This window comes from Gossypium hirsutum, chromosome D12, assembly GCF_007990345.1.
Source record: "Gossypium hirsutum isolate 1008001.06 chromosome D12, Gossypium_hirsutum_v2.1, whole genome shotgun sequence".
NCBI classification, from domain to species: Eukaryota; Viridiplantae; Streptophyta; class Magnoliopsida; order Malvales; family Malvaceae; genus Gossypium; species Gossypium hirsutum.
In genome coordinates, this window is record NC_053448.1 from 59,924,288 (window position 1) to 60,037,447 (window position 113,160).

Below are 113,160 nucleotides of genomic sequence, written 5' to 3' on the forward strand. Positions count from 1 at the left end.
CAAAGAGGCTTCCCATGCAATAGAAATTCTCCACGATGTAAGCTTAGCTAAAACTTTGGCATCAGTCTATGTTGTTGAGGTTTGATTATATATAAATTCCAACGGGGATTTTGACCATTTATTAGTTATTTGCTAAACATGTTTCAATGGTTGCATGGAAGATGCAAACTTTGCAATCAAGTGTGGTGGTCCGCAGATGACTGCTGATGGCATAGTGTTTGAGGCTGAGAATAATTCTTTGGGCGCAGCAACATTTAATGTAACAAATACGCAAAAATGGGCAGTTAGCAATGTAGCATTGTATGAAGACAGGGAGAATCCATTGTATGTGCAAAACACAAATGCACAAGTGAAAGGCACCAACACCCCTGCGCTTTATCTTACTTCAAGGATATCCCCTGTATCCCTCAGATACTACGGCTTAGGCCTTGAGAATGGGCCTTATACAATAAACTTGTTCTTTGCGGAAACAGCTTATCCAGATAGAAGCACTCAGTCGTGGAAAAGTTTAGGAAGACGCGTTTTTGATATTTATATTCAGGTAATGCTTGCTTAATATGAAAAATAAAATCATTCTCAAGTGTAGATTATAAATTTTGTTACTTCTACAATTCCATTTCAAGTGTTTCTATGAATACAGTTATGTTTATATCTCATCACCACTTTCATAGGGGGGTCTTCAAGTTAAAGATTTCGATATATCAAAGGAGGCAGGTGGAGCTGAGAAAGCAATTACTAGGAGATTCATTTCTAATGTGACAGATAATCATCTTGAAATTCACTTGCTTTGGACTGGTAAGGGGACCTGCTGTGTACCAGAACTAGGTTATTATGGTCCATCCATTTCAGCTATTAGTGTGGTCCCAAGTAAGAATTTTAACACACATCAGTCAGTCTTTCTTACAAGATCCTTCAAACGTGCTTTTGTTTTCTGATTCTGATGCCTCTACTTTGTTGGCTTAGATTTCAAACCAACTGTTAGTGGGTTACCACCAGGCAATTCTAAGAGGAAAACAGCACTGATTGTTGGTATTGCAGTTCCTGTTGGAGCTGTTTCTTTGATGCTGATATATGTAGTTATTCACTTTAAGAAAAGAAAGAATACGATGATGAGGAAGGTAAGAGCATCACTACTTTACATACAAAGTGCATCATTGTCATAGTGGTTATATTTCTACAAAAGATGTCTGTTGGTTGAGAACAATGAGGCATGTCACTGATTCAATCCTTTATGTCAATAGTTCAGCTAGGTAGTAGGCTGTGGATAATGATTTGTAGATGGTAATTCTCTATGCTCTTGATAGTGGTAGTGAATGACTTAACTTCTGAATAGTAATTCCTTATATATATATATATAGAGAGAGAGAGAGAGAGCCCTAAATTTAATGAGCAATCCTAGAGCATATCTAGTCTTAAACTAGGTTACCTTAAACTTGGTGAGTGTTGGATAAGGATATGTACCGATACAAGTATACATTTTTTTTTCCAAGTTTTTTCATATATTTGGAGGATCATACCCCATATTCATATCTAAATATGTGTCAAATATGGTTGTCGAATATGGATTCTTTAGACATGATTTGTACCTTCACAAACATTGCATATCGAGTACCGAGCATCTACAACTCTAGTACAGTTAACAAAGTCAGCATTATAATTAATATTGAAATATGAGTTAAAGTTTTTTTTTCTCATTTTATCGCTACAACTTACAGCCTACTACTTGCCTTACTTAACTCTGCAGTGCTTCTTGCAATTGGTCCTAGACCAAACACATTTAGCTATGCTGAGTTGAAAGCTGCAACAGAAGACTTCAGTCCTTCAAACAAGTTAGGAGAAGGGGGTTATGGAGCTGTCTACAAGGTATGCTATGTTTTACATTTTTAGGATGCAATTATCATATTGATTGAAACACTTTTGAGAGGATGGCATATATTTCAACATCGCTAAGTTAGATTACCTTGTAGGGTACATTATCAGATGGGAGGGTCGTAGCTGTGAAGCAACTTTCAGTAGCATCTCACCAAGGAAAGAGTCAATTTATTGAGTTTAATACATTGCAGCTCACAAGATCAATTGGCTGACATTTTGACAAAGCCTCTTGGCACAATCAGGTTTGAATTTCTAAGGAAATCAATTGGTGTTTGTTGCCTACAGTCCAAGGAGGAGTGTTGAACATGGACTGTAAAGCAACAAAGGAGCAACTTGGTGCATTTTGTTTATTTTGTTTATTTTTAATATTTGTAATGATAGCTATAATTGAAACAAGTTGATATGCAACTTGGTTTCATAATAATAGCTAATATGCTTTCATAATGATAGCTATAATGCTTTCATCTTTTTAATTATTAATTGGCAAGTTGCCAAATTTAGTGGAAATTGTTAGGTAAACATTCCACTTTTGTAACTCTATATTTTGAAATGAAATGAAAATGGTATTATCATTCGGTTTCAATCAAACATATTTTTTTTCCTTTTGCTTGTCAACCGAGAGCTTATACTCTTGATGCTTTGTGTTTTTTTGCTTGCTGTTTGAAGAGCTTATGCTCTTAGTGTTTCATTGTTTGGTTGTTGCTGCCATTTTATCTAACATTATAGAGTGAAAGATGTAAATGGCAAAGTCATTTGGATGCGTTTGCAAGAATAAATGAAATTTGTCAATGGCGCATGACCTTGTTAGATACTACATTGTCAAGCAAGAGCTTTTACCACGATTTTCACCATGTCAACATTTCTGGAAGAAGAAACCAACCACCATAGTTAATTGTTTGAGTAATATTGTTTATGAATTGGAATTTGCTTTGAAGTTCAGTGAAATCAATTCAAATTCAATATATGTAAATAATATTCAAATTAAAATTCAACATAACATTACTTTAAGTTTTCTTATATTTTTCACTCTTCCCATTTAAAAAGTCAATAACCAAATACATTAGTTATCACATAATTCAAACATAAATAACCTAATTCAAAGAAAGTATCACAAATAAATTAAAAAATTACACATTTTTAAAGTCTCGTCACTAAGAAAGAGTTAATTTATTTCTTATTATCAATTTAATTTATGGACACGGTATAAAATTATAGTTATAAAAGTTTTAGAAAACGTTTGTTATGTATAAATTATAATTATTAGTTAAATTTATAGTTTTTAAATATAATGTGAGCAAAAGAAAATTATTACAAATACTGTTAACTATTATATCAGACATATTTTAAACAGAAAAATTATTTATTTGGAATTGGCTTTTTTACAAAAATATTTTTTGGTAGAAAAAACTTTTTGAATTAATTGGTAAAAGACCTCTCTATTTTTTGGTGTTAAAGTGGAATAAAAGAGAATAATAAATAAGTAGGGTTACCAAGTAATTAACCCTATTTAAGGTTTGGTGTCAGCCACGCCTAGACCTATTCATGGGTCGGGCCACCCAGCCCGACCTGAAGGCCCGCTCGAAATGTGGGAGGGTTTAGGCAAAATATAGGCCTAAAAAATGGGCTTGGACAAAAAAATAATGTCCGTTTAAAAAAGGGGCTGGGCCTCGGGTAAGGCATTTTTGGCCCGGACCTGGCCTAGCCCGAATTCACTAAATGACAAAAAATCTTTTTTTTTTGTTTTTAATATTATTTCTTATTGTTTTCTCCCTATTTTGCTACCATTTTACTATTATGTTGCTACTATTTTGTTGTTATTGTTTGGATATTGTATAAAACTTATTTTATTGTTAATATTATTATTATTTTAAAGATATTTGTTAATTTTGTTATTATTTTAAAGGCATTTGCTTGTTAAGTTGCATCTTTCTTAGTGTTATTTAAGTATACATATTTTTTAAAATTTATTTTCAATTTGATGTTTTCAGTATTTTTGATGTATTATACATATTTTAAAATTATATAAAAATAATATAAAAATTAATACGGACAGGCCGGGTAAGGCCCGAGTTTTAACATTTTTATTCGGGTCGGGCTCAACTAAAATTTTAGGCCCATTTTTCGGGCTAGGCCTAGCAAACGGGCCTAAATTTTTAGTTGAGTCCAGCCCGACCCGGCTCATGCACACCTCTAGTCACGCCGAAACTCATCAAATAGAATACATCAGCCCTGAATTTAAGTCATCAATCAATCTATGTCGCCAATGTGTAGGAAAATGGACACTGAAATATCTTTTTTTTTTTTTTTTTTTTTTTTTTTTTTTTTTTTTTTTTTTTTTTTTTTTTTTTTAAATCGATCGAAACTCGATTGACTACAAGTAATTGACGAACGAAAATAAAGTGAACACAAGGATTTACGTGGTTCGGCTTTAATGCCTACGTCCACGGGCAGAGGCGAAAAGAAATTTCACTATAACAAGATGAAGATTACAAGTGTTTTACACTCAAGACACAACCCGAGAACCTCACAACTCTCAACCCCTATAGAAAACCCGAAAGCTAAAATCCTAGCTTTCAAAGAACAAGCTTTGCTCTCTCTTGGTTTGGGATGATTAATATGGCTAATGAACCTCTCTATTTATAAGAGAGTTCAAGGACATAATTGTCCAAAACTTTGGCAAAGATTTGTGGTTGAAAATGGACACCAACAACCATCCACTAATCCACTACCACCAACAACCCACTACCAACAACAACAATCCACTACCAATTTTAAGCCATTTCTTAACAAATCTCCACCTTGGCTTGAAATTTACCAAGCTGAACATCATAGTGAATTCCTCGAACTGGATCACCTCTTCCAAACGCCTCTCTGGCGCTAATCAATCCCGAATACCTATCAAGTCCAAGCAATGCTTGAACTTATATGCAGGGATCACCTTAGTTAACATATCTGCAGGATTCTTCTCGGTAGCAACCTTGCTGATAACAATGTCACCTTGCGTAACATGTTCCCGAACAAAATGATATCTGACATCAATGTGTTTGGTCCGTTCATGAAACATCTGATTTTTAGTCAGATGTATGGCACTCTGGCTATCGCAAAATACAACAGTGAAATCCTGTTGTAAACCCAAACTGCTTACTAGACCTTTCATCCACAATGCTTCTTTCACTGCTTCTGCTAACGCCATATATTCCGCCTCAGTCGTAGATAAGGCTACGGTAGACTGTAACACAGCTTTCCAACTAATGGCTCCTCCAGAATAAGTGAAAACATAACCCGTCAGAGATCTTCTTTTGTCCAGATCTCCAGCATAATCAGAGTCCACATAGCCCGTGACACTGCTAGTGCAGTCACTCTGATCATATACCAAGCATAAATCTGCAGAACCTCTCAAGTACCTGAGAATCCATTTCACGGCCTGCCAGTGTTCCTTGCCAGGACAACTCATGTATCTGCTGACCACACTAACTGCATGTGAAATGTCTGGACGAGTGCAAACCATTGCATACATCACGCTTCCAACTGCACTCGAGTATGGAATGTGAGACATTTGCTGCTTTTCTTCATCAGATTGTGGTGACAACTCTGCAGAGAGTTTGAAATGTGGTGCCAACGGAGTACTCACAGTTTTCGCTTTATCCATGCCGAAGCGTTGAAGAACCTTTTCAATGTAGTTCTTCTGCGACACACGAAGCTTGCCCGCCTTGCGATCTCTGTGAATATCCATGCCCAAAATTTTCTTGGCAGCACCCAGATCCTTCATCTCGAACTCACCACTCAACTGCGACTTTAACTTGTTGATTTCCGACATGTTTTTGGAAGCAATTAACATGTCATCAACATACAGCAACAAATAAATGTGCGAACCATCTGAGAGCTTCCGATGATAGACACAAGCATCATAGTCACATCTTGTGTAACCATGCTGAATCATGAAGCTATCAAACCGCTTGTACCACTGCCTTGGGGATTGTTTCAATCCATATAAAGACTTCTTTAATAGACAGACATGGTCTTCTTTACCAGGAACTGTAAAACCCTCTGGTTGACGCATGTAGATTGTTTCCTCGAGCTCACCATGCAAGAACGCCGTTTTTACGTCAAGCTGCTCAAGTTCTAGATCAGACTTGGCCACCATGGCAAGTAATACACGAATGGAAGAATGCTTTACGACTGGGGAGAAAACTTCATTGTAGTCAATCCCCTCTTTCTGAGTGAAGCCTTTAGCAACCAATCGTGCCTTGAATCTAGTTGCTTCAACCCCTAGGATGCCTTCCTTTTTCTTGAAGACCCATTTGCAACCAACTATCTTCTGGTTACTTGGCGGCTTAACCAACTCCCAAGTATGGTTCTTGTGAAGAGATTCTATCTCCTCACTCATAGCAATTGCCCACTGTGCCGACTCATCACACGTGACAGCCTCATTATAACTGGAAGGTTCTATACCAATGGACTCCGCCACACTGAGCGCGAAAGACACCAGATTAGCGTAACGCGGATTTGGTTTGATTTGTCTCTTCGTTCTTCCAGTGGCAATGCTATATGGTTTTTCTTGAGGTGACTCATCTTCATCGGAATCTTGCACCTCAACTTGATCATCCTGGACTGAAGTACCTTCCGTAGGAATTGGAGCGTCCACCTGACACTCCACCTGCTTCTCAACACCGTGATCTCCCATTCTATCTGACTCCTCCTTTTCCCGGGAATTTGTGGTGGATCGAAGCATGGATGACTCATCAAAAGTCACATCTCTGCTGATGATGAACTTGGACGAAACCGGATCAGGACACCACAACCTGTATCCTTTCACCCCTTGGCCGTATCCAAGAAATATGCATTTCTTCGCCCTCGGTTTGAGTTTTCCCTCATTTACATGAGCATACGCAGGGCAGCCAAACACTCTTAAACCAGAGTAATCAGCAGGAGAACCAGACCATACTTCCTCAGGAGTCTTCAGCTCAATAGCTGTTGACGGAGATCTGTTAACCAAATAACAAGCAGTATTAACAGCTTCAGCCCAAAATTCTTCACCGAGCCCAGCATTTGATCGCATGCAACGAGCTCGCTCCAAGAGAGTTCTATTCATGCGTTCTGCAACTCCATTTTGTTGTGGTGTTCGACGAACAGTGCGGTGTCTTACTATTCCTTCATTTTGCAGAACTCATTGAATTCACCTGAGCAAAACTCCAAGCCATTATCCGTCCGGAATCGCTTGATCTTCTTTCCTGTTTGATTTTCGATCAAAGCTTTAAATTGCTTGAAGTTGATGAGAACCTCATACTTGCTCTTCAGAAAATACACCCAAACCTTTCTCGAGTAATCATCGATAAAGGTAAGCAGATATCTGTAACCACCTTTAGAAATTGTCGGAGAAGGCCCCCAAAGGTCAGAATGGAAGTAATCCACTGTGCCTTTTGTCTTGTGAATCCTAGTGCTGAACTTTACCCGAGTCTGCTTACCGAAGACGCAGTGCTCACAGAAATTCAACTTTCCTGTACACTGCCCAGACAATAATCCTCGTTTGCTTAGCACCGATAAGCCTCTCTCGCTCATATGCCCGAGCCGCATATGCCATAACTTCGTGGTGTCAGAATCTAGATCATCTGATGATGACACTCCCGCAACACCTGTAACCGAGGAACCATCGAGGAAGTAAAGGCCCCGCTCCAAATTACCACGTATCACAGTCAAAGCACCCGAGAATACCTTGAGAACTCCACCTTCAGCAGAGTACCGAAAGCCTTTCTTGTCCAACGTACTCAAAGAGATCAAATTTTTCTTCATTTCTGGAATGTGCCGAACATCAGTTAGAGTTCTAACAATACCGTCAAACATCTTTATACGAACTGTGCCAATCCCCATGACTTGACATGCGTGGTCATTTCCCATTAGTACTGAACCAGAATGCTTCTCGTATGTTGAGAATGCATCTTTCGAAGTACTTATATGAAATGTAGCTCCCGTATCAAGAATCCATCTCCCACCATCGTAAGAGTCGGATACTGCAAGAACGATCTCGGCATCACTTGAAGAATCTGCATCAGCTACATTCGCACGATCATTTTGTTGCTCCTGTGATTCTGATTTCTCCTTCCTTTTCGGACAATCTACCTTCATGTGCCCGTACTTCTTACAGTAGTAGCACTGTATTCTCTTCTTGGACTGCGATCTAGGATGGCTTTTACTTGAACTTCCACCCTTTGCCTTGGATCTTCCTCGAGCAACCAAGCCTTCGCCTTCATTGTTTTCGACCACCTTACCAGTGATTTTCTTCCTCAACTCACTGGAACTTAAGGCATTTTTCACCTCCTCTAGAGTCAGGTCATCACGACCGTACATCATTGTATCAACAAAATTCTCATACGAGGGAGACAAAGAACACAAAACAATTATTGCTTGGTCCTCATCATCGATTTTGTTATCGATATTATTCAAATCCATGATAATGGAATTGAATTTATCCAGGTGCTGGGAAACAGGTGTACCTTCCTCCATCTTCAGGGCATAGAGTCTTTGCTTGAGGTAGAGCCGGTTCGTCAATGACTTCGTCATGTACTTGCTCTCTAACCGGAGCCACAAACCGGACGCGGTTTTCTCATCCGCTACTTCTCGTAGCACTTCATCTCCTAGACATAGCAGAATAGCACTATGTGCTCTTTCTAGCATGTCATCCTTTTGCTCTTCCGAAAGCGTGCTTGGTAATTTATCTTTACCAGACAATGCTTTTAGCAATCCTTGTTGAACCAGCACTGCCCGCATCTTGATGCGCCATAAACTGAAACTATTTTTCCCGGTAAATTTCTCGACATCATACTTAGTCGATGAAACACTTGTAGCCATAATTTGGAACCTTTGAATGAATGATAATATTTTCTTCCTGATGTGAAAGATCAGACAAAGCTGCAGTCACAGGGCAATTCAGAAAATATTATCACTCCTTCAACTACGCTCTGATACCAAATTTGTTGCGGAAAGGATCGATTCGTGAACTCCGATATGACTACAAGTAAATTGACCGGAACGAAAAATAAAGTGAACACAAGGATTTACGTGGTTCGGCTTTAATGCCTACGTCCACGGGCAGAGGCGAAAAGAAATTTCACTATAACAAGATGAAGATTACAAGTGTTTTACACTCAAGACACAACCCGAGAACCTCACAACTCTCAACCCCTATAGAAAACCCGAAAGCTAAAATCCTAGCTTTCAAAGAACAAGCTTTGCTCTCTCTTGGTTTGGGATGATTAATATGGCTAATGAACCTCTCTATTTATAAGAGAGTTCAAGGACATAATTGTCCAAAACTTTGGCAAAGATTTGTGGTTGAAAATGGACACCAACAACCATCCACTAATCCACTACCACCAACAACCCACTACCAACAACAACAATCCACTACCAATTTTAAGCCATTTCTTAACATACTACATAACTATATTCCGTTTATATGAATATCCTTTTGTTTCGTGTGACGTCTATTCTGATGCCAGCGGCACGCTAACATTTATCTATTTATATAAATATTAATTTAGACTGAAACTCATAAATCAAGAAGGGGAGAATGAATAGGATTTGTTTGATTTTAAAACAATATTTAATATTTTTAAAACTCTTACTGTTAAATTTTCAAATTAAATATTAATTTTACTGACACGATGACAGTGACTGTCTTCGAGTTAGTTGTTGGTCGCAATTTCTTTTACAATATTTTTTAAATTTTCTTTTATTTTTAATTTTTGTCTACACTTTCGTAATTTTTGTTTTGTCCCTATTTTTTTCTAGAAGTAGTGGTGGTTTTAGTTTTTAGTTTCTAGTGGTGTTCTAGCCCATATATGAGATTTGTCAAGGGTGCCACCAGACTTATTGAGAAACTTTCTCATAAAGTTTTATCCTAATGGAGCACAGTAATGATGTTCAAAAAATTGGAATATGAGATGAGGAAGAGGAGGACAATAGGTTATTTGAGACTTGACATTTGGTATATCTATAATGCAATGAGTCTTTTGGGGCTTTTGGCAACAGTTTATTGGTTCACCAAAGTTCATTTTTAGGGTAGTTTGATGATGGTGGGGCTAGGACGCGACTTTTAGCGGTTCAATTAAGGTGATGCAGTTTTGGTTTGTTTCTAAATTCTTCTAATGTTGCAGTTGTTGTTAATTTATCTTTCTCCTCTTTTGGGATTATTCTGCAGACATGGCACTTATGCATCAATTTGTACTGTCATATTTATTGTTTATGCTATGGTCATATCTTTATATTTTTATTGTTCATTGTTCTCATTAATAATAGTATTTTATTAAAAAAATAGTTATTTTGCTTTACTAATGATAAGCGTAACTTCTCAATTATTTGTGATATTTCTCCTATTAAATTATGACATTTATGTTCTTAATTATATTATTTATACTTTTTTTATTATAGATTTAGGGAATAATTTGAGAAAATGAGCTTAATGTTTATTTTTGGCAAGTCTTTGCGGTTTAGACTTTTAACACAGTGCAATTTCGGTATTTTGATCATGACTTGAGCTACAGACCTCTATTTTGGGCTCATAATATACTGATTCTAAGTGAAATGAAAGATCTAACAAAATTTATTTCACAACTCAAGCCCAAAAACGTTAAAAAGTCACACAAAAACGGCTTGAAAGTTTGACGCAAGAATTCCTACTAAACCTAGAAAAACTATGCTTTATATTCAATGACACTTTTGTATTTTCTCCATTATACTATTTTTACACTATAAATTAACACTATTAGGGGGAGGCAGAGACATCTCCGCCCTCAAATTTATTTTGATTTTGCGTTTTATTTTCTTTATGGCTTACTAAACTCTTCTTTTCCAGTTGAAGTAATATTTGAAGTTTGATTCTACAAGTTTGTGAGGTCGAATTGCTTCTAGTCTTTCTTTGCTCTTTAGTATTTGCATGTCTTCTAGTGTAGATACAATTGTTCAAGTTTGTTAAATATTAGGCCGGTATTTGATAGCTTAGAATAATTGCTTTGTCAATTAGATAATTAGTTGATCAATTGATTTCTAATTTTTATGTCGAGTGCATGATTATTTGTGCAACGTGGGAAATTTGATCTAACTTGATAGACTCTTATTGTACATTTGTTGGTTAGAATTGAGTCTATTTTGTTCTTAAGGCTGTTAAGAAATTAAATTCCTAAGCGATTAGTATAAGATTGTTTGTCAATGAGGGAAGTAATTAATGATGATTATATTGATTATTGAGAAGGTAAGAAGAGATTAATTTACTAGGTGATCACTAGTAACTATAATCAATTTATTAAAAAAAATATTGAATTTCATCTTTACATCAATGATCAAACCTTTGTTTGTTTTTTCCCAAAATTTTAATTATTGCTTTCTTTGTTTTTGTTTTTTGTTTCCAAATCTTAATTTTAATTTTTAAAGTTTTTCTTAAAATAAAAACCCATTCTTTATTTTATTTGTTTTAGTAGAGGAAATAACATTAATTTGAAATTTTAAAGATATTATTTTTAACGGCTTCGACCACATACAACTAATTTGTTCTAATCCCCTTTCTTGCTTTTGAAAAGGAAAATGCCATTTATTTAAAGAAAAAAAATATTATATTAATAATAAATTAGTGGCACTTTATTGCAACCTAAACCCAAAGAAGAACATATAAAATAACTATTAATAATATTTTTTTTAATACCTGAATTTAGTGCTGTAATAAATTTTTTTTATTATGAAATAATAATATTTATTTTTTATTTTCAACTATAGAGTATGGTGTTGTAATAATATTTTTTTTATTTTTCAGAATAATTATAATAATTCATATTTACTTTATTTCATTTTCGAGGCATTTGAGTTTGGGTATGATGATGCAATAATTTTTTTAAATTTTTTTTTGGAATAATTATAATAATAATTATTTATTATATTCTATTTTTGGGGCCTTTGGGCTAGAGTCCAATGCTGTAATAATATTTTTATTATTTTTTAGAATAACTATCATAATTAGTATTTATTTTATTTCATTTCCGGAGCACTTGTGCCAGAGCCTGGTGTTGCAATATTATATTTATTATTTTCTGAAATAGTTACAATAATTAGTATTTATTTTATTTCATTTTCGGGCAATTTGACTTGTGTCTGGTGGTGCAATATTTTTATTTTATTTTATGGAACAATTATAATAGTTATTTTATTTTATTTTATTTTCAGGGCACTTGGGTTTGAGTCAGTGAAGCAATAATATTTTTTTTAATTTTTTTTGGAGTAATTATAACAATTAGAATTTATTTTATTTCATTTTCGACACTTACATTTAAGTACGAGGATTCAATAATTTTTATTTTTTGAAATAATTATAATAAATATTTATTTTATTTAATTTCTAGGGCACTTGGGCTTGAGTTAGGTGGTGCAATAAATTTTTTATTTTCTAGAATAATTATTATTTATTCTATTTCATTTTCGGGGCACTTGAACTTGAGTTTGGTGTTGCAATAATTTTTTCATTTTTCGGAACAATTATTACTTATTTTATTTCATTTCCGAAACACTTAGGCTAGAGTCTCGTACTAAAATAAATTTTTTTGAAGTAACTATAATAAATATTATTTTATTTTATTTCATTTTCGGTGTATTTGGGCTAGAGTCTAGTGTTAGAATAATATTTTTTTATTTTCTGAAAGAATTATAATTATTATAATTATTTTATTTCATTTTCAGGGCATTAGGCTTGAGTTTGTTGATGCAATAAATATTTTTTTATTTTTTGAAATGATTATAATAATTATTTATTTTATTTCATTTTTTGAATATTTGGGCTGCTACAATAATTTTTTATTTTCTTGAATAATTATAATTTATTTTATTTTATTTTTGGATACTTGTGCTTGAGTCTTAAATTAGTATGATTTATTTGACAAGGATTAATTTGCTAATATTAAAATTGAGAGTAGAATGAGGGCTTTTCACAATTTTTGTAACATAAATTCAGTCGCAAATCCGCTAAGTCAGGGGTGAATGGGCTCGGGCCACTAATCGGAAAAGGGCTTGGATATTTTGAAGCCGAGCCGAAGAGAAAAGAATGAGAAAAAAAGAGGCGGACGCCAAAAGATTTCATAGTTGTAGTTTTTTTCATATTTTTTTCCCTTTTAGTTCCGGTCCGTCCCTGCGCAAGGAACAAAGCCATTCTCGTCTACCCCTGCGAACGCCGAGAAAGTCCCTCAAACCATCGCATCAGCAAAGGGTTTTAATGTTTCCAGGTACTCATTCTTCAATTTCAACTCAATTTCGGCAAAAAAGGTAGCGCAAAAGATGTTAAATTAGCCCAACAGTTTTAGTTCAATGTGAATTGGGGGTGGTTAGGATAGGAATTTAGGATTTTTTTTAGGTTAGGTCTTTTTGATTAATTTTTTCTAATTAGGGTTTAGGATAACAAGTATGAAAGGCCGGACGCAGCGGGCCGATACCCATGATGACTGGGGAGACGGTTCATGGACCGTGGACTGCATCTGCGGTGTCAATTTTGACGACGGTGAAGAGATGGTGAAGTGCGATGAGTGCGGCGTCTGGGTGCATACGCGCTGCTCCCGTTACACCAAGGGAGAAGAGTTGTTTGCCTGTGACAAGTGCAAGAACAAAAGCAACCGTAACGACAGCGAGGAAACGGAAGTGGCTCAGTTGTTGGTTGAACTGCCAACGAAAACAGTTAGGATAGAGAGTAGTTCTACCCGACGGCCCTTTAGGCTTTGGACTGATATCCCCATGGAAGAGCGTGTTCATGTTCAAGGGGTTCCTGGAGGGGAACCTGGTTTGTTTAGTGGGCTGTCTGGGGTTTTTACGCCTCAACTATGGAAGTGTACTGGGTATGTGCCTAAGAAGTTTAATTTCCAGTATAGGGAATTCCCTTGTTGGGATGAGAACAAAGATGATGATAACAAAAATGGTAAGCAGAATGAGTTTGAGAGTGGGAATCCTGCTGATAATGGTGCCGGAGTTCTGTTTTCTTTGTCTAAAGAGAGGGTGTTTAGTGCTCCGATGCATCCAAAGAAGGATGTTTTAAATGAAGGGAAGAAGAGTGAGAGTGAAGATTTTGAGGGAAAGCATTGGCAGAATGGAGTAAGGAAAGATAGGGGTGTACTTCAGCCTGTTACGGCACCCTCCAGTAAGCAGAAAAAAGATGAGCCTGGGGTGTTCAAAGATAGGAGTACAAGAAAGAAGTCTAGAAGTTCTGCTGAGAAAGAGGCTTACGAGAAGAAGAGATCTGTACAGCCCCATAAAACAGGTTATTTAACTTTGCAATTGATTTAATGCTTTATAAATATGTGCAAATGGAGAGATTCAGTTATTATAATTATTATTATATCATGAGAAATTTAGTTATTTCTTCAATAACTCTTGTTTCATACCATTGGAATGAACGGTAATGGTGAGCCTTATCTTTACCAGAGTTGGCATATGCATGTTGACTCCAGATTCTTTCTGTTTTTGTTTGCATTCTTATTACTAGTGTTTAGACCCAGCTGTGATGCAAAACAATTGGAATTTTATGAAGACAGAGTTCCAAAGTCCGCGACCGGTGTCCAGAGTGGAAAGAACAAAAATTTGAAGGACAGTGTGCATCAAGAACCAACTTCAGATGGTAATCTTGCATCGAACCATGCGGTTGAAAGACCCAAGAACAACTCAAGTGGAAAAGAGCATGCTTCAGAGGTCTCCACTTCTAGCATGTCTGGACATGATTCGATTAGAATTGATGGGAAGGAGGAGAAGGCTGATGATCAACTTCCTGCAGCTATTACAAGCACTCCAAAAACAGAAGATCTCGCTCAATTGCCATTAGTGAGCAAATATACTGGGATAACTCCTATTAAAGAAGAGGTATCTTTGTTATGCTTTTCATTCATTGGTATCATGGACTGGATTTTGTTTCTTTTGTTATTTTGTCTAATATAATTGCCGATGGGCGCTTTTTAAAAAAATATATATATAGTGGAAGAAGTGCTATTAGTTGGTGTCGCTAGGACTGTCATGGCTCCACCATCTTTAATTTTCTAGAAGCAAGTGTCAGGTGATGTGAAATCAAAAGCAAGTCTCTGATGATGTTGTTAGGACCTTAAAAACTAGCATGTGCAGTTTGCATGCACTTTAAGGATGCATGCAATCCTCCATCTGCCTTTGTGTAGTAAAATATTAGAGGGCTATTTGATAAGTATTTCTGATATGCTTTTGGTTTCACTTGGCATTTTATATAACCTTCCATATTCTTGCAACAGGGTCATGGTGTGGCAATTGACAAAGTAGATGGTGTTGTAGTAGAAGGTTCTACAAGAAGTCCTCAGGACCATCAGGTTGATGCTTTGGCTAGTACTGCCCTGAAAGTTCAGGGAAATAATATTCTTAAAGATTCTAATAGCGGCATCTCTTGCAGCTTTGATAAATCTGATATTGAAGTGAAAAGAGAAATGAATGATGATGATTCTAATGTTGTCTTAATTAATCAACGTTCTAATCCTGATGATACTAAAGACACAGAAATATCTTTTCATCAGACATCAGAAACCCCCCAAATGAATGATTTGGTTGGAGGATTTTCACATTCGTCTGACAGTAAGGCAAGAATCAATGAATCAGAAATTGTTGCTGATTGTCATTCTGATAAAGCAAATGAGTTGTCTGGCCATTGTTCGTTGCTAAAATGCGATTTGGAGGGTTCAGAAGTTTCTGAGACTCTGAAGAAAATTTCTCCAGAATCCAATCGTATTCCTAGATCTTCTGAAGAGTCTAAACCAAGTATAAATGTTCTGACCCCTGAAGAACAGTCTAACCAGCGTAAAATGGCAGCATGCGTTGGAAAGTCATCTTCCACCTCATCCGCTTCCATATTTGCTGTATCATCTGTTCCTGATACAGATTCTCAGAATAACTCAAAGCAACAAGTAATGCCTGACAACAATGTGAGCAGTAAGAAAGGTCACGCTACAAATGATGTGCCTAGGGATGGAGACAGACATGACTTATCACGTAAGGCAGTAAAAGAGCGACCAAAATCCTCTTATAGTTCTACGTCAAAAGTCCCACACCAAAGCAGGATCTCACATGCTTCCATTTCAAAAAGAAACATATCTGAGTCAAAAGATTCTGTGCCTTCCTCATCTTTAAAGGCATCTTTGATGCAGAATAGTTCAGTTACGTCAGTCTCTGGTGAGTCTGCCGGCTCACTGCAAAGTCAGTCTGCTTCTTTCATTCATCAAAACAAGACATCGGCTTCAGGTTTCCCACAGAAAGGTGAAAAGTCCAGTCAGTCAAGTTCCCAGCCAGCATCTAAGTCTGCACATGCATCATCAGTACATCCCTTTGCAACATCAAATTCCACTACTCTAAGTGATGAAGAGGTGTGAAATCAAGTTCCATCTTCTAATAAGATTTATACCTTCTCTTTCTAATTTTTTATGAAAATTTCAGGAGTTTCCTTTGACAAGATTTTCTCCCTCTTCAATTTCAGCTTGCTTTGCTTTTGCATCAAGAACTTAATAGTTCTCCAAGAGTACCTCGTGTTCCACGTGTGCGGCAGGCTGGGAGCTTTCCTCAGCTGGCATCTGCAACTGCCACAAGCATGCTAATGAAACGCACATCTAGCTCGGGAGGAAAGGATCACAGTATGGTAATATGCCTACTTCATTATCTTACATTACTATTCCAACTTGTAATTCCCGTTTTAAGTGTTAGTTGCTTTGGTAAAAGAGGTTTAGGAGAAGATTCTGCTTTGATGAATGGTTCTTAATTGATACATTTGTAGGTCCCTAGAAGAAAAAACAAGGATGCATCTAAAGATGGGTCCCGTGGATCTCGTGAGCTTGATCATGATGCTAAAAGAACTGATAAAGTGCTATCTTCACATGATCAGAGACAAGATCTTGGTTCTACCATGGATGCTTCTGCTAAAAGGAATGGCAAGAATGTACATGCCACACCCTCCACAGCCACAAACAGTGGCCCTTCTTCTTCAACTGAAGCTAATGAGCAAAATTTGTCATATGTACGTAGTTCACCTAGAAATTTATCTGATGATGACACAGGCACAGCTCGTGGTTCTGTACCTCGTACTTTACCTGGTAACTGCCTCTCCAAGCAAGTCTGGTTTATAAAGTTTTCTTGAATTGCGGGACCAATCTCATGTTTATTTGCATAGCATGTAATTCACCATTTATAATATTCTTCATATTTCAGGCTTGATAAATGACATTATGAGCAAAGGCAGGCGAATGACTTATGAAGAGCTTTGTAATGCAGTCCTGCCGGTATGTTGCTTCTCTCGTGCTGAGTGCGTACTGTCTGCTTTATGCCATCTTTCACTTCTGCTAGTTCTTGGAGGAAAAATATTGCTTCTCATTCATTTCTTTTCTGCTTTTATTCCAGCATTGGCCTAACTTGAGGAAACATAATGGAGAACGATATGCGTATTCTACTCATTCTCAAGCTGTTCTTGATTGCCTAAGAAATCGACAAGAATGGGCTCAGTTAGTTGATCGTGGCCCCAAGGTATGCACATAGGTTGTGGCTGAGCATCTTTTATTATTTTATTTGTGCATTGTTTTCTGCTGAGAGAATAAAGGGTGCAATTTTGAGTTAGAAAATCCTTATGGGACCCAAAACCATAAAATCAGTCTGGTGTGGACTTTTCTCTGTGGTTAATAATCATAACTTGCTGCATGTCTTGCAATTTTGTCCTTGTGGATTGTCTTTGCTTTCTCCTTTTGGTTTAGCCAATGAAAACTGAGATGTTCTGAACAAAATGGAAAGAAAATATATGCCAACGCAGCCTTTTGGAAAGTTTGAACTATCAATGTGAAATCTAAAGTTTATTCATCTATTGGCATGACAATGGCATGGCTGTGAAGGGAGATGGGTTTTTGCTTCAACTCTTGTGATTATGAGGTTTGATGTTCTGGTCTTTTATGCCAGCATTGTTAAGCACTTTCAGTGATAATATGGAAGCCAAAAGTTGTGTAAAATTAAACAAAAACTAATAGAAAGAAAAGGGAGCAAAGACAAGGGGGAAAAATCATGGGGGTTTGTTTTTGTTTCAGATTTTCTATCCTGTACATACTATAAATGGCGTGCGTTTGTTTTTGTTGTTCCTTCCATATACATAATTTTCACTGTTCTTGTAAGTTTTAAAGAATATTCTTATGGTTGGTTTTTTATTGAAGATCTAAATGACATTATTGTGTACCAGACTAATTCAAGTAAGAAAAGGCGCAAGGCAGATGCTGAAGATTCAGACGATAACGAATTCGGCAAGGGAAGAAGTACGAAAGAGGTAGAAAGCAAAAGCCTCGAGTCACAGAAAGAAGAGTTCCCCAAAGGCAAAAGGAAAGCGAGGAAGCGCAGGCGACTGGCTTTGCAAGGAAGAGGAATAAAAGATGTCCGCAGGAGAAGGAAAGTAGATTTCAGTGATGATGATGCCGGACCCTTCTCTAACTCAAGTGAGGAGAGCATGTTCAGTGACGATGAGATCCAAGGAAGCGGAGCTTGCCCAGTGGGAAGTGACGCCTCAGCAAGCTCTGATTAGATAGGGTCCATGTAACTTAAAAGCCTATAGAGTCATGGTTTTCAACTGATTTTCCAAGATGAAGAAATGGACTCTTCGGCTTTAAACATTTGGATAGTGCTCTTCTGTTTCTCATCTCCTATCTGCAGATCACGAAATGATTCTCGTATTGTATTTGTATCCAGTGACCATCTTTTGTGCAGCAATGGGTTCATGCCAGATCAACAGTTCACTATTCGCCTTCTTCCATAGTCAGATGCTTGGTCTGCTCACCTGTAGTTCCTGCCGGTTTGTCTATGGGTGTGATTGATATGTAGTCCTAGTCCCAGTTCTGTACATGGATATTTTTGGTAGTATCATGTTAGAGGCTGCCACAAGTTTTAGCACAAGTTCCAACAGCATTGGCTCCTTTTAATTATTATTTCCTTTATAACAAGTATAACTTGCCGTCAGATTTGATCATTCCTTCTTTAATATAATGAACAAAACACCAAATATTTCTAAATCATTTGTGATTTAATAATCTTTGGTCTTACTTTTGGAGTTGAACAAATTTTTTGTTCTTTGTACACTGCAAATTTGAAACATTATTCGATCGGTTAATAAGAGTATATATCCCAAGATGTGGGAGATGAATTTATATTTATAAAAGCAAATAATAATAACTCAAAAAAAGAGAGAAATCGAAGTCTTATGTTAATTTTCTTTTCGGCCAATCAAGTTTTATGCTTATTTAGATATATTCTTTTTTATTATATTGAAAAAATAGAAAAAAAGGAAAAGAATGGTCATTTTCTATAATTAGCAAGTGGAGTATTTGGGGATTTTCTTACCTTTCTCTTTACTTTGTTAAAACAAGAAGTTAAAGTATATGATTTGGGTTAAATATAATAATCTAATCTTCACAGGTGAAAGGAAAACAAAAACAAGAGAGAAGCAAAAGAAATAAAAAGAAAATATAAAATAGTTTTTCAATCTATTATGATTTGGGTAATATCCCGTTTTATTGTTGAAGCCTATAAAAAGGTGAGTGACTCAGGAAAAGACAAGATCGTTGAAAAGACGGTAAGTTTAAGTTGGCTGTCTTTTGTCCAATTAACTCCATTTCTCCTCCCCCAATAATCCCTCTCTCATTTCCCGATCTGCTTTAGCTTTAGGGTTCTCCACAATATTCAATTTTCCCTTCTTTTTTTAAAGAAAGAAAGATATACTTTGTTTTCTAATTTTCTTACATTTATTCGTCGACGAACGAGCGATTTATCTGTGCTTTGATTCTGATCTCTCTAGGACCTAGGTGTTACAAATCTGCTTGATTTTTGGATTGGAGATTTAATTGTTGTAATTTTCTTTTTGGTTTAAAATGAATTTGTGATTTGGTTGATGTTTAGGGTGGTAATTCATCGATCATGACGATTCCAGATTCGGGATGCGTGATGGAGAACGGAGCGAGTTGCTTGCCGTGCACGCCCGAAGAAGAGAAAAAGATCGTTACTGATTTAAGAAACGAATCCGAACGTAATTTGAAAGAAGGCAACTTGTATTTCGTTATTTCTAGCAGGTCCGTTTTAGAGGATTTTCGACCTTTTCTTTTCTTTTTCCTGGTTCCTATCTGGAACTTGAAGAAATGATTTGATTTTTTTATTAAACTTAATTACCTGTTTTTTTAATCATTGTATATTAATTAATTGTATGATTCAGCTTTTTTTCTCTTCATTTTCTGGCAGCTGGTTTCGAAAGTGGGAGAGGTATGTTGGAATAGACGGTGATGAAAATTTGATTGGGAACCAATCTTCTGATTCTCGGCATATCAATGGAGCTTCTTCGGTCGTGGCAGAAAGGCCTGGCCCTATAGATAACTCTGACATTGTTGAGAATGGAAGTGATAGCGATGGCAAGGGAAATGACATACAGCTTCGGAGAATGTTAATTGAAGGGCAGGATTATGTTTTGGTACCACAAGGAGTTTGGGAAAAGCTTCACGGATGGTAATGCTTCACCTCTTCCAATTTTTTTTGCTAATATACATACTCTGGTTATAAATTTTCAAGTTACCAAACAGCGTGAAGATCTATAGCCTTTTAATGAGTTATTAGCCTTTTTAACTGGTACCTGTTTGATGCTTATTCACGTTAATTGAAATGGACAGACATACAAAGGATATGTGCATGCATTATCTGCCACTGTAATTGGTTGATATTTTCTTCCTGGTTAAAGCAGTATATGCTACTGACTTGATTATATACCATACACCTGAATGTACCTATCTTTGCTTTACTTATTTGAGAAGATATCTTGTAAAATTTGCTTTTTATTTTAACATATAGGTATAAAGGAGGGCCAGAATTGCCTAGAAAGATGATTTTGCAGGGTGTTTATCATAAAAAGTTTGATGTGGAGGTTTACCCCCTTTGTCTTAAGTTGGTAGATTCCAGGGATGAAAGTCAGTCAACTATATGGTTAAGCAGAAAGGTATGGCTTTCATTTTGCATAAATTGGTGGTTTGTCCATTCTTTTGTTGCCTTGGTCTGGCCAAATGGAGGATAATAGTGATAAAGTATCTCGTTTAAACAGGTTTTAGTATTGACATCTGTTCATTGTAAGTTTTGATGTCTAGGACAAAACTGGAAATCCTTCCATTTCAAATCAATTGTTAAAATGATCTGGAAAAGCCTTCTGGTTTCTTAAGTCTTATTTTTTTAATGTCCTTGAAATTATGCAATTTTGTTTTATTAGGCCATGCAGATTCTAACGCCCTTTTTTCCTCACTTCTATTCTTTTGGTTGGATGTAATGTTTAGGCTTCTTTAACTGAGCTTTTCCAGAAGGTCTGTGCACTTAAAGGAATAGAGCAGGATAAGGTGAGCAAATTGTTTTTTTTTTGATAATGTCTTCCGAATAAAATTGTTTGCTTACATGTTTTGGTTATATTACTAGGTTCGCATTTGGGATTACTTCAACAAGAGAAAGTATGCACAGTTGTCTGTTTCAAACAAAACCCTAGAAGAATCAAACTTGCAGATGGATCAAGATGTGAGCATCCTTTTGTTTTCCCTTCTTGTTTTGCTTCCTAATTGTTCTCCGTTTACCTGTATGTTTGCTGAAACATTACAGATTCTTCTGGAGCTAGTTGATGGACATCTATCGTCAAAAATTGGCATGGATTCTACAGGAAATGACCTAGCTTTGGTTTCCTTGGAACCTTCAAGATCACCCTTGACAATTGCTGGGGGCCCAACCTTGTCCAATGGCCACTCAGGTTACAGATCAAATCTGTATCCAGGAAGTTCCTTAGGCTCAGGATTAACAGATATGGATGATGGTTTTGATGCATGTAACTCTGCTAGAAAAGGAGAGAAGGGGGGCTTGGCTGGATTGCAGAATCTAGGAAATACTTGTTTTATGAATAGTGCTCTTCAATGTTTAGTGCACACGCCCCCTCTTGTTGAGTATTTCTTGAAAGATTGCAGAGCTGAGATCAACACAGACAATCCTTTGGGAATGCATGTAAGTGTGCTTCTATCAATCAATTTCTTTTGTAGTTTAATGTGAATTATGGTTTGGACAATTTTGATACCTATTCTTGGGCACTCCACAAAGTCTCTAACATAAGTTTACTTGTGCAGGGAGAGCTTGCTCTTGCATTCGGTGACTTGTTGCGAAAATTATGGTCCTCAGGGCGAACTGCTATAGCTCCACGTGTATTTAAGGGGAAACTTGCTCGGTTTGCACCCCAGTTTAGTGGTTACAACCAGCACGATTCTCAAGTAAGTATTTTCCGATGTTTGAATATTTTTTTTTTCTGCAATGTTGGGAATTTAGTAGTATAGAGGAGTGGGAATTATATGCTAGAGTCTGTTTAGGGTTTACCATCTCTGTTACATTGAGAAGACATCGGTACGGGTGCAATATATGTGTTGGACATGACTTGGAGCTTTCCAAGTCGGCTTTTTCATGTTTTGGCTTTATTTTGTTGCAATCAAAAGAAGCAGCAGCAAAATAGATGAAGGGGGCTGACTTGTTGTAAGAGAAGAAGAATGGTGCATGCTTAGAAAAAGGAAGAAAAATGAGAAGTTAAGCGCATTAGGGTAGTGAATGCTTAAAGGATCCTAAGTTTTAATTTTTAACTTCCAACTATTCCAAGGCTTAGCATGGAGTATATATATTTTGCATTATACTTTAAATGCAATTTAAGAGTGACTTATGAATGTTGGTTGAATGGTATCTATATGTAACTTTTCAGGGTTACATTTTTTTTATCATATTTATGTTTTGTTTTCCCTAATGATGGAGTGTCCTTTCTTTAGGAACTGCTGGCTTTCTTACTAGATGGGTTGCATGAAGACTTGAATAGGGTCAAACAAAAACCTTATATTGAAATGAAGGACTCTGATGGTCGTCCTGATGAGGAAGTTGCAGCTGAGTGTTGGAAAAATCATAAGGCGCGGAATGACTCAGTAATTGTGGATGTTTGCCAAGTGAGATATTTCTTGTTTTGCCTGAATTCTTAGATTTAGAGTTGCATATAGTAGTCTTATTTAAAGTTATGTAGGAGAGTTAATAGTGGTATCGGGGTTTTTCTTGGGAGATATAATTACTATCTACAATTTGTTGCCAGTGCCATTCTAAGCAGTTTATGATCGATTACTTTTTCTTTTTGGGACAAATTAGAAGGGCCTTTTTTTATATATCTGTCATTATATAGCTTTTCCCATTCTTTAATATTAGGTTATATCTCAGATTTAGGTGCCTAATGCTTTTATTGTTCCGTGTTTAATATATCCCATGCTTATGTAGTTGTTTTCATTCATCTAGCATGTCAATGATACATGACTTAAAGTTTCTGTGCCTAGCAATTAGGCTGATTTTCCACTTTGTTACTAACAATTGGAATATTGTTAATAATGCCCCTGCTTCTCAGGGTCAATACAAGTCTACACTGGTTTGCCCAGTTTGCAGCAAAATTTCTATCACCTTTGACCCCTTCATGTATCTATCATTGCCACTACCTTCAACTATCACTAGGACAATGACAGTGACAGTTTTTTATGGTGATGGAAGTCGTCTACCAATGCCATTTACGGTTTCTGTGCTGAAAAATGGTTTCTGCAAAGATCTCCTTTTGGCATTAGGTACTGCATGTGGTCTGAAGAGTGATGAAAGCCTTATGCTTGCAGAGGTAAACATATGTTGAATTGATTCTTAATTTATTTCTAGCTGTTTAAATTATACATTCTCTTGATTGGCTGAAGTAGTAAACCTTCAATATCAGGTGTATGAAAACAAGATTTACCGATATTTGGAGATGCCTTTGGAGCCATTGGCTTCGATAAAGGATGATGAGCATATTGTGGCATTCCGGTTTCAAAAGAAAGAGATAGGGAAAACTAGGCTAGTAATTTTTCATCGATGGCAGGAAAAGTAAGTTTATTTATTTGTCTCTCTAGCTATTGAAATTTCCCCAAGCAGATTGTATTCTTTCAATCTGATTTACTACATGCAGTATTTTGATATTTTAGAATATTAAGGGTCCATCGTTTCTCTATCATTGCAATTGTCTACTGATTATATATTATTATCTTTTTATTATTATTTCTCAAGTAGTGTTTATATCTGTCCACACGGTTCATCCATTGACTGTGCACACCATGTGGAATGTATTTGTTTAAGAAAATCTGTGGAAGGGTTCATGACTTTTACAGTGCACTAGGCATTGAGGAATGGACTGTTGTGGTTCGTATTTTTCCTTCAAGTATTTGGGGGGCAGCTGAAAGTTGTCTCATACCAATCTGTAATAAGCTGAGAGAGAAAAGGAGGGGGGAGTATATTTCTTTTATGTTTTGGCGCTTGTTTTTTACTTTGAGGGATATGAATATGTTGAATAAGCTGGTATTCTTCTTTGCCTCTTTTCTGTCTTTGCTTAAGATTTTGAACCAATATATTGGACTTTCCAGGGCAGAGCTTTTTGGAACTCCACTGGTTACTTATTTGGTGGCGGACCAATCAAGTGGAGCTGATATTGAAGCCGCTGTTTCTAAAGTATTGTCACCTTTCAAAAAAACTTCTTCAGCTAAGGCTCATGTTGGTAAGGAAAATGGCATTCTCTTGGATGGGCTTGATGAAGAATGCAGCTGTTCTGATGCTCAGTCAGTTGAGAATGCAGAACTTGAGGGTACTTCGTGCACAGACTTGTCAATTCCACTCCGTCTGACCGATGATAGGGTTATGAACTTCAATGCTTTTAAGAAGGATACCCTCTTTGAATCAGGGAAGATCATAGGAAAGCTCTTAAGGGTTGTACTAGATTGGACTGACAAAGAACAAGAGTTATATGATTCCAGCTACTTGAAGGACATTCCCGAGGTTTATAAAGCAGGGCTTGCAGCAAAAAAGACCCGGCAAGAAGCCATTTCTCTATCTTCATGTTTAGATGCTTTCTTGATTGAAGAACCCCTAGGGCCTGATGACATGTGGTAAGTGCTTAAAGCTTGTTCAAATGGATTTCAGATGATAATGTTGCAGTCTCACATTACTGTAACCAGTACCGACCTTAATATGTTATGTCTTAAATTATTAATGCAGGTATTGTCCTCGTTGCAAGGAACACAGGCAAGCTATAAAGAAGTTGGACTTGTGGATGCTACCTGAGATTATTGTTTTTCATTTGAAACGCTTCACTTATGGCAGATACCTAAAGAACAAGATTGACACATTTGTGAATTTCCCAATTCACGATCTTGATTTGAGCAAATATGTCATGAGCAAAGATGGTCAATCTTATTTATATGAGCTATATGCCATCAGCAACCATTATGGTGGTCTAGGTGGTGGCCACTACACTGCCTATGCTAAGGTAAACTGATAATCTAGCTGATTAGTGTTTTATTTGAATTTACGACATTTGTATATCCAATGATTATATTTGAGGCTTTGGTGTTTCCACTTCTCCAGTTGATTGACGAGAATAGATGGTATCATTTCGATGATAGTCACGTCTCTGCAGTCAACGAATCCGACATCAAGACATCAGCTGCTTATCTCTTGTTCTATAAGAGAGTTAGATCTGAATCCAAAGTGGAGGCAGGAGAGGCATCACATAGTCATTCCATCTCTTAAAGATCCCGATGAGTGCAATCTCCAATACTATTGCCTTATCGAGCTGCCTCCAATCAAGGATTGGCAGCCGGCCTCACCTGCAACAACCACTGTTATACTACAATGATTTTTACTTGTCTGAGCAGAAGCTGAGCGAACCCTCAATGTTATAAAAGATACGATAGGTGAGCCTAACTCGGAAACAACTCACAACGAAGCAGCGGCGCAATTCAAAGGTAGGGGCAACTATTATTATTAGTTCTATTAAATTTTTTTAATTAATTTTTTTTGAAGGAAATTTTGGGCAGAGAGTACTAGGTCTGCTTGCTTATGTAGTTCTTAATTTGTACTATGAGCGAGTAATAGTAGCCAATACCCGTCTATTAAGTATTTATTTAATCTTTGAAGCCTTTAACGAAGCCATTTAATTATTATTAATTTTTAGGGATGCCTATAAATCTTGAAAGATTGCCCTTTACAGTGTTGCTCTTAGTGACCCTCTTTTTCTTGTCAGTCTTGAGAATTTTGGACTTGTAAAAGAAGAAAATAAAAAGTAGAGTTATCTAGAATCTTATTCTTAATGAAACCACTCTCTACCAACTGATGATAAATTCATTATTACTTTTATTTTAATCACTTTAATATTATTATTCTGATGTATGGAATCAAATTCTAAATACGTAAATAAGAAAACCCTGAATGACAGTACATCCTGTAAAACTATAACCAAAAGGAAGAATGAAACCATAATCTATACTAGTAATCAAAAACAGCCTGCAGTCCCTCTCTCTCAATCACCAAACCTAACATCCCTGCAAAAGACCAAAAGAAAAGTGCAGAAAAGATGCTACTTGAGTGCCAACTAAAACGGATCAAAAGCCAACCAAAATCATGTTGTCAAATACCCACCCACCCACCCACCATCACCCAATTTTGATTTTTCGGGCCGACATTGAAGACAAAGTTTGATGATATTCCCTATAAACCACTGTTGGCGTACAATCAAAGAAAAAGAATTTTACCTTTCTCTAACAACCAAGTTGATGCCGTTCATTCCCCCTTTTCCCCTTAATATCTGATAAAAAGACCTTTCGAAAGCTTTGAATTACTACACCAACGTTTTAATCAACAACAGTGACGCCATCATCAACGCATGTCCCACGAACTTACGTCTTCCCTGTTATCAATCAAACCACAAATTCAAGAAAAAAACCCAGTAAATCTCATCATGCCACTGTTTGTCATTGTCAATAGGCAAAAAGAATCCAATGAATCTCGTAAATCTTAATTATATAAAACAGAAAGAAAAAAAAACCCACAATTAAAAGCGGGGATTTTTGAAAAAGCTCTTACCGTCGCTGAAGAAATAGACAAATAACCAGTTGATGAACTCGTCGGAGAAAACGGCATCGTCACCTCATTCCCGATACTTCCACTGGCGGTATTGTTATTAGTAACACCAAGAGCATAGGCCGGTGTTCCATCAGGCTTAAATAACCCATAATTCCTCTCTGAAGTTGGACCTGGTTTCATATTCTCATTAAACAAAGCAAAAACATATATATTAAGATCCGAATCCGGTCTCAATGGAGTCCCTGCGTTTTGAGACATCAATTTAATCAAATTCCCATTGTATTTCTTTGCATTATCGGGTGTAGCCCCAGCTTCGTCTTCATCTCCCTTTGTTGGCCACCCTGTTTCTGATATATGAACTGGGAGTTTCTCGTAACCCAACGAAGCTAAAGCTGAGTAAACGGAATCGATTTGAGCGTATAACATGTTGTCGTAGTGTAAATTCGTTGTTGGATCTATTACCCCTTGGTTTGGTTGAAACAGAACAAAATCCAACGAAACTTGCTTCGGGTTTCCTTTATAAGCAAAGAACGGATACGCATTGATCAAAAAAGGTGACCCTGTTTTTTGATGAAAGCTCAATGTTTGGCTCAAAATATCGACTAAATCCTCACGGAAAGCTCCGGCTGACGGCGGAAAAGAGGTTTGTAGTATGCCTAAAGAATGCGCTGTGGTTACTGTCACCTGTTTGTCGAGCCCGAGGTTTACAAGTGCCGTATGAACGCTTTGCATGGCCGGGACGAGGTTATCGGAAAGATTAGTGTCGTTGAAAGTGAGAACCTCGTTTCCGACAAAGATACAGGTGATTTTCGTGTCCGGTAAATGGGCTTGCACGTTTTGTTTAACCCAATCTTGAGCATTGTTCGGGTCTCTCATCTTCTCCAAGTCCCCGTTGCCTAATCCGATCATGAATTCAACGCCGGAGTTGGCGAATGCGCCGAGCACTCTCGGATCTGCATCGTAAAGTTTAACTTTGGTGACCCCAATAGATTTCACGAGCGGCACTACGTTTTCAGGGGAAGGAAGATTGTCTGCTATTTGCCCGTAATTGATCCCAATCGAATTAACCATAATTGGAAGCAAATAAACTGCAAATTCGAAAACCCAAAACGAGAAAAAAAATCAGCAAGATCCAAGTAGATAATAAAAAAAACCAACCAAAGAAAGTAAACCCACTACCTGAAATCGAAAGAATAATCGAAGCATAGCTAAAAATTCTCATCAACTCCATGAAAACAGAGCAGAAACTAGTAAAGAGTGACGAGTGTGTAAGTAAAAGCTGTGAATTAGTCACCAAAAGCGTTTGAAGATTACAAGACAACGAAATAATAATAATAAAGAGTTTTTTTGAAGTGTTCTTTGCTTATAAGCTATGAAATTAGAACGACAACTATAATGGAGCTGGTGGGAAAAAAAAAAGTTGATAAGGGCAATGATTGAATGAGAATTCTCGCACTGTTTTCTCAACAAGTGTTTTATGTCCACACGCAGTTGTTGAAACCAAACAAAAATAAAAACAAAGAACAGAGCGGAAAAGGGGTATAAGATCTTTTCTGTTAAGCTATAGTTGGGTATATGATGGATGCTAACAAATAAATTTAATGGAGGTAGAGGCGGTGAATTATATTGTTCCACTATTTTGGTTTAGATTTTTTTTTTCACGAACCGAGATATATGTAAAGTCAGATATTTCTTTTCTCAAAAGATTTGATTGATTATTTATGAATGAACGATCATTGTTTTATTGAATTTTTGTTTCGTATGATATCTTCTTCTTTTTTTTTTGTAGCTTCAACATCACTTCTCCCTCAATTTCCACATGGGTCGGCCTTCTACTTTAAGGTTTAGGGTTTATCAAGAAACTTATTTTTCAAGTATAAATTATGGTTTTAAGTAGCTGGTTGAAAATCATTTTTTAAGTATTAATAGCTTTATAAAAACAAAAACAAAAAGATTGAATTATATTAATTTAAAAAAAATTAAATTCGTAATGACTAGTTTTTAATTTAGGCTCTTTATAATTTATAAAATTTTAAACTAGTAATGATAAAGTTACATTTTAACCTCCAAAAATGATAAAAATTTGATTTAACCCTTTAAAGATTATAAAGATATAGGCTATTAAAATAGTGAAATTATATTTTTACTATCATAAAAATATACAATTTAATTACTGCCCCTCAAAAAAATTATAATAACATGTATTAACTTAATAAATTTTCTTAGCAAAAAAAAAAGTTTATAAATTTAATAACTACAATCCGAATCAGGATTAAAATTCAAAAAAATATAAAAACTCAAAAACCAAAGTAAAATATAAGGTTTAAAGCCACAATTTTCGTGTAGAATAAGGACTAATAACAAAATTTTGAGCTATAAGAGATATATATCTTTGCATAATATGTTACAAGTTGTTTTCAAGCTACTAAGTTATAAGTTTGAATCATTATTTATAAAATATTAAAAATTATAACTACATAAATGAATTCTAATTTAAATTTCGCTTGTATAATTATACCAAATTAAAATTTAATATAATGAATTAAAATTTATTTATAAATTTGATGTTTATCTGTATAAATAATAATTTGGTAAAATACAAATCATTTTATGTAGGATCCAATCCAAATAAATACGATTAAAGGGCAATAAAAGTCTAATGGCACCACAAACAAACAAACTTTATTTGCTCTCAGACATAATAATTTATAAAAACATACATATTCGGTGAAAATGGCTTCACCATTTTAGTCTTTGTGAAACTTTCACTAACACCCTGTTAGCTACTTAATATTATTCCTCTCTTTATACAAAAATCTCCCAACTTTTCACCCTCAACCATACCATTGAGTGCTTTATATCAGTCAATGCTAATGGCAGCCCCAAAACTTGACACAGCTACTGGTTTGCATTTGCTTGCTTTAAGAACAATTCCATATCGAAACATTTTATTTAGACTCCGAAGGGCAGTTCATGGGGTGGCAACATTTTCCTTGGCAAGTGGAGCAATCTCCTCGCCTTCGTTACCGGGTTCACTGCCAGCAACCTCCAGGCTCAACAACAACTTCTCCCACAGCTTTGATGGTCCCTGCATTGATCAACAAATTTCCCATTGTGTTCATTCTTCCTAAAGCTACAAATTAAGGTCACTGTCAGGTTCTTACGTGTACAGCAAGGAACTAACTAACCTTCCATGAAAGGTCTTGTGCCATACAGTTTTGGATCATTTCGTTCATGGTTGGAGTGCCATATGTTGCAAGAGCTTTCTTGACAGTCTTTGCCACCTTATCTAAATCACTTGGATCCACTGCATCACACTGCAACACAATATCCCATAGAGATTAATGGCCCTTCTCATAAGCCTTGCCAGTAATCTTTTTTAAAAAAAAAAAATACTTACTTCAACATTGAAAACTCCCATTTGAAACCCTGTGAATCCTTCCTTGACGGTGTCGACGAGTCCACCGGTTGAGGCAACTATTGGCACCTGTACCACAGAGCAAATAGTGTTTATGAGGTTTATAGATTCACTGCTTATGCAAATCCTTGAAACCGAATCAATTGGTCAAAAGCATTTACGGTTCCATATCGCATAGCATGCAACTGGATCAGACCGCACGGTTCGAATCGACTGGGGATCAAAATGAAATCAGAACCAGCAATTATCTTATGAGCCAATGGGACATTGAAATTGGCTATTCCTCTAGCTTTGTCAGGGTATTGTGTCTCTAAATTCTCAATCTGTTCCTCCATGGCCATTTTGCCCGTTCCCTGAAAGAAAAGATGTCACTGTTGATACCGCACTCATCGAGGCAACAGTAACTACTGCGACAATATAAAAATTTGACACTAACAAGGATTACAATCTGACAATTTTCTCTGATGAATCTCGGGATCGCTTCTGCCAAAACATCTGAACCTTTCTGCTCTTCTAACCTACCGATGAAGCCAACCACCGGAACGTTCCTGTCACAATGCAAGCCCATTTCTGCTTGAAGAGATTCCTTTAGTATAGGCTTTGCATCCATTACCTGCAATGAAAACTTATTATGGAACATGACTTTTAATACTCCACAAACAATAGATGAATTGGAAGTAATTCAAAGCACATACAGTTGAAGCATCATATTGGACATTGATGTGTTGGTCAGTGGCAGGGTTCCACTCCTGAACATCCATGCCATTCACAATGCCGGTGATGCCGGTTTTACGGATGATGTTATCAAGTTCAACGCCTTTATCTTCACCTGATATAAGCTCCTGGGCGTAGTATGGGCTTACAGTCAAGACCTTATCTGATTCTAGAATTCCAGCCTTCATCCAATTAATTTTCCTTCCCTTGATAGGCTTGGGATACCTAACGACCAAAACAATATCCAGCATAGATTTCCACGCAAGTGCAACAAGAAAAAAATATATATATATACATGAGCAGCATCAATGGTTTCGTACCCATCGAAGAAGTCAAACGAACTCTTGAACCGATCAGGCAGATTAAGAACAGAGAAATCCGAAAACGGAAATCTTCCCTGATAGGCTATGTTGTGGATGCAAAATGCAACCTGCCCATATTTTATCAAACACAAGGTAAAGTTTCAAGCTTTTCTGCATGATGAATCAAACAAAGGCCATCAAGGCATCAAACCATACCTTGGCATTCATGTAGATGCCCCTTGACTGGTACATGCTTTTCAAATAACATGGTAGAAGACCAGTGTGCCAATCATTGGCAATAAAAATAACATCTTCCCCTGCAGCAGATGGTAAAACCCTAAACTCTTAACTTTTATTAAACAAGTGTTGAAAAACTTACAGAGGGAGAGAGTCCTCCATACCATATGGTCCTGAGAAATATCTGTTGCTATTTAAATTCAGAACCTTGGGTGCTTCCAGAGCAGCCTGCAAATAGTGAAAACAGTGACATTACGGTGATAAAATCATAAGCTACAGTTTAACATTGTACAATTTATACCTGGCATAACAAGCTAAACCGCAATTGATTGTCTTTGTAGTCCACACCTGCATTAGGGCCATAGATTTTTGATCCAGTTTTGCCCCAAACCTTCTCGAGGAACATTGGGTGATCAACAAACACACGATCAACTCCACGTTTGTAACAATGGAAGAATCGAGCGGTCTCGATTTTGTCACCAACTTTTACCTGGAAATTAAGAGCTGATCCTCAAGAATATAATCCAAAGATGGTTCACTTTAGTTGAATTTAACAGAATAAAATAAACCTTACTTCAACTAATACACTGGTGTCCCATGCATCCATGTACTGATCATATCGAGGAGACACAGTCATAACACGATGTCCATTGGCCTTCACAAATGTTCAACACAGGCATTTATTAGTATCCCATCAAAATTAAGCTAAAACCATACAATACTTACCGCCATTGCAGGCGGAAGTCCACCAAGGACGTCGCCAAGTCCACCAGTTTTGCTCCATGGACCACACTCAGCTCCCACAAACACTAAGTTCAACCCTTCGCCGCAAATAATTTTGCCCCAAGGCCTGGGGTTTTCCTGTTTCACAGCTTGTCGGGCAACAGCCTTTGCATTGGTTCTCATCTGCAACCTGTCTAGCATGTTCAAAAACCTTAGACCATTGTGAGTAATAGCAGCTTGGTTCTTCATGCAAATCAAATTGGCGGCCTTAGTGTCTGCTCCATGGCTGTTGACTTGACAAACTGTAGAAACAAGGTGAGAGGCTGTCACTGTGGCCATTGCAAGAAGCTGAGACCAAAATGAAGATGATAATGAAAGCAAAAACAATTTTAACCCCCAAAATCCAAAACAACACAACTTGATTCAAAAACAAAAGAAGAACCAAGCATTATAAATTTTTTATATAGCATTAAAAACGTAACAAACAAGTTCGAAAATGTCTCGAAAGTCAAAAAATAGTATAGGATGATCAAAGAAGCAGAAACATATGCAAGTGGTTCACTGAATCTCTCAAAATCAGTTAAAAGAAAAGAAAATCTGAAGTCAGGGGTCACTTCAGATTTCACGCCGAGGATCAGCTAATTTGGACTGATTACACCACTGACCCTTACAAAAAAGCGTGGCATTACGAGAACAGTTGAGCCACCTTCAACAGTCCAAGTGCATCATCAACATCAGCTTCTTAAATGAATATGTTGCAAAATTTTGCCATTCTTCCCTCTTAAAAGGGTCCAAAAAAGTTTCTTCTTAAATGAAAATGTTGGTTTCGCCGAGATTTTTTAAGTTTAGTACTTGGCATATAATTTTTTTTAAATTAATTAATTGGTGGTGTTGAAGGAAGCCATGGGAATGCCATCATAATCTATGTAATGTACTCGAGTTATGCACTGCAGGGTGCCAACTTATTTTTCTGCTTTTTAGTGTACACCAATTCAATAATAATAATACATTTATTAAAAAAAAACAAAACCTTTCACTCCATCCACATGAATGAAACGAAATAATATGTTACTATAACAAAATCAATAATATATTAAACAATCTTACATCCAAATAATTATAATCAAAATTAATTGTCACAAAACATGACTAAATTGATAAGCATAACATATTTAAACCTAAATAAAAATAACTTAAATCAAAATAAATATAAACTAAGAAAAAACACATTGTTTATAGAACTTAAGTCACAAAAACTGCAAGACCGCAACTATACTATTAAGTTAAAGCTTAATCAATAAAAACTATAGTTTATATATATATAATGTCTGCTTCTATTTATAAATCTATAAAAAAATTGTACTTAAACACGTTTAAATTTATGTTTTTTTATTATAACAATATCCACTAATCTTGAATGAAAAAACATCAAATAAATTGTTGAAGGTTCCGTAGAAAAATATTATTGGGCATGAAATAGGGATTCTAGACCCACTGCAGATATCAGTCTCTCATCACATAATTGGACTTCCATGTTTTACCTAACCCAAAATAAATAAATAAAAGCAGTAACATTTTGTGGTTTGTTGGTTTCACATCTCTTTCCGATGCCAATGGCTTTTACCTAACTAAATATACTTTATATATAAATCGTAGCGAATGGCTTATGTTAGTTTTCACCATAAAACAAACTGTCCCCATAATGGTTTAGAATTTGTGCCTTTGCACTAAAGAGAAGAAAACATGTGTCTTAAAACATAAAGTACAGTGGAGGTTGATTTATGGGGTATTTCCTAATGGGTTAATATTGGTAAAAAAGATGACGGTAAGAAAAATGGTTTTAGAAACAAACAGTTTGGCCGCATTAGATCTTGTTCATAGAAAAGATGAGATGAATTATAGCAATGCTTTTACGAAACATCAAAAAAAATAATTGCTGGTAATTAAGAAAGTATCTCAAACATATGTTTCGTGAAGGAAATAATATGAAAACCGGGTCTTATTATCTTTTTATATCTACCTGATACATTTCTTCAAATTCCACCTGATGGTTTTAGAATGGTTTTCTACTTTTACCAAAAACGAAGAGCCTATCACGGGTGTATTCTTAATGTCATTTCAGAATATCTCTTTGTCACGTGGCACCTGCCCAGCACTTGAATTTATTGTATCTTGCTATTTTTGTATATTTAAAATTTTTATTCCCCTCTAGTTTAATTTTGCGCAAATTGATTTCTTTAAAATAATAAAATAATTTAAATCGTGTTAATTTTAAAAGTAAGTCATAGTGTTTAATTTTTTTGTCAATTAATTCTATGTTTTATTAATATAATAATAAATTTAATTTTTGACATTTATTGTTGATCTTGATTCTAAAATTTTTAACAAAATTAATCTTCATTAGATATCAATAAATTCAGAATTAAAATTAAATTCATAAAATTTATAAATGTGAGGACTAGATTTATTAATTTTTTTTAAAATTGGAACTATGTAAATAATGAAAGCTATTATACCAATAAAGATATTATAAATTGATAAAAGATATAAATATTAAAATTAATATGATTTTATTAATAGAAACCAATTTACTAATAATTGAAATTGGAAAGGCACACTGCTCTTTAATTTTAATGTTTGGTCCGCTTTATAATTATTTTTCTACTTTTTCTTTAAAAACAAAATAAACCCCCACTACCGAAAGGAATGGTTGATTCAATGTGACGTGGCAGTTGTGGAATGAAGCAAGAATCGCAACATTGGTGGTTTTGTCCCTATGCTATGTTTCAAATGAAGTTATCGATTGACGTAGGGGGATTCTTGGAAAGAATGTGCTATTTTATGATTTTAACTTCTTTTTTATATTATAAATGTTTTAATTTATTTATATTCATTTTTGCCGGAAAAAGTTGTTTCGACTTTGCCACTTTGATATACGTTTTCAATTTTAAAAGTAGATCAACAGCTACCCATTACAATTTACTGACAATAACAATTATAATTCATCCAACCATGTATATTATGTAATATATATTGAAAGGAAAGTTTTTATGATTTCAATTAAATCTGATTATAGGAAAGTTACTTACAACGTTTAATATATATTGAAAGGTAATGTTAAAAATGTTAAAAAATTTATTGTTTGATTCATTAAATATTTTTAATGATAATTTATAAATTTATCCTTATTTATGTATTTAATTTTTATAATAAACTTTATTATTAACAAATATTTGGATTAAATATTTAACAATAAATTTCAATTGATGGTTTTTAAATTATTTTTATTTTTATTTTTAATTGAAAGTAAAATTATTTCAAATTTATCTTGCATGTATTTTTTAAATATAATAATACATATAAAATCATGGATATGTATAACTTGTTTAGATAAATAAATAAAATGCTTGAAATCATGTTTTGTTTTAGCTAAAATCTAATCCATAGAAATATAAAAAAAAATAGTTGATTGTTCTAAACAAAACTACAAATAATTAAATTATAAGACCATAACTTGGAACAATTCTATCTATAATTTTAAAAAATAATAATAAATATTCCATGAAAAATACAAGTGCTAACTTAAATTTATATTTACTTGCAAATAATCCCAGTCGAAATAACAGAAAAAATCAAGTAACAAAAAAAGGTAATAACTTCTTTTTTTTATATATTTATTAATAAATTAATCCCCTAAACCAAAATATATAATAGTTTTAATTTTATCTTAATATTTTTTAACTTTCCATTATAAAAATAATTTTCTCCCATTTTATCATATATTTGTGAAAAAATTACTCCTCATAAAAAATTAAATTTCAAATAAAGTAAATAAAATTTCGCATACCAAACAGAATCATTTTTCAACTAATTAAAATTTCGAAAACATAAGTATTGTACCAAACGCTACTATTGCAGATACGAATACAAATTACAAAGTCGACAACTCATAATTTCAATATTTAATGTGTAACCTTTAGATTTATTTCCGTTATTAATTCCATTAAACTATAAAGCTGAATTTTGATTATAAAAATAATTTATTTAAAAAATACAGGAAATCAATAGGCCCTAAGGTATTGGAAATTCTAATTTCGACATCAAAATCAATCAGAATTCACAAAGGGTACGAAAACGACATGAAATTATAAAACAAAACCACAAAAACGGCACTCTAAATCCCACATCATATTCAAATATATTACAATTAAATTAAGAATAATTTTTTGGGAATGGGTTAGCGCGATTTTTCGAAAAATGAAAAACGGAACGAAAGTACGGCGTTTTTTTATGTGTCTATTCTCTCTTTTATCTGTGAGCTGTGACCAACGTCTCTATGAACCTTAAGCCATCAAACCGTGGCGCGAATTTCTCCCTTTCTAACGCCGTACGATTCCTCGACGCACTGTTCTGTGACTCCTACATAATCAATTGTTCCATGTTAAGATCAAGAACTAAATATTTAATTTAAAATTAAAGCAAATGAATCGTGCTCCTAAAGTGAAATTAAATAAGCAAATCTAGATCCAGAAGCAAGGCACTCGAATTAATAGATTTAAGCAGCCAAAATTTCCAGTAAAATATCTACTAAATTAAAGAAAAATAAACTTGAACAAAAACTAGAAAAGAAAAATCACGCATTAGACATTGGAAACGGGAATCAGTAAAATATGTAGCAAATTTCAAACGAGAAGAAGCATTTAGGCCAAATTTCTAATTTCTGTACGAAAAAAATGCTCTAATTAAAAGGGGGGGGGGAATAAACCTGGTTGGAGGAGGTTGGAGAAAAAGAAACATGTTGGACTCCAGCGGATGAAGACGAAGTGAGAGCCACCGTAGACGCAACGAGCACGGTAGCAACAAGAGGTCCAGATCCCTTCATTTTCCCGGTTTTTTTTCTATATCTGCGATCGAAACTCAGATAAAAAGTTGTTTTTTTGGAAGCTCCAATGACGAATGGGTGAAATCCGACGAACTTCGCCGGTTCCCGACCACCTGCTTTCCCTTTTTTTTCTCTTCCCTTTTGTGAATTCATATTAACTTTCTTTATGGACTGAGGCCCTTTATATTTTTCTGAAATTGCCACAACGTCCCAGCTTCTTCAATTAACGGAATTTAATTTTACTCTTAGGTCCGATATTATTTTCTTTAAAAAAAAAGAAAAAGAAAAATCAAAGTTGTGTACCTTTCTCTGCCACGTCGAGTATACGGCACCCTCAAATCTTCTTAACCAATAGGGAAGGAGCGCGTGTACTTAAGTATTGCCAGCTTGGCATGCGGAAAGTGACGGCAGCCGTTGGATGATATAAAAAGGACGGTGGCCTATACGTCTCTCCTAGTCTACCTTTGCTTTAAATTTTAATTAATTTATATTTATAAAAGAGAGGTGCGTTGATTGTAGCGAAAGGTACTGGAATCAAGCAGGCTCGTGTTTTTGAAAAATAGGTGGTTGTTGTTTGCTTAAGCTCGATACCGTCCGTGTCTGACTCAGTCAGTCAGTGAGTCAGTCAGTCCATCCCCTCTCACCCCTGCCTAGTGCTCCGTGTAGACCGCTCCTTTAATTAACTATGATTTTATTGGATATATTTATGGTTAAATTCTTCTATTAGTTCCTGTACTTTGCAATATTTAGTCCCTATACTTTTATTTGATCATTTTTAGTCTTGTACTTTTTGAATTGATCAATTTTAGTCCTTGTACTTTTTATAATTTTAAATTTTAGTCCTAACTCAAATAGTAGAAATTAAATATGTTTGGTTAAATTTAATTACTAGTCTTGTAGTATTTATACAGTTGTAGATTTAGTTCATTTTCTCCAATTGAATCATTCTAAGTCCCTATACTTTTAGAAATTTGAAATTTCAGTCTTAAAATAAATAAAAGTCATTAATCCATTAATTGGATTTTTAGTGAGTAATATGTGAAAATAATAAGCAAACATGACATTACGCAGATGATAATATATTTGATGCATCATATTTTGAAAATAGCAAAATTTTACTTAATGAATTTAACTACTATTGTTTGGTAAGAACTGAAATTTAAAAATTTAAAAAGTACATGGACTAAAAATGATCAAATAAAAGTATAAAGATTGAATCCATAACTTTTGCTAAATACAGAGACTAATAACATAATTTAACCTTTTTATCTCCAATCTTTTTCAATTTGGATAATGCGTAAATTAATCTCTCTCAAAAAATAGAGCAATTTATTCCATGTTAATTTTAAAAATGAGCAAATAAAGATAAATCACAACAATTGATGTTTCTCATCAATTGTAAATAATTTCGATTTATATATCAAGCCTTCAATATTTTATATATTCTATCATTTTGATCTTAATTTTAAAAGAATAATCTAGAAAAATATATAATAGACAAAAAGTGAAAACTTTGAAAATATATTAATATTAAATTAAAGGAGAGTAAATTATGCTAATTTTTTTTAAACGCAATAGAAAAAATTAGAAAATTTATTTTTCCTTTTAAATATATTCATATTGCGATCCGGTCAAATATTGCTGCCTCAAAAATGCAATTATTGTAAGCTAAAAATATTTGTAGTAAGTCCAGGTTTGGATCATATATATCCATATTTGAATAAGAATTCCAATTCAGCAGTTGCGGTTGAAAGGGTGGTCTCCGCGGCGTGCCTTGATTCTGCACGGAATATGGACCAATTGACATGTTGTATATGGACTTACAAATATTCTAAGTCATTAGCCAAGAACTTTGGCCGTATGAGATTATATTGTAATAATTGGGATGGAGCTTTCTAAGTATCTTCCTTGAAGGAGTTACCATTGTTTCTTAATTATTATTATTATAATAATATCAATTAATCAAATTTTAGAGGTTTAATTTTAATTTAATCATCAAAGATTTGGCTTAGAATATATGATGATCTTACAACTATAATATGCGGTCTCCATATATTTCTTACTTTAGTTGTTTATTGTTTTAAAGGTAAACTATATTATTAATTATTAAATTATGGATAATTTTTTGTTATGATTACTTAATTAAAAAAATTATAATTTAGTTATTAAATTATTTAAAAATTTTTATTTAAATAATTTGGTTGTTAAGCTTTTTTCTTGTAAAGTTCGTCAACGAGTTTCAAACGATAATTTGATGATTTTACAAATTGGTACTTGAGCTTGACACTTTTTTTTTAATGTGGTATATATGTTATTTTTTGGTCGATGTGGTACTTGTATTTGACAAAAGTTATATATTTTGGTGCCCAAAAGTAATGATGTTAACATTTTAGTGTTTGGTTCGGGTTTTAGGTTTAGTTTGATGAAAATTAATTGTTAATATTATTAGGTTTGAATTTTTCATGATTTTGTTAATTGTCAATTTATTTACTTTTACGTCTAATTTGCCAAGTATAATCTGATAAACAGAGGCGAATCTAGAGGGGAGCCGGCATGGGTCCGGCCCCCCTAAAATGAAAAATTATTATTTAGGCATTTTAATTTTTTTTAAAAAATTTTAAATTAGTAAAAGTAAAATTACACTTTGGCCTCCTAAAATTATAAAAATTCGTTTTAATCTTTTAAAAACTATAAAAATATAGACGATAAAAAATTAAAATTTCATTCGGCCCCCCTAAAAAATTGTTCTGGCTTCACCTCTGTCGATAGATGTGATTTAATTCGGGGTTTATGGTTAATTTAATAAAAGTTAATTGCTAATGTTATTAGCTAATTATGAATTGTCATCAAATTAACTCTAAAATCTGAATTAACGACCAAAAAATAACATTATTATCTTTAGATATCCAAATATGTAACTTTTATCAAATACGTATACGACGTTAAAAAACCACAAATGTTACATTAAAAAAATGAGAAAACTCAAGTTTATCATAAACAAATGTAAATATATATATGTATATATAAGCGATTTTATTTATTTTCATATAAAAGATTGTTACATTCTAAAAGTAGGAAATTAAAGGATAGGTGTTAGATTCTAAGATGTCACGTGACCTATATACATTTAAGACATTGTGCATCTATCGTATAACTTTTAAGACATTACGGTTGGCACACGGTTTTTGAGATCAAAGCTGTTTCTCTATGGTAAAAGTCAAAATATTCCATTTTATTTATTTCAAATATTATGTTTTAGTAATTTATGTTTTTATTTTATTATAAAATAGTTATTCTACCGTTAAAATATGTTACCTCCCGAATGGCAGTCTAACATGACAGTTAAAATAAGTTTTAAATGCCAACATGAATGTCCAACCAAGTAAATTAATTAATTTTTTAATCAAATAAATTTAATTAATTGAATTTTCTAAATTAATTAAAAGAAAATGTTAATTTGGTTTTTCGAAATAATCAATACTAATGCATCAAATTAATCCTTGAACTTGAAAAGAAAAATTATTGATCTCCTTTTTCTTTTAGTTTTCGTTTTCATTTTAACTGAAAAAGCCATCCATTTTCATAGTCATATTTGTTGAATCGAAATAATAGAAATCAAATTGAGTGCTCTATCAATCGGTTAGATTTTTTATTCAAAATGGAAGAACAAATGATCAATTCAATGAAGGGTCTAGGCATGAATTACAATAAGTGATGATTTTTTTATTCTTTACTTGGATTTTGGATTCAGATATTATGTTTTTTTTTGTGTAATATGATCCATCTTTTCATTTTTTTTGTATATGTGACAAATAAAAAAGATATGTTTCATATTTTTTTTATTTGTGTATTGTGGGCAACCGCAATAACAAACATGTATAGAGGTTGGTGTATGCATTTCTTCTTCTTCTTCTTCTGTTTTGCTATTCTCTTCTCTCTTTTTTTTTATGGTAACAAAAAAACTCAACTGTTACTTCTTTTTAAACCGGAAAATTTTGAGTTTTAGGGTAAAATTTTGCATTCTATTTTTAGAAAAAAAATTAACTTTTCTCATCCACATTGGCATTTAAAATCCATTTTAATTATCACGTCGGACCGTTGTTTGATAGATAACAGGTCTTAACGGCAAAGTGATCATTTCGTAACAAAACGATACCTTAAGTGACTAAAACGTAACAATTCAAACATAAGAAACTAAAATGTGACCTGAGACAAACAAAAGTGACTATTTTAGAATTTACCTTAATATTAAATGGTTGAAATATTAGGGTTGTGTTGGTTTTGACAAATCAAATTAAGAGAAGGTGCAAGTTGACTTTACAACGAATTGATTAGTTAATTTATGGTAATTATTTCGCAAAAGAATCTAAACAAAACTTGAGATCACCAATTAGATTAAGATAAAATCAGAGGGTAGAGATATTATAGTGCAGCGGTCAAAAAAGAATATGGTTTTGCTTTAATTAATGAAATTAGCACCGTAGAATTTGAGACAATACACTAATCAAAGAAATGAAAAATGTTTTCTCAATAATACTTTTAAAAAAGATTCCTAAATACAGAAATTCTTCAAACAAAATTTAGTGGCATTAGATATATTAAAAGTGCCATAAAGAAAGACCTTTACAGCAAAAAGATAATTTAGGCGAAGACGAAAGGAGTTGAAAGGGTCCCTTAAATTTTATCAAAATTTTGACAATTAAGATTTGATGGCTCAATTTTTTTTTATATATATATTTTTAAAATTTTACTATTTGTAAAATATTTATTTTGGAATTATAAATTTTGTGTCTAAACCTCATTTTCATTCATTAATATTAGTTTAATTTTTCTATTTTTTAATTAATCAAATAATTTTTGTTTTTTACATGTTTATATCAGTTTAAGGGAGGAAATGTTAGATGTTATTTTGAATAATTTGAGTATAGTCAAATGTTGTTTAGGTGTATCTGATTAGTTCCTATTTTCTAGGGATTTAGTATCAGCTTAGTTGCTATTTTCTTGTGATTTCAGTTGTACTTCAGCCTACATCAAGACTTGATTAATCGTTGAATAAATATGAGTTTTTGCCTTGTTATTCCTTAACAGTTTATATATTTGGATTCGCTTGGACTAAATCTAATAATTTTGTTAAAAAAATCTAAAAACAATCTGTTAATATATGTTTTTTCAGTTGTTGTTAATACTGATATTAAATAAATTGATCTTTCTAAAACAAAAACGGGACTATTTAATTCGTATTCATTTTGGAAATGAGTAAATAAGAACATTTAATTGCAACAATTAATGCTTTCCTTCAATTGTACATAACATTTATTGATATACAAATAAATTAAGCTCTCAATATTTATATATTCTTTAATTTAATCCTGATTCTAAAAAAAAAAACTATCTAAAAAATGTATAAAATTTAAAGCTCTTATCACACACCCAGTTGACGCAGATTACACCCGTGTTATCTTCAAATATATATAAATACATAAATAGACATAATGTATAAACCTTAAGGGTTAAATTTGTTATTATACCAAACTAAAATATGTAAAATTGTCAAAAATAATTAATGTTATGATTAATTATAATTAGATGCTTATTTTCGAAATCTAACAAAAATTAAATTATTTTAAAAAATTTTATAGAGACTAATTTGCTCGATATCAAAATTAAATACAGCAGAGGTTTTTCTACCTTGTATAACGCAATATATATATTTTGAATGGGTTGCTTGCTGGCTTGTTGCAAATTAAAGTGATGGCCTTGAATGATGGGTTTTGAACTTCCCTGGCTCATTTAAAGTAGTTTAATTTGTACTAAGCTCAATTTGAGATTCATTCGGAGTCGATCAAATGGCCGGATTATCCACTTCTGTTTGTTCATTAATTTTCCATTACCTAAAAGTTTTTCAAAATAGATTTTTTTAGGCAAGGATTTTAATTCCTAACATTATTTCAAGGGTTATTTTTTCCTTAAAATTTACCTAATGGAGAATGATCTAGAATTCATTATAAAGTTTCAAGCTTGAAGCTTTGGAAAACTGTACATGTCGGTTCCCTCCTAATTGTAAATTTGGTGATCAATCAGCATCAAACAGTCCTCTCAAAGGGCTCACAAATTTTGAGAGATGAGTTATCTTGTCAAAGATGTAACCATGAACCCATGAACAACGAACTATCTGTGCCATATGGCGACTTCTAACAACCCTTTCTGGGTCCGACCAATCAACAGCTTCAAATGACAAGCCGATATCAGTCCACCACTCGTAGATGGTAAGGATAACATTGTAGCATATACCAGGATGTGCTGTTTAAATAGTTCTCATCTAACCTTCTAATGCTTCAAACAGTGTAAAACAATGGGGGACCGCTTTCGGTGAATGATAAATGAGAATCTGTGCGTTAATTAATTTAATCCTGTACCAACTGTCCCGGAGACAATATGATAGGCAAAAATCAGGGCAGATGGTGCTTTGATTGATGCAACATACACAAATATATTACTAACCAGGTTAGTGACAGTGTGTTTTAGAAGCTTGTATGCCATATGGCATCGTCGCCCTCCCCGCATCGCTGATGCACTTCCTGCATTCTCTCCACGGACTTGCAAATGCCACTGCAGCTCCAATCAAAAGATGCACCACATGGATTCCCTGCTTGAGCTTTCCACTCGCAATCTATCGAACAAATGTAAGACATTGTCATGAAAAGATCGTTTCCATGCACAACTAAAATCTGGCACACTACTATGAAGATTCAACCCTTACCCAAGAGAGTACCACAGCAGAGGCTTCGTTCGTCGATATGCTCGACATCAAGACCAATAAACCAAGAACCTAAAGAGACGTCTTCGTTTGCATATCTATGAAGTATGTGCCTATAAAGAAAACAAAACATATAGTTAAAAAAACATCATGTAATAGAATAGCATAGCAAAAAAAAAATTTACCGATTGACGGAGATGTAGGTTGCCAAGTCTTTGGACACTGCATATATTTGTCCGGTTGCATGCCTGAAGTATTTGTTTCCCTCCTCACCAAATTTCCAATATTCTGGCTCATGGTATTTGACCCCTCTATAGAGGTAAGCACGGTTAGATGAAAAGAAGCAAATACGACAATTAAAAAAAGAAAACTAAAAATATTTAATCCTTACTTCTGTGCTAGAACAGGTCCAGATTTCATGCAACCAATATAAACACGGGGTTTTGATCTGTGACGGGCCAATGTAGAACCCACCATACCTGTAGTATAGTCCATATCAATATAGTAACCCTGCTACAGGTCTGTTCAAGAAAAAAATGTTGTACTGAAAACTTAGAGCCGGATCACTAACCCAGATTTACATGTACATCATCATCAACTTTAATATAAAAGTCTGCATCCCACTTAGCGACGGCTGTGGAAAAGTATATTTGGGTTTTCGATGATAATTCATGGTAACCTTCTATGTGATTCTGCCCAAACAAAAAGTAAAAGATGAGATTCCGTGTAAGCTTCTAAATTCTTTAAAATTATAAATATCGAGTTCTTCACTTTGTCATGTTTTTGTACACTAAGATTAGAGAAAATAACTCATTAACTTGACCCAATGCAAGAAAGCATGAGCATACCAGGCGCAGAAAATCCTTGTATTGCTCCTCTTCAGCTTCGATCCCTCGATCCAAAATACCACCCGGGGTTGCACTGAGAACCGAATGTACATGTTCAATAAGAATATCATTCAAGAAAGCTAAGTAGCACATAAAAGTTGAATGCTTCGAATTGTCCGTTTGAACTTACCTGTGTCCTATGACAAATCGCATTATAATTCCCTTCTCTTTCTCCAACCTCTTTAATTCCTCCCCTGAGAACAATAAACCTCGAAAAATAAATAATTTACTAGATCCCAGCGAGTGTCTAATAGAATGCCAAAACAGTACTGAATCAAACCTTGAGGCATCCAAGTTTCCCTGATTGAGTCTCTTCTTTTCCTACTGCTGAATGCTGTTATAATTCCCATAACAAAGAAAAGTTTCGGGCGTTCCTTCAAGTTCTCGATTCCAGGTTTTGTAACCATCGGAGATCCTTCATTACTATATCCCTTGGCAGCTCTAGCAGCAGCTAGCTGCACCTCCAATGAGGAGATTGTTTTGTCTAATGTCCTGAAAGTACGTATCGTGCGAACACTCTTTTTAAGTTCTAAACAAATTTTAGACACCAAAGGCTAACTTGGGGCAATTAGTCTAAAAGACATAGAAACTTACATAATTACATCATGAGTTTGTGAAACTCGAGAAAGAATATCACCTGCCTCGACAGAAGTGTCCTGTTGTAAATAACACATAATCTCATCAAGATTATTTGTATGCTATATAAGCTTTATGACAACTTTATACTCTATAAACTTGCCTTGTCACAATTAACCAAGGGATGAACTTCCTTTCTCCCATGTGTCTGTACAGAAGAAGCCTCATTGATTTTGACAGGATCGGAACTAGTCCACAATCTGTAGAAAAATGAAAAACCCCATGCACCACTAGTTAATGCACACTTACATATAATACTACCACTCAAAAAAACAGGCAACAACATACAGAAAGACCCTTTTTACATAAAGTGATAACTCATAGATGCCTTAACATCAGAAAACTATTTAATGGCCGTGTTTATAGGCGATGTCCCGACTTACCCCTAAACAGTTTTTTTTTTCAGGGATCTCTTGCACTTAGCTGCTACCAGCTTATAGCTTTTGATACAGAGCATAAAATCAACTTCCGAAAAACCAGCTTTTAAGTACAAAGTGCAAATTCGTCATACATCACAAGTTATAAAACCAAATTCAATGAGATTAATCTCTTTTCTCACAGTCATGCATTACTAAATCTGCTACTAGAAGAGAACCAGCATAGCAAGTAAGACCCCGCCCCCCCGGGCCCAAATCCTGGACACTGATAGATCTAGCAAACCTAAGACCTAAATCTATTCATACAGAGGCATTTTGCTTGACACCTTTGCAACAAATTAACAAGATCCTTCAACATAAAACATAAAGGAGCAAAAACAACCCAGAAATGAAACAATAGTTAAAGCTTCTAATTTTACTTTTTAAATCTTAAGACTTTGTCATTCAAAACAAGATCTCGATCATTCAAATTCCACTAAGAGAGAGAAAAAAGAACAGAACCTGTTGATAACAAGCACACCCAAGAAGAAGCTAGCAATGCAAAAGAAAGAAACCCATCTGGTAGAAACTCCATTGGCAGTCTTGTGAGTTCTACTCAAACCCATTGCAGGAAAAAAAAACCCTAAAGAGCTTCAGCCTTAAGGAAGCTTCCTCTTTTTTCTTCCTTTTTTTTCTCAGAACTTTTTCAGTGTCAGAGACAAGAACCCATCAAGAGATAAAAAGAGAAAATCCTTAACGGCAACAGGTAATAACGACAAAACATTCATGGAACCAAAACATATAGGAATTCAATTGGATTTATGTTCATATTTGGCAGCAATGGAGATGTAATATCAGCTGGCTTCTAAATCATGTTATTTGTTAAGCTTATATTATATGCTCCTCCTTTCATTGTTTTCTTTATAAGAAAATTAATAATAAATATTTTTTAAAAAGTCAGGACAACTCTTTAACTTCCTACAATACCCTTTCATTCCCTTTCCTCTCGTCTTTTTCAAGCCCTTTTTTTTCTTTCCATTTTAGATAAATATCCAGTAATATTTTTATTTAAGTTCAAATTATCGACAAAACCTTCGAAATCAATTTTTTTTTCATTCAAATTTGTTGGTTATTGAATATTATTCCCAGGTGCCAATAACTTTCTTCAACCTGTAATTTAAAAATTCTCAGGTAAAAATTGTGGATCAGCTTTGACAATTTTGCATTTAAATGTTGATAACTGCAAAACCTTCAAATACTGGTTCAGGTATACCCACCCAAATATAGCAAATTTGCTTGTTGCAATCAATTTTTATTGGAAGCAATATCCGGTAAAATTACATCTTTATCTCTCTTAATTTTAATATTGATAAATTACTCCATTTCAAAAAAAATCGAAACAATTTTATCTTCGTTAATTTTACATAATTTTAATTGATATGTTAACAAATTTAGTTCTATCTATCTATATATATATTCTTCAATCTAAAGTTTTTTATATTCTGTTTTTCGATTTGTTTTAGATATTTTAATTTGTTTTTATATTTTTCAAATCATTTTTTAGAATCATGACCAAATTGATGAAATATATAAATATTAAAGGTTTAATTTCATATTATATCGATCAAAGTTATATACAATTTACTGAAAATATTAATCGTTGTAATTAATTATCCTTAATTGCTCATTTTTAAAATTAACAGATTAAATCACTTCTATTTGAAAGGGACCAATTTATCAATATTTAAATTGTGAGGGACAGAAGAGATGTTTTTACCAGCAATATTCTAATGCAATTTTATTTTTTATTGTGGGGACTTTGGTTAGCCAATCACATACCTTATTTAATTCCCGTAAGCTAAACTAATTGACGATGTCAATTTAAATTTTAGGGGCTCGATGTATTCGTCCACTAATGTTTCCATGTGAAGAAACAATATCAAAATATTGGGTTTTATTCTAACAAGCAATCAACGAAGAAAATTATATTTAGTTATTGTATTTGGAATCATATGACGATTATTAGTTGATGTTTACGTTTTAATATTTTATTTTATTTTTGTTAATGTCAAATCAATTATTTAATTTTTTATTAAAGAATATTTTTTTTAAAAATAATGATTGTTAAAGTTTTCTTTAGCAGAAGGTATTTAATTTTGTTCAAAAAAAAAAAAGGGATACGGAAGAAAAGAGGGATAGTTTGGTCCAAACAAGACAAAAGTGAAACTTGGTTGCCTTACTGTAGCATAACTTTATTGGAAAATTTTAAGACAAAACATATTATAATAGGTTCTACTTTTTTGTTTAAGAATTTAGAGTAGGTTTAATGGTTTTATTATTTAATTACTAAAATTGAAAAATTATAAGAATGGTTATTTAATTATTTAATTTTTTTATTCGGTTATTAAATTATTAAGGAGAAAATAATTTGGTAGCTTTAAAAATTAGCATAATAACAACTTTAAGCCTTAACATTTATATATTGTGTCAATTCAATCTTGATTCTAAAAAATTAATTTTAACATTTACACATTGTGTAATATAGCCATTGTTTTGTAGTTTTACTTTTATTTGTAACATAAGTGGTTAATTTTAAAAAAATTAAAAGATGAAAATTATTATATTGGATTGTTGGGTGTTTTTATTTTTTTTGTATATTTCTGTTTTTTTAAACTTTTTAGGTGATAGGGTCACAAAGTAAAGTAAAATTGAAAAAAAGATGAATTACATAATGTATAAAAGTTAAGTTAATTTTTTAAAATCAATACTAAATTAACATAATGTATAAATAGATGATTAAAGTTGCTATTTTTTTAATATTAAAGGTTAATTTTTTGTAAACAGAAAAATTATTGTATAAACTCTTCCCACCTCCTAAGGGGTACGGGCACTACATCATTTATTTTTCCATATGATATTTGCACATAAACATAATATTTCAAAGTCACCAATTGAATTACTTTTTCAACCAAATGCAGAAACTATTTCTAAATACAGTATAACCTGGAGTTTATGAAAACAATGGAGAAACCTAGAAATGAAATCCAAAAGGAAGCTTTTTTTTACACGATCTCATAAAAAAAAGTGAATTTTGATTTCTTGGATTTAAAATTGAAAAATGAAAAAAAAAAACTTGTATAGCGACATAGAGAAATCCAAACGGAACTAAATTCTTTTTACATTATCTGAAATTGTCGACTCTTAGGGAGTTTACTTTTCAATTTTTTTTACATTGTTGAGTTTGATTCTTGATCATACAAAAATGGTTGTTTTTGTTTGGGTTTTTTTTTTATCTTTATCAAAATTTTCCGATCTTGATCCAAGAACTTTGACATTTTTTTGTCAAATATTTTTTTTAAAAAAATACATACAATTATTACCTTTCGTTTGGATTTGTTTTTATACAAAGTTAGGATTTTTACTAATACTTTTAGCCGAGTTTCTATAGAAAAAAAATTAATTTTTTAATCAACAGCAAAATGGTGTTATTCACCATTTGCTTGAATGATATTCAAAAATGGTTTCTCCATTTAGTTGGTAATGGATGCAATATATATTTATTGCAATCAGGTCTTTTGAGGGGGAAAAAAGTTAATTGGAGTTTATATTGACATGAAAAAAGAAATGATGTGGATTAATTTTATTAATTTTATTAGTTAGGGCTCATGTTTTTATGTGGTTGGGAAAGTTTATACAATAATTTTTCCATTCAACGATCGGAAAAAGAAACTGAATAATTGAATGATTATTTTGTAATTTTTTATAATTAAGTAATTAGAAAAAAAATTATCAATAGTTATGTGACTATAACTGTAATTTACCCAATGTTTATTTTAGTCTAATTTAGATATGATGTTGTAAAATAAAAAATATATAATATTTAAAGAATGTTTAAATTCAAATATGTAACTTAGGTTATAATAAAATATTAAAACAAAATATTATGTAATTAATATTTTAAAAAATAAAATCCATTAATGAGAAAAAAAATATTAAGACAACAAGCAGACTGATGATACGGACAAACTAAAACCCGAGCCAACAAGCTCACTTGATACATTTGAACCTATCATCTGCACTCTCCAACCAGATTATCTTCAGTCATAGACCAAACATTCTCATTAAAAGAAACAATGGGAAAGCCATCTCATTTCATATGATTTGCATATAACAAAGTTGCTCGAGCCAAGGAATAAGCCTCCTTGTTGGCATATTGACGAGTCCAATAGAAGGACAGGCACTGAAACAAATTCTCCATCATTAAACAATCACGTAAAAACACACTTAGTTCAGAAAAATCAGATGATGGGCGTAACAAAGCCGAAATTATAAGCAACCGATTCGACTCAACTATAACATTATTGAAGCCGAAATATTTTAACAATGACAAGGCTTCCCTAATGGAAAAAGCTTTGGCATGGAAGGACTAAAACAAGCATAAATAAAAACTAGAAAAACTTTTAAGCACACAACCCTTAGAGTCTTGAACTACGGCCGCATACCCTGTAATCCCCTCTTGCTCGAAACAGGCAGAACCAACATTACATTTTAGCAGGCCACTATTATAGTAAACGTCGATAATGGCGGTAGAACGATTGCAAAGCAATAAGAAGAGGAAAATAAGAACATATTGACTACATCTATTTAATGGTTAAAAAACTTATTCTAACCAAAGTCAACTAGAAGAAGTATAGTTTTATACGGACTTAACTTGTGCGGTATGATTCGTACCGCGGGGGCTTTGCCTACATACCCGTAATAGCAACCCCAATCCTCTTCAACAAGTATTGAGATTCAAGGCACACAATCCCTAACAATCACGTTCCAAAGGTGCCCAACCAGCCCTTCCCCAACCACAAGTTACTCTGTCCCAGTCACCACTTGCATCAACCGTGGTAAACACCCCCATTAACTGCCACCAACGAGTCCAAAAAGCATCAGCAACCCAAACGATTGATGTCGCGACCACATCTTCCCCTTTCCAAACAAAATAATTACGATTAGATCATATCATCCAACATAACACAAATACACACAAATACACGTTGTAGATATTTAGAAGTTGCCAAATTAAGAAGCTTGCAAAATATATCAGTCATTGTTGACTGATCGAAATGAAAAACCAGCAGCACTCCAAACAACTTGCGCATTGGAAAAAGTAGCAAAACAGGATCCATACTCTCGACTTCACTACATCAGCTACATGAGAGAGAGAGTGAAATACCCTTCTCATTCAAACGAACCACTGTTAGTAGAAATCACCTCAGACAACTCTAAGCAAAGTCATTAACTTTTAAAGGAATCTCACATCGTCATAGCTTTGCCCGTTCTCATCCAATAATAGCCGATCCAAACACATTAAAAGCGACACAGTATGTCGACGTCGCACTATGTTATGATATGAAATATATAAATTTAAATCATAATCGACATCTTTATTTTCACTAGTCTTTATTATTTGCATGATGTGATGCTATTATATTTTGGTATTAACAAATATTTGGCTTAAATTACAATACAAATGTAATAAAATGATTTATAGCAACTCATTATTGATATTATGATATGTGATATATAAAATTCATTTATAAATATTTGATATATTGGTAGTGTTTTTTTTTATTCCATAAACAATTTAAAAAAATTATCATATATATTTTAATAGACTCTTATAGGACACTTGTCAACCTTCTAACTCAACTTGTAAAGTCTAAAAACTCCACTAAAATATATCAAATAATTTCTCAAATTTAAAATACATTTTTAAGTATTTAATATACATTATTTATAAAATTTAATTAGAATCTTTAAATCATATTTAAAATTTATGGTTAGAAAAATTTATAATGTTTTTAACTTTTTTTATTCAACTTGAGAAATTATTTGTTTAACCTAAACTTTACTTCAATTGATATGAATTATTATTTAAATTTAATTTGAGTGGATTTATAAATTAGTTTTATTATTTAAAAAAAAGTTTAAAAGTACTTTTATTAAATGAATATTCAAACTGAGCTAATTTGTAACCCAGAGTAGAAAGGCTAAAAGAAAAAAAAGTAAAGGGACATTATGGTCCATTAAAGACAGCGTGACAACTCAAGAATAAGGGCGGTGGCACTGAACATGCGCCTCTCCCTCATGAAAAAAAACAGCGAAATTTTAGACGACAAGACGTGATCAAATCTAATCATTTAATGGGTTCGATATTTTCTTTTTTATTTTCTCAATTAATTGGTTCAATGAATCAATTTTCGTGCTAAATAATATTGTAACATACGATGTTTTGCCTCACTGGCTTTCTCTCTTTTTTTTTTTTGGTGAAGCCTCACTGTCTTACTTTATTACTTTCTGAAAATTATTATTATCTCCATAAATATTAAAAACATCTGTTCTTACTTTACATTGCCTTAATTTAATTTTAAATAGTTTTTATACAAAGTAAAATGTTAATTTTATATAATAAAATAAGATGTGACGGTTTGATATACATTCTTTAGAAAAATTAGAATTTTTTATTTCTAAATTTGATAACTAAATTTATTTTTGTAATTATATTTTTTTATTCACTTTTGTATTTAAACTTGATATCTTTCATTTTGACCCTTCACTTAAAAATATAAAAGTTTGATGATGTGTTACTTTAAGGCCACATCATCATTTAAAATTTTATAATTTTATAATTTTTAAAGTGATGATGCGGTTGAACAAGTCAAACCACTTATTTTTTATTCAACCGGTTTAATCAAATTATCAAAGAACGACTCTGGTTATCAAATGATTGAACAACCAGGACCAATTTACTTATGATACCTAGTTGGCATTCATAAAAAGTATCTAATGAGCTATGAGTTCAATACATCTTGTTTAGCAGAAAGTCGGATATTCCTTGCTCATTATCAAATAATCACTTATTCACAAACTTTGCATGGGGCTAATAGTTTTCATTTTCCGTCTCATGGAAAACCCTTTTCGCTCCACTTAGCCCTATCTCCCTCTAGGGGTATTTTAGTGATAGGTTTTATAGGAACCGGACGATCCTATTTGGTAAAATACCTAGTGACAAACTTCTATGTTCCTTTCAGTACAGTATTTCTGAACAAGTTCCTGGATAACAAGCTTAAAGGTTTTCTTATTGATGATATCGATATTAATGTTAGTGACGCTATTGATCGTGACCTTGATACGAAATTGAAGACCGCTAGACGAATAATAATTAAGAATTCATAAAAATTTAAAAGAAATTATTAAATTGGTTCAACTTGTTTAACTATCAATTTTGTTCTAAAATTTTACGATTTTCAAACAAGTTAATTTGTTGAAAACATTATATAAATCAATTTTTAATTTTTGATCACGGATACTTCAATTGGTTAATCACCGATACTTCTAAATATTCCACTAAAAATTATTTATTACGTTCTTCATTTTTAAAAAAAAAAAAATTGTTAGGTTCATTATTTGATTATGGAAGTTTAAGTTTTTGCTTACAATTCTCCTCATTACCATTGTTAAAGCAAAGACTTGGAATCTAAAGGGTCCATCATAGAATGAGATGAGGCCCATGAAGTAGGATAGGCCACCCTACAATTGATGAGTTGAGACTAGAGATCCTCCACATGTCCATAACATGCATGGCCCATCAAAAGTTGATCCTATGTCGAATTGAAAATAATTAAAACATTTTTTTATTTCGATTTTCAAATTTTTTGAGTTTCAACATACCTGTCCGATTCAATTCTCGAGTCACTTTAAAAATCCCACAAGAATTAATCCATTCCGTGGACGAAGATAATAAAAAAATAAAAAAATCAAATAATTAGCAATAAAAAAGAAATGAAATTCTTTTTTAATAAATAAAAATTTAATTTATTAAAAACAAGAGTTGACGGTTGACTTCTTGAATTAATGTTTGCATAAATTCTTTCAATTTGTAGTTGAAAGTTGTATATATAGATTTTTTATTTATTTATTAAAAAGTGGTTTTATAATATATTTTCATGTTTTGTTGTTGAGCTTTCTCTACGCCAAATTCATGTCGGACCCAGATTGAAAACTATACCCTAATCATCATTGGGGTTATCAAATATCATCAAACAATCATCAGCATACCTTGATGTACTATTGCAGGATAATAATTTGACTTTGTAATATTTAATTATTTCGTTCAGTCTCTGTCATCATAATTCGGGAGTAATAACAGTTGTTTGCAACTTCTTATTATATATACATATATATGCTTCAGCTGATGTCAGATGTCATTTGGTTGTTTTCCATTAATTTCAATACTATTTTCTTTATTTAAGGTTCGAATTTAAAAAAATATCAAAGTATGAATAAATATAGGTTAATAAAAAATTTTGCATTTGATGTTTTAACATTTTCTTGTCACAAGACACAAAAATTGATAGATTCGAAAAATTCTTAAATAAGTTTCTTCGAGGATGCCACCATCTTAATCCCTGTCTTTCACACCAGAGCCAAATTTTAGTTCATGAATGGGGTTAAAGTGGTGATGAAGTCAGCCCTTTTCTTTATGTCTGAACTTTCGGCACATATAAAAATAAGTCAAATAATATTTTATAGTCTGCTGGAAACAGGACATGCTACAGAAATGTTGATTGTCCAATTCCAATGTCAAAACAATGAGGCCAAAGCACCCACCTTTCAAAAGTGCCTTTTGGTGAAGATGACTTGGGAATCTCTACACGTGTTTCTTTCTGTAACAATTTTAATTCAGGTTTATTACCAAGTAAACCAATGTTGTGCTGTTGCCTTCATCTAAAAGTGCGTACACAACACTTTCTCTAATGTCAATGAAGTCTAAATTCTCCTTCCCATTGCCCCCATGTCCTATCCTGTATGTATAGATATATTTATTAAGTAATGGAGAAGTTAAACAGCAGCGTAACGTTTGACTTTCTATTGGTTTCCCAGTTCCCACAACCTTAAGTTGCCATTTTTCAACCCTTTGCAAGCATAAAACAGCCATTTATATATATTACACCCATAATCTAGTTCCTATGATCCATATATGTGCTGGATGAATAAACAGTATGGGATCAAATCCATTGCCATCCTTTGTTATTGTTTTAATTCTCTTGGTTCTTAATGGCCAAGGACCGATGACTGCAAAAGTTGAAGCCAAAAGCACTGTATGTATATTTTTCCCTTACTGTTCTTTTTTCTTTTTAAATTCGAACAAGTGCTTCAAATTCTACTTTTATTCAAACAGGTTCACATCGTTTACCTTGGAGAAAGGCAACATGATGATCCGAAGCGGGTTACGGATTCTCATCATGACTTGCTTGCTACGGTGGTAGGGAGGTATATGCTATATAGCAATAAAATTATGTGTTTAATTAGTTATAAGCTAATCATGAATCTTAGTCTTGTAAGGGTATCATGGTGATGCAGTAAGGAGGTAGCCTCAGATTTGATGGTTTACAGTTACAGACATGGCTTCTCCGGCTTCGCAGCCAAGCTTACAGAGTCACAGGCACAAAAACTCTCAGGTACTTGTTAATGATTAGTTGAAGTGGTACAAAGTTAAATGATTTGCTCTTGTTTTCTTCATTATATGCAAATGTTTGCTTTTAGAGTTGCCTGGTGTTGTTCGAGTAATACCGAATAGCCTTCACAGACTGCACACAACTAGGAGTTGGGATTTCCTTGGCTTGTCTTCTCATTATCCTAATCATGTTCTTCAAAACAGCAAGATGGGTGATGGAGTAATCATTGGTGTCTTTGATACTGGTTTGTACTCGCAATTCTTCCGTGTCTCCGTTTCGTAGACTTGTAAATGAATTAAGGAACTCAGTGAGTTTTTGTTAGCAAAACAGGAATATGGCCAGAGTCTAAAGCGTTTAGTGACGAAGGGCTTGGACCGATCCCATCTCATTGGAAGGGAGTGTGTAAATCTGGGGACCAGTTCAATGCAGCAACTCACTGCAATAGGAAAATCATTGGAGCTCGTTGGTTCATCGATGGATTTCTTGCTGAGTACGGACAGCCATTGAACACATCTGATGATCCTGAGTTCTTGTCACCGAGAGATGCTAATGGACATGGAACGCATACATCTAGCACAGCAAGTGGTGCTTATGTAAGAAATGTTAGCTATAGAGGACTTCTTTCCGGGACAGTAAGAGGTGGTGCGCCGCGTGCTCGGCTGGCCATATATAAAGTCTGTTGGAATGTGCTTGGTGGACAATGTGCATCAGCTGATATTTTGAAAGCCTTTGATGAAGCAATACATGATGGAGTTGATGTTTTATCACTTTCAATTGGGTATTCATTACCTTTATTTTCAGATGTCGATGAACGAGATGGGATTGCTACAGGCTCTTTCCATGCCGTTGCTCGGGGCATCACAGTTGTTTGTGGAGCTGCAAATGAAGGACCTTCAGCTCAAACAGTGCAGAACACAGCACCATGGATATTAACCGTTGCAGCAAGTACCATGGATCGAGCTTTGCCTACACCCATAATGCTAGGGAACAATAAAACCTTCTTGGTATTAACTCTGTGATTATGTTGGCTATTGAATGACTCAAACTTGATTCATAGACTGCTGATGCATATGATTTGATTTGTGTAACACACATACAGGGTCAAGCCATTTTCACAGGAAAGGAGAAGGGATTTACCAGCTTGACATACCCAGAGGGCACGGGGCTCGACCCTACTTCTGCAGGGTAACTATTTATCTAAGACTATGAGTTTAAATTTAGAAGATTCCAAACAAAGAACTTATCTCAATCGGTTAACTATATTGCCATGCAGAGCATGCCAATCTCTTTCACTTAATTCAACATTGGTAGCTGGAAAAGTGGTACTTTGCTTTGCCTCAGTCACCGGTAGAGTTGCCGTAAGACTTGCTGCGGCAACTGTACAAGAAGCAGGAGGGATTGGGCTGATTATTGCTAAAAATCCAAGTGATGCCTTGATTGAATGCAGGGATGACTTCCCATGCATTGAAGTTGACTACGAAATCGGCACCCGAATACTCTATTACATTCGATCCACAAAGTACTACTCTAGTTACTCCCCTAGACTCCTTTGATATCCTTGGTCCGATCATGATTCTCAAATTTTATTCAAAACAGGTCCCCCACAGTGAAATTAGGCCATTCAAAAACACTTGTAGGCAAGCCTGTATCAGCAAAGGTGGCCTTTTTCTCATCAAGAGGCCCTAGCTCCATTGCACCAGAAATTCTCAAGGTAGATTTATCCTCGTAATTCGAGTGTACTTGTACAAGATATCTCGAGATCATCTTGCTAAATTTCCTCTGGATGCAGCCAGACATAACTGCACCTGGAGTGAATATACTAGCTGCAACTTCTCAGCTGGATCAGTGGATGGATGGTGGATATGCCATACACTCAGGCACTTCAATGGCTACTCCTCATGTTTCAGGCATTGTGGCACTTCTCAAAGCAATACACCCTGATTGGTCTCCTGCAGCTATTAAATCTGCATTAGTCACAACCGGTATTGCCATTACTGAATCTTTTCATTGCTTTTCCTTCATGAAATGTAGGTGATTTAATTCACTTATCGATTTCAATTCACATATTGCAGCAAGAACAAAGGATGCATCAGGTTTCCCACTCTTTGCTGAGGGATCACCTAAAAAACTGGCTAATCCATTTGATTTTGGAGGTGGCATTGTAAACCCCAATGGAGCAGCAGATCCTGGCCTAGTATATGACATGGGGTTATCGGACTGCATTCATTACCTTTGTGCCATGGGGTATAATAACTCCGCCATCAGTCGACTTACAGGGCAATCTACAGCGTGTCCAGCTGAAAAGCCTTCCTTTCTAGATGTGAATCTACCATCCATAACCATTTCAAGTCTAAGAAGTTCAGTAACTCTTACTAGAACTGTGACAAATGTGGGGTCCCCTAATTCAATTTATAGAGCTGATATTGAGCCTCCAACCGGCATGACTGTAACAGTAAAGCCTCACATCTTGGTCTTCAACTCTAGAACCAAGAAGATCTCCTTCAATGTTACAGTGTGTGCAACAAAACAGGTGAATACAGGGTATTTCTTTGGGAGCCTGACTTGGAGAAATGAACAAAATGCTGTGAGAATTCCATTGTCAGTAAAAACTGAGATTTTAGAGTCTTATGCTGATGATAATTAATTGTTACCTTGCAGTCCAACATTGCACTTTGTAAACTAAATTTCAAGAAACTTATGTAGTCTAAATCAGATTGCATTTATTTATATGAGATGTTAAAAGAGTCTCTTCATTGGATGAGATTGTGCAAGTCCATCATTGGCCACGACCAGCAAGAAAGAATAGTATTTATTCATATTATTATTTCATACAGATTAACATTCTAAGAGATTGATAACAATGGAAGTGTAAGTAACGTAATTTTATTTGAAATTGCTAACTATTCTTTTCTATGCTGCTGCTGTTTTGCAAATTTCCCGTAATCAGAACCTCACATGTTTTTGCAGAACTCCAAGACTGAAAAACCATAGACACAGCATGCCACTCGAAAACGAGAAAAGCCTGCATCCTTCGCCACTTTCTCGAATTCTTTTTCTGTCCTTTCCTTTGCGCTTTCGTTCATGGTTGTCGACAACAATTCAAACGGATACACACTTTTACATAAGAGGTTGGCATCAGGGCCTTCAGGGATTATTGTTTGCACTGCTATCACTTTTCCCCTCGCCGGTAATGCTTCGTAGCAGTTCATAAGTACCTCCACGCATTGCTTGTCCTCAAAATGATGGAGTACCCACTGCATTTTTTTCCCACATCAAAGAACTGAATGTTAATCAATAAATCCTTGAGATGCTAAAAGTAAAAATCAACTAACAGGAAAGAAAGAGATTGTGTATCAAGCTTAACCTTGGTGAAAATGGCGTCTCCTTTTGGTACACTCTTGAAAACATCTCCAGCCACATTCTCAATTCCTGTAACACAATTAAACTTGTGAATGTCAAACATACAAAACAATTTACAACTCCATCACTCAAATATAAAGCTTGTATAATGATCATACCAGGATAGGAGGGTGACTTGTCAATAACATGTGGCAGATCGAAGTTAATACCCTTAATGGTAGGGTACTTGGAAACAATACTGTGGAGAATAAAACCATTGCCGCCGCCTACATCTACCAATGAATTCAAGCCATCAAAACCTCGGTAACTTTTCAACATCTCTTCCACGAACAGCTTGTTGTAATCCATCATAGCGGCCTTGAAGATGTTTCCAAACCTTGGATCTTTTTTCATATACTCACTGGTCTTTACTCCATGTGCCTTGTTAAATGGACTCCCCCCTTCTAAGACTGCATCTTTCAAGTGGTACCTGTTTTGATTTCCAAAGAAAAGTTTAAGCAATAATGAAAAAGGAGGGAAAATTGGAGGCAATATGCATTTGTCCAAGTGTTTTACCAGGAATCCATGGTGACTTTGTCCTGATACAAGTCTAACATAGGCGACAAAGATCCTCCACTTGGGCTTGTAATGAAGTATTTGGCAACAGTTGCCAAACCATAGAGCCTGTAAACCTGGCCATCTGCTTGGTTTGTTACAAGAGAGTAAGTGAGGATGGAGTGGGTAGCTAGAAGGCGGAGGATTTAATCAAGGACCAAAGGGGCTTTTGGATTAGTCTGAGATGGAAGTTGGGATGCAATCTGGGAAGGTGACCGAAGCGCACTAGGACCAGCTCTTTGTATAATCTCAAACACACCAAGCTCAATAGCTGCTTTCAACACCATGGGCACCACCGATGAGCTAACCAGTTGCATGGCATATTGCTGGGCTTGTTTGTCTTCTTCATCGGTCCATGTTGTCGCTTGTTGGGTTTCTTTAAAATTCATGGGGTATTATGTCTTGAATTCGAACAGTACAAAGGGTAAGAAAATGGCAGCTGAAGTTGAAGATCACCGTAACTGAAGTTGAGACCCTTGTGCGTCTATTTTCAGTTTAAATATTTGCATTACAGAGGAAGATTCAACCTTGGCAGACTTGATTAGTATAACTTTGCATAAAAAAGATCAATATCATCCAAGAAGAAATGATGAAATTTTGGTTGTGAGATAATATAAAAATAATCTTCCGTTGTCCAAATGTCATGGCCAAATTATCAGTTCAAGGCCACGTTTCAGGGGGCTGCTGGACTTTTCTCTACCTTTTGTCAAGGAGCTCCATCTAGACAGACTTTTATCAGGACTTGTCGCTCATAATTCTTCAAATTTATCAACTTTAATCTAATAAAATATTTTGCTTTCACATGTATTTTTTGTCGCGCAATTGTCGGGAGGTAATATTACAATATTTCGTATAAGAAAGTGCTAACTAAATCACAACGAAATTACATTGATAGCACTTAATTAGGAATATAATGATAAATTTCAAAATTTTCTCATGAAACAAAATATTTTATTAAATATAACATTTTTCAATGATATTTATTATGAACAAAAGTTAATTTATTATTAATAAACACGTAATTTAATCTATTTATTTTAAAATTAATATATAATTAAATTTTAAATATTCAAGTTCATCATTGGCCACAACCACCAATGAAGAATCTTATTTATTCATACAGATCAACACCCTTAAGAGATTTCTAACTATCTTTTTCTATGATGCTTCTGTTTTGCAAATTTGCCTTCACCAAGCAAATTGGTCAATCAAATCTCACATCCTTTTGTAGAACTCCATGACTGAGAAACCATAGGCACAGCATGCCACTCGAAAACCAGAGAAGCCTGCTCCCTTCCCCAAGCTCTCCAATTCTTTTTCTGTCCTTTCCTTTCCACTTTCATTGATGCTCATGGAGTACACATCAAACTGATACACGCTTTTACATGAGGGACTGGCATCAGGGATTTCAGGGATGACCGTATCCACTGCTATCACTTTCCCGTTCACCGGTAATGCTTCATAGCAGTTCTTGAGTAATTCCAGACATTGCTTGTCCTCCAAGCAATGGATTATCCACTGCATTTTTTCCCCATCAAAGATCTGGTGTTAGTAACTTAATAGTTCCTTTGATTGCTAATAGTGACATAATTTACAGAGCTTTTTAGTTATGTAACTGAAGGAGAAAAGATCATTGCCAAGGGAGTGATGGGGTATTCAGGACTTTCTGTTCTCAAATTCACAAGATGATTATTATTTATTAGCTCAGAAAGGAGATTATATGAAGCCTAACCTTCATGAAAATGGCGTCTCCTTTTGGTACACTCTTGAACATATCTCCGGCCACATTCTCAATTCCTACAGCAAAATTAAACTTATGAATGCCAATGCCAATTCCAAGTATATAAATCTGGACTTATGAATTGTTAATTTTAATAGTGATAATTACTTTTAGTAAGCTTGTATAATGATCGTACCAGGATAGGAGGGTGACTTGTCAATAACCTGAGGCAGATCGAAGTTAATACCCTTGATGGTAGGGTATTTGGAAACAATACTGTGGAGAATAAAACCGTTACCGCCACCTACGTCTACCAATGAATTCAAGCCATCAAAACCATGGTAGCTTTTCAACATCTCTTCCACGAACAACTTGTTGTAATCAACCATAGAGGTCTTGAAGATGTCTCCAAACCTCGCATCTTTGCTCATATACTCACTAACCTCTACTCCATGTGCCTTGTTAAATTGACTCCCCCCTTCTAGGACTGCATCTTTCAGGTGGTACCTGTTTTGATTTCACAAAGAAAAGTTTAAGCAATAATGATAGAGGCGGGAAAATGGAGGCAATATGCATTTCTCCAAGTGTTTTACCAGGAATCCATGAAGACTTTCTCCTGAAACACGTCTAACAAAGGAGACAAAGATCCTCCACTCGAGCTTGTAATGAAGCATTTGGCAACAGGTGCCAAACCATACAGCCTGTGGCCATCCTGTAGCTTGTAGGTGAGGATGGAGTGGGTAGCTAGAAGGCGGAGGATTCGATCAAGGACCAAAGCGGCTTTTGGATTAGTTTGAGATGGAAGTTGGGATGCAATCTGGGAAGGTGACAGCAGTGCACGAGGACCAGCTCTTTGTATAATCTCAAACATACCAAGTTCAATAGCTGCTTTCAACACCATGGGCACCACCGATGAGCTAACCAGTTGCATGGCATACTGCTGGGCTTGTTTGTCTTCTTCGTCGGTCCATGTTCTCCCCTGTTGGCTTTCTTTAAAACTCATGGTGTTTTGTCTTGAATTAGAACGGTGCAATGGTTAATGGCAGTTGAAGATCTTCTGTAAGACTCTAACCGACGTTGAGACCCTTGTGCATCTATTTTCAGTTTAAATGTTTACCGGCAGAGGGGAATCTGGGTGCCTGCCCTAAAGTAAAAAATTACTATTGAAGCCATTTAGAAATTTTTAAAATTTTAATTTAATAAAAATAAAATTATACTTTAATCCTTTAAAATTATAAAAATTTAATTTAATCTTTTAAAAATTATAAAATTTTATAATATTAAAATTTTATTTCCAACCCTAAATTTTTTTTCTATTTCGCCCTGTTTTCCGGACGAAGATTCAACCATGGCAGACTTGATTTGTAAAACTTAACCATAAAAAAGTCTAATATCATCTAGGAAGAAATGATGTTGTGAGAAAATATATAAAATAGCCCTCCGTCGTTCAAATTTCATTGTCAAACAGTCAATTCAATGCCACGTTCTGGGTGGCTGCTAGACTTTTCTATAGCTTTTGTTAAGTAGCTTCATCTGGAGAGACTTTTATCCGTACTTATATGTTAGTGAATTTTGAGTTAATTAAATAGAGTTTTTGAGATAAATTAAATAAGTAATTTGAGTTTTGAATCTGATTTGAGTTAAGTTTTATTATTTGAATAATTTAAACAATTTAAATAAATTAAATAATAGATTGATGTAAGTATCATTTTAGTTCCTGTCAATTTTAATAATGAGCAATTAGTCTCTCTCATTAAAAATTACAAAAAATTAAAATAATTTTAAAAATTTCAAATATTTATGAAAATTCCAAATTTATATTTTTTAAAAATTTTATAAAATTATAAAAAAATTCTAAAAGAAAGTTAAAATTTTTAAAATTTTTTAAAATAATAATTTTGGAATTTAAATAAGTTAATTCGAGTTTATCCTAATTTTTTTTCTCATTTTGTTGTGAAAGAAGTTTTCAAATATATATGGTTTTAAATTTATGTGTTCTAACATGGAATTAATTATACTGTAATAAGATTTTAATTGATTTATTTAATTTTTTAATTTATCTCGAACAATTTCATTCGAATTGACTCGACTTGATAAGACTCGTCAACACAATTAGCTTAAATTTTTTTACTCGATTCAATCAAATGCTCATCCCTATGCGAAATTATAATTTCCCTGTCAAATTTTGAAAATGTGATGGCAAAACAAAGTACAAATTTAGGCTTTTTTACCTGTATAATGCAAATAAAAAAAATTAAATACTGAAATGGTATGCTAATACCATTATTTATCAAAATGGTATGTTTGAAATAGTAACAAGGAGTGGAGGAAGAGAGATGAGCGACATCTATGATTTTTCTGACACACTCATTGAATCATCATTACAAAATAATGTGTTTAAAAAAAGTTATTTTTTAAAGGTGTAGGGGGATAGATGTCCCTTGTTACTGTTTCAAACATATCATTTTGATAAATAATGATATTGACGTACCATTTCAGTATTTATTTTTTTTACTTGCATTATGAGCGGCAATTTTAACTTTTTCTTGAATTTTAGATAAGAATTTTTAAGAAAAAAAAGGGGCGTGGAGGAAGGGGAGCAGCAAAGAGACCCTTGGAAATAGGCAGAGAAGAATGTCTGTTTCTCGTCCAATTTTTTTGCGAACTTTGAGTTACAATTAGTGCTTGAGACCTGTTAGTGTATTCAACTTTAGACGAACACTGCAAAATTCACCGAACTGCTCTGATGCATTATAATTTGTTGTTATATGGTGTTACAAAGATCATTGCAACATTTGAAACATTGTCACGCTTAACCTCTGTTCAACCAAATCTCACATGATTTTGTAGAACTCCATGACCGAAAAACCATAGGCACAACACGCCACTCGAAAACGAGAAAAGCCTGCTCCCTCTGCCAAGTTCTCAGATTCTTTTTCTGTCCTTTCCTTTCCGGTTTCATTCATGCCCATCGAGAGAAAGTCAAACTGATACACGCTTTTATGTAAGGGGTTGGCATCAGGGCTTTCAGGGATTACCGCATCCACTACTATCACTTTCCCATTCACCGGTAATGCTTCATAGCAGTTCTTAAGTAACATCAGGCATTGCTTGTCGTCCAAATGCTCGAGTATCCACTGCAATCAAATAAAGGGTTTTAGTCATAATTCCTTGGTCAGCCAAATGTAACATCAAGTATATAAATGATATATATATATGGAGCCTAACCTTCATAAAAATGGCGTCTCCTTTTGGTACACTCTTGAACATATTTCCAGCCACATGCTCAATTCCTACGATACAATTTCATGTATGAATGGAAATGGCAAACATAAAGAACAATTTTGTAGTGATATTACTTACCAGGATAGGAGGGTGACTTGTCAATAACCTGTGGCAGATCAAAGTTAATACCCTTAATAGTAGGGTACTTGGAAACGATCTTGTGGAGAATAAAACCGTTGCCGCCACCTACGTCTACCAATACATTCAAGCCATCGAAACCTTGGTAGCTTTTCAACATCTCTTCTACAAACAGCTTGTTGTAATCTATAAAAGAGGTCTTGAAGATGTCTTCAAACCTCGCATCTGTGCTTATATACTCAACGGCGCTCATTCCATGTGCCTTGTTAAATGGATTCGCCCCTTCTAGGACTGCATCTTTCAGGTGGTACCTGTTTTGATTTCACAAAGAAAAACTTAAGCAGTAATGGAAAAAAAGGGGGGATGGATGCAATAGCCGTTTTTCAATGTGTTTTACCAGGAATCTATAGTGACTTTGTGTTGATACAAGTCTAACCAAGGAGACAAAGATCCTCCACCCCGGCTTCTAATGAAGTATTTGGCAACAGGTGCCAAACCATAGAGCCTGTCAACCTGGCCGTCCTGGTGGTTAGTTACAAGAGAGAAAGTGAGGATGGAGTGGCTAGCTAGAAGCCGGAGGAGCCGGTCAAGGAACAGAGGGGCTTTTGGATTACCCTGAGAGGGTAGTTGGGATGCAATCTGAGAAGGAGACAGCAACGCACCAGGACCAGCCCTTTGTATAATCTCAAACACACCAAGTTCAATAGATGCTTTCAACACCATGGGCACCACCGATGAACTAACCAGTTGCATGGCATACTGTTGGGCATGTTTGTCTTCATCATCGGTCCATGTTTTCCCCTGTTGGCCTTCTTTAAAATTCATGGTGTCTTTTGAATTTGAAAAGAACAAGGGTGAGAAAATGGTAGTCGAAGATCTTCTCTAAAGACTAAGGCCCCTTTGGATGCAACTGGATCTCAATACGTTTTCTTTTTTAGGCTAAAAAAAATTACAACTGAAACGTTAGCAAACGCCAAGCTGTTTGGAAAGCATTTTTCAGTGCGTTAAAAATGCATTTCATCTCACCGGAGGCTTAATTCCAGACTGGAGCTAAATGAAGTTGACACCCTCCTACATCTATTTTCAGTTCAAATATTTGCCTAGAAGAAAATGACTCAACCATGGCTGATTCGACATGATGGAATTTTGGTTTGGTATAACATAAAATAAACTTCCCTTGTCACAACAATGCCAAATTGTCAACTCAAGGCCACGTTCTGGGTGACTGCTTGACTTTTCTCTTGGTTATTGTCAAGGAGGAGCTGCATCTAGACAGACTTTTATCATGACTTTTAGCTAATAAAATCTTGGCATAATAGTAAAAAATACCCTCAAGTTTATGGGTTTTTGGGTTTGAGCTCTTCACCTTTTTTTTTTTAGATTGATACCTTCAATGTTACGATTTTTTCAAAAATTAGCCCAATTTTAACGGTAAATATGAGTTTACCGTCAATCAAACCACAAGTCAACGAAATAACCTATGTGGCGTGTCACATAAACACGAGGTCATAGATGACGCCATCTATAAAAACAAAATTCTTTATCAAAATTCTTTTTTTTCATTTTGTTTCCATCTTTGTTCTTCTGCTCTTTCTCTCTTCACCTCTAGTTGTTGTCACTGTTGTGTCTAACCATCGATCGATCAGATATTCATATCGGCTTATTTATTATAGTGTTTGAGAGAGAAAAATTAGAACCATAGTTTTCTAATCTTTTTTTCCTCCCTTTTTTTTTTATGTAGATCTAGCAGTATCTAAGTTGATTTTCTTTTGTTTTCGTTTTGGGTTCTCTTGAGAAGGCAAAACGAGAGAGAGGAAGCTTTGTTGAGCATTATTTTCTCTTTGTTGGAGGTTTCAATTACATTTTGGAAGAGTTAAAGGAGGCTAATTAGTGAATTTATTTCGACAAAGTTTGATTTGGCTTTGGTACTTCCATGGATTGGATCGTAGAAGAGCAAGCTATACTCAAAAATGGGTTCCAACAGTGAGTCCTCCTTTTGCTTTTTTCCTACAGACTTTGACACAATGGCAATGTCGGAGATTTGGGGACCGTAATTGTGAAATCCGATCACGGACGTAACGCTCGCAGTCAATCGTCGTATTCGTTTAAGCCTTAGCCTGATGAGGGCTAGGAGAGATGGACTGGACGTTGATGGATGATGAGGAGGATAAAGATAGAGAAAGTTCTAGAACATGTGGTAAGATTGACGGTGAAGAGTGAGAGGGAAGAGAGCGATAGTAGGGGTTAGAACGTGTGGAGAGAAAGGGAAACAGAGAGAGCTTCTTGGAGTTGGAGATGAGCAAACTGTGAGGAAAAGAAAGAAAGAAATGAGAGAAAGGATAAACATCTTGAAAATTGGTCAAATATCTGTGACACGGCATCTACTTACGATTGACTAATGGTCAACTCACGTTTCCCCAATAAAATTAAGCTGATTTCTAAAAAAATTATAACGTTGAAGGTGTCAATCCAAAAAAAAAGAAAGTTAAAGGGTTCAAACCCCAAAAACCCATAAACATTGACAATTACGTCTAAAATCTTCAAACCTATTGATTTTTAATCTAATAAATAATTTGCTTTCACACTTTCAGATTTGTCTTTCAAGCTTCTGCACTGTTGTAACTTCTAAGATATATAGCTCGATAGCAAAGTTGTTTCATTCATCATGGCCAGCGGCTGCACTCAAGGAAGTCCATCACCTTATTTCGCCTTTGTCAGAGGGTGGCCTCAAAAGATTCTTATACTAAGGCAGCGGAGATGGTAACCCGGCTCCAGTCCTGCTTGAGCTAATCGTTAAACCAACAAGGCATAAATAGAGAGGTCAACGGTTTGATCATATCATCACATAGGCTCTATATTGCTAACAGATCCAATAATCACAATTCGCAGGACGAAAACAAGAGATGATAAGGAAAAGGAACAACTTAAGGAACATATAATAAGCAAAGAACATTAACCATGTAACATCTCACGGAGGTTTCTGGGAAAATACAAATTCAGAAATATTTTATGCAAAGTTATAATCTCCCAAGTCAAATTTAGAAAACGTAATAACAAAAAACAATGTTGCAAATCTCACTCGTCCTTGAATTTGAGATTTCCGTTTCCAAACTTTAGCAGCTAGCTAACATATTCTTCGAAAACAACAGTCCGGGTTTCAGAATTTCAGCGCGATGTGAAAAGAGCTCTGCCAACAATACCGGTGGCCTCGATGTAACGATCCACACATCTAGAGATGCAACTACTTTCACTTCCACTAAGACTTGATCCTGGCTTTGAGATACACTTTTCAAAGCACTTCCCCCTCACAGTCTGTATGACCAAAAATAATATATGCATTTAGCCCCAAATAATGCTTAGAAAGCATGATGAAAATCATGTGATGCTGTAATCAAATAACCAACATCGCATTCATATTCTCAGAAAGCTGACATTTTATAGCAACAGCCAAGATTGCATTATGTTAATAAGAAGAAACTAAAGAATTTGAATTGGGTACAAATATCTAAGCATAGAGATAAACATACAAACAAGCTATGATAAACAAACTTTCTAGAGATCAAGTTAATCAGTGATAACCTTAGTCAACAAGCTTCTACCAAGCATGCTTTTGTGACAAACGAAAATGAACTATTGAGACATACTAAGTCAAATGGGGTCGATGGGTTTAAGCCACTTAATAGAAACCTTAGGATCGTGGCTGCTTTTCTGGGTTTCAATGCAACCTAAACATTTGATAACTATGGAAAAAAAGAACTTGTAAATTCAAGATTTTGATAGTTTACATAAAGATGCGAAAACCCCAGGAACGGAATTAAGATAGAGGAAAGAGAGGGCAACCTCGAGGAACTCTTGGGCATAAGCCTGGGCAAGTTGAGCCTTCATCTGGTCCATGAATTCATCTGTTGAAATTTGGGGAGATCCTGTTCCGCTTGAACCTGTTGAAAAAGAATCCATCTTTCCCCCTGTATTTAGCTCTGTCTTTCTCTCTCAGCCTTCAAAGCAGATCATACAACTGAGAGTCTGAGAAAATACACTAAACCCTAACCATATAATGGAAGAGCGATAGGAGAAAGAAGACGCTAAACCCCTCCACTTAAGGGATTGGGTTAGACCCATTTAGCCCAGGACGATATTCATTTCACTTTGGATTTAAAAGAGGCTCCTTTGTTGTAATGGGCTTATAGATTTGTGCTGAAGTTAAATTGGGTTTAGGCTTTACCGCTTTAGTTAACCACTTCAAATCCCTAAATTTCTCAATTTATAATCCCTTCAAAAAGATAAAATTTTGTTATTAGCCCATGTACTATGCATAACTTACATACTTAGTCCATGTATTTCAATTTGGTTATTTTTAACCCTTGCATTTTTTGAAATTTGAAATTTCATTCTTGATCAAACCATAACCGTTAAATTCATCACCTTAAATCCTATTTCTTTTCAAATTCTTATGCAACAAACATATCATTGTACGTGTTTGTCAATTTTTTATTTCCACATAATATTTAGGGGAGTGCAATTCTCGGTTAAAACCGAGAAAACTAACTAAATCAAATCAATCGGTTTCAGTTTGTGCGATTTGGGCGATTTTTTAGTTATGGGTTCGATTTTTTTAGTTATTTCGATCAATTATCGGTTTTTGAATTTTCAAACCCACCCAACTGAAAAACTAACTTAATTTAATATATTTTAAATATTTTAAAATATATTTATAATTTATAAAGTAAATATATATCATTCAAAACCAATAGCTAAAGTTGGTTTGATTACATCGATTTTTGAGCTCTAATTCAACCAGATTGAATTTCGTAGGTTATAGTCGGTTAAATCAGTTTAATTAAAAAAAGATAGAATTAATCTAAAAAATCAAATGCTCTCCCCTCTAAGAAAATACCTCGACATTTTAATTAATAGATTTAACAAATATCATTTCAATCAAGACTAAAAATTTGAAATTCGAAAAATATAATTAAACACTAATAATTTTTTTAAAGTAATTGCATCATATGGTTAAACACTAAAGTTCATTTTTATTTTAAAAGAAAAATTGGATATCAGAGGGGTTTAATACCATTTTTAATTATTAATCTTCCACATAAAATTTTTTAATCATTCACTTAAATCTGTGGATTTAAAATTATATGAATATGATTTTATTAAAATAAAAGTGTATTGTAAACCAACCATGCTCGTAATGATAAAAGATCGAATTAATACTTCCAACTTTTTTAATATCTAAAATTATTAATGAGCTAAATATTTGATTTCAGTAAATCAAATATAATGGAAATCCCTCATTTGCATAAAATAATAAATATATTACATTCGCATTGAACTCATGAGTGAAATTTGAATATGATTCTAACCCATACACTCAATAGTGTCATTTATTTTTCTTCACTACGCAAAGCACAAATGCAGCGAATATATCAGTTATCCGGTACAGACAAAAATCCTCAAATTCCGGGGAAAATAGAAAACCTCAAAACTCCCGAAATGCATGGCCCCAAAATGTAAGGACTACAAAAATTAATACATGAAGCAATTTTCTAATATAAATATTACTATTACTCATTAATTATTAAACTAATATCCTCAATGGCAGTTCAATTTCCGGAAGAATAGCTTTTCTCACCTCTTCTTGTTTTTCTTCCTTCCTTTTACTTGTTTCTCAAAATTTCTAAGCCTCTGATTGATGGTCGAGATGAAAATGATGTTATTTGGTTCGCAACTTCTGTTGGTTCAATGGGCAACGAGGTAGACTGCTGTGATGCGGTTTTGGATTGTTTGAGAGCCGTATACAGATCGATAGAAGGCCGTGGTGCAGTAACGACTGGTTGCTTCGGTATTTCGGGGACGCCTAAAGCCTTCTTCACTCCAAGAACCTTAAGCACTGAAAAAACAAACTATGGGAAATGATATATATGTTGCGGAAGCGACGATAATATTAATAACAATATTATCAGAAATATTTAGATAATTATTATGCCAACAATTATACTAAGAAAATTCCCAGTTAAATTGGAGGGGTCACAATGGTCCCGCTTAAAACCCAACAACTAGACAGAACTCACTTAGATATTTATAGCAATAATAACTAAATAAATATAACCAACATAAAGCTATTAAATAAAAGCAAACAAATAAGAAATAAAATACCAGAGTTTTAACGAGGTTCGGCCAATTTAGCTTACGTCCTCGGACACTACCAAATTAATATTTCCTCTAGAAATATTACAAAGGAGAAGATTTTGGGATAATACAACCAAAGGGGGAGGGGTTCTATATATAACAAACCAAACCCTCTCCCTTTCTATCTTTTCCTAATGTGGGATATTGCCAATATTCAACAAATCTCCACCTTGGCGATATTCCACATCTTCGAACATCTTCTCATAACACAAACTTCAATAGTGTCATCAAATTTGCGCCAACGACGCCATATCAAATGTGTCGGACATTGATCAAGTCTAAACAATGTTCAAACTTGGCCCTTGTAACCACCTTAGTCAGCATATCTGCAGGATTCTCCGTAGTGTGAATCTTTTGGAGAAGTATCTCCTCTTCTTCGAGAATTTCCCGCACAAAGTGATAGCGAACGTCTATGTGCTTCGTTCGTGCATGAAAAACTTGATTCTTTGCTAAATGAATAGCACTCTGACTGTCAGAATACACCTTAAGTTGTTTCTGACCAACTTCCAAGTCTTTAAGCAATCCATGAAGCCAAATTGCTTCCTTCACAGCCTCTGTAATTGCCATATACTCTGCCTCTGTTGTAGACAAAGCCACCGTGGACTGTAAGGTAGATTTCCAACTAACTGGCGCTTTCGCTAAAGTAAACAAATAGCCAGTTGTAGACCGTCGCTTATCCAAATCACCTGCATAATTAGAATCACAATATCCAACTATGCATTGACGCCAAGTCTTCGTCTTCAAAAGTCACATCCAAATTCAACAAATCAGCCACCAGCTGATTAAAATTGGTAATGTGCTCGTTCATCGTGGTACCAGGAACATAACTGAAACGAAACAGTCTTTTCTTCATATGTAACTTATTTTGACTGTTCTTCTTCAGAAATTTCTCCTCCAATGCTTTCCACAATTTACTTGCAGAAGTCTCTTTACTGAATGTATACTTCTGCTCTCTGGAAAGACATGATCGAATTGTACCACATGCCAATCGGTTGATGGTCTTCCATTCTTTATCATCAACCCCTTCTGGTTTTTCTTCCTCAATGGCAATATCTAGACCCTGTTGAAAGAGGGCATCTAGAAGCTCACTTTGCCACATGCCGAAATGACCTGTTCCATCAAAAATTTCCACTACAAATCTCGTATTTGCAGTTCCAATCCTCGGCAAAATGTACGAAGTGGAAGTTGTTGATATGGATGGTTTTTCTTCTGTCATTTTTGCCATAGCTTCTACTTAATAGCCACCAAATGCAGAATACCCACAAGCTTTAGGAAATGTTTCTGATGTGTAAGATCAGACTAAGCTGCAAACACAGAGCATACTACAAAACCTTGGCTCTGATACCAATTGTTGCGGAAGCGACGATAATATTAATAACAATATTATCAGAAATATTTAGATAATTATTATGCCAACAATTATACTAAGAAAATTCCCAGTTAAATTGGAGGGGTCACAATGGTCCCGCTTAAAACCCAACAACTAGACAGAACTCACTTAGATATTTATAGCAATAATAACTAAATAAATATAACCAACATAAAGCTATTAAATAAAAGCAAACAAATAAGAAATAAAATACCAGAGTTTTAACGAGGTTCGGCCAATTTAGCTTACGTCCTCGGACACTACCAAATTAATATTTCCTCTAGAAATATTACAAAGGAGAAGATTTTGGGATAATACAACCAAAGGGGGAGGGGTTCTATATATAACAAACCAAACCCTCTCCCTTTCTGTCTTTTCCTAATGTGGGATATTGCCAATATTCAACAATATAGTCATATTCAGAAATCTCGGAAAAGCAAATCAAATGATAGCATGAAATTTACGGACTCACCTAATCCATATCCAAGGGAAAATAAATTCGATGTGATCCAATAACAAAATATGGCCTGTCGAATAAATGAGATGAAAATGATCATCATTAAGTAAATATTCAGAGCAATTAAATCTCCAGAGAAAGTTGTTTTCTGTCAATCTCGCATTGCGCCCAAAGTTTCTAGACTTCTAGGAGTTACATAGAGCTCATCAACGGCAGCATTTGCCAAAACCAGCAAAAATAGTGCACTAGCTTGTTATAGTAGGCAATGCGAACATACTATACAAGCTTGTTAAGGGAAACCGTTATAGACAGGCCCAGATGACCTATTCGAGTAGGAAAAATATTACTGCTATTGAGAGCTGATGGCAGACACAAGAATGTGCAGAAGCCAGCAAAGGAAGTGTACCTTTGGGAAACTCATCGTAAAAGGAACTGTAAGAACAGCAAAGACCCGAGAAACATTTTTTATAGTTACAGCAGCAGGATTCCCTTGCATGTTACACCGAGGATATAAAGCATTTAATCAAAATCGATCCAACGACCGAAGGGTGTTTCAACATGTTGCCCGATGCCTTAAGGTATTAACAAAACAGTTAGCTCTGTCATGACCGGAAAGATGTATAAACTATCTGGAGTAGAGAGATATGTAAACCAATATGCTCCACCGGATTTAAATGATTCCATTTTCTCAGCCATTGTTGAAATCTGCAGGGGAAAAAGACAGGTCATCAGATATAATTCTAAATGCCCTATATGCAATTCTAAGACCAAACCAGTAATATTGAAGGAATCAATGTTGCTATCTTACAGCCATGAAAAAGCTGACGAAGATGGGACCCTGAATAAATGGAGTAAATGGAGTCACGCCATATCTGTAATTATTTAAGACAAACAACGAAATTGTCAGGTTAAAAAAGAAACAGTTCGAGAAAGACATTTAAGTGAACGACTATATCAAGCACATTTCTGATCATCCAAAAAACTAGAAAATACTACCAAATGAATTATCATCTAAAACAACTCAAGTCTAATATACATGTGCTTCTAACCTCAATATATATAGAATAAATCCATTTAGCATCCTCCAAGACAGATATTAAAGGAGATGCTAACATTAACAACCTACCATGACTTCAGACAAAGACGGAAACCTGGAGTTTGGCTGTTACTGAAAGGGATAAGAGCACTATAAATAAATAAATTAAAAACACATTTAAATCAATGTGAAGCTCCCAGCACCTTTTACATCAATGAAATATCAAAGTGGAATCGCATTTAAACCAGGGCCCTTGTTGACCAAAATTACCAGGCTTTTGTGGAGATTGAGGCTCGTTAGAAGGATGAGTCTTACGGTCATCATCATGGAAAATGTAGGCAAACGATGGTCGATACCGTCTAGCTATTAGGGTTGCTCTACGGGAAAGGCTACGGCTAAACGCCATTGATACGAAGAATAAAAATTCCTCTAATCAAACGAAAATAAGAATAAAAATAATATAAAATTTTAGCCCAGGACGATATTCATTTTACGTTCGATTCAAATGAGGCTACTTTGTTGTAATGGGCTTATAGATTTGTGCTCTAGTTAAACTGGGTTTAGGCTTTACTGCTATGTTCAACCACTTCAAATCCGTAAATTTCACAGTTTATAAAGATATAAGAAAATAATATAATAAATTTGAAATAAAATATTTGTCTTTTTTTTTATAAAATAAAACATTTATTTATTTTTTTAAATCTAACTTTTGCGTTTGATGATTTAGTCTAACTGTAATTACTCAAATGTTGATTTCCACCTTATTCAAAAGATTTTACCATGTCAAAGAAATTCACTTACTAGAAACACCTCAATAGGCAATTGCTTCGTTTCAAACACGGCTAAATTAACCTAACTTCTTACAAATGAAAATTTTTGACTAATTTATATAGTGAAAGCAACACAAAGCCAAAAGAAAACTTTAAGAACAAAATATGTTCTCTATTTATAGTTGAGCTCCCCAAATCTAATAGTCTAGCTAACTGTACATCAATAGACGAGATGAAGCCTATCCCTAAGGGATTTATAAGATTACATAATCAAATCAAATCAAATCTTATCAGATTTGATTCCCTAAATTTTCTAACATTGGTTTCCTATTTATTAAAGTAGCCTAATTTTTCATAGCTGCTTTATTGGGCCACCTAGGCTTCAAATATACAAGTTTCTTCAACAATTCTTTGAATCGGGTCAGCTCTCGTGGGCCTAATGATCCTTATCTAATCGATAGACCTCCATAGGATACATTTTGTGCGATAATCACGAGCTTTGCACATTGACCCGTGACACTTCGTCTTACTTTACATGATTATCAACACTTATCTCTTGCATATTCTGCACATGAATTTTGTTTTCGTCTGATCACGTTAAAATCCATTTAAAATAATATATGAAGACAATACATTTTATAACTTTCGAACGTATCAAATGTCCACCAACAACTCAATAGTTCTCTTATTTAATGGGATAGTTGACTTCATTGGATCCAAATGAAAGAAATCATAAAGACAGTACTCCATCGACCTAGAGACAACATACATGCAGAAATTACAATTGTTATTATAGCTAATTTTCACTTGTATAAAAAGAAAATTGTAATTATAACTTTTTCTTTAAAGAAAATCCCACCTGTGCAAAATCCAATTTATTATATAGCCATATTTTTTAAAGAAAAAATCACACGTGAGTGTACATTCCCTATAAATATTCCTAATGCAAAAGCCTACGAAAAAGCGTGTGGGGTTCTCGTGGGTGGTTTTCAAGCCGAAGTGCTTTCTTATGTTTTTACGAGTACGTTACGATAATATTATTCTTCGATTACTTTTCTTAGTTTCTAATAATAAAATCATATTTTTTATTATTATATATAGCTTTATCATCTTTCCATATATTAATATACATTGAACATAAAATGAAATATAAACTCTGTATAAATTGTTATTTTTAGCTGATGGAAATTAATTACGTACAAAGAAGGCAAATGTATCCACATGGATACATATAGATATATGGTCTAATTATGTTCACTACTTTAATTTTATGAAATTAATTTTTTATTAATAATTGAAATTCAATAAATAACATGACAAAAAATTGTCAAATTGAATTATATACATTTCTAAAATAAATAAATTTAATTACTTAATCAATTTAAAATCACATTGAAGCTGAACCCTATGTGATGATTAATGGTGTTCATCACCCCAAGTGTGGCCTGAGTTCGAGTCGTGCCCTGTTATTATAATTCACCAAAAAAATCACATAAAAGCTATACAAATAAAATAGAAATTGACTTTTACCCTTTTTCTCTAAAACAATTTTGAAGGATGTTACGATTCCATATTTAGAATAAAATAACCTCACAAATCCAAACTTTTTAATTTTTTAAAAATTCCATATAATCCAATTTAACCTAATTTCTTTAATGTATTATAAATTGGACTTAAATTATCATATTAAAAGAAGAGAAAGACTAAATTTAACATAATTAAATGCCTATGAACATTAATCCTAGAAATATCTAACTTGAAGTTCACGGGGAGCATATATTGTAATTAATTTATGGCGTCATAATTAATTTTGGTCACTACTGTCCCCTTCCCTCCCACTTAGCAGAAATGAGGACGGCAAGCTGCCCACATGATTCACGAACTACATATATTCGCTAGCAGCGTAAAAGTTGAGACAAAAGATAAACCACATGTGATTACTTAACTCGCACATACATAGATAAACAGATAGAAAGTAACAGACAAAAGGAATTAAATTGCTGTAAGATAATAACAATAATAATGCTAATGCATGCAGGCAAGCAGCAGCATATCCCCCTCCTGAGGGCTTATCATTGTCTCTTTCAATATAATTGATGAAAAACGCCTTCAATTTCAAAGATGATCTTATATCTAGGCCCCAATACAATCCAAGTTATCCAATCGTCAATTGATCAGGAGAGGAACCCCCTGGGCTACTTTTTTTCTTACACGTCACTTTATACTCCATATGTATACAGAAGCCGACAGTTGAAGCATGAAAACAAGACATAACAGCCGCCAACTGGACGGTAGGGAGGCCACAATGGTCCAGTTGAGATTGGAAGGTGTGGTGGTCCTGTAACTATACACTTCTATTACAGAAACATATGGACTGAGATGTATCTACTCAATCTACTATATATCTTCATTTTTCTTTTTTGTTTTTTGTTGGGTTTTCTTCTCTCTCACCCACCAAATGCTTTTTACCAGAACTAAATGAAAATGTATATAATTAAGCAGTCCGTGTATATATATATATAAACTATATAACACAAAATATAAATACAATGCAGAGGCTGTTCCACCTTTTTGGTTTCCTGGCATTCACATTCCCCATCTCTCTCTATGCAGTCTGCAACCACGCTATAATATGGTCCTAACTCATTAAGTGTTATAACATCTACCCTTTCAACCTTTCTTTTATATTTATATATATGTATATATGACATCATATATTTGCTGTCAACCGAGCCTACGATGCAATGTCAAAAAACTTTCGTTGATAATGGCAAAGAGCAAGGAGTACTGAAAGTCGATAGCGACCCTTTTTCTTTTTCCATGAGCCCAACCTAAAGCCTCACGTCTCTCATTGATGTCTCTGCTACTTAGCTACTGTTACAAGCAAGAGCATCCAACCCAACTGAATATTTCAACACAAATTTTTTATTGCTTTACTGATTATTCGTTTTAACTGTAGATGACAATATTGTACTCTTTGGGGACGCTTTATATTTGGTAGATTGAAATTGAAGTCGTGTAATAATATAATACCTAATAATTTGTTTCAAAGTTGTGGACTGGATGTAGATGGAAAGCTCCTCCTATCTTTAACTGGGATATATATGGCGCGGTGTGAACAGAATTAGGAAAAAAATTTGTGATGTGATTAAAACTATAATTTAACTCAATTATTTGACCTCCAAATTAATTAAATCACCCAAAAAAACGTGTCACAGCCCACAGTTATAAGATCTATCTACAATATTATTATTAATCTTACTTTATATTTCCTTACTGCATAGGATAGAAAAAGCCTATTAACATAATTAACTCTCTCTTTTTTCTTTTTCAAATATATGTAGCTAATAATAATCATAAAATATCTTCTCTCCATGTCCATTAATATATCTAGTCTAGTTGATAAAAATATGTCATTGCTTGCTGTGAAGAGAGCAAAAGGTTGAGCATTAATTAGGTCTAAATTTGAGAGATTTCGACATCAAGTGGACCTAAATTTTGGGGATTTCTTGTTGGTTCCTCCCCCCTCCCTCTTATTACATTATCTTCTTTCCTAATGTTGTAATTAATTAGAACAGATAAGAACAAATTTTGGTCAATATAATAACACAAGAGTAGCAATTTACTTGAACTTGAGCTTAAAATAATGGTCTAAACATGTATAGCAAGTTGGCCGAAACATTTGGCTTAATTATTTTCTAGGAAGTTGCTGCTTATAATATGCCTTCCAACTATTTTATTTCGCTCGGGTTTGAGTCCTAGAAATGATGTCATGAGGGAGATATAATCATAAAATTTGAAAAAATTAATTTTCGTGAACCGTAAAATAAATATGAATGATACATTAATCATATAAAAAAATTATTTTATTTGGGTTATTTTAAAAATATATTTATATTTGACATGTATTGGAGAATATAAGTTTGAAATAGTATTTTCAAATATATGTAAGATTAAACGTACTTGTATAAAATATATAGTAGGGATACATCTCAAAATAACACATGAATTTTGATTTTGAGCAAATTTATACATGACATTTTGAATTTATTTGATTTAATTTTCATAAACAACTAACATCATTATCAATACAACACTGTTTTATGTTGATATATTACAACACGAATAATTATACTTATCCAATATAAAAATAAATAAATGTATTCATTTATTTAAATATGTACAATTAAATTAAAATCAAAGTTTAATGCTTATAATTTTATAAAATTAAAGTTCATATACGGCTTTGATATTTATCCCTATATAGTATTTGCATATATTAGACAAATTTAACCTCTAATACTTACTCAATTTTTCACTTCAACTCTAATTGATTTTTTCATTAACATAGATAGTGAAAGTGATTATAAAAAGATAATGCCAAAATGAGTTTATCAATATCAATTTGATATCCTCCAACCCGAAAAGCCTTATTAGTTGTGTTGTATTATTAATCATAAGTTGATTTCAACATGATTGGAGAGCTTTGTTTAGAGGTAATACATAAAATATGCTACTACTAAATATATATATATTAGTATTTACAAGGCTGGGTGTCTGGGTGGCTCCAAAACATACACACAAGTGGGTGGTGGAAATTAGGGCAAGGGAGCTCATTTGGCCCATTGTTTTTATTTTTTATTTTATTGTTGTTGTAAGTCAATAAAATTCTGAATAGAATAATTCGTCAATCATATATTCATATTCATTGCAACCGATTCCATTCCCAGCATTTTGATTCGTTCAATTTTCAATAAAATTATTTAAATATCTCCAACGTCACCCTAATCAGGTGAGGTGACGAAACCAGCCTCTTGAAACCAATGAAGCATTAATATACAGATTTATTTGTTTTAAGAGAAAACAACAATGTCGTGTGTTAATAATTTATAAATACGGCATTCTCCCAAAATTTCGAAATTGGGTCTTATTACCTTTATCCAATAACAAGACCGACAGATCCATGTATTATTGGGTATTTGTGTATCACAAAATTTAATATATTTTATCTTTAATTTAAACGAATAATAAATTAAGGTAATGAGCTCATGTTAGCTAAAACAAAATAACAAATATAAGTCCCATGTTCCATGTGTTCAGTTAAAAAATAATTCGTTGTTCTATTTTTTTTTTGTAAATATCTTTTTTGTCGTTGCTTACAATTTATCAGTGTAGCAGCCCTCGCTTTAACTTTTATTTTCTGAACAAATTATGCCGTTGATGTGATGTTGGTACATAATTTTATCAAGTTTTGTTACCTGTGATTATATCTATTTGTTTGACAAGCAATCATTAGCTTTTGAAATTAAAAAGTTCAGTATATGATGAAAACGTTAATGTATTTCTTCGTATATACTTTTTATTGGTGTTAGAGATTCTTTCTGGAAACCCAAATTAAAAATATAAATTTTTGTTTAAAAATTATATATAATAAATAATAAAACGTATCATTTTAAATTAATTAATAATAATTAGATCAAATTATTTATTATGGTGTTATTATCAAATTTGAGTAGGTGTGAAGTTACTTATTATACTAACTCAATCGAATATATTATTAATAAAGGTAATAAAATATGTATAATAAAATTAAAATATATAAAAGAAAAGCTTTAGTTGAATGGTGAATTAAAAGTTTTATGGATGTAATCGGTGTGGGTTCAAGTAAAAAGACTAAAATACCATTGAATAATATTATTTATTTTAATTACGGAAGGGCATTCTAATAACTTCCTAACCGAGTTAGTGACCTAATTGAGGGTGACACCGATTCAGTTTGGAACTTAAATAATAGTATAAATAATAATTTTAGTCCTCAAATTTTATACATTCAATTTGGTTTTGATTTGACAAATTTAGCTCCCAAATTTACATATTATTTCAACATTTACACGGAATACATAAACATAAATGGCTAAATTAATTGTTATCATACCAATCAAAATTATATTTAATTGATTGAAAATGTTAATGTCGTGATTAATTGTCCTTAGTTGTTTATTTTCAAAGTTAATAAGAATTTAAATTATTCTATTTTTTTAAAAGCATCAATTCACCAACCTAATTTTTTCTAACATAATCACCCACGGAAAACATTACCTTAAATGTTTGAGTTATTACAGTTTTAATACAAAGACCGACACTGTTCCATTGCCCGTGCCTCTTGATATAGTTGAATCAAATAGGTAATTTTGATTCGATAAAGTTAAATCTCTCTCACACACAAAAAGATCCAATACGAAATTGAGTTTCATCATATATCAACGATATATATATTGGGTGTAATAAAGGGGTGGGGGGGATTGCTTAATGTCTAACAATTTAGGAATGATAAAGATGTTGCACTAAAATGGAAGTGGTACCAATATGTGTACATCAATGTAAACCATCCACCAGCTTTAATCGATGTACATTTAATTCATTCACATCATAATTTCCCAATGCATGGTATGGTGGCCTTTGTTTTATGTGTTGAGGAAGCAAAGAAGCGGCAGGAAAGTGTGGGTGGCTGGACCAGTTATGGCCTTTGCCTGTGCACCCCCTGGACCAGATCGGTCGACTTCTCACTCCAGACCTTCTAAATTAGAACCCACACATAATGACACAAGTGTTAGATCTGAAGATATATAATTTAAGTTATTGTTACTTGAAATTTTTTCTTTTATCACATGTTGATTTTAAATTTAGATCGTATTTAACATAGTCCCTGTATTAATGAAGGATAAAGTTGATTTTTTTAAATGGAAATAATGTATTGAATATTAATTTTTTTAAAAACTTTAAATCTTAAACAGGATTGAAGGGGCAAAACAAAAAATAAAAAGCGTGGCGAATAGATGGGTCCCTTGAGGACCGCAGGTGCTGCATTCTCTGGGGAAAAAAAAGCATATATTTAATTTATAAACATATATATATGTCTCTCTTTTTTTTTTTTTTTTGCATTTTATTTATTTATACTTGATTTTCAGAGACCGGAGATTGAAGAGAAAAGTCTATAAATATCCTTTTTTCCTTCTTCTTCTGGTTGGCCACCACACCCCTGTGGATCAAATTGAATGACTTTTTCAAGTCAAAACCCTAGTCCCGGTTCTAGTTGGACAATTTACCAACAATTCATACATAGAATCCAACTTGAAAATTTAAAGTCCTTAAACCTTCAATCTTATCATCAAATTAAGATGTCATTGGTAATTAAAAAAATATTTTTAGATTAATAATTTGATGTGTTGTCCACATTAACATATTTATTTAAAAAATAAAAGATAGAATAGAATAGAATTATATACTCCGAGTGCATAAAAGATTAATCAGTAATGATATAATTTATTTAGTGAGTAACAGATGTATTAAAATTGCCAAAATTGCTTATTCCCTTCTTCGAATCCTATGAAGAGAGAGGGTGTTAGTTAGCACGTAGGTGCCCACATAAGTAAGTTATATTGTTGGAGTAAATTAATGAGAAAACAAATTTATTACTACCCCTACTAACATTAAACAGTTAATGCAAATCATCTTAAGATTTTTGGAGCAAAAGGAATCAAGAAAGAGACAAACATTATCAACTACAAAATCACAACAACTAAGAAAGAAATGGACCAACATTAATATAAATATTGGTTCTTATTTTTTTAAAAAAATTTAAAAAATTAGAAGATAGAATTGAACTAAATATATATGAAGCTCGTGCTCTCAAAAACAGCTGGCTTTATAGAGTAATATATCTTACAAAATATATATATATATAAAAATTAATATGCATACCACCCAGGATTATGACAGTGACAAGCTCACATGAAACCAACCAGATAAGACATGGGTCCCTCATTTCTGAACAAATAATATAATAATGATATGGAGAGAAATTAAGGTTTCATTTTGTTTAAGAAAATGACTTTTTTTTTAATAAAAAATAATATTTTTTTGTATTTATGTTTGTTTTATAAAAATTAATTTGGCTAACATGACTGATCAATAAAAAATAATAAGGTGTATATATATTTTTTAAAAACCATCTTCACATTAAAAAAAAGAAAAAGAAAAAGAATAAATATAAAAAGAAGTTGTTAAAGGCCAGATAGAGCTGCTTGCCAAGATCTGGTAAGTTGAGTTTGACTGGATTTGTGCCTTATGCTTTTTTTTAGGCTCCATATTTTGTTTTCTTAAAAATAATTTTTCTTTTTTATATTTAAGTGACTAAATAAAACCATTTTATTTTATTTTCAATAAATAAGATTTATATTGTTTATTATCAAACTATTGTAACTATTTTGGCACAGAATTTTAAATATTTAATAATAAAATATTATAATATTATTATTATAATTTTTTCATTGTTTATTGAAAATAATATAATATACTAATTAAAATAAAAATATTTGTCTAAAATTATTTAAATTAAAAATCATAAGACATAACTTGAAATATTTATTATTTTGAAAAAGATTTAAAAGGTTTTTAATTAATAATTAAAATAATATTTCAAGTCAAGTAAATGTTAAATCCTGATCTAAAAATATTCATATGAGACACTATAAAGTGAGAATATATTAAGAAAAAAAAAAGAGAAAAGAAAATTAAAAAAGAAGGAAATATACTACACTTGCCTAACCGGTGAAGGTTCGAGGGAGGTGCAACCTTTGGAAATATATTAACACCTTTCTTTTTTATCTAACCATTAATCTCATCCTTTCATTTTATGAAAATTCAGAAATTAGACTCTCTATTTTAATTTATTAAAGTTCAGTCTTAATACTTTATGAAAATTTAAAATTATCCAATTGGATAACATTGTATGCCTTGTCCTTAAATTGCTAACCTATTGACAAACGGAGTAATTTTACATTTTTCATAAAGTATGACAGATGAAAATAGAAGAATTAAATTTATATTTTTAAAAAAATTAGAATAGAGGGATGAAATTGGTAATTTAACTTATTCTTTTATTTCTCTTTCACTCTCTTCTTTCAAGGTCAACAAGATGCTGAAGTTGCAATATCTCTGTGTTGAAAACGTCTAGGAGGGGTTTCATTTGTTGTTCAACTCTAGTTTTCGTGTTGGGGTCTCTCCTTCCTCCATGAACAAAGCACCGACCTTTTTTTCTCACTGTTCTTGATAGAAAGGTGAGAGATATTATTAGCTTCTTCAGCTAAAACCAAATCACAAAACACACACGGCAAGTGAGAGAGACAACCCTTCGTTCTTCCCCTCTCCTTTCGAACAGTGTTTCAACCCTAGCAAGTCCGAGAAAAATAGTAGTAAAAGCATGACACAGTTTATGGTGTTCTTTGATTGTCGGTTTGTTTGATTTTCTTCCTTCCTTTTTTGTTAGGTTTCTTTGGGTTTGATTTTTCTTTGCCTCACCTTCATTGTCTAGATCCCCCCATAAAAGGTTAGAATTGGTCATGGATTTTGAGTCCAAAGAAGAACAGATGGGTAGTAAAGGTAAGCTTCCTTTTTCGCACTCTTCCTCTTCTTCTAATTCATCTTCTTCACAGTATAAAACCCAGTTGGGTCCTTTCGGTATCAACAACACCCGATGGGAGCCTCATCACCAGCAAATGAGTCTCAACTGGTTAGGCAACAGGTACGAACCCGAAGAAGATAAAGAAGCAACAACCACCACCACTACCGTCCCGGCAGTAGCAACAGCAAGTGAAGGTAACTCTACACGCGTAGACTCAGATTCAACGCTTGAGCTTAGGAGTAGTGCAAGTGGGAACATCGAGAAAGAACACATGTTCGACAAAGTGGTCACCCCAAGCGACGTGGGGAAACTCAACCGGCTTGTTATCCCGAAACAACACGCTGAGAAGTATTTCCCATTGGATTCTTCCACGAGCGACAAAGGTCTTCTGCTGAATTTCGAGGATAGAAATGGAAAGCCCTGGAGATTCAGGTACTCTTATTGGAATAGTAGCCAAAGCTATGTTATGACCAAAGGGTGGAGCCGTTTTGTTAAGGATAAGAAACTCGATGCTGGGGATATAGTTTCTTTTCAGAGAGGAGTCGGTGAGTTGGGTAAAGATCGTCTTTTTATTGATTGGAGGCGGAGGCCTGATGCACCAGACCCGCAGGTTTCTTTTCTACATCACCATTTCCCTTTGCACCGCTCGATCCCATGGAATCCATTGCTAATGCGACCGCCACCAACAGGAAGGGATCACTTGCACTTGTCGCAGATAAACCCTCTTAGCCGAAATACATGCTACGGAGGTGGAAGCAATTTGGTGAATCCTGGTGGTACGATGGGGTCGGTGTTTTATTTGAGATCAGCAGTGGTTTCGACAGCTCCACAAATGGGAATGGGAATGATGGAGTGGCAACAGCATGGTGGAGTTGTAAAACCAGTTGCGTTCGATTCAGTACCTGTGGTCCAAGGCCAGGCAGCAGCCAAGAGGTTAAGGCTTTTTGGGGTGAACATGGATTGCCCCATATCGGAATCCGATGAGTACGACGTGATATCTACAACCACCATAGCAAACGCCACAATGGCAGCATCGCAGACACGGCCCTCTTCAACATCGTCTCAGCATCCTCTTCAATTAAGGCTCTACAATGGAACCCCACTTCCCCCTACTGACTTCCTTAACCCCAACAAAGGGAAGGCTTCCATGTCCTTGGATTTGGATATCTGACACATAACAAATCGATTCCACTTTCAATTACATTTTGCCACAATCAACACCACCACCAACAAAATGGCTGAATTGCAATGCTAGCTAGCTGCTAATAGGCTTTTTTTTCTTTTCTTTGTTAAATTTACCACTTTCTTGATTCTTATATGAGGGAGAAAACCCACCCAACTGCTCAAACATACAATGCTGCTTTATCATCGTATCCTTATAATCAATACTGAATAAAAAGGGATATTGAGTGGGAAAAACAAAATAGTCAGATCTCAATGTTTACAGCTTAATTTAATACAGAAGGGGATTCATAACAACCATAACCCAAAGAGTCTTTTTGCCCTTATGTATAAAATATATATAAAAAGCATAATACACATAGATAATATGCCATATTGTAGGGCCTGGTGTCGACTGAATGTACCACCCATCCCATTGTTTGTCACTGAATTAGATCCCAAGTAGTAGTATCTTTTATTCCCTTTGGCTCTCAACTGCATCTCTTTCGTTAATAAACAACCTTCCTTTACTACATCCCAGTAACTGAGCAGCAGAGTGTTAGCTTAGCCATCTGATGTAATGTAACCCCAAAGTCTTTTTTGCTCTCTTTTGTTTTTTACTTTGGTAGGTTTGTTGTTGTTGTCACTGCTTCGTTGGACACGCCCGCAGGTTGTGCAGAGAAATTTTTTTGCAGGGACCTTTAAAAGGTATATAGGAATTTACCTCAAGTTTCTTGGACCCCCTTTCTTCCTTTATCTGTTCCCATAAATTCTTTTCTCACCTGTTTAACCCCTCTCCTTACGCATTAACTTTGTTCCATTTCCCTTCACAAATTCACTTCACCCACATAGGCATATACTACTAAGGCTTTGTTTGGATGGGCGATTGACTGCGGTGCGGTGCGTTTAACTTACTTTTTGTCTCACGCTACAGTATCGTTACAGTATCTAATCTCACCGCCATCGCTGTTTTTACTCTAACCGCAGCTAAACGCACCGCGCATCCAAACTCACCCTAACTCTCTTAGAGAATGCAGATGGCATCATAAATATCAAATTTATTTTATTCTTTTTGTACTAGTTACCCTGGTTAGCCTCTACTACTGCATGCTTTCCATTTCTTTACATATATATACATATCTCTTTGCTTAGCTAACAATTTCATTTTAAGATTGTAAAAAGGTGTTGTGTTGGTCTTATTTAGAAATTTTAATTGAACAAAACTATGCATGTTGGCAGTAATAATTGATGGGAAGTTGAAACTGTTAAGAGACAAACACCAACAGTTTTCCTACTTTATTTTCTATATATAGCTTGAAATCTTAGACCTAAAAGGACCAAAATACAGTATCTGTGAATTAAATCCCGTGCAGGTACAGTAGCAACAGAGCAAAATCTACATTTTCTTTAAAACTTGGTCTATTCTTTTAGGAGACTGAAAAAGTTAATTAGATTATCCTTCAATGGCTTTTAAAGTTCATCAAATATGCTCTTTTCATCTTTTTTCTCTCAACACCAAAACCCTAGATGAAACTTGGAACTATATTACTCCGTTCATGTGGACTCACCAAAAAAATGTAGATGAATAAGTTAGCAATTCATGTTTATGTACTTAAATATCACATTTTTTTGTTCATTCGTCATCTAATTGGCTGCAACTTTGTCTCTTTCATCAAATTTCTTTTGCTTCTTTTTTTTTCCCTCGTATGAAGCTGAGTAGAAAACTTTTGCTTGGACTTGCCCTACATGAAAGCTTTACTTGATATTTACTTTTGGTTAAACGACGAATAGATCAGAATACTTGTACAGGTGGTTATGTTAATAAGAGTTGGATTTATATGCGTCATTGTTTTCTTTTATACATAATATTGGAAGTTGAAGATGAAGGTCATACTGTTGATGCTTATCTCGAGTGTTTAAAAAAAATTTTTAACCACTGTTCATACGCATGGTTGCTTGCATGCATACTTATATACATGTTGGATGTTTAATTATCTTGTTATATATTACATTTTCCTTTTCACAACACTTTTCCATGGGTATGAGCATTCAAGCAATGTAATTAAAGACTTCTGTCTATATAATTTTTTTAAAAAAAAACTTATCTGAATTCACTTCGAATTTAAGTATAGAAGCTTATTTCATGGTACCGTAATCATATTGGTTTGAGGAACAATATTTTGACAACCCAATCCTTGATAATGCATGGTTTTTCCATTATCTCTCAAATGAAAAATGGAAAGAAATGTAGAAGAGTAATAAGAGAAGAGAAATGATTCTGTCCTAAAAAAAATTGTAGGAAATGGTGATATCATATCAATATATATTATTTTTACTCAAGTCATGTCATATAATTAAAATTATATAAAAAATTAACCAAATTATTATTACATAGTTGAAATATTTTTTCATAATTTAATTATATATAATTATATAGTTTGATTTGAATGAAAATGATATATGTTGATATGACTATTTCATACAATTTTTCTAGGGAAATCATAGTCTTCAACTGCAAAGGAAATTTATTTGAAATAGTAAATGTACAGCAGTAAAATCAACTGTAATTGAAATGAAATGCCCATATTTAATTGTCTCCAGTTCATCATCTATATATATATATATTATATTTTTGGAGGTAGATTGCTCATAGATTAATCAGGAGGGAATTTTTCTTACTTTTTTATAATGGATTGATTCTTCTGATTATTTTTTTAACACAATGCTTAGAACTGCCTAAAGTCTCTCCTCAACCCATAAATAGGAGGGTAATGTGCTTCAACACACTTGAACCCTTGTTTTGCATTGACAACAATACACATACCAATCGAGTTAAGATTCAATAAATAAAAATAAAAATATGTAATTAAATTAGTTTGTTTCGTCGCTAATCTATTATGATGAGATTTGAATTCTTATATCGTTAAAATTTAATGTGAATTTACATATATATGCAATAATAACGATGTGAATTGAGCCAAGGCTTAATTTATTGATGAAATCAAGTTATTTATATAACGTCGATTCAACCTAGGACAAAGTATTTTCAAATTCGATATATTAGACACTTAAATTAATCTTATATAAAGCAGATAGATGCTACTGTTGGGGATATGAAATTGAATGTCTTTTTTTTATTAATAAAGTTGATTTTTTATTTAACCTGAATATATATTATGAAGTTAATTAATTTAGTATTCATAATGTTTAATTGGTGTATAGGTTAATAAAAATAAAGGTTAATATTCGTACGCAATAGGTCTACACTATATTATATATTTTATACCTAGGTAAAATAAAGAATTGATCTCAATTTTTGTTACACTTTAATTAATTAGAATCCTATTTAGCTATGAACTATTAATATTTTAACAGTTTTTATTCAATTAATCCTTACATCTGAAAACAAAATACATAGGTATATTGAAATATGTGTAAAAAATTACACCGTATCTCGAAAAATAGTCTTATCATGAAATGTGCTGATTTACAAGTGCAATGATACTATATTATCATTTCATCCGGGAGAGATCTTAATTTTTGTTATTAGTTTATGAAAGTTGTGGATTTAATTCTTGTACTTAATTTGATTATTTTTTATTTTTCGAATTATAAAATTTCAGTTTTCCTCAAACAATAACTGTTAAATTCATTTTAAGTTCTGTTATTTTTAAAATCTGATGGACCAAACACATTATCATACGTATAATGTAATGCTAGCTCATTATTTTCATATATTACTCATTAAAAATCAAATTAATGGATTAAAAACTATCATTTCTGTTAAAACAGAAATTTTAATATTCAAAAAGTATAGAAATTTCGAATGCTTTCAGTTAGAGAATATAAACTAAATCTACAATTGTATGCGTAGTACATGACTAACAATTAAATTTAATCAAATGAATCTAACTGTTACCAATTTAGTCAGGACTAAAATTGATCAAATTAAAATATAAAGATTAAATCTAAAAAATATAACAAAAACGAACTTATTTGATATTGGGCGAAGTTACCATCCACGGAAAAAAAAGGTGGGAAATTAGGAAGTGGGTAAAATATGAATTTGGGAATTGCGCATTTTTTTATATTATAATTTGAATAAATATATTAAATTTCAATATTGTCATGAAAAGTTGGATGGTGTGAGTAGAGAAAGGCTAGTATTTGCCGTTTTAGTGCAGAAGCTATTGGAAAAAGTGAACCCAAAATCCCAATTCGATTGTGTAAAAGGAGCAGAGATTATGGGGTTAGTGTGTCGTTTAACCATAGAAAGCATGATTGTGGTTCGGCAGTCAAGCTTTTACAATGACAAGCCACTGCCATGTTCCCAGTGCCAATCGACCTCACTCATCTTCTTTTCTTTTTCATATATATATAAGCTATGTACATGAATTATGGATTATATTTAGGACAAGACAGACACTCTCTTCACTACTATTCACATGTTTACGTGTATATGTTAGATTGGGCCCCTTTCATAAGTATGTGAAAGCAAAAAACAACCATAGAAAAAAGAAGAAAAAGAAATAGCATCTAGAATCTATGGTGATAGGCTCGTGGTATAGCTTGCAAGTGGCAATCCAAACAGACAGGCACAGTATAGCACTAAAGAGAGAGACCCTTCAATGAATGGCGTTTATTTGTAGGGCTGCTGCGGCTGTTTTTGGATGCTGCTGATACAGCAAACACACAACAGACAGCCGTAACGATATCTCGTGTAAATGCCAATTTATCCCCCCCCTTTTTTTTTCAAAGTAATGTAGAATCTAGTCTTTTCACCCTATTTTTACCATTATTTTATGTCCTCTCCCATACGTATAACTTTTGCTTGAAATGACCCCATGACCCCTTCTAAGTTTTAACCCTTTTCTATACTCTATACCCTTCTGGGTTTCAGGGATTTTTTACTCTCTTTTCCTTCCTTACAGGCAGCCAGTCAGCAGAGGGTTCCACCATTCAAATACCACCTTATAACCAGATACTTAGGAGCGAACCTGACGGATCAGGGACAAAACCAAGTTCCGACCCTACTGAAAGATAGTGTTGGTGAATAGGATTATAGGGTTAAAAAGATAATAGGCGTAATCAATGACGACAATAGAGAATGAAATATATATACAGAAAGAAGAAAAATATAATAAAACTAGTTCTTATTATTTTCATGTTTTGGCTTTGATTTGATGTAAATGAATCCCAAAAACTTTGCCAAACACATGAGGACAGCGTGCAAACTACTCCCACTCCCTAGACTGCATGCATGGACCACGTTTTGTAATTTTTATTTTTTTGATATTGATATTTCCTTTAGGTTTAATGTACCTCGTTCCCGTGATGCCCTTTCACTATAACCCTTTCGTCTTTGCTTTGGCTTGGCATGTGCTCTATTTTGGACGATTTTTTTCAACGGTGAAAACTAATGAATTCGTTGTTTCACTCATTAACACTCTCGTAAACATTAGGGTTCAAGTCTCCTTTGATGGGTGATATGTAAATACTAAAAGTTAAAAAGAAAAAAAAAAAAGAGAAGCAGAACCAGCACGTTTCCCTTCCCTTCTTTTGCCCCAATTCTATCACTTAACATTCCTTTGTCTCTAAAAAAAAAAAAAAAGTGGATGTGGACAATGGATTTGTATCATCCTCTTCTCATTTCTCAATGTTTTTGGCATCGAAAATGTCAAACCATGGACAGCTCTGATTAACTCTCTCGAGATCGTAGTATGAGAATAAAAGGAATATATATATGCATGTTACAAACATAGAATCACAAACTCATTCAATGTTATTTCATAAACCAACAAAAATTAAAGCACAAGTTCAAGCTTTTTCTTGGTTTTATTATGTAGTAATTTATTACATGATGGAATGACGCTATTATCATGCAGAAAGCAAGTGAAATATATATATAAAGAATAAAGTGCAAAAGAGGCCGAAAAAGAAGTAGAAAGCCTGCAATAACAAAAAGAGGGAGGGATGGGGGGTGTGGGGGCCTAAATTATAATAACAACACAACTACTACTGCTTACATTTCATAATACTAATAATAAAGCATTCTCTTTATCCATGACAAAGCATTAACAATGACAATGAAAAAGGAGGGTGAGGGTGGCAGCAAACAGGCAGCCGATCCCATAAAGCAACCGCAATTATAGAGAGGAAGGTGACTGACAGACAGTAACAACTCAATGGGGGAGGCGCAGGCTGCTGCTGCACACATACAACTTCCATAACAGCCGTAAAGGCTAAGAACATCAGAGACTCCAATGTTATATACTAAATGTTTTTATGAATATATAATCTAAAACTTTTATGCTTGTAAATAGTTTACGAAGGGGAAGCTGGGGCTGAGCTGACTGCGGAATTTTCTGACCCACCTGTGATGCCTGATTTTCTTTTCTCCCTCAATTTAATCAAAGGGTCCCCAGATTGTTGCTAAGGTTTATGTTATGGTCTCCCTTCTCTTATTCTATATCTTGATATCTTCTGCTGTTAGGGTTTTTACCTTTTTTTTTGTAATGAGAAAAAAGACACCATTATTCTGATTTTCATGCAAGATGGGATGGGATGATTTTTGTGGGAGAGGAAGGTGAGCATGGAATTTTCGTTTGATTTTATTTATATTTTTACAAATACCATTGACATAAAATAGGTTGGGAAATAGGTAGGGGTCCCCAACCTGGATGAGTGGTCAGTTTAGGCTTGCTGAGATGATGGGTGTTACGTGGGCTGTCTCTGTACTTCTAAATGGGTATTCCAAAAACCTAAGCCTTTCGTGGTAACCCACTGTCGACGCAGTAAATGAGAATTTAATGACCCCTTTTTTCCTCCTTCTCCAACCAAACTACAAGGCAATCAAATAACCATTTACTTTCTTTTCAACTATTCATTTGTATGTATATATTGCCTTATGGCTGGGATACACGAAATAGATTATAGTATCTAAGTTTTTGCTTCCTATTTTCTTTCCATTATTATTACATGTTTAATGAATAATGATGATCATTGTATTTAATTTTTTTTAAAAACAAATCATTCAATTGAACCAATATCACTAGTACACCGTAAACCCTACCGTGAGATAAATGCCATGGGGGGATGCTAATTAAGATTTACCCACTCACGCTTACAATGGGAACAAAAGAAGAAGAAAAAGAAACAATGAATTTGCTGCAGCTTCAGTTGTTCATTTTTCTCTCATTCAAGCCTTACACTGATCAATCAAATTGTAGAACATCTTAAGTACGGTTGTGGAAATAAAAGCTGACAACAATAGATTATAAAGGTTGCTTATGTTTCACCTCTGTCCCGCCAGATATAATCACTCCTAACTTCCTTCACTATGGTACATCTAAATCGTACGATTGAAATCATGAGATATTTTGTGGTGCTCACCTCATACTTCGATTATGTGGTCGGAGGTTTGATCCCATTTTATGACTAACTCTTTACTTTTTCAAAGAGTATCCGTAGTATAAAAATAAATTATTGTTATCAACGATGAACATCCTGATTACAGCAAAAAAAAAGAATGATAAAATTAAGATTTTAGTAAATTTTGAATCTCAAATTCGAGTCTTGTAAATGTGTTATTTTCCAAATTCATTTTAATTATAGTTATTTAGTTTCAATTTAGTCAGTTGGTGAAATGATTAGTTGTAATGATGGATTTTGATAAAAACTGTTGATGAATTTAGTCAGTTGTTGAAATGATTAGTTGTAATGATGGATTTATTTCAAAAGCCTTGAACTTCTGTTCAGATTATTAACTGAATCTGCTGAGATTCTGGTCCTGACCAATAGAGAAAATGGTTATAATGTACACAATTTTGACTACTAATAATATTAGCCCATTTTTCTAACTAGAGTCAATGGCGCCTTATTATTTTTAGTTCTGGGTCCTTGATAATCTAAATTTAGGTCCTACCATGCCTAATTGTCGAGCAATGCGTAACCAAGGAAGAGAGGGCCTTGGCCCTCTTGGCTGAATGGTACCTCTTCAAGTGTAAATTAGTCAATTTAATCCCTTTCAACTTTTTAATGGAAAAATTGTAATTTTGACCCTATCAAAAGTTCAAATTTCACTCAAAGCCATTTTAATACAAAATATGTAGCTTTGACTGCCCTAAAGTTTTTTAGTTTTACCTCAAGCCCCCATCACATAGTTCCTGATTTCATCATTGTGTTCTCTTGTCCTACTTTATAATTTCAATTGTAATCTATTTGTGGGCAAAACTAGGAATTTAGCTCAATCCTTAAATTTTTACATCCGTGGACAGTTACGAAAATAACAAAACCGAGGCATAGACAGTACAACAACGCATTTGATGGTATAAAACCCATCAGGTAAGCAGCCCAAGACGCTTACTCGGATAAAATGGGCCTAGTCGAGGATACAGCCAGTTTAATATTAGTACACCAACCATGAACTGAAGTATGTTACAATTCTGCCGGGATTTAGCTACAAGCTGAAAAGTGTATATCCTCTAGAATGGTGAACCTTGGGGGTTCTTTCGTTATGCTCTGTTAACCAACTTTTCTGCCCCATATTGATCCCAGGAGCTCAGAGATTTGGTGTATAAATGACTTTAAAACCATCATTCAACCTGGTCAGGTAGCTTGCAGGTCTTGAATCTTGCAAGTCCAGGACAGGAGCTTCCATCCGAAGGCTTCACCACATTCTGAAATGTATTCACTTTCTATATTTTAACACCCATGCACAATATACAACGCTTCCAACAGCACGTTGATTCAGCAACCCCGCATTTTATATTCGGGCTCAAGCACTAAATAACCCTCTATTCAGCTGCCAATATAGTGAAAATTGGTTATGTAAACAGTCCTACAAATACATGCCTACTAGCCAAAGCTTCCTACCATCAATATAGAGTCTAGAATACAACAGTGTAGAATGGTAAAGGAAATATACCTTTATTTTGATCAGCATTTCTCTAGCTCTGGTTTCGTGTGCGAGCCAAGCGCTCGATACTTCATTAAGTTAGAAGCTTCTTTAGCCTCAAGCCACAGTTTCCTATAAAATAAGGCTTCTGGTGGAATTTCATGCTCCTTAATAACCTGGATCTTGTATTGAGAATAGAAAAGTTAAGAGCACCTTGCCAATTAATTAAAGCATCAAATTCAGTAACAAATTATCAGCTCATTGACCTGCTTGCAACCTTCAGCATCATTACTTTGATAAAAAGAGCATAGCATCCTACTTTTTTTTTTAATCATTACAATATTGGGGGAGGGGAAAGGGGGATAACAGGGTTTGAACCCATGTCATAGCGCCCTACTACTTAACATAAGAACAGATATTTCATGTATTTTCTGATAGTGTAAAACAGCTTTATCCCTCACCTTTGACACTTGAAAATTTGTATTATCCACTGACAATGCATTATTTAAGGTTTTCAGAACCTGGTAAAGCTCCTAGGATGAGATTGTTTACATGTCGTGTAATAGAAAACAACTATTCATACAGAGGCAGAAAGGGGGTCTAAGATCATTCTATCTCAGGTATAATGCTTTCAGTCTCAGCATATAAGAGAATAATAGTTTATACTCTGATCTAGGCATGGCCGGTGAAATGTAAATCGAACAAACAGATGCAATAAGGTTGCAATTATTATCATAGGAACATAATAACAGTTATCTTTAAAACATTAAGCAAAATGACGCATATAAGACCAAGAATGCGAAAAAAGATATAAAAGTACCGTACCTCACGGTGATCAGCTGCTTGTCTCTTACCATATAAAGTGCTCAAGTGACTTGATTCGGGCCTTACACCTCTTTCACCAGCCCAATGTCTGATAACACCATAAAGGTTATTAATTATATTAAGGATCTTATCATGTTCATGCTCACTCATTGAACCTAAAGCAAATGAATAATTCTGTAGAAGCAACTCCGACAAAAATTGGATTGTATTAATCATTAAATTAACATCAAGTTTGGGAGGTGTAGACTTGGGCGGCTCTTGAAATCTTTGAGTTAAATCAGAAAAAACACCATCTCCAATTGAATGTGAAGTCAGGGAAATTTCTGTTGTAGGGAATGAGATGCTAGAACTTTGCCCAGCCTGTGCCATGTCCGCAACATTGTCTAACGCATTATATGTTGCATTAGCAACACCCTCCATGCAGCCAGTAACAATTTCAAGCTGACTTTCAGAGATAACACTCTCTTTCCCAGGAGGTTGAAAACTGCAAGGACTGCCATACTCGAGTCTTGAGTCATGGGCATCAAAAGAAAAATGGAATCCTATATCATCGATCCTTTCTGAAGGACATGTGCCTGCTCTAGCAGAACCCAATAATTCATTTTCTCTTGAAGAAATAGCAGCTAAAGCTCCAATATTCTGAGAAGCGAGAGAATTATCTCCATGACAATCCTTCTGATGATAATCAGCTTTTTGTTTAGAATTTCCAGGAATAAACACAGGTGCCAGAGGATTTAAACTATTACGTGCCACTTTTTCGTTCTTAGAATGTTCTAATTTCGGAGACACTGAAACTCTGAAAGGAGATTGACCCTTAGAATCTTCTGAATTCACAGGCACTGAACAGCTAAACAGAGACTTATATGCCTGTGTTCCTGGCCAGCAAGGTGAATCTACATCCGAATCATCACTGTTGGTGGAACATTTATCATCAGCTATACCTGCTTTAGCACCATGTTGTTCTAAAGCCAAGTCTTCATGAACATTGGGACAAGCAATTTGAAGCTTGGATTTTGCCATAATAGAAGAGCTTTTAGTCTCATTGCAGGCAGGTTCAACAATAGTTCTCAATAAAAGGTCTTGGCAAGCAACCTTGTCTAGGGGACTCTGCACCATATCACTACCAATCATGCCAGGCACGACATAGCCAAAATATGAATCCGTTTTGCTGAGTGCATCAGTGCCACCATAAGCCACATTCTCTAACGGAAAAGGATTAACAATCGGTGGATTGTAACTAGCACTTGATGGTTTGAAAGTTTGAGCTGAATAAGCAAAATGCTTTGGTGCACATGAAACCAGAGTTTCAGCTGCACAAGAGGCAAGATTGGGAAAGCATCTCTCATTGTTAATAATAGTTGAATCACAATGACTCGTACTCAGCAATGGCACTGAGTACGACAGTTGACTCTGAGTATGTTGAGGTCTTGAAGAAGAGATCAAACCTGATGATATTGAACACGACTTCGTCAAACATATATTCGACAAATTTACTTTGGAATTAGCCATTCGAAAAACACTGCTTTCTGTAAGTGTTTTATCCTTGTATTCTGGTCTAATTCTATCATCTCTTTCATGCAAAACAGACGATGTTTCACTAACAAGTTTTGATACTTCAATAGTAGTACCTAAACAAAATCATTAACAGTTTCAGCCCTTATTGCATGGACACTAGAAAAAGAAAAAATTGATTGAAATATGTTTCCTATTTATTCACCTTTGCATCTACAATTAATCTCCGGTCAATCCAAGATGAATAAAACCCTAAGATTCATAACTTATATAACTACTTATCCTTTGAAGCTACTAAATTTCAAGTATTAGAAAGTCACAAACTCACAATTGCTAATACCTAATGACAGTAATGAGATTGTCGTAGTTTATTTCTATTGACAGAATACAAGAATGTAAGAACAAAATCAGCACCAATGAATCAATTATAGCAAATTAGTTAGTTCCCTACGACCATGAAAAACCCTGTAAGAAACTGAAAGTACCTTGCTGAAGCAGGTTCCCTTGTAACCCGTGATGATTTGTAGCAGTTCCCAGCACTCCACTCTCTGGGTCCACATTGCTAAAGCTTGAAGAACTAGGAGTGAAACTGGTTTGAACTAGAGGATCCACGAAAGGGTTGTTTGTAAAACAAGAATTAGGCTCGAAGTCAAGGTCATTGACAAAAGGGGTAGCAGTAATTGCAGTAGAGTCAGAGTGGTAAGCACAGTAGCCTTGTTGACGTTGACCACCCAAATTCAGGTAAGGAAAGGGTTGATCAAGACCGGAAGTAGAGTCAAGCAAAGGGTCAAAAGATTCATGGCGATTGAAAGGGCTGGTGATGGTGAACGGACGAGCCAAGGAGACAAACGAGACGAGGGTGGGATGAAAGAATTCATGGCACATCATCGTTCTCCACACCAAACCACACCCACTTTAAAAAAACACACACAAAAAACTGTTAAATTTTCAACATTTCATATACACAAACAAAACAGAACAGAAAATCAAGAACTAATGATAAGTGGACATGATCATCATGCTGTTATTCTTAACATGATTTTTTTTCCAGTGGTAGATGAAAAAAGGAAACAGTTTTGATATTGAAGTGGTAAAAGAATAATTGAAGAATGCATATTGAATATAACATGAATGGATGAATTATTTCATATTTCTTACCTGAAAAAGAAATTATTGAAGCTGTTTTTTTTTTTTTTTTTTTGAGGGGGAGTTTGAACTTTTTATTTTAATTTGTTTGGTTTTATACTGTAGGAAGAAGAACACGGAGAAGCTCTTCCATGGACTTTTTTTTCTTAATGACAGTTTCCTTAATAAGTCATTGACCAATTCTACACTAACACGTAGGATCGCCCCTCGCTCTTTTTCCTATTTATGATTTAACCCTTTAACTTTTCCATTTATTTTCTTTTTTTCTTATACAATTACTAAATTACGCATATAGCAACTCGATTACTCTAATAGTAACCCTGCTAAAACCATGTTCTCTTTGTTCGAATTAAATTTATTTTTTTATAAATAATTAATGTAAATTTAAATTAACAATACGAAAGAAGTTTAAATTAAAAGTAATGCTAAATTTATCACTCCAAATTACAAAATTTAGTAAGTAAAATTTGTTAAAGGATCAAAGCTATATGAATAGGATAATAAATGAATTAGGGGCTCGGCCCCCTCTGATTACATGAGGCTTGCTTTCAGAACTAAAATATAAATATATAAAATGACAAAAATAAATTGGCATTTAATTAATCTGTCAAAATTGTAAATTATGAAGAGATGAGGGTTTCATTTGTAATTAACACAAAATGAGTGACGTTGCATATCCTATTAGGTAATGGATTAAATAGATGGGTTTCTTGGAAACTGGCAAGAAGTAAGAAGCCAACTACCACGAAGAGAAAAATGAAATTACCAAATTGTCAATTGAAATTAAGTTAATTAATTTATTGCGTCTCTTTTTTTATAATGTATTAACAATATTTTAAAAAATATAAATATACCAAGAAATTAATAAATATTTGTGTCTTAACAATTTTTTAATGCCACGTGGAACACGGCTTTTGACAGTGGCAACTTGGTAAGAACTTCAACCGTTGGATCTTTCTTTTTGGGAAATACCAAACCAATCAAACGGTCCAGAACAATTTCAATGAGTTTCCTACCTTCTCGATGAAGAAAGGGCACTTTTTTTTAGAAAAAGAAATCGTTCAATTTTATTAATTTATTCTTTCTAGGAACCAAAAAGAAACTTCGATTAATTTCAGGGAAAATGGAGCTAAGTAAAATTTTAAATTATCCAAAGTGACATCATTGGTATTTTGACATTTGTAGAAAAGACTTTAGTAAATGCCTTTTTTTTTTTTAACTTTAGTTACATCTTTTATTTGTCAATATTTGACGCTGGCATAAGATTTGTCAATTTTTTTTCGTAAAAAAGCATTATTTATATTAAAAAATACATATTTATCCAGACATGCATTAAGTATTGTTTTATAAAAAAAAATTCTCTAGTAATTGTATTCACCAAGATTACTTTGTTTATAAGTTTCAGTGTTGGTCCATTTGTATCAAACAAAAAGAAAAGTACATTTGACCTATAAAATGAAAGAATAATCTATTAATATCTTATCTAAATAGTTTAGTTTATATAGTATAATGTATAATTATAATTGTATCAAGTTATGAGGTGTGCTGTGGTCAGTGGTGGAGTCGAAAAAAAATTTTGGGTTCGGAATTAAATTGTATATTTTTACAATAGTAAAAATATAAATTTACCATTTTAATTGATTATATCTTTATGAATTTTAAAAGATTAAATTAATTTTTTATTATTTTTAGGAGGCTAAAGTGTAATTTTATCATTACTAATTTAAAGTTTTATAAATTATAAAGGGCCTAAATAAAAAGATTTTTATTTTAAGGGGTCGGGGCCCTGCCTTCTTGACTCCGCCACTAAATGTAGTGGTTATTCACTTTATCCTTTAAGGCTAAGGGTTTGATCCACGCTCTTAGGAATAGAGCACACTTTGATTTTAATAAAAGAAATTTTACTTCTATATCTTTTTTAAATTTAACACATAGGTAATATAGTAATTTCAAATTATCAGGACAAAACGTGCAAACAAATAAATATCAAAATTGCTAAAATTCATTTAAAATGGATTGATTCAAAATTTATCCATAACACGTCTGAAAATGGAAAAAATTCACAAATTATCACATACACGATAATATACCTTCATGACCAAGAAAACAGTAACGCAGCAAGCAAGGGAGCAGATTCCAATCGAGTACATTCACTCTTTACAATCCCCAAAAGATGAAATATATATATATATTACTTTTAATAAAAGCTACATATATTAATGATTAAATCCACAATGATGAAATTCTTTTCACACTCAGTTATTTTCTCAAATGATATTACATGATCCATCATGGTGAATTTATGTCACAAATTCAATTTACATATGCATTTTTTGTTACATGAGAGAGCAAGCATTCACATTGTCATCGTTGAACAAGTTACTGACTTTGTCGTCTCCACGAATCGTTACAGGTATGTTACCATGCCTGTGTCCTAAGTTGTACCCATGCCTGTAATAATTATAACTCTCTCTGTACTCATTGGTCGTGTCTTTATAATATTCAGCGGTTGTGGTGAAGTACAAAGGAGGATCAGGGTAAGGCCAGAATTCAGCCCTTTTCCCTGCCCTCCTCACTCGTTTCAGAACCTTGTTCCGATCAACGTATCCGATCACCGTCACCTTCTCCATCTCTATGTCGACTTCCACCGAATCGATCCCTAACATCATTAATAATGATCCTATGAAAAGGAATCATTCCCTTAAAGAAAAGGAGAACATGTTATGAAATATACCTCTAAGCTTGTAAATGGCGTTTTTGATTACTCTTTCGCAACCAGTGCAGCACATCCTGACTTTGAGGTCCACCGTCTAATAAAGCAAAGATTTATAAGTTTTAACAGTGAATAGATTATTCTGGGTTTCTGTTCATCTCCTTTTCCTTGTTCAAAAAGGCCCTTTATGCTTTGTTCTTTTATGTAGTTATAGGAAACTTGAGGGATTAAGAAACCCCTCCACCATGTTTAAACTTAATTGGTTTTTGGAGGTTCTTGAACCCAATCAGGCCAGGAAACAAATTCCTAAAGCTGGTTCAAGAACTATATACTAAAAGCTTAGTGCACATTTCACTGAAGTTTAAGGCTTTATTTTTGTAAATTTTGAGAGAGAGAGAGAAAAAATAGATTTTAGCACATGATTTCATACAGTTAATAACTTCCAAACATAGAATGAACAGGGTTTAAGATTGGAGTTTTTACAATATTTTCTTGAAATGTATTAAAAAAAGGGTAAAAATTTAAGAGTTAAATTATATTTTACTCTCTTTACTTAAAAAATAGGTAAATTAATTTTTATACGTTAAATCAAAAAGTAATTTGATCCTTTCTGTTAAAAATATTTTTACTGTTAAAAATTAGCTTAGTTGATGAAATAATTAGACAATTACACTTGGTGTGAGATGCTTACCTCATGTTGAGGCACTGAGACAAATTTTTAATAGTAAAATGAATAGAATTTTTAGTAGAATAACAAATTTACTCTTTGATCTAATGTATAAAGACTAATTTATTTATTTTTTGAATAAATAAAATAAAATGCAGTCCATTTCCAAATATAAGAACTTTGGTGATAGAAAAACCTCATTTGGACGTTTAAAATTTAACCAAACAACAAAGGAACAAACATAGTATGTTGAACAAGCAATATAACCCTTTTTTCTTTGAAGAAGAAAAGCATGTAGGTTGTATATTCAAAAATATATTCTCGTTATCATATCTAAATATGCATCAGATGCAAGAGATAAATAGCCGTCATGTATACATTCATAAGACCCATTTGTTTTTTCCATTCATTGTCATGACAAGTCGGCGAAGGCAAACAATTAAGATACCTAGATGGATTCAAAAAAGAAGAACAAAATATATTATGGGGGGATGAAGGGAAACCTGCAAGGAAAGTGGTCGAGCCTTAGGCATGCTGTAGTAATTGATGTTGGTGATTATGCTTTTTCTTTTCTGTCGATCACCAAAGAAACAGTAAGCGATGGCTGATTTAATGGAACCAAATGCTCTTGCTATTAAGGTAGCCATTAGAGACAAGTCAGCTCCCGTTTATAAAGACAAGACGAAACTTATCAAAGACGACAAATCCAATAACCCTTCCCAGCCCCAGAAGATATTCCTCTATTGCATATAAACCCAGAGTTGTGACAAACCATTTCTTATAGATGTTTAATATACATATAAACACATTGGAGCTTACACATAGGTATGGAAATTTATAAAATAAAACCCTTTTGGGAGAGAAAGGTATCGAAAAAAACATATGTTAATGCTTGAAATGTGGGTCAAGCTAAACATGATTATTGGTGATACACTCAGAAGAGAATGTCGGCTGACTTTGAGATAATAGGATGGGTTTAATTAGTAGAGAAAGCCAGGTTTTGATGCAAAGTGATCCTCCACCATCTTTTCGAAAATCCCAATACAACATACTTGCAACAATGATCTATATAGAAAGGTTACCAGAGTTTTATTCCCCACACATTGGTTTTATTTTTTGGTTAAACCTTTCAAGTTATGTATGTTTTCATGGAATCCTAAAGAAAATAAGAAAAGGGTTTACTGGAATTTGAATCCCGAATCTATTAGATATCATTTTTTAAAATTTGAAAATATGAATAAACTGAACTAAACTCTGAGTTTTTTAAGAAAGGTAAATTGCTTCCATTAAGATCTTAACAATGGTTTCTAAGGGGACAAATACCTAATTATATGATAAAAGAAGGGCTGCCTTAGATGTAATCATATCTATAGTTTTAATTTTATGGGTTTGTGCTACTCATACCCTACTGGCTACTTGTAATATATTTTGTATTATTAACACAAAATAATGTTATCCATTTAGATTTATGTGCCAATGTAGTTTATCTTGAGCAACTTTTGGTTACTAATTTATTTGTTCACAGGATTCGATGTTTTCTTTTTATATTTCTGTAAGTTAGTGACAATTCAGTGATTATCATTGGAAGCATAATTTGTTTAAAGAAAAAGAGAACAACTTTCTTTCCTGCCATTAACTCACAATTCTAGAGATGCAAAAAGACAACAGTATAACATGAAGAATGTCCCTTGAATTTATAATTGGAATCAAGAGCTAGCTTTCTGCATTTTGACTCTGCATGTTTAGAGGTTCCATGGGCCATAACTAATTTAGCATTTATAATATAGCACCTATTGTACTTTTAGAACCATAATTTTCATCTTTCTGTAATTAATAATTTGCTCATACCTCATATTTAGATACCATCTATCTGCTACTTAGGATCCCATTAACAAGATCAGGCATTTTATCAAAGAAGAAAGGCCTGTGATCTCATTAGAATTCTAAAAAATCTGGAAAAAAAAAAAAGATGACACAGCTGCTTTGATTTCCAAGATACGTTCTGAAGCAACATTGCTAGTAGTTTTGTACCAATACATTCAATTATATCAACATTTAGAACGAGATGATATGAACCCTGGTACCTTTTATGCAAACATTTTTTTCCTTCTCAGTTTGCCTATGGCCTCCCATGTGCTCCTTGCTCCGATTACTCTGGAAGATGCCGCATCACTAGATGGTCCTTCTGCAACGCTGCTACTTACTGGTTGCAGAGGACTTCAGCTGAAATCTTGATAGCTATTTGCTTGGTTGGAGAATTTGAACTTATACCATCAAAGCATACACGTTTTGCATATATATATAGGGACCATCAAAGCATATACATGGAGGTTCTTACGCTGAGGTTCCATGTTAGAAATGCTTGTGATTGGGAAACACGAAGCATTTTGAAGAATTTCATTCCCAATGTTTCTGGTTTCAAAGGCATCCAAACAGAATCCATAACGAGCACGTTACGTCAGTGGGGTATGCCCTACTTTGCCATTTGGTGTGGGGGTTAGGCCATTAAGCCATTTGATGGGAAACAGTTTGAGGGTTGAGTATTTATGTAAATAAAAAATATATCTTAAATGACTATAACGCAATTAAATACATAAATGGATAAAAAAATACAAAAAATTGCCAACATTTTCTTTTGAGATTAGAAACTTCATTACTCAACCGTACAGCTTATCCGGATTTCAGCTAATGTTACCAGCAGTTAATATGTTACCAGCCAATTCATCTACAATAAGGTTTTGACATTGTTGTGGTGAAGATTGATGGTAAAAAAGAACACTCTTTTCCCTACATATTACACATTAAGACAATTCTCTAGGCCAGCAGTAAAACCAAAGGCCATTGTGCAACATATTATACAAAGTATTCTCACGTATTCTTCAAAGCATGTGCATACACATGGGGCACAATGTACATAACTTGATCATATTTCCTACAAGATACAAAAAAGGGGGCAACAGTCTACCTACCTACATATGGCCTGTTTGAACATCATCAAGAAGTCAAGATCCAAGTCATAACCATATCCCCATGAAGAGAGCGAACAAGAGAGTAATAGTGAAAATGGCGATACCAGGAACTAATAGGGAGTTTGGGCAATGAAGTGCAGGAGCTGCCTTTAAGTGCAATGATGGACCCTTTTGGCTGCAGCTATGTTGCTCATCTACCTGTTTTACCCGCAGCCTTGGTTTTGAATAAGATTCATCAGCATCCCTGCTGCCTTCAAATTTAAGCAACCGGTTCTCTACTTCTGACTCATCAGAGCTAGAAGTCTCGCAAGAGCTAGAAATCTGTCCTGTAGCTTCATCTTCTGTGGCCTACGTTCAAAGCATTGAAAGATATTGTTCACATTTTGAAAGGCCTGGTACCTCAGTATATTAACATTATACTTTTAGACTTTTGCTAAAACAAAATGGAAGGTATGATGAAGAGTATACGAATAGTGCTAAAATTAACTTTTCCTAGTTCCTCTACCTCAGTTAGAGCAGACTGAACTTCTTCTTTACCGAGGCCAGGACTTGTCATGTTCCCACCATCGACACAGCCTGCGGAACCATTCATTGGCCCAGTAGAAAGTTGCAAACGTATTCTTCTTGGAGCAATGGCTTGGTTTACAATATTCTTCTCTGACTCATCAGAGCTAGAAGTCTGTCCTGCAGCTTCAGCTTCTGTGACCTGCATTTAAAGTATTGGAAGATATTGTTCACTTTGAGAAATGTATTTCAGTGTACTAATATTATAATTTGGCCTTTGGCAGTAAAAACAGTATATCAACAGTGCTCAAAATTAGCTTTTCCTGGTAACTCTACCTCAGTAAGAGCAGATTGAACTTCTTCTTCAACGAGGCCAGGACTTGTCATGCTCCCACCATCGACACAGCCTACAGAACCTTTCATTGGTCTAGTAGAAAAATTAGTTTGCAAGCGTATTCTTCTTGGAGCAGTGCCTTGATTTACAATATTCTTCTCTAACTCATCTGAGCTAGAAGTCAGTCCAGCAGCTTCAGCTTCTGTGACCTGCATTCAAAATATTGGAAGATATTGTTCACTTTGAGAAATGTATTTCAGTGTACTAATATTATAATTTGGCCTTTAGCAGTAAAAACAGTATATCAACAGTGCTCAAAATTAGCTTTTCCTGGTAACTCTACCTCAGTAAGAGCAGATTGAACTTCTTCTTCAACGAGGCCAGGACTAGTCATGTTCCCACCATTGGCACAGCCTGCAGAACCTTTCATTGCCCCAGTAGAAAGTTTCGTTTGCAAGTGTATTCTTCTTGGTGCAGTGCCTTGATTTACAATATTCTTCTCTGACTCATCAGAGCTAGAAGTCTGTTCTGCAGCTTCAGCTTCTGTGACCTGCAAACGAAAAAGATAAGTAAGATAAACAGTATATCAACGGCGCTCAAAATTAACTTTTACTGGTAACTCTACCTCAGTTAGAGCAGACTGAACTTCTTCTTCTTCAACAAGGCAAGTGCTCATCATTTTTTCATCATCGACACAGCCTACAGAACCTTTCATTGGCCCACAAGAAAGTTTCATCAAGCGTATTCTTCTGGGCGCAGTGCCTTGATTTACAATGTCTGAATTCGGTTGTTGCTGAGATCCATGGGTCCTAATCTTGATTCCAGTTCCAAGAGTTCCAAAATTTTCTGAATTTGACTGTTTTAGTGGCTGGCATGTTCCAGTCTTCATTCCAATACCACCACCAAGATCACCACCACTATTCACATAATTTTTCACACTGGTTAACTGTTGCAAATTATTGATATTACCCATTGCAGAATCAGTAAAAGTTCCTTGGCCAACAGAATAATTTCCAAGACCACCAATATTCCTGGTTCTGTACTCTTGGTTATAAAGTGCTGGCTGAGTATGGGTAGGTTGGAAAGAAGTTTTCATTTGCAGTGATTGATTGTTATCAATAGGCCCACCAAGCCACCTACGAGCTCCAACCTCAGTACCAAACTGTTAAGAAGTTGAAAATATAAAAAGAAGTTAAAACCCAAATCTAAGTGCCTTACAAGTGAAAATTTAATACAAAAGAAAAAGGGCTCAAACCAAAGTAAAGCTCAGAAATCTAAAGTGAAAAAAGGCTATAGGCTACATGTATAGGAACATAAAAGCTAGTAGAAAGTTATTTTTTTACCTGTAATTGTGGCATTTCAGTGTCCGTGTCAGCAGGTCTGCCATTTTCTTTGAGATGTGAGATTTCTGGTGGTGGTGTCTTTGAGATGAATGAATCACCAAACAAGGGCATCTCTGTTCCATCAACCAAGTTCTTTTGGGTGTTTGACTCTTCACAAGAGTCATAATGGTTACTCAAGATGTCATCCAAGAAAGCAAATGATACATCTTGTTCACTAGTCCCATCCTGGAAATGAAATCCATTTTGATCATGACCAAAATCATTTGCATAAGGAGAATCCACGAAGAAGGACAGATCTTCAAAAAGTTGCGAGTTCATTAGTGGTGAAAAGACTTTGGAGTCAATTTCACCATAATTGGGCTCATACAAATTTGAATTGCTTCCCGGGAGCGGATATTTCTGTATTAAAAAGCAAGATAAGTCATTCGCCAAGAATCACAATATAGTCAAGATAAAATAACAATTAATGCAACAAATCCCAAATCATAGATAAATTATCCACTTCACACCTCCATCATAGTTTCTTCTGTTGCATGATAATCAGCATTAGATGTCATATGACTATTGCAGCTGCTGGTATCACCTGTTATTCGATCATTTTGCATTAAGTTATCAGGCTTTTGAGCTTGCGTATCGGATGAAACAGTATCTTGGAGAAGATCTGATGAAGTATCATCGGGAGATGATTTTATCATGGCAGGGGAATATCCTGTTTGTTCCACTTCATCATATTTCACAATATCATTCCTCTCTTCTACTTTATGAAACAATCGACACAAAACAAAAGCACTCTGCACCACACACAAAAAAGGGTCCAAGTCATATAACCATTCCTACTTTCCTTTTAACTTCTCTTTCTTCTTGGCTTTTCAATCAAACAAATAAAGCTAACAATGGCAAAACTTTAACACCATGATAATAATTGCAGCAACTTAAACTAAAAAAAGAAGTAAAAATCTAAAAAGAAAACCTGGCCAGGAGCAGTGCCATCAAGTTCCTTGGTAGTGGGGCGGTATTCGTGCATGATCCAGTTAGTACGCTCACCCTTGGGAGCCCGGCCCTTGTAGAAAACCAGGGTCTTCTTCATGCCGATAAGTGACTTTTTGGACTTGATGGTTCGATCCTTCCCCGTGGCTTTCCAATAACCTTTATCCGTTGCTCTGTTGGAACGGTGGCCGTTGGGGTACTTCCTATCACGAGGGCAGAAAAAGAACCACTCCAGATCGTCCGATTTTATTACCGAAAATCCTGAATTTAATTCAATAATCCCAATTTTTTAATTTAAAAATGGCTAATTTCGCAATATAAAGTATTTTCAGCATAGTGAGAGGAATTTCAAAAAGGAAAATAAGTAAGTTTACCAGAAATTTCCGGTTATAGAAAACAGGAATAAAATTTATGAACTATATATGTCTTTCAAGTGTAGGGGAATAAAGGAATTTAAGGTGACGCACGGTATCAAAGATTCAAAAAAATTCTGCACCGAATAATTTCTTTGTTTTTTCTTTTTTGTCTAATAAGAACTAAAATAAAGAGAGAGAAAAAAAATACCAGGCAAATCCCAGGGCTCCCATTTGCAGACATCAATTTCAGGAATGACCTCGACTTCGGAATGACGACCGTTGATCTTCAACCTAAGGTAGTGATTGATAAGCTCTTCATCAGTCGGCCTGAATCTAAATCCTAAAGGTAAAGTTCCCATCGTCAACACTTCCATAACTCCCTTCCGAGAAACCCTAACCTCGAAAACTCTTTTACAACTACACCTTTTTCTTTAAATAATTCCAGAAAACATAAAAAGAACGTCGAATCCTTTTCCACTGTAAGTACAATCGTCTATCCTCGTCGTCTTCTTCGATTACTTAACGAAGGCTAATTTGTTTTTGTGGGGTTCTTTTTTGTTGTTGTCGTCGTTATTTTGATTGGCTATTCGTCTACTGATATTTCTTGCTCAGCTAAATTTTGTTTAGTTTACTGTGTTCTTTTTGTACAAATGGACTACGGGGGTGATCCAATCCAAGCACATCACGTGACTCTCACGTGATATTAGGAGCTTCGGTGTCGCTTTATCATTCGTGGGATTGATTAACCATTTAAGCGCCCGTATATAATAAGGGAAAGAGCTGCGGCGTATAATATAATAACCAAATGTGGACAGCGATTTTTCCCTTTTGGTTCACCGCGTAAAAATGTGGTACCAGATAGTATAATTACTGAAATGCCCTTAATTAATGGACAAAAGGAGAGATAATAGTTAGTGGGGGTTGTAATAATAGAACACTGAGCTTAGCTTCTCCCACAAGACTCTTCTTCTTACCGTCAAAAAGGTAATCTCAGTAGTGCTACGCTTTTTGCTTTTGACCTTTGTTTTCTTTTTCTGGGTTTTGAAAGAGCACTTTACTCGTGCGCCAGCGCCACTGCCCTCTGTTTATGAATTTTTGGTATTTCTTATTATTTTTTAATATTTGCTTCAAATCCTTTTGTTCAATTCATATTTTTTTTTTGTTGTATTAGATCATAAATAATCGCTTTTGATTAATGAAATTCATTTTCTAACATACATTTTTCACATTAATAAAATGTTAAATTGAATATAATTTTTATATATTAAATTAATGTATACCTACTTTATGAATAAAAAAATAGTTTGAGAAGTTGATATAAATAATATTTGAGGTTTTGTTGAATGGTAAAAGCTTAAATCATAAAATGATAGTTAAATTATATATTTTTTCTAGCTAATTGGTATTTAATTTATACTTTGTTATTCAAAGTGGTGTGCCTGAATCTATTTTTGGTTATAAATAATACTTAAACTAACTCTGTTGTCTAAGTTACTTCAACTGTTAAAAGAGAAATTAGTTAATCATGTTAAAAAAATTAGTTCATTTTGTGATACGTAGTAATTTTAAAATTAAATTTAAATTAAAAAAATATAATGAAATCAATTTATAAAAAAAATCTAATTGACTTTTCAAAATTTTACACTTTCTCTGTCTCAATGATTTTTCTTTTTTTTTAATGCAGTTTTTTAACTGTTAGATAATTTTATTTATAATTCTTTACCATTTTTTCACTAAATTTTTTCCTAATATTTAGATTTTGTTATAAAATAAAGAGAGATGGGGAGAATAAAAAAACTATAAGTATAAAAGAAGTAGGTATCTAATTCTAGTAACTATTAGAATTTAAAGTATATCAAAATTTTATTTTGATCATGATGGACATCTACTTAATAAGATATTCATAACACTCCCCATTGGATGTCCATTGGTAGATAATATGCCTCGTTGAAACTTTATTAGGAAAAACCCTATGGAATAAAAAAACTAATGAAGGAAAAATAGTACACAATCTTCTATTACAAGCTGACTCATTAAAAAATTTTACTAGGAAAATCCAATGGGACAAAACCTTGGTTAAAGGAAAATAGTACAACTTGTTGTTAAACTTCCCCTGATGGCAACATTACATTACATCTTTGAGTCGACGCATTTCAATCTTGTGTAGTAGTCTTTCAAATGTTGAAGTTGACAATGCCTTAGTAAAAATGTCTGCTAAATTATCACTATAATGAATTTGTTGAACATTTATACCGCCTATTTTCTCAAGATCATGGGTGAATAATAATTTTAATGAAATATGTTTCGTTCTATCACATTTGATGTAACCACCCTTCAATTGAGCTATACATGTTGCATAATCTTTATATAAGATAGTTGACATCTTTTATTGTAAAGTCAAATTACATATCTTATGGATATATTAGGTCAACAACCTTAGCCAAACATACTCTCGACTTGCCTCATGCATTGTAATTATTTTTGCATGATTGAAGAAGCAGCAAATAATATTTGCTTTGTTGAACGCCATGATATGGCAGTATCCTCACATATAAATAAATATACTGATTGAGATCGACTTTTAAGTGGATCTAATAAGTATCCAGCATCAGCATTACCAACTAATAGGGATTTTGAATCATTTGAATAATATAACCCCATATCAATAGTCCTTCTAAGATATTTAAATACATGTTTAATTTCATTCCAATGTTTACATATTGGAGAAGAACTAAATCTTACTAACAAATTTACAGCGAAAGTTATATAAAGTATTGTGTTGTTTGCAAGATACATCACTCCCCCTATGGCACTTAAATATGGAACTTCAGGACCAAAAAACTATTCACCATCCTCGTAATGACGAAATTGATCTTTATTCACATCTAATAATCGTACAACCATTGAAGTACTTAATGGGTCTGTTTTATCCATGTAAAATTTCTTTAATATCTTTTTCATATAAGTTGATTAATGAACATGAATTTCATATTTTAAATGCTTGATTTGTAAGCCAAGATAAAACTTTATTTTTCCAAGATCTTTCATCTTAAATTCTTTCTTTAAATAATTTACTGTATTTTGAACCTCTTCAGGAGTTCCAATAATATTATGATCATCAACATAAACGGCAATTATCACAAAATCTGATCCAAACCTTTTTATAAAGACACATAGTCAAATTGGATAGTTTTTGTAACTTTTTTTTTAACGAGTATTCAGTAAGACGATTGTACCACATATGTCCAGATTGTTTTAATCCATATAAACTTTTTTTAAATCTGACCGAGCAATTTTTTCAAAAAAACTTTATATCTTTTCGGAATTTTAAATCATTTAAGAATTTTCATATAAATTTCACTATCAAGTGTACCATATAAATAGGATGTAACAACATCCATTAGATGCATGTCAAGTTTTTCACGTACTGTCAAGCTAATAAGATATCTAAACATGATTGCATCCACCACAGGAGAATGTCTCTTCATAATCAATACTGGACCTTTGCGAAAATCCTTGTGCTACAAGGCGAGCTTTATATCTTACGACTTTATCAATTTCATTTTGTTTTCACACAAATACCCATTTATATCCTACCGGCTTTACACCTAAAGGTGTTTGGACTACGGGTCCAAAAACTTCATGTTTAAAAAGTGAATTCAATTCTGCTTGAATTGCATTTTTCCATTTTGACCAATCTTTTCTATTTTTTACATTCCTTAGTAGATTTAGGCTCAGGATCCTCATTTTATTTTGTTATTTCAATAGCGACATTATAAGCAAAATTGTTTTCGACAACTACATTTTGTTTTTGTTCCATTTTTTTCTCGTATTGACATAACTTATTAAGATCTCTTTATTTTCATCATTTTCATTTTCACTTTTAGGTACCTGAACCTCTTCTTGCGTTTTGTAATTAGTTATGTCATGAGTCTTTTTAAGAACTCCCGCCTCCACTATATGACCATCTTGAATGTTTGTTCCCCCTTTTTTTTATAAGGATTTTTATCTTTGAAACCAACCGATCTTCCATGCTTCATGCATGAATTACTTTATTTTACATTAACAATTTGCCCTATTAGGACATCAATTCGTATTGGAGCATTTTCAACTGGTATGTGAAATTTAATGAATCTGACAGTTGATTTATAAAATAAATCATCTGTTGAACTTCTAGTTCACATTGCTTTGCACAAAGATCTTAGACATTGATAATTCATTTCAAGTAATTTATTGATCCAGCTTTTTACCTCTCTCTCTAATGTTGGGAAAACTAACAACTCATGTTATAATTAAATCTCGAATTAATAGCTCAAATATTATGAGGAGACTCATATAAATATACATTCCCAATATTTTATTATGACCTATTTTTACCTCTCCCTCTAATGTTGGTAAAACTGACAACTCATGTTATAATTAAATCTCAAATTAATAGCTCAAATATTATGAGGAGACTCATATAAATATACATTCCCAATATTTTATTATGACCTATATTTGTGTGTTGTGGTGAAGCAGTTGAAACATATACCGCATGTCCAAAAATTGTAAGATGGGAAATATTTAGCTCATGATAAAAAAACAACTGTAATGGAGAGTATTTGTAATTTAATGGCTTGATATGAACAACATGTAAATCAATACAATCTCATGTTGAAATAGGAAGTTTTGTTTTCATAAGTAATGATTTAACTATTAGTTAGCGGCATTTGATAAACAATTCAGCTAAATCATTTTCTGTATGAACATGAGCTACAGGATGTTCAACTTTTATTCCAATTGACATGCAATAATCATTGAAAGTTTGGGATGTAAACTCACCAACATTAGCAAGATGAATTGTTTTAATTGCATAATTTAAAATTAATCATTTAAATAAGCAATCTTTCAAACGAAAGGTTGCGAGTTGATAACGCATGTGATTATTTTGTAGATGCATCTACCAAAATCATATAGTATCAAAACCATCCACATGGTGGATGAATAGGCCCATATTCATTTCAGAAATGTAAGACATTAAATCTCAACTTTAGCTAGTGAGTTTCTAATAATCAATTTTTTATTGAGAATAAGCAACATATGAGAATTCTTTTAAATTAAAGAATCTTCTGATTCTTTTAAATTAAAGAATGTTCTGATTCTTTAATAAATGTTCATATGAATTCTTAATTAAATTTTCGTATCATATATGATCCAAGATGGTCTAACTAGTCATGTCAAGTAATACATGCATTTGTATTAGTAAACTTCTGATTTACTTTAACATATGTTTCAGTTGTACTAAATTGTAACAAATTGATAATTTTATTATTATTCTTTTTAATTTTTATCCACATACAAGTACTATTGTGGCATTTACTACTGGAAATGTCTAAATCAATGTGAAGTCTATAATGCCACTAAGTCAATAAATATAATTTCTAAATAATTATATTGTAGTATTCGCATAAAGCAATATGTCAAATTATTCAAATGCCCAAAAATCTATTAATAGCAAACTTTGAGAGGGGATCTTATTTTTCAGGTGTACAACAGGTACATAACCAATGACTTTTCATACATAAATTTTCTCTCTTGTAAGTTTTTATCAGTAATATTTTACCATGTAATTTTAATTGAAAATTTATTTTGAATACCGTAGAGTTATACTCACAGTTTAAAAAAACTACTTGCAACTTTAAGTGCATCCAACTATAATAAGTTTTAGATAGAATTATCATATTTTATTATTCATAAGTAAATATTTCACAGTCAAATATTTTACTTTCAACCCCTTAATGGAGATGATGATAAAAGAATATCACAAAAATTATAAAATAAATATAAAGTAATAATCCAATCATCTTTTTTTCATCATTTCAAAATAAATATTTATAACAATAGTGATTCATATGAAATATAATATTTTTCTTATTCACAATCTCAATATAATATCCATTATAAATATATTTTAAAACCAATGGATTAACCATTACAAAATATTAATATATTAGCTCTTCTAGAACTTTCGACTAATTTTGTACTATCAAATATTAAAATATTTGTTTGTTTCAGTACTACATAAGATAAATATTTTCTATCTGTAATGATAAAATTTATTACTACATTTTCATATTCTTCCTCAAAGAATATTA

At 33.7% G+C, this 113,160-nt stretch overlaps 15 protein-coding genes and 1 pseudogene across 24 annotated transcripts in view; 5 read left to right on the plus strand and 11 right to left on the minus strand.

Moving 5' to 3' along the window:
* Window positions 1-2,686, plus strand: part of LOC107914261 (probable LRR receptor-like serine/threonine-protein kinase At1g56140) — a 12,007-nt gene extending 9,321 nt beyond the window's left edge. The window contains exons 16-21 of the mRNA XM_041108050.1: window positions 1-37; window positions 162-541; window positions 672-867; window positions 964-1,118; window positions 1,745-1,863; window positions 1,968-2,686. The exon at window positions 1-37 is cut by the window's left edge and continues 25 nt beyond it. Of these exons, the coding sequence (XP_040963984.1) occupies window positions 1-37; window positions 162-541; window positions 672-867; window positions 964-1,118; window positions 1,745-1,795 (819 nt within the window). The 3' untranslated portion in view covers window positions 1,796-1,863; window positions 1,968-2,686. The remainder of the gene's footprint in view (window positions 38-161; window positions 542-671; window positions 868-963; window positions 1,119-1,744; window positions 1,864-1,967) is intronic.
* Window positions 2,687-12,971: 10,285 nt separating this feature from the next.
* LOC107947215 (uncharacterized) lies at window positions 12,972-18,873 on the plus strand. 3 transcript variants are annotated; one of them, XR_005921968.1, is made up of 9 exons: window positions 12,972-13,130; window positions 13,292-14,152; window positions 14,378-14,748; window positions 15,144-16,262; window positions 16,373-16,531; window positions 16,667-16,982; window positions 17,098-17,191; window positions 17,287-17,409; window positions 18,107-18,187. XR_005921968.1 is itself a non-coding variant. In XM_041107522.1 (9 exons), the coding sequence occupies exons 1-9, from the start codon at window positions 13,121-13,123 to the stop codon at window positions 18,440-18,442; spliced, it is 3,366 nt and encodes a 1,121-aa protein (XP_040963456.1). In that variant the 5' UTR covers window positions 12,972-13,120; the 3' UTR covers window positions 18,443-18,873. The 3 variants fall into 3 exon arrangements, 2 of the variants coding, with proteins under 2 accessions (XP_040963456.1, XP_040963457.1); XM_041107522.1 differs by having other exon boundaries at window positions 17,098-17,168; window positions 18,107-18,873; XM_041107523.1 differs by having other exon boundaries at window positions 12,994-13,130; window positions 13,299-14,152; window positions 17,098-17,168; window positions 18,107-18,873.
* A 479-nt stretch (window positions 18,874-19,352) lies between these two features.
* On the plus strand, window positions 19,353-26,098 carry LOC107947216 (ubiquitin carboxyl-terminal hydrolase 9). 2 transcript variants are annotated; one of them, XM_016881793.2, is made up of 14 exons: window positions 19,353-19,486; window positions 19,810-19,979; window positions 20,146-20,406; window positions 20,746-20,890; window positions 21,219-21,278; window positions 21,355-21,450; window positions 21,532-21,924; window positions 22,044-22,184; window positions 22,725-22,895; window positions 23,339-23,596; window positions 23,690-23,838; window positions 24,372-24,890; window positions 25,000-25,270; window positions 25,369-26,098. In XM_016881793.2, exons 1-14 carry the CDS (start codon window positions 19,403-19,405, stop codon window positions 25,531-25,533), a joined length of 2,883 nt encoding a protein of 960 aa, XP_016737282.2. In that variant the 5' UTR covers window positions 19,353-19,402; the 3' UTR covers window positions 25,534-26,098. The 2 variants fall into 2 exon arrangements, with proteins under 2 accessions (XP_016737282.2, XP_016737283.2); XM_016881794.2 differs by lacking the exon at window positions 19,353-19,486 and adding an exon at window positions 19,508-19,715.
* A 15-nt stretch (window positions 26,099-26,113) lies between these two features.
* LOC107947217 (glucan endo-1,3-beta-glucosidase 11) lies at window positions 26,114-28,595 on the minus strand. 2 transcript variants are annotated; one of them, XR_005921969.1, is made up of 4 exons: window positions 28,045-28,595; window positions 26,866-27,953; window positions 26,535-26,689; window positions 26,114-26,324 (listed from the first exon to the last, which is right to left on the minus strand). XR_005921969.1 is itself a non-coding variant. In XM_041107525.1 (3 exons), the coding sequence occupies exons 1-3, from the start codon at window positions 28,094-28,096 to the stop codon at window positions 26,621-26,623; spliced, it is 1,209 nt and encodes a 402-aa protein (XP_040963459.1). In that variant the 5' UTR covers window positions 28,097-28,573; the 3' UTR covers window positions 26,114-26,620. The 2 variants fall into 2 exon arrangements, 1 of the variants encoding a protein (XP_040963459.1); XM_041107525.1 differs by having other exon boundaries at window positions 26,114-26,689; window positions 28,045-28,573.
* Window positions 28,596-29,525: 930 nt separating this feature from the next.
* Window positions 29,526-32,764, minus strand: LOC107947218 (granule-bound starch synthase 1, chloroplastic/amyloplastic). The gene is made up of 12 exons (XM_016881796.2): window positions 32,263-32,764; window positions 32,111-32,191; window positions 31,838-32,026; window positions 31,701-31,764; window positions 31,516-31,616; window positions 31,318-31,427; window positions 30,979-31,222; window positions 30,720-30,896; window positions 30,445-30,636; window positions 30,266-30,352; window positions 30,054-30,182; window positions 29,526-29,953 (listed from the first exon to the last, which is right to left on the minus strand). Exons 1-12 carry the CDS (start codon window positions 32,596-32,598, stop codon window positions 29,837-29,839), a joined length of 1,827 nt encoding a protein of 608 aa, XP_016737285.1. The 5' UTR covers window positions 32,599-32,764; the 3' UTR covers window positions 29,526-29,836.
* Window positions 32,765-36,280: 3,516 nt separating this feature from the next.
* On the minus strand, window positions 36,281-37,357 carry LOC107929475 (uncharacterized). Its single transcript, XM_016860906.2, has 2 exons — window positions 37,025-37,357; window positions 36,281-36,678 (listed from the first exon to the last, which is right to left on the minus strand). The coding sequence occupies exons 1-2, from the start codon at window positions 37,292-37,294 to the stop codon at window positions 36,568-36,570; spliced, it is 381 nt and encodes a 126-aa protein (XP_016716395.2). The 5' UTR covers window positions 37,295-37,357; the 3' UTR covers window positions 36,281-36,567.
* Window positions 37,358-43,511: 6,154 nt separating this feature from the next.
* On the minus strand, window positions 43,512-46,697 carry LOC107944950 (beta-1,6-galactosyltransferase GALT31A). The gene is made up of 12 exons (XM_041107526.1): window positions 46,300-46,697; window positions 45,525-45,621; window positions 45,380-45,441; window positions 45,066-45,277; window positions 44,916-44,979; window positions 44,747-44,819; window positions 44,470-44,590; window positions 44,290-44,377; window positions 44,084-44,209; window positions 43,902-44,011; window positions 43,643-43,811; window positions 43,512-43,560 (listed from the first exon to the last, which is right to left on the minus strand). Exons 1-11 carry the CDS (start codon window positions 46,401-46,403, stop codon window positions 43,663-43,665), a joined length of 1,206 nt encoding a protein of 401 aa, XP_040963460.1. The 5' UTR covers window positions 46,404-46,697; the 3' UTR covers window positions 43,512-43,560; window positions 43,643-43,662.
* Window positions 46,698-54,568: 7,871 nt separating this feature from the next.
* Window positions 54,569-58,044, plus strand: LOC121224356 (subtilisin-like protease SBT3.8). The gene is made up of 10 exons (XM_041107527.1): window positions 54,569-54,929; window positions 55,010-55,101; window positions 55,192-55,289; window positions 55,375-55,530; window positions 55,617-56,290; window positions 56,386-56,471; window positions 56,560-56,805; window positions 56,883-56,997; window positions 57,076-57,268; window positions 57,359-58,044. Exons 1-10 carry the CDS (start codon window positions 54,831-54,833, stop codon window positions 57,928-57,930), a joined length of 2,331 nt encoding a protein of 776 aa, XP_040963461.1. The 5' UTR covers window positions 54,569-54,830; the 3' UTR covers window positions 57,931-58,044.
* A 21-nt stretch (window positions 58,045-58,065) lies between these two features.
* Window positions 58,066-59,847, minus strand: LOC121224357 (caffeic acid 3-O-methyltransferase-like; annotated as a pseudogene).
* Window positions 59,848-60,252: 405 nt separating this feature from the next.
* Window positions 60,253-62,555, minus strand: LOC121224358 (caffeic acid 3-O-methyltransferase 1). The gene is made up of 4 exons (XM_041107528.1): window positions 61,554-62,555; window positions 61,157-61,467; window positions 60,973-61,037; window positions 60,253-60,758 (listed from the first exon to the last, which is right to left on the minus strand). Exons 1-4 carry the CDS (start codon window positions 61,961-61,963, stop codon window positions 60,456-60,458), a joined length of 1,089 nt encoding a protein of 362 aa, XP_040963462.1. The 5' UTR covers window positions 61,964-62,555; the 3' UTR covers window positions 60,253-60,455.
* A 1,134-nt stretch (window positions 62,556-63,689) lies between these two features.
* LOC107929579 (caffeic acid 3-O-methyltransferase) lies at window positions 63,690-65,552 on the minus strand. The gene is made up of 4 exons (XM_016861047.2): window positions 64,721-65,552; window positions 64,324-64,634; window positions 64,189-64,253; window positions 63,690-64,097 (listed from the first exon to the last, which is right to left on the minus strand). The coding sequence occupies exons 1-4, from the start codon at window positions 65,146-65,148 to the stop codon at window positions 63,795-63,797; spliced, it is 1,107 nt and encodes a 368-aa protein (XP_016716536.2). The 5' UTR covers window positions 65,149-65,552; the 3' UTR covers window positions 63,690-63,794.
* A 1,710-nt stretch (window positions 65,553-67,262) lies between these two features.
* Window positions 67,263-68,466, minus strand: LOC107929468 (mitochondrial import inner membrane translocase subunit Tim13). The gene is made up of 2 exons (XM_016860899.2): window positions 68,164-68,466; window positions 67,263-67,635 (listed from the first exon to the last, which is right to left on the minus strand). The coding sequence occupies exons 1-2, from the start codon at window positions 68,278-68,280 to the stop codon at window positions 67,489-67,491; spliced, it is 264 nt and encodes an 87-aa protein (XP_016716388.2). The 5' UTR covers window positions 68,281-68,466; the 3' UTR covers window positions 67,263-67,488.
* Window positions 68,467-83,066: 14,600 nt separating this feature from the next.
* Window positions 83,067-85,809, plus strand: LOC107929472 (B3 domain-containing transcription factor NGA1). 2 transcript variants are annotated; one of them, XM_016860903.2, is made up of 2 exons: window positions 83,067-83,266; window positions 83,476-85,809. In XM_016860903.2, exon 2 carries the CDS (start codon window positions 83,549-83,551, stop codon window positions 84,779-84,781), a length of 1,233 nt encoding a protein of 410 aa, XP_016716392.2. In that variant the 5' UTR covers window positions 83,067-83,266; window positions 83,476-83,548; the 3' UTR covers window positions 84,782-85,809. The 2 variants fall into 2 exon arrangements, with proteins under 2 accessions (XP_016716392.2, XP_016716393.2); XM_016860904.2 differs by having other exon boundaries at window positions 83,117-83,266; window positions 83,521-85,809.
* Window positions 85,810-93,010: 7,201 nt separating this feature from the next.
* Window positions 93,011-97,267, minus strand: LOC121202988 (uncharacterized). Of its 4 annotated transcripts, none has more exons than XM_041107531.1 (4): window positions 96,490-97,267; window positions 94,493-95,937; window positions 93,698-93,849; window positions 93,011-93,574 (listed from the first exon to the last, which is right to left on the minus strand). In XM_041107531.1, the coding sequence occupies exons 1-3, from the start codon at window positions 96,890-96,892 to the stop codon at window positions 93,709-93,711; spliced, it is 1,989 nt and encodes a 662-aa protein (XP_040963465.1). In that variant the 5' UTR covers window positions 96,893-97,267; the 3' UTR covers window positions 93,011-93,574; window positions 93,698-93,708. The 4 variants fall into 4 exon arrangements, with proteins under 4 accessions (XP_040963465.1, XP_040963464.1, XP_040963463.1 ...); XM_041107530.1 differs by having other exon boundaries at window positions 93,698-93,843; window positions 94,493-96,120; window positions 96,490-97,203; XM_041107529.1 differs by having other exon boundaries at window positions 94,493-96,120; window positions 96,490-97,203.
* A 2,055-nt stretch (window positions 97,268-99,322) lies between these two features.
* LOC121224359 (heavy metal-associated isoprenylated plant protein 30) lies at window positions 99,323-101,323 on the minus strand. The gene is made up of 3 exons (XM_041107533.1): window positions 101,034-101,323; window positions 99,885-99,960; window positions 99,323-99,809 (listed from the first exon to the last, which is right to left on the minus strand). Exons 1-3 carry the CDS (start codon window positions 101,175-101,177, stop codon window positions 99,487-99,489), a joined length of 543 nt encoding a protein of 180 aa, XP_040963467.1. The 5' UTR covers window positions 101,178-101,323; the 3' UTR covers window positions 99,323-99,486.
* Window positions 101,324-103,256: 1,933 nt separating this feature from the next.
* LOC107929553 (NAC domain-containing protein 14) lies at window positions 103,257-107,660 on the minus strand. Of its 2 annotated transcripts, XM_016861008.2 has the most exons (9): window positions 107,232-107,660; window positions 106,651-106,928; window positions 106,190-106,471; window positions 105,681-106,079; window positions 104,963-105,499; window positions 104,681-104,887; window positions 104,340-104,546; window positions 104,005-104,205; window positions 103,257-103,847 (listed from the first exon to the last, which is right to left on the minus strand). In XM_016861008.2, the coding sequence occupies exons 1-9, from the start codon at window positions 107,395-107,397 to the stop codon at window positions 103,545-103,547; spliced, it is 2,580 nt and encodes an 859-aa protein (XP_016716497.2). In that variant the 5' UTR covers window positions 107,398-107,660; the 3' UTR covers window positions 103,257-103,544. The 2 variants fall into 2 exon arrangements, with proteins under 2 accessions (XP_016716497.2, XP_016716499.2); XM_016861010.2 differs by lacking the exon at window positions 104,340-104,546 and having other exon boundaries at window positions 107,232-107,646.
* Between the last annotated feature and the right edge of the window lie 5,500 nt (window positions 107,661-113,160).

Excerpts from the sequence above, each read along its gene's own strand:
- LOC107947215 (XM_041107522.1), top strand. Across the intron at positions 14,153-14,377 it reads TGTACAGCCCCATAAAACAG|TGTTTAGACCCAGCTGTGAT; the intron begins GTTATTTAACTT and ends TCTTATTACTAG. Across the intron at positions 16,263-16,372 it reads CTACTCTAAGTGATGAAGAG|CTTGCTTTGCTTTTGCATCA; the intron begins GTGTGAAATCAA and ends CTTCAATTTCAG.
- LOC107947216 (XM_016881793.2), top strand. The coding sequence starts at position 19,403 with ATGATTTGGGTAATATCCCGTTTTATTGTTGAAGCCTATAAAAAGGTG. Across the intron at positions 20,891-21,218 it reads CTATATGGTTAAGCAGAAAG|GCTTCTTTAACTGAGCTTTT; the intron begins GTATGGCTTTCA and ends TGTAATGTTTAG. Across the intron at positions 23,839-24,371 it reads TTTCATCGATGGCAGGAAAA|GGCAGAGCTTTTTGGAACTC; the intron begins GTAAGTTTATTT and ends TGGACTTTCCAG.
- LOC107947217 (XM_041107525.1), bottom strand. The coding sequence starts at position 28,096 with ATGGAGTTGATGAGAATTTTTAGCTATGCTTCGATTATTCTTTCGATT. Across the intron at positions 27,954-28,044 it reads GATTATTCTTTCGATTTCAG|TTTATTTGCTTCCAATTATG; the intron begins GTAGTGGGTTTA and ends TCGAATTTGCAG. Across the intron at positions 26,690-26,865 it reads TGTCTATTTCTTCAGCGACG|GGAAGACGTAAGTTCGTGGG; the intron begins GTAAGAGCTTTT and ends GATTGATAACAG.
- LOC107947218 (XM_016881796.2), bottom strand. The coding sequence starts at position 32,598 with ATGGCCACAGTGACAGCCTCTCACCTTGTTTCTACAGTTTGTCAAGTC. Across the intron at positions 31,617-31,700 it reads ATATTTCTCAGGACCATATG|GGGAAGATGTTATTTTTATT; the intron begins GTATGGAGGACT and ends CATCTGCTGCAG. Across the intron at positions 30,183-30,265 it reads TGGGAGTTTTCAATGTTGAA|TGTGATGCAGTGGATCCAAG; the intron begins GTAAGTATTTTT and ends ATTGTGTTGCAG.
- LOC107929475 (XM_016860906.2), bottom strand. The coding sequence starts at position 37,294 with ATGAATTCACAAAAGGGAAGAGAAAAAAAAGGGAAAGCAGGTGGTCGG. Across the intron at positions 36,679-37,024 it reads CTCCAACCTCCTCCAACCAG|GAGTCACAGAACAGTGCGTC; the intron begins GTTTATTCCCCC and ends TTGATTATGTAG.
- LOC107944950 (XM_041107526.1), bottom strand. The coding sequence starts at position 46,403 with ATGGGTTTGAGTAGAACTCACAAGACTGCCAATGGAGTTTCTACCAGA. Across the intron at positions 45,278-45,379 it reads CAAACTCATGATGTAATTAT|GACATTAGACAAAACAATCT; the intron begins GTAAGTTTCTAT and ends ACGTACTTTCAG. Across the intron at positions 44,820-44,915 it reads CGATTTGTCATAGGACACAG|TGCAACCCCGGGTGGTATTT; the intron begins GTAAGTTCAAAC and ends TTCGGTTCTCAG.
- LOC121224356 (XM_041107527.1), top strand. The coding sequence starts at position 54,831 with ATGGGATCAAATCCATTGCCATCCTTTGTTATTGTTTTAATTCTCTTG. Across the intron at positions 56,291-56,385 it reads GGAACAATAAAACCTTCTTG|GGTCAAGCCATTTTCACAGG; the intron begins GTATTAACTCTG and ends ACACACATACAG. Across the intron at positions 57,269-57,358 it reads ATCTGCATTAGTCACAACCG|CAAGAACAAAGGATGCATCA; the intron begins GTATTGCCATTA and ends CACATATTGCAG.
- LOC121224358 (XM_041107528.1), bottom strand. The coding sequence starts at position 61,963 with ATGAGTTTTAAAGAAAGCCAACAGGGGAGAACATGGACCGACGAAGAA. Across the intron at positions 61,038-61,156 it reads CAAGTCACCCTCCTATCCTG|GAATTGAGAATGTGGCCGGA; the intron begins GTACGATCATTA and ends ATTTTGCTGTAG. Across the intron at positions 60,759-60,972 it reads GAGACGCCATTTTCATGAAG|TGGATAATCCATTGCTTGGA; the intron begins GTTAGGCTTCAT and ends GAAAAAATGCAG.
- LOC107929579 (XM_016861047.2), bottom strand. The coding sequence starts at position 65,148 with ATGAATTTTAAAGAAGGCCAACAGGGGAAAACATGGACCGATGATGAA. Across the intron at positions 64,635-64,720 it reads AAAGTCACTATAGATTCCTG|GTACCACCTGAAAGATGCAG; the intron begins GTAAAACACATT and ends AAATCAAAACAG. Across the intron at positions 64,254-64,323 it reads CAAGTCACCCTCCTATCCTG|GAATTGAGCATGTGGCTGGA; the intron begins GTAAGTAATATC and ends ATTGTATCGTAG.
- LOC107929468 (XM_016860899.2), bottom strand. The coding sequence starts at position 68,280 with ATGGATTCTTTTTCAACAGGTTCAAGCGGAACAGGATCTCCCCAAATT. Across the intron at positions 67,636-68,163 it reads ATGCCCAAGAGTTCCTCGAG|ACTGTGAGGGGGAAGTGCTT; the intron begins GTTGCCCTCTCT and ends TTGGTCATACAG.
- LOC107929472 (XM_016860903.2), top strand. The coding sequence starts at position 83,549 with ATGGATTTTGAGTCCAAAGAAGAACAGATGGGTAGTAAAGGTAAGCTT.
- LOC121202988 (XM_041107529.1), bottom strand. The coding sequence starts at position 96,892 with ATGATGTGCCATGAATTCTTTCATCCCACCCTCGTCTCGTTTGTCTCC. Across the intron at positions 96,121-96,489 it reads AGGGAACCTGCTTCAGCAAG|GTACTACTATTGAAGTATCA; the intron begins GTACTTTCAGTT and ends GATTTTGTTTAG. Across the intron at positions 93,850-94,492 it reads AAGCAGCTGATCACCGTGAG|ATCCAGGTTATTAAGGAGCA; the intron begins GTACGGTACTTT and ends TCTCAATACAAG.
- LOC121224359 (XM_041107533.1), bottom strand. The coding sequence starts at position 101,177 with ATGGCTACCTTAATAGCAAGAGCATTTGGTTCCATTAAATCAGCCATC. Across the intron at positions 99,961-101,033 it reads CTCGACCACTTTCCTTGCAG|ACGGTGGACCTCAAAGTCAG; the intron begins GTTTCCCTTCAT and ends TTGCTTTATTAG. Across the intron at positions 99,810-99,884 it reads CGCCATTTACAAGCTTAGAG|GGATCGATTCGGTGGAAGTC; the intron begins GTATATTTCATA and ends TAATGATGTTAG.
- LOC107929553 (XM_016861008.2), bottom strand. The coding sequence starts at position 107,397 with ATGGAAGTGTTGACGATGGGAACTTTACCTTTAGGATTTAGATTCAGG. Across the intron at positions 106,472-106,650 it reads ATGGCACTGCTCCTGGCCAG|AGTGCTTTTGTTTTGTGTCG; the intron begins GTTTTCTTTTTA and ends TGTGTGGTGCAG. Across the intron at positions 104,547-104,680 it reads TTCAATCTGCTCTTACTGAG|GTCACAGAAGCTGAAGCTGC; the intron begins GTAGAGTTACCA and ends TTTTGAATGCAG.